We start from the raw sequence: 110144 nt of genomic DNA on the forward strand, positions 1-110144 counted from the left end.
ATCTGATTATTTCTATAGCTAGTAGGGACGACCAAATGCATGTTAGCACAAAATTACAGAATCTCTTGGTAAAATGTGAGAATTATACATTGAATACTTCATTTGCCGAATTCCATCATTTGTCCTTCACATTTCGTATGATTCTTCCAAGTCACAATTTCTTTCTATTTCCATTTCTATTTTCTCTTCAACTTGATCTTAGCCTTCTGCTGCCAGGGTTTCCACTTCCGATTGGTGTTACATACTACTTATATCTGTCGACATACATAGCACTGACTGTATACTGCATATCTGATATGGTCCTCTCAGCTTTGTAAATTTCATTTTCCACTTCTGCAAGATGGTTAGGTTATTATGATACAGGTATTATAAACGACATATAGCAGTGTTGTTTTATCTTAACAAATACCATCTTTATCCACTCTACATAGTTTTACACTGAAATATAACTTATTTCAAACCTTCGATTTTTATTTTTGAGCGTATACGAAAATTAACCCTGCTATGGATTAATTAATGCTACTAACTTCAGAATTTCAAGCGTACTATTTTGGAGAAGTCAACCGAGATGTATACGAGATTTTGATCATTATAACAACTGCGCATGGTTTGACACTATTCGTTTTTTATGCTAGAATCTGAGCTCAGTGCATTTCCATTGCAGTTCAAGTAGACTAATACTATCTGTAGACGAACACATCCACGATAGGTCAGTAGAAAGAAACTTGAAAATTTAGAAATAATATCTATTATCACTTGGTTTGATGGTGAAGTAATCTCGATCAGACTCCGAATTTGAAGTACACCAGTAGGCTGCCGTTACCAACAGATCTGTATATTTCGCCAACTAAGCTTGTATAGCGTTGCTACGATTTCGGCTCGAAGTAGTATGATCGTGTGTTTTTGTTGAAACTATATTCTGTTGACTAGATAACCAGGTTTTTACGATTTCAGACAAACTCTTGTGCAGGATGAATACCACATAAGATCAGTGGGGAATGAAATTTGGCGGACTAAACCTCCGATTTCACGATAGGCTGAAACTGCACAAAACAAGGTCGAGCTACGGTAGGTTGCTTCACTTCCTAGATACAGGACATACCACTTGTCAAAAGAAACCTGAAGAGCATTGGAACGATTGATTCATCTGATCACTGTTAAGTTTCCCGTACAATTCTTGCGGAAGAATAAAGATACTCTGACTTACAACGGCCAACTGATGCTATCTTTCGACGTTACAGTTCTCTAGTCGCAAACACCTCCTGTGTGCAGATTGTATAACTTTAATTATTATTTCAATTTTACTATAAACTATAAATACCTAACAGTCTTGTAACATAAATGTCACTCTTTGCAATAACACTCATTTCAGTTGTCTTCTGTCTTCTCATTTGCGACTTGAGAGTGTTTTAGCATTGAGTGCTCAAGTTATACGCCGAATAGTAAGAATCTAAGCTCTAGATATAACAAATGGCAATGGGGATGGGATTCGGACCCATGTGGGGAAACCCTAATAATCATTATAAGATATATGATTTTACTTTTTTTTAACCTGTCATATCAACTAGGAACTTTGCAAACTGAACAAATTCAATACTTGATCCGAAAGTACACTATTATAATGTTTAAAACAATATTGGATTTGTTATAACTTGTCGGTTTATGCCCCTATCAAAGTTTAACGTAATGATATCGCCAATTAGAGAACAGTGAGTTATCGACCGGATCAGTGACACGTAAACTCGTACGAGCAGTCTAAAGTCGCTATCGGTCTTTCTTCCTGTCTAGCCCTGCCCGTTGAGTCCAAACACCAATCTCAGCCTCTGCGATACGAATCATGTATTTTAAACATACTGAGTTTATATACAAGCCTAACAGACCACATTGTACCATAAAATGTGAAACAACATTGTACAGGATTTAGCCAAAAGTTTCTGTGAATATGGGAGATAGTAAGTGATAGACAGGGCATAACTCAACAACGGTAAATCGTACAATAATAGTCTTTGGGTCAAAATAAAGCTTATAATAAGAAGAACATGAATAAGCAAAGATGGTTAATGGCTAGTAGTGTAATCCAGTTTGACGCGCCCTTCGTCCTATTTTGGACTCGTCAACTGGATGTACCTGCATCTCAGAGTTTATGTTCACTCTGAGATTCATACCCAGTACCGTTCACTTCAAACGCCATCTCGTTATCCACTTAGTTACTGAGTCCTGTCAGCCATTTGCTTGTGCAATTGGGTGAAGTTGGTATTGTTATAATGCTTGTAAATTAAGGCAATATCGATACAATACGCATAGTATGCACATATATCAATAAGAGACTGATCAATTGCAGTCTTAAACATCAATAGGAATATTCAAGTAAAATAATACCAAGTGAATGTATATCAATAGTTTATTTACTTAATAATTATAAAATAAAAGACTATATGTATAGTATTAGTCCAGGAACAGTTATCACTGATTATTCTCGTCAGGATAATAACAGAATTACGATTGAATAAGTCTTCATAAATCTTATTCTATATTATATTTCAATGACTTAGGTAGGGATGGCAAATCAATTGATGAAGTGGTGAAACTTCACCAGTTGAGATGGGTGGGACACGTGTTACGTATGCCCAACGACCGACTGCCTCGATGTGCGATGCTCAGTGGTATAGGAGTAGGTTGGAAGAAAGCTAGGAGAGGCCGGGCCGAAACATGGCACAAATCCATGAAGTCACTGACAAGTGGTCTGAGTCATGTCGGTAGGTGTAGACTACCTGGTTGGGGATCGCGAGACGATAGCAACCGATGGTTAGAGACCCTGAATGACATGGCTCAAAATCGTTTGCAATGGCGCAGGTGCATACACTCTTTGTGTTCACCCAAATTTTAATCTCCTTATTCCTCCTTGTCTCTTTTTTTCTCTTTCCAAATTTATTTCACTGTATTATACTTTTTAAGTAACATCTTATTACCTCTACCACTACGGGATTTGAATCGACAACTGCATTTCTGTGCTAATGTGGTGTGACAACTCGAACTGATGTACGTATGTACGAAGTTCTACGTTGTTACTGACTGACTGAATTAGCAACTAGTAAGATAATTAAACTATTTTATTATACTACTTGAATGATATTTAGTATGCTTCAACTAATTTAATGCCAAACAACAAACTTCAGATAACGAAATTGAACAATGAATAGTTGAATTATGAAAAAAAAAAAATCTTCAATATTGACAAGAGTGATCATATGAGAATACCTAATAGGCTGGATTTAAGGTACACTGGTACACACACACATAAACACGCATAGACACACATACAGACACACGTACTGTGTTGTATAGAGAAGTGAAATAAATGATACCAAAAAATTAGCAAGCGTAACTAAATACTAATTTGTTTCACTTGAAAGAACTTTTTGTTTTTTCATTTATCAAGTCATAGCAACAATTTTATGTTTACGCATTTATAATTTGATAATAATGTTATTTTTTGTATTGTATTATTTATTAAATGATTTAATTAATTGATGATTATTTATGTAATTTTAATAGTTGAATAGGCCACAAATGCTCTGGTATGGCTGAGAGTGGAGAGAGTCCGCTCTCCCTCTCGAAATGCTCCTACATGGCCACGTGTATATAACCTCTGCCAGGGAAGTCCTACTCATTGCCTTCTTGTGGCGGGGGTGTTGTTTATGAAATTAAGAGGATGAAAAGCGAATGTCCAGCACTTTAACCGGGTTGGTGGACATGGAGAGTCCACCTAGGGAAGTTGGAAAACCCTGATTCGAAACCAATGGTGCACATGGGCTCCAGTATCCTGAAGGAAAAAATGGCGTATGAACCAACTGTTGGTCGCCGGTTACCGTGGGTCTACATCTCCTTACGTTGCCCCACTGCCTCGTGGATCAGACCTTCAGGTCAAAGGCTCCGGGTGTGGCCCTCTAAGAAAACCACCTGCTTCTGTTTGGGCACCCGGGCAGTATCACAGCCCTCACACATATCAAATGAGATTTGTGTGGAGCATATGTATTTGGCGCCCCTTGTGCCAGTACTTATTTGTTCAAATAAATAAATAAAAATGGTTGAATTCATGAGTTAATTAACTTACAGCCTATAAGTATTTGGAACTCCGCCTGTAACTCTTCTAGAGTTACTGCCTTTCTCAAGCCCGGGTAATGGAGGAAGAAGGTTGGGCATGGGGTGAGCGACCTCATCTTGTGGAAAACTAACTCGCTAAAAAGACGCTAACCAGAAATAGTAGAAGTATTTGGATAATTGTTTCGTTTTCGGTAATGAACATATACGATCTCATATGTGGGACTTGAACTCAGGACTTTCGATCTCTCGCGTATAAACGCTTAAACTCTAAATCACCAAATCGGTAACCAACGATGCGAATGACGGACTTCAATCAATTCACGAGATTTCACGCCCATCTTTCATTGTCTTTAGTGGGTAACAACTTCATATCCGACACGGTTGAACTTCACTAGTCATACACAGTTTCTCACTAGAAGTAGAAATTAATTATCATCAGATAATGGATAAACATTGGAGACTACAAAATTTATGCTTTAATGTCATTTAGTTACAAAATTCCTTTCTATATTTCATTCTGAGAAGCCTTACACCACTTTATTACATAGAACAAGAATCACAATAGTATCATTTTAAAATAGTTAGCGTTTTTTCAGCGACTTAGTTTTCTACGGAATGGGGTCGCTAACACTATGCTCAACCGTCCTCTTTATCCGGGTATTGGACCGGCAGTAGCCCCCGGAGGGACTCCATGTGGAGTTATTGTAAAATAGTGGTTAAAAGTTAATGGTGAAACATATCATTCGGTTAAGCTTATTATTGTCAAGAAAACAATAATAGTGTAACTATGTTACTCATTCAAATTCCATATCCATAATCGTTTGGTCATTTCAAAACCAGTTGGAATTGAAATTGCAAACAACTGAAAAACACGATTTACTAATGATAATTTTATAATAGAAAACATTTAATAAAACTTAATTGAATTCGCGAGTCAATTAAAGCTAAACCACCATGGAAAACCTGGAAGCACTGGACGGCCGATTCGTCTTGGTATGGGACTCCTCAGTAGTGAGCATACATGATCCAACCTCGCGAGATCCGAACCCAGGACCTATCAGTCTTGCGTGCGGAAGCTTAACTGTTTAACCACTGAGCCGGCCGGCATCCAATGGTGTTAATGTCTAACTTCGATCAATCCACAAAATTGAGTGACGCATCCAGCAATGTCTTCAGTGAGTCGATATCTCACAACAGACCTGGTTGAACTCCACTAGTCATTGCTTCTTGTTAGAACTCCAGGAAATACGTCTTGAAGCCAGTCACTAGTGAGCATACGTTGATTCATATCAGAAGAGGGTTTTGTGGAAGTTTTAGTAATTGACTAATGAATTCAACTATTAAATTACTAAAATCTCCACAAAACCCTCTTCTGTTAATTAATAAAATCACAGTTGGAACAACATTGAAATGTTCTCAATTTAGAAAAGATCAGAATCAACTTGTGAGATTTGTGACAGTTTTAACAACAAAGAATTCAATATGTTCATAGATAGAGTATGTATATTTCTTATTCAAACTTGACATAGTTTATAATTTACTTATGTATGTGACATACCTCGAATATACCCGATACTATTTGTCACGAATTGTCATTGATTGACATGGCTTTAAACATCGGAAAGTACCACATAGTTATTCCATCCCAATACAGGGCTACTTGGCATTAGGGACCGAAAACCTTTCCAAGGATAGAATTCAGTATCTTGAGGTTTCGCAATTAGTGGTTAACTGCTAGAACATAAAGTTTGGCTCTAGTGGTCTATATTTTCAACTTCAGCTAACTCGTAAAGTAATGCAACGGCCGTTCAATATCACTAATAATGATTGTTTCATTCGCTACACATATGAAGTTGGTTGGTTAACATTTCCCACCATGTATAGTGGATAATGATGATTTAGATACAAGCAACTCTTATTATATTGTACAGATGAGAACTAAAACTAGTAAATGATAGTCTGAGAGAATAGTTAAAAAAAGCGTTTTGGGAGCTTCATGATGAATTAGGTTGAACAAAGTTTCCAAGTGAACTATCATCACGAACAATAGTCGGATTTTTTTAAACGACTTAACCCATCACTTGATTTCTTGTCAGTAACAATCAAGGATAATTGGGAAAGGGAAACAGCTAACTAATTTAGATGATGAAGTAATCAATAAAAAAATACATGATAACAAACAAATATACTATAACTATGTACATTTAATGGTTATCAAGTTGGATGAAAAACTAAGTTGATTAATTCAGTAAAGCGTAATATAACTGATTGGCTTTTAATAAGATAATGGGAACGGATTTATACTGATTGTACGTGAATTGTCAACAATTATGGTTGCTACCTTTCATAGTGAAGAAAATTTGAGCAATATTAATCGTTTAGAGCTATCCTACAGTAAATTATTGTGTCTACTTTTTTTTGTTACATAACAATTAAATGAGTGGATTCTAGTGTAATGTGAGCTACTTATATCCACATAAGTAGTATATAACGGTAGTCAGGAATAGAATATGTTTCAATAGAAGATCGAGAAGGAAAGAATGGAAACGAAAGGCAATTGGTATGAAAGTGCATGAGCAATGAAATCTGAGACGATAGACTAATATTTGCATAAGGAACAGTCAAGTTTGATACGTTTTGTAAATGATGTATTTACTGTATGACTCTCAGATTTTATGATCATCAGCTTTATTCAATATTATATTTTTGGTACAATATTGAATTCTCAGCGCAAAGTATTTCAAAAAGTTTCCGTTTCTTTCTTCTTGGTCGATCCTGGCGATAAATATTGAGTGTTTGCCAGTTAGATGTTAGCAGTTCAGTAAATGAACATCTGAATAATGTGCATTCTTTTCGTTGTATATTGCCAGCAACCACATTGTCTCTTATTGAGTTTTTTGTAACTTTGACAACGAAAGGTTGTACAGTTTTCAGAAACGCAGCAGAATAGTTTATGCGATTAATAAACATATTGATATATTAAAACAAATAAAAATAGATAACTTGTTGAAATGTCTAGATGGCAGGAACAGGTAGCCCAGATGCTCAAGCAGGCCGCCCATAATAAGATGTTCTGTAATATCGTGTTTACATTCCATTGCCCGCACTTGTGTTCTTGTTCGCTACACTAGTATTATTACCCGGATCAATAATTAGTTAATTATTCTTTTATTATCCCATTTTTATCAGTATAGAGTTGTGGAGATGGTTGAGTTTCTTTTTAGTGAGATCATTTTTGTATTACTCATATTTGAATTATGTATGAATTAACATTTCTTATTTATGTGCTATATGGTCAGGTATTTGAAACCATGTATCTAGATATCCTTCCAAGAAACAACCTCCGAGCATTTAAAATATAAAAAAATATAATTTACTTAATGTCGAGTAACTTAGACTAGTGGTCATATTGCAACTTGATAGATAGAGTTTAATCGGCATTGAAGGACTAAAGAAATATGACATACATTAATACTTAATGAATAGTATCAGAAGGGGTTTGTAGAGGTTTTTATTAGTTTCAATAGTAGAGATCATGAGTCAATGGAAAACCTGGAAGCGCTGAACAGTCGTCTCGTCCTATTGTGGAACTCCTCAACAGGGCGCATCCACGACCCAAGTTCATGGGATTCGAACCTAGAGTTTATCAGTCTTGTAATATAGAAGTATGTATGTTTCGTTTTGTTAACCTACAATTAGTTAAATCTATATTTGACGAGACTATAATTCATGGTTGAACCAATCCGCTTTAGGATAACAGGCCTTGGGTTTCGGCGCGACATCCATTCATCCACTTAGCTAAATGCAGTTTTGACATTATAGTTGATGTCAGTTCATGATGGAAACATTAAGTCTGATACCTAACCTTAACCTCATCAAATGTAAATCTTAATTCTAACTCTTCACAGTGGTTTATAACCCTTATTTGCTCATAGTTATTAGGTGGACACTCTCAAAGTCAGTTCAGTGTCGCTCAAATATCGTCCATAAATTATAGTCTCATTCAAAATATTAGTTTAGTCTTTTACAAGTTGTAGTTTCTTGCAACAAATAATCCTTTGAATTAATTAATTAATGTAACTTTTTAAGCAAAGATGGATAGTGGCTAGTAGTGGAATCTAGGACGCGCGTTTCGTTCTATTTTAAACTCGTCAGCTGGATGTACCTACGTCCTAGATTCCACTACTAGCCACTATCCATCTTTGTAAAAATTTTAATTTCATTAAAATCACCAATATCTTCATAAAATTTTAATCATTTCAATGTAAAATTGATGGAGTTTTGAATCAGTAGTATGTTTATTAATTAGCATAATTATTACTAGTATTCTATGTATACATTTTCATACCATGTGGAAATAACCAGTTTAATAAATAATACATGTAAGATTGTAGTTAGAGGTATCCAATCACTAACTCATCTTAACAGAGTGTACACTGTCGTAACGGGTGAGACTGCAGGTTATGGATGGGCAGCGTTTTATCGATCGATCACAGTAACACGTAAAACACGCAAGGACGACCTAGTGTCCTGATTGGTACCGCTTCCCTGTCTAGCCCAGCCAGTTGAGTCTAGAACGCAAGTCACAGCCTCTGAGTTATGAATCATTATATTTCAGACATACTCTATTTATATACTAACCAAACAGACCACATCGTACCATAAAAATAGAAAACAACATCTGTACAATATTTAACGAGTGAAATAAATAACCGCCAATAGGAAATGCCCATTTGACGTCCAAGGACATCATTAGACTTAACATGATAATGATTGGCACATTATTCCTCAGCATCCATAACATACACAATATCATGTCACCTAGATTAGAGAGGTACATTGGAACTTGATCGATAGAATTCGATCTAGATTAAGAAGTATATTAATACACATAATATTGATCACTACCCAATGATCAATCAACTATAAATTGTACATGTCAAAATCAATGTATTAATTATTGAGGATTAATTTCCATGATAAAAACAATAATATTAGCTTAAGATAATCAAGAAATAATAGAGTTTTATGTTTCATATTACTGTGATACTTTTCAGTATTATATATCTGTTGTGACTTTAAGCCTTGGTTTTTATCACGTGATTTATCCGTCAATCGAAATACGATTTATTCAATCTTAGTAATGTGCCAGAACAATGACGTTCGACCGGTAGGTGCGCTCTAATGTCCTTAATGGTCCTTTTTCGCCTAACCCGTCCGCTTAGGTCCAGAATACCAATAACAGCTTTCAAAATACAAATCATTTATTTCAAGTATACTTGGTTTATATACCAGCCAAACAGACCATATCACACTATAGAATAGGAAATAACATTTATACAAGATCAACCCAAAAAGTGTCTCTGAACGTGGTAGAATGTGATCAATAAACTGAACTTTACTTAAGAACAGTAAATCGTATCATAATAATCAATAGATCAAAATGAAGCTTATAATAAGGGGAATATAGATATACATAATCTAGTTACTGGATAGTTATACAATAAGAATATATATATATATATATATATATATATATATATATATATATAATTGGTCCATTAATAGCTCTCGGAATTCACTCGTAATTAAATCTTCACTAGTATTTAACAGTTACTTACGTCTGTCACTCCTCGTGGAAGAGCATAGGCCGCTCAACAGCATTCTCCATCCAACCCCGTCCTGGGCAATCCTTTTCATCTCTTTCTGATTGTTATTCATCCTTTTCCATATCTGCTGCTATTTCCCGACGTAATGTGTTTCTTTTGTCTTTCCTCTTTTCCACTTTCTTTCAGGATTCCAATTTAGCGCTTGTCTCGTGATACAGTTTGATGATTTGCGTAATGTATGTACTATCCATTTCTATCCTCTTTTCTTAATTTCCTCTTCAGCTAGAAGCTGGCTTGTTCACTTCTACAGTAGGCTGTTGCTGATGATATACGAAATCTATTCATGAACTAATATTATAAATATATAACAGTATCCTTGATATATTTGTTTTCAATTATTAAGATCAAGAGATTCAATTTAATTATATCTTTTTATATTTTAGTTGTTTTAAATGACTTGATCAAGCTTTTTAATAATTTTACTTCAATCACTGTTCTCTAATTGGCGGTATCATTACGTTATACCTTAATAGGGCACAAAACCACAAGTTATGATATGTATATTTTCTTTGAGATTAGATGGTGGTTGGAGGTAGTTGACAGGAAACCCTGGACCCGGGTTTCGTGCTACTTGGCACTCGTCAGCAAGGTGTACCTGTAATCTTGAGGGAACTGGTGCTCCCTGGCGAGTTCGATCTCGTGTCACCCAGCTTCACAGTCAGAGACGTTACCAAGTGGCACGAAACCCAGGTCCAGGGTTTATTGTAGACTACCTCCAACCACCATCTAATCTCAATATATGTAGTGCCCACAGTGTCGAGTCACCTAGACTGGTGGCCATATTGCAACATGATCGATAGCATTCGATCTGCACTAATAACGACTAGACACGCATGACACTGATCTCCACCCAGTGATCAATCAATTGTGATATATTTTCTTTTTTTCCATCTATTGAAGAAATCAGTAGAAATTTTATTACAATTCATCACAAGCATCCTCCATCCAACCTTGTCCTGGTCAATCCTTTTCATTTCTTTCTGATTGTAATTCATCCTTTTCCATATCTGCTCCTATTTTACTTGAATACGTAATTTATCTAATGAATATAAGTAGTATATAAAAAGACAAAAAGAAACCGTAATGGGGAAAAAATTAAAAAAAAACTTGAACTATAATTAAAAATTTCAATTAGTTGTAATTTTCATCATTTTGGCATATTTTTTTTGTTTTTTTATTTTTGGTTACTATCATCTGAAATGTGAAAAGAAAAAAAAAATACAAAAAAACACTTTACAGATCCACTTTATTACATAGACATGTATATATATATACATTGAATTAACCAATCAAATTTTAATAATTGATGACTATTCATTTAAGAAATTTGATTGGTTGATCATTGGTATCCGAGGTATTTACAAATAAAATCCTAAAATAGTTTCAAGTGAATTACCATGGTTTCAATGAATACATTTTAATTATTATTATTATTAATTATACGTTACTACTTCCAGTACTACTTCTAGTACAGTTGTATTTCATGAAATGTGGATTTTTTTTAAACGAAAAAATATTGATCTCAAATGAAAACTTAGAATAATAAGGTAAGTTCAGTATTGATAAAACTTTGATTGGATTGTATTTGTATTGAAATGTTGAGTTTATTCCATTTTGATCATATGAAATTAACTTCAATTAGTTTTTCATCATGGCTCCACACTAATATATGTATAACAGAATACCATCCATTTTGGTTGAACACATCGGAAAGTAAGAGTGTTCAAGAGCTTTTAAAGTTATCTACTACATTCCATGAAATTTGCCACATTGTTTACGGGTGCATCTTTTGCACATTATTGAAGCCATTGCAATCTATGTTCACAAACCTAACCTTTTCATCAAAAAGAAGGTTGTACAATCACTTTCATCACCTTGGCCATTGGTATAATAGAGGAGTTTGTGGTTGAACTTTAATAAACTATTTTCGTATTTCTTCCATTTTCTGTATTTTATTTATTTTCAGCGTTCATCTCTTGATTCTTGCATAACTAAAATAACCCATAGTGTTATTGAATAAGAAAAAGAGGATTCAGCGAAGAAAATTTTCTTTTTCTTACATAACTACTATACCACTGACCATTCATCAAAATATTTTGTTACTTCCTTCTGTTTTTTCCTATAATATGCCACGTAGCAACTACTTGATTTTCGAATAATTACTTTGATTATTATCAATTCACTTTCTTCCATTTTATAATCGATATATCATTATATAATTATTACGTAACATATCTAGTCGATGAGTATTACCTCATTATTGTAAATCATACTTATATATATATATATTAGTGTGGAGTCATGATGAAGAACTAATTCGATTCGTGATTTGCAATTAAGGGTGGTTGAACACATACCGAAATGGCTGCGGAAACAAATGGATTCCAATGGTCAAATATGATCACAAGATACACAGACATCATCATCCATTACGAAGCATTTGATTGAGACAGGTCATAAGGTTGACAACAAATCAGCATTTGTAGTGTTCTGCAAAAGCCTTCAAAGATGTATACTAAGGTTCATTGAAGTCTTGGCTATACGGAAATTGAAACCTTCTTTATTTACCAAATGTCAAAATAGGAATTTTCACTATATAAAATTATCTTAAGATGTATGTTTTTAAGGATAGAAATTCAATTTTCCTAATCTATGTATTATTGATTTGGTGAGATTATAATTTATGGAGGATCTTTGAGCGACGCCAAACTGAACTTGAGAGTGTCCACGTAATAATTAGGATCAAATGAGGATTATAAACCAGTATGAGGAACTCAAATTATGATTTACAATTGATGGGGTTAAGATTAGGACTTAGACTTAAGGTTTTCATTACAATCTGACATCAATTATAATGTTAAAACTCTATTTAGTCAAATAGATGAGTGAATTTCTCATAAAAAAATCCGAGATCTGTTATCTTATAAATGATTGGTTGGTGCATAAATTATCCTCCTGTCATTGATTTTATTCGGAAGAGAAAAAGACATACTCAGTTAAGAATGGTAGTGAAAGATGTATCAGGCATGAAATTCCCCTAAAACGATGTTTAATATTATAAAAATAAATAAATAAATATCAGAATGGGTTTTGTGAAGATTTTTAGAAATTTCATTGGTTGAAATCATGAGTTAGTTGAAGCTAGACCACCATGGAAAACCTGGAAGCACTGGACGACCGTTTTTTCCTTGTATGGGACTTGGCAGTGAGCATCCACAATCTAGCTTCAATTGACTCATGATTTCAACCAGTGAAATAAATAATTATTGTTGTCAATTAAAATGGAACATTCTCATAAAAATTCTGCAATGAAGTATAATTCATGAATAAAATCATACAATTAACTCAGTTAATAGATTCAAATAAATCTGAGTAACTTATGACTAAATAAATGAATGGAAACATTTATGGACTTGTATGGGTGAAACCGACCGGTCCTGGGTTCGATTCCTACAAGGCGGGATCATAGGTGAGCACTGTTGAGGAGTCATATAGTAGGATGAAACAGTCGTCCAGTGCTTTAAGGTTTTCCATGGTGATCTAGCTTCAATTGACCCATGAATTCAACTATGAAAATTATTATCATATCCACAAAATCCCTTTCTGATAGTAAATACAAAAGTGTTTACGTGATTGTGCATGTATTTATGGGTTAATGTTAGATTTAGAATAACCAGTGTGGTCAAATTGTGGATTTTAATTTAGTAAAAGAAATGTAATGATTACATAATACTGCTAGTTTTATAGATTGCTGATAAATCTAGGTACTTTTATGATTCACTGTAGTGTAAATGGATTGATTGAATGTTACCTTCTTATTATCATCCATTTAATTTAGTTGAATCGTTTCTTTCGAAAACATCGTATAAGTGATGTGTTTAATTATCATAATGAACAACTAAGCTCATTTCATATTATAAGTAACTAGATGGTGGTTGGGTGTAGTCAACAGGACACTCAGGACCCGAGTTTCATGCTACTTGGCACTTGTCAGCAAGGTGTACCTGTAATCTTAAGGGAGCTGGTGCTCCGTGACGGATTCGATCCCGTGTCACCCAGCTTCACAGTCAGAGACGTCCAGAGTTTCCTGTAGACTACCTCCTACCACCATCTAATCTCAACATAGTGCACACAATGTCGAGTCACCTATACTAGTGGCCACATTGCACCTTGGTTGATAGTATTCGATCTGTACTAAGAAGGAATTGACACACATGACATTGATCATCACTCAGTGATCAATTAATTGTGATTATAAGTGACTAGTTTTTCAACTGTATTTAGTTCTCCATCGTTCTGTATGGAAGAGACGATATACATTGTTTACATCATTATCAGAATTAATAAATAAAAGTTTATAAAAATCAATTTAATTGATAAATAATATTCATCACAAATTGATTCTAGTTGAAGTACCTCGGAAAACTAGGAAGCACTGAACAGTTAACACATTTCATTACGAGACTCCTTAATAGTGAGAACCCACGAACCTTCAAAGATCAGACCAAGGATACACAGGTCTCTTAGTGATTACTTTACTAATAGACCTCTGATTGAAACCAGTAGTAATAAGAGATGTGTTCTTGAAGTTCTAACAAGATGCTGTGACTAGTGAATTTAAAGTGTTTCAGGAATAAAACAATTGTCATCAATGATAATGAATGATTATCAAGTTATATTGTGTATTGATTGAATTTAAAAATGTAGGCTATCAAGTTTTAGCTTATCAGTTTTAAGACAATATACTCACTATGAAACTTGAAAACCTTGGATCTAATCTCTAGTAAAGCCATGAATGTGCATTTCTGAGGAGTTTTCTTATTAGGACGAAAGAAATATCGAATAGCTCATGGCTTCCATTACTACTCCAAATAACTTTAATCAGTGATAAAGAGCATCTGTATAAATGATAATGTTTCTTTTCATGTTTTAACTTCAGTTTTAACTTTCACTATTTCAATCAAAAGTTGACCTTTCGTGCTAAACTCATATTATCTATTCTAAAAGAAAAACATTTCTCATGAATTTTATGACTGTTAAGAATTGTAAAGTCTATTTGTTTACTATAAACAAATGCTTATTTAATAAACAGAGAGGGGTTTTGGGGAGACTCGAACCCAGGACCTTCGGTCTCGTAGACGAATGAATAACTTCTACACTACTGAGCCGGCCGGCATCCAACGGTTTTGATGTCTGACTTCAACTAATCCACAAAATTGAGCCACCATCCATCACTGTCTTATTATTAAACTTATTAAACTATACATTGGAAACGAATCATTAACACAGTTCAGAAAATTATTAGAAGGGGTTTTGTGGAGATTTTAGTAATTTCAATAGTTAAAATCATGAATCAACTGAAGCTAGACCATCATGGAAAACCTGAAAGCACTGGGAGGCCGTTTCATCCTAGTATGAGACTCCCCAACAGTGCACATCTACGATTCCACCCCGCAAGATTCGAACCCAGGACCTATCAGTCATGTGCGCGAACGCTCAACCTACTAGATCACTCGGCCGGCCGGCATCCAACAGTGTCAATGTCTAACTTCAACCAATCCACGAAATTGAGCGACACATCCATCATTGTCTTCAGTGAGTTACTATCTCAAAACCGGCCTTGTTGAATTTCACTAGTCACGGCTTCTCATTAGAACTCCAGGAAATAATAATAGTTTTTTCTCTTTTTCATCTGATGATTTAATGATCTGAAAAGATCGTTTTACTGTTGTTTAATAAGAAGAGAAAATACAGTAATTCAGATATCTTAAACATGATTGAATTGTAAATAGATTTTTTCTGTTTCGAAATCAATATTATTTGAAAAATAAAATCTGAAGTGTTTTTGTTATTTTGAAAAAAATACTATTTATCAATCTGTAATTTGAATATAGTAGTTGTAGTAGTGGTGGTGGTCATAGTCGTAGTAGTAGTAGTCGTCGTCCTAGTAGTAGTAGTAGTGGTCACAGTCGTAGTGGTAGTAGTAGTAGTTGTTGTTGTTGTAATGATACTTGTATCCATTGGATTATATAATGAAGGTGTTTATCTTCTATATATAACTTAGTTTTTGTTGTCTTAATGATAATATGTATGTGGTTCTCTATAATAAAACGAAACGACTGTCCAATGCGTATCCAGGTTTTCCATGGTCGTCTAGCTTCAATTAACTCATGATCTCAACTATTAAAATTACTATAATATTCACAAATAACCCCTTCTGATATTAATCAACATATATTCACTAGTGACTGGCTTCAAAAGGTATTTCTTGGAGTTCTAGTGAGAAGCAGTGACCAGTTGAACTAAATCGGGTCTGTTGTGAGATAGTAACTCACTGAAGACGATGGTAGATGTGTCTCTCAATTGTTTGAAATTAGACATTAACATCACTGGATGCCGGCTGAGTGGATGTGCACTGTTGAGGAGTCTCACACTAGGATGAAACGCCCGTCCAGTGTTTTCAGGTTTTCCATATTGGTCTGACTTCAATTGACTCATGATGTCAATTAATGAAATTACTGTAATATCCACAAAAATCCCTACTTATTTGATTACTAATTGTAAAAGTAGAATAATTATTTGGTTCTAATTGGAATCGTTACCCTTCTGTTGGCAGTTTATAGGACTTTTATGATTTCTTAATTTATTCATGGGGATTAAGTTTGTGTTTCAATGTAAATATCAATAATGTGATTCATTGAAGCATCCAATTGATGAGTTTTATCAACTCTGTTAAAATATTTTCTCTACATTCTTCTACTAGATAAGATGTACTTACGCCTGTTACCTCTCAGGGAGGAGAATAGGTTACTCATTAGCATTCTTCATCGAAATCTATTCTGGAATATTTAAATAATACTATACTAATTAGTTGCATTATTTATTTTACTCATTTGCTGCTATGTATCTATATTTAGTTTCAAGTAAATGAATGGTTGCTTACGGTTGTTTATAAACTGCAATTCAATGTAAACTGTCTAGATTTATATTCACTTGGTTTAGATTTCGTGAATCTTCTCACTGATGATTAAGACTGTAATTGATCAGTTTCTTGTTGGCATATGTGCATCTTATGTGGATTGCCTCGATATTGTCTTAATACACAAACATGATAAGCAAAAATGGATAGAGGCTAGCGGTGGAATTCAGGACGCGTTTACACGCGAGATCGAAGGTACTGAATTCGAATCCCACGGGGTGGGGTGGTGGATACGCACTACTGAGGAGTCCCATACTAGGATGCAAACAGTCGTTCAGTGCTTCCAGGTTTTCCATGATGGTCTAGTTTCAATTGACTCAATAATTCAACTATTAACTTATTATAAGATCCACAAAACCCGTTTCTGAAACTAAATAATTACGAATGAATGTAAAATGAAAGTAAAAAAAAACTCTACATACATCTATCTATTGTTATAGGTATGTACTTTAGGTGTATTATATAATTAAGAAATGTCAATAACTGATCAAGTTTTGAGACTTAAAATGAATGAATATCAATTAATAACTAATATGTTAAAGGGATTAGCGTTTTTTTTTAGCTAATCAGTTTTCTACGTGATTGGGTTGCTAACCTCATGCCCAACTCTCCTCTTTTATCCGGGCTTGGGACCCTACAGTAGCCCAAGAGGTGCTCCAAACGGAGTGGGTTTGAGAAATTTAAGTAGATCAAGTAAATAAATATAAAATATCAAGCATTTGTAACACTAACAACTTAGATATTTTCTTGAATTTCATTTTCTCTGTAAGTTTGTATTTACTCATAGTGCTTTAAAGATTTCTAGTAAAGATTTAGATTTTTGAATTAAATTGGTTAACTTTTGAAATTTATAACAAAACCAAAACATTTGACTATCTAAACTTAATTTAAACATTTTCTTGTTACCATGTACTTTGTCAAAGATAAAAATGAATAATGTTTATTATTTATTTGAACATATAAACATGGGTACGAGAAGGCACCAAATACATATGAGTCACATAAATCATTCGATTGATGTGAGGGCTAGGATACTGAACGGGTGTTCAAACCGAAGCAAGTGGCTTTCATAATGGGCCACAACCGTAGACGTCAACTTAAAGGTCGGATCCACAAGGCAGTGGAACAACGTCAGGAGACGCAGACTCATAGTAGTTGGTGATCAATAATTGGTTCATACGAAATTTGTTTCTTCAAGATCCTGTAGACCATGTACACCATTTGTTTTGAGTAAAGGTTTTGCAACTTCCCTTCGTGGACTCTCCGTGTTCACAAACCCGGTTAAAGTTCCGCACATTCGCTTTTCGTCCTCTCAATTTCGTAAACAACACCTGTGTTGAGAGAATGCAATAAAAAGGACTTCCCTGACAATGGTTGTATGCACGTGACCACATGAGGCAGAGCTAACTGACATCACACTCGATCGTACCAGGACATTTGGGGGCTGAAATAAAGCAAATTAGTTGCCTTATAGAATTCTGTTATTGAATATATTTATCTATGTCCTAAATAGATTGAAATGAATAATGAGAACTATAATATTACACTTGAATCATCAAATATGATACAATCAGCGAAAGTACAGTTAGGGAATACCAAACCAGAATGAAACAGTTATCTAATAGTCTTGATGCTTATTGGATTTTTTTGGCTAAATTCAATTTATTATCATTTACCTCTTCAAGATCAAATAATAAAAGGGAAATGAACTTGTTTTAATACAATTTCACCATTTTACTTTTAATTATTAAAAACAACAACATGAAACGGAAATATACAATTAATGTTAGGAAATATTTTTCACGAAGTTCACTGCGTTGATATTGATCTTACCTTAAGTAACTGATAAGCCAATATAAGTTCGAATGTTTATCTACCTATCTACCTATCCACACATCTATCTATCTATCTATCTATCTATCTATCTATCTATCTATCTATCTATCTATCTATCTATCTATCTATCTATCTAACGTCGTGACCAGCAATGTGTGAGACAGTCATCCATCTTAGGCAGTGGCAGATGGTCACTCATTATCGTGTAATGAGTTCATTAATTTAACGGTTAAGCTATTGCTCACGAGACCGTACACCCTAGGTCCGGTTCCTTACTGTAGAGTAGTGGATGAAGACTTTTAAAGAATCCTATAATAGAGCATAAAGTGCTTCTGATGACAGTTTAACTACGATCAGTTAGTTTATAGATGATAGAATACTTATTTATTAACTTGTATTGAATATTCGATTCATTGTAGGAATAGAGATGAACACTGGTTACACACGTTCTGGTTTTTTAATAGTCATTCAAAAAAACCCAACTTAACTTCAGTTAAATTCAAAGTCAAAACATTGAATTGATCAATAAACAACGAGATTGAATATAATCTTTAGGGTTTACTGTAAAATACGGCGGAACTACAAATTATGGACGAATCAATTACGTATAAGATAACAGGTCTCAGATTTTGGCGCGAAATTCATTCATCCATTTGATTAAATAGAGTTGTAACATTATAACTGATGTCAGTTCGTGATGAAAACTCTAAATCTAATTCCTAACTTTAATCATCAACTGTAAATCATAATTATAATTCCTTACACAGCTTTATAGCCCTCATTTGGTCCTAGTTATTAGGTGCACACTCTCCAGGTCAATCTAGCGTCGCTCAAATATCGTCTTACCCATAAAATACCTAACTTCATGCCTAGTTTCAAGTATGACATCTATTTTTCAATGTCTTGTATATATATTTTTTAATATAAGACAACTATATGTAATAAGAGAGAATAATTAAATAGTGTAATTGATTAATTGGATCATTTAAAATTCGTTATATCGGAAGGTTACAATTGAGTCATTATAAAAATAGGTATCTGATTAGTATTAAGTATACATGATTGATCAATAAATGATTTTAATTGCTAAGGGGTATTTATATATTTATATATAGTCAAAAACTGTTTATGAATCAATATCATATAGGCACTTGACAAAAGTAACAAGTAATACAATTGACATTTTTCTTCTCTCTCCCCCTTCCCTATCCCCCTACCCCTCTCTTTTTCTCTATAAAGTATCTTTTTTTCTTAAAGAAATTACTTTTTTATTTGTTTGTGGTAATAAAAATAAGGATACTTGAAGTGAAATTGACGGAATTTTTAATGAGACAATTATAATCCTTTTGAAAAATTCTTTTAAATTAAATAAACTACCCAGAATTATTTAAAGTTTTGTAAAAATGTTTTTAGAAAAGTTTACACAAAATTTTCGGCGATACTCTAATTTATGGATGAGTCCGTCAGAGGCATCTTAGAGATTACAAGGTTATGGCGCCAACTTCAGTACTTCATGCTAACATACGATCGGTTCACAGGGAATTTCATGCAAAACGTGATAATTGAGCGGCTATAACAAATAAAACGGCAAGACTATAAGTTGTGGACGAATCAATCAGGTACAAGAAAATAGATCTCGAATTTTAACGCGGAAGCCTTTCATCCATTTAGCTAAATAAATTTCTGGCATTATAGCTGATGTCGGTTCGTGATGAAAACCCCATATATAATTCCTAACTAAGGCAAATTACGACAATTACTGCAAACTGGATAATGAAAGCACCAGTAACACTAGCTGCAGCCAGGTACTACAATATATACGGATGTTTGGAGAGCGTACAGACTCCTACATAGGCTTGGTTATGTGCATCGTGTCGTTATCGACAAGTAGCATTTTGTGCACTCAACAACCGGAGTGCACATAAACAATACTGAAACTATGTGTTCGAGGCTGAAAGAGTTTTTGAGACTTTGTCATGACTCCAGAGGCCGACTATTCTGTAGCCGTATGGATGATTTCCTCTATTGCATGCATTATGATTTTAGAACCTATGAACCTCTTTCTAATCTTGACACGTTTTTGAACCACCTATAAGAAATGTATCCACTTTATTTCCTTGGTTTTGTATAATATATTTTTACTCTATACTGACTGTTTACTGATTGGCCTATATTTCTCAAGGTCACTGAAGGTTCGTTCAAATGTCGTCCATAAATTAGAGTCTCGCCAACTTTTTTTTCTCAAGGCTATTGAAGTCTAAATATCACTCTTTAATTTAATCAATGAAATAACCTTGGAAGTACAATTATCCCCGAAATTCCCTTCGTACGGTCGAGGGTGGGAAGAGTCTGTTCGCCCTCTCCAAATCCTCTCACATGATCACGTACATACAACCACTGTCAGGGAAGTCCTACTCATTGTATTCTCGCAACATAGGTGTTGTTCACGAATTTGAGAAGATGAATAGTGAATGTGCAGAGCTTTACCCAGGTTGGTGAACACGGAGAGTCCACATCGGGGAAGTTGGGAAACCCCGATTCTAAATCAATGTTGTATATGGACTCCAGGATCGTGAAGGAACAAATGACATATGAACCTGTCGTTGGTCATCAGCCACCATGGGGCTTCATCTCCTGACGTTGTTCCACTGCATTGTGGATCAGAACTCTAGGTCGACAGCTCCGGTTGTGGCCCCTTATGAAAACCACCTGCTTCTGTTTGAACACCCTAGCAGTATCCTAGCCCTGGATTAAATATAAATTCATTGTACATATGTCCTTATTGACCACAGCTTTTTGTATTTTGGAATTCAGCAGTTCAACTGAAAAATTACTATCGTCATTTACATTCATTGTTATTCTATACCTGTGAATAACACAAATAGAAAATTAAAATGTCTAAATTACACCAAATGATAAGAAACTACAGTAGACTGTGCCTTGATGTTAAACGATTAAAATTAATCTATGATAAACCTACAAACTTAAATAAGAATAATCAACTGAAATCGAAGTATCACAAAGCAATCAATCTCTCTTTCCTTAGTATTACAATCTAAGTTGATCCCATTAGGATATTAGGAGTACTGTTGTCTTCGGTTTAAATTGAGATATTTATTCTGATTAATCACTAAGTAGTAAACAAGTTTATATTTGACTAGTCTATAGTGTTAAGCATATTTTTACCTTCTAATGTAAAGATTTGATTTATATGCTTAGTAATATGAGAAAAGTATAATTTGATTCCTTTCAATTTACTTTGTCATCAATCAGTAAATATCCGAAAAAACACCTTTTGATATTAATCAACATATGCTCACTAGTGACTGGATTCAAGAGGTATATTCTGGAGTTCTAGTGAGAAGTAGTGACCAGTGGAGTTCAACCAGGTCTGTTGTGAGATAGTAACTCACTGAAGACAATGGTGGATGTGTCACGCGATTTCGTGGATTAGTTGAAGTGAGACATTAACACCGTTGCATGCCAGCTCAGTGGTCTAGTGGTTAAGTGCTCGCATACGAAACCAGTAGATCTTGAGTTCGAATCTCGCAGGGGGGGAGGCCGTGGATGCATACTGCTGAGTAGTCACACAATAGGACGAGACGCCATTCCAGGTTTTCCATGTTGGTCTAGCTTCAACTGACTCATGATCTTAACCATTGAAATTAGAAAATACTAAATCAGTATTGTCTATTTATCAGTGTTAATGAAATTATCCTATTCACAAAGATCATGTGTAAATAGATTGACCTAAGGTAAATTGTAGGTTAATTTGTGGTGAACGTGAACACAGGTAGGAAAATCATAGGTCTGTACGAATGTCTTAGTAAAATCTGTGAACAATATGGTAAATAATTCATTTGCAAAACATTCAATAATCGTCTCCAACTCCATTGTTCTTTCATTTCCATACCAATCATTCTCTATTCTCATTCTCTTTACTTCAATCTTCAATAGCTTTCTTTCTCCAGTTCACCAGATCATCACTTTCCATAAATAAGACATACTACTTATTACTGTCGAAATCAGTAGCACACATCACATTGAAACTAGATTATTACAATGATTAAAATAACTTAATATTCATCTACCAATTGTTTGCAATATATTCAGTTATTTTGAGTGTTCATACATAAACACTTATTCATTTATTCGTCATTTACATGATGCATTTTATTTCGAGTAGATCAACACTATTTAATGAAGTGAATTGGAACGTTACACTGATTAGTTTAAACAACTAAGATCATCATTTCATCGATGTCATTCAGAAAGCTTTTAAGTATTAGAGAGGAATAGTTAGTCGATTATTTATTCAATTGTGTGATTGTGGAGATATTGATTAATTTCGTAGATTAGATCAAAGATTAACTTCAGTTAGATAACTGTTGAACACACAGAATCATTAGATAGTTATCGTTGTTGTGGTATGCACCTCTTCAATAGTGTATATACATGAAATCACAGGAGATCAAACCAGACACCTCGAGATCTCATGGTGAGTGATCAAATTTCACATCAATGACTGGGCTATTCAATGGTTTACATTTCCAACTTCAACTAATAATAGTCTTTAATATGACTTCTGGATAATTACCTATCAATTCATATAGTTAAACTCATCTGACCAACACTCTGATCTCACTACAACGACGGGAATTAATTCTTCAAATCAACTACGATTGATCGTATGATTTCTTTGTTTATATTGTGAACTACAACATCCAATGGAAGAATTCTGAGGAGGAAACATTTAAGATTACATCGAATAATCACTCAATTATTATAATCACATTGAGATAACCTGTAGGAATTCACAGTGTAATTATGTAATGTTATAGGAATGATCAACATTTTGTTTTTTTCAAAGATTTATTCACCGATTTCAATAATCACATGTCATAAATTAAGAAAACACCACCCTCCCTCCCATTCTTCTATTTTCCACTTTCCACTTCCATCACCATTAACAAACATTCCTTCTTTTTATCGTTACGTAATCATCATCATCATCATCATCGTCATAAATTATTGAGGTTGTTACGTCATTCATTGATTAAATGAATAAAAAAGGAGTGAAAAATCTACATGAAAGATACGGGGAAAGTGTTTTCACATGGTTACAGTAAAATAAATAAATAAATAGATGAAAGAGATTGGATTTTTTCGATGAAAAATCAATATCCATGAAATGTACAATGGATGGAATGATAATAACATTTTTACATTTTACAATGTGATCAACTTACCTGATACTGATTAACAAGATTAAGAAGATGGAGGGAAATAAGTTTCCAAATCCAGGTTGAACAGAATCATAATATATTTATCTGTATGTAACTAGGAGAAACAAATGTAAGTTAATAGAAAGAATCAAGCTATATAATTCAGTAAATATATTTGAGCAGTCTCATAATAGAACGAAACGGCCATCTAGTGTTTCCAGGTTTGCCATGGTGATCTAACTGACATCAACTCATGAATTCAACTCAATTTAGTTATATTTGTTGATTGTAACGTTTTAGTGAATTTCGATCACAATCGATCATAGTAGCTCAGTTACATTCACGTCAATATTCTCTCATACACGTTCATCTTCATTCTGTTCTCCAACCGTATTCACAATGTTTAATCCTTCTTATCATCATCGTTACTATTGTTATTTAACTTATTATTCAATTCATCTCAATGTACCAATGTGTTGTGGGATGTTGGATTGAAACGCTTTTATGCCAGTCTCCATGTTAATTATGATTAAGTGTAACATAATGATTGTATGATATTTGTAGATTGTATTGAGATAATATTAACTTGTTGATTACATGGAGACATGAATTGTAGTGAATGAGAATACAATTGGAGACAATCAAAGCATTACTGAATCTCTCAGTAAAATCTGTGAACCATACAGTAAATAATTCATCTACAAAATATACAACAATCGTCTCAGAATTTATTGTCCCTTCGTTTCCATACCAATCAATCTCTGTTCTCATACTCTTCTCTTTCATTTTCTCAACCTTCTGCCTCAAACCATTTCACTTGAGATTGGTCATACATACCATTTATATCTGTCGACATCAGTACTATAATGTTAAAATCTTTTAAAGTAAACTATTAATCACTGTGAATAAAGCTGATACGAAAATTGAATAATTGACAATTGACAGATTCAGACTACATCTAGTTGACTCTATTTGAAACACGCAAAATAACTCTACATTTTGCATTGAGTTATATCACATATTTATCGATTGTAATTCAATTATTTCAACAGTTGGATTCATGATTCGATGTAAGCTAGACTACTATGCAATAGTTGGAAGAACTGGACAGCCATTTCGTTCTAATATGACACTCCTTAATAGTGTGCATCCACGATCTCGCACACAGGACTCGAACCTCGGAACCTCGGTCTCGCGTATGAACCATTAACCTCTGAACCACAAAGTCGACATCTAACAGTGTCAATGCCGAACTGGAAATGAAGCGATCTCACCTGAGACCGAGTGTCGTGAGTTCAATTCTCACGTGTGGGATCGTGAATGTGTACTGCTGAGTAGTTCCATACTAGAACGAAATGATCGTTCATTGCTTTCAGATTATCAAATATAGTTTAGCTTACAACGACTCATGAACTCAACCATTCGAATCACTACAATCTCTACAAAACCGATTCTGATTGTAATTTAATTAATCAGATTACTTATTATGATTAGTACAAAAAAAACTTGATAGTGCATAAAATTTTATTTTTGGACAAAACAATGTTAAATACATATATTTTATTGGTAAAGCCTACAAATGCCCTGGTATACCCGAAATTGGGGAGAGTCAACTCACCCTTTCCAAATGCTCTCACATGTCCATATGGATACAGCCACCAACAGGGAAGTCCTACTCACTGCATTCTCGCAATACGGGAGTTGTTTACAAAATTGAGAAGATGAAATACGGATGTCTGGTGCTTCAACCGGGTTGGTGGACACGGAGAGTAGACCTAAAAAATATGGGAAACCCGGGGTTCCATGGACTACAGTATTCTGAAAAAACAAATGACGTATGAACCAATTATTGGTCACCAACTACCATCGAACTGCATCTCCTAACGTTGGTCTACTGCCTTGTGGATCAGACCTTGAGGCCAGAAGCTCCAGTTGTGGCAGTTAAAGAACTCCACTTGCTTCGGTTTGGGCACCCTAGCAGTATCCTAGCCCTCACACAAATCGAATGATTTATATGACGCATATGTATTTGGTGCTTCCTTGTATCAATGTTCGTGTGTTTAAATAAATAAACAAATGATGAGTTTAGTTTAACGTGCCAAAAAAAACACACCGAATTTATTCATTTTACTTACTAACGGTTCTTTTCTACTTAATCTATAAATTGCATGCTTTCCGTTTAACTTCTTTGACAAATCAACTAATATAACCACTATTATGATCATTATCAACGGTATAGAATATTGAAATGTCAGAATGAATTCAGCTAGGAAGGTTTATTACAACCTTACAGCTTAAACAATACGACCGATATAAGGGGAAAGTAAATGAATTAATCATTATCAATTACATAGACTAAGTGTATCCATATATGTAGGCAAGTTATTTGAGAGTTTTTAACCAATTATTGCTTAAGTAGTCACGAGAAATAGATATGTCTCCTTGTATAGACATTCAATTATACATAGCCATAAAGAGATATATGTAGATATATAAGCCAATTATTATCGAATAGAAAATAGATTGTGAATTAGTTGAAACATTCATAAGGTTGTATAAGAACTCAAAACAATTGTCAACCAACACCAAGGTCAGAATTTTCAACACGAATTTCAAGACAGTTCTAGTGTATGGGGCGGAAACTTGGAGAACTACGAAAGCCATCATCCACAAGATACAAGTGTTTATTAACAGTTGTTTACGCAAAATACTTCGAATCCGTTAGCCAGACACTATCAGCAACAACCTTCTAGAGAAGAGAACAAAGGAGATTCCATTGAAGGAAGAAATCAGGAAGAAGTGCTGAAAGTGGATAGAACACACACTGAGGAAAGATTTCAACTGCGTAAAAAGGCAAGACCTTACATGGAATCTTCAAGTTCAAAGGAAAAGAGAACGACCAAAGAACACATTACACTGAAAAGTAAATACAGAGATGAGAAGAATGAACAACGGTTGGATAGAACTAGGAAGGAGGGCTGAGGACAGAATGGGTTGGAGAATGCTAGTCGGTGGCCTATATTCCATTGGGAGTAACAGGCGTAAGTAAGTATGTTAGGACGGCTTTTGAGAACTATGACGGAGCCTCCAGAGACTATAGAGGAGCTGAAGAGTTCCGTCCAATCAGAACGTAATAGAGCTTTGTAGAATATCAAGATGGCATGATAATATTGGTCAGTTAGCATAACATGCCTCTTTGCAGATTGGCTGAATTATAATGTTGATATAACAAACGCTAATATCTATAAATACCCCATGATTTTCCGTACGTTTTGATAAGCACATTCTCAAGTCTTCTTCTGTCTTCTTATTTGCAACTTGGAAGGTTCTAACTTTCGAGTGTTCACGTTCTACACAGTATATCAAGAATCTAAGCTTTTGTATAACAGCCTAGAAAGACTAATATCAGGAATTTATTTCAAAAGCTAAGTGTACATAATTTGTACCACATTAACATAAACATCTTGATCAAGGTTGTAAATAATATGAAGATTGATTAATCAAGAATAATAAATGTAGACAAATTATAACGATCATACACAAGTGACTTGTCACCAAGTTATGATCAATGTTATCATTGTATTGTCTTTTAGTACTAACCAAATTTTGTTGGTCAAGTTATGATGTAGCCAATAATTTAATTGACTCAAGATCTTGTCCAATATGTCTTGATATGAGGCAGTTGAGAAGAAACTCTAAACAAGTGATAGTTAATATAAAACTTAGTTCTAGGATCTTCTACCAATTATCTATAAGCAGTTAGCATAAAAATCATTCATATGGTTGATTATTTGTAAATTCAGTGATACAAATGTTGATGTTGATGAAATTGTTTTATAAATGATGACATGAAATACAATGTTACGCAACTAAAAGTAACTTTATCTATACATAGGTACGTACAGATTTAGATTGCCATCATTGATCGTTGGAGAGGGTCCGTAAAAGATTGTCGCTCATTCCGGAGTACCTGCTTGGACTCCGACCACGCCCTAATACGGGCACGCATCTGCTTGCGCCTCACTGGACGCAAAAAAGCCTCATTAAAAAACCCATTAGAACTGAGTCGAGTAACGAGAAAACCAAAAGTAGGTTCCAGGAACAACTGAGGTCACAATTAGGTAGTTCTGAAGACGAGGCTGACCCAGATGTTGCTTGGAAAGATATACAAACAGCTGTGAAAATAACAGTGACATCTATCAGTGATCTAAACCACAGGGTTACAAAGAACCAATGGATTTCCTCAAGGTCTATTGCATTGATGGATTCTCGTAAACTCATACCATCAGGCTCTGAACACGATGAAGAGAGAAAACAAATCAGATCTAGGTTAGGCAAAAGTCTAAGAAACGACCGTGAACAGTGGTGGGCAATGAAAGCAAAAGAGATGGAAAAGGCGGCGACTATAGGGAACACAAGACAGCTCTACAGACTAATAAAAGAAACTGGAATTAATAAGTCAAGTGTAAGTGAGATTATATCGGAAAAAGACGATACTCTCATCTGCTCCCAGTCCAGACGTTTAGAACGGTGGGCGGAACATTTCAGAGAACAGTTCAACTGGCCTTCAGCTACTCTACAACTACCCTCCATTCCCAGACAATGTGAATGGAACATTGAAGTAGATCCCTCAACTCTAGCTGAAGTTCAAAAGGCTATAGTTAATCTGAAACGAGGAAGGACAGCTGATCCAGATGGATTGGCTCCAGAGGTCTTTAAGGATGGTCGTCCAATTTTAGCGATTAGGTTGATTAATATTTTAGCTAAGATCTGGGAGTTAGACGTTATTCCATCTGACTGGTCGCAATCACTTATCGTCCCAATATATAAGAAAGGGTCAAAATCATCCTGCGACAACCACAGAGGGATTAGTTTAACAAACATAGTATCTAAAATACTAGCCTCGATAATTATCAGACGCCTAACTAAGACTCGTAGACTGCAAACACGAGAGAATCAAGCTAGCCTCAGACCTGGTCGTGGATGCATCGACCACATATTCACCATTCGTCAGGTTCTAGAACACATGCACACTTATCGGCGTCCGACAATGGTCTTTCTTGACTTAAAAGCAGCATTTGACTCGGTAGACCGCGAGATTTTGTGGCAGTGTCTGTCATTGAAAGGCGTGCCTCAGAAGTACATAAACCTTGTGAAGGCTCTTTACTCGAACACTACTAGTTGTGTCAGAGCTTATGGAGAACTGTCATCTGCTTTTGCAACCTCAAGTGGTGTCCGTCAAGGCTGTCCACTTTCTCCATTTTTGTTTGACTTCATCATAGACCTATTGATGGAAATAACATTCTCGTCGACTGAATTCTCGGGTATTGATCTCCTTCCAGGAGGTCCATTTATCGGCTTAGAATACGCAGATGACACAGTCCTGTTTGGTGAAGACGCTGATAAAATGCAGAGTCTTTTGGTAGCACACTAAGCAACAATGCCAGAATGTTTGGAATGCGCTTCTCTCCCTCTAAATGCAAGCTCCTGCTTCAGGACTGGCCTGCGCCAACACCTGAACTAAGGATAGGGAGTGAAGTAGTCGAACGCGTTGACAACTTCGCTTATCTTGGAAGTCTGATCAGCCCTGATGGGTTGGTGTCTGATGAAATCTCAGCACGGATTCGAAAATCTTGTTTGACTTTTGCCAACTTACGTTACCTATGGCGAAGGCGAGATATCCGTCTATCAATAAAAGGACGAGTATACTGCGCGGCAGTCCGTTCTGTTTTAATTTACGGCAGCGAAACATGGCCTTTAAGAGTAGAAGATATTCGTAAGCTACTAGTATTTGACCACAGATGCCTTAGAAATATTGCTGGCGTCTGCTTGGATCACCGGGTAAGTAATAGTGAGGTTAGACAGATAGAGGGTATTAGGGAATGATGGTAAATCAGTTGATGAGTTTGTTAATCTTCATCGACTGAGATGGTTGGGTCACGTGTTACGTATGCCCGAACACCGATTACCACGACGTACAATGCCAACCGGTGTTCGGGATGGTTGGAAGAAAGTTAGGGGCGGCCAAACCAAAACGTAGAACCAGTCCTTGAAGTCACTAACTTCTGGTCAAGCCATATTGGTAGATGCAGACTACTTGTTTGGGGTCTGCGTGACTATCGTAACCAATGGTTGGAGACTCTTGGTGACATGGTTCAGAATCGATCACAATGGCGTCGGTGTATACACTCTCTGTCTTCCCTTAAACTAAGAGATTAAAATTGCTTCATATCTTTCTTTCTACGAACTAATTCTTTCTTCCTGTACTATATCCTTATTGCAATCTTTCTTTTATATATTATCATCTCTGAATTAACCACTTATATGAATCCGGTGTCCATCTTGTTGTGTTAATGAGGTATGGCAACTTGGACCGATGCATATATGTGCCTGATCCTACGTTGTAGCTGACTAACTGACTGACAGATTTAGATTAATTCAACTTAATATTATTCTAAGCAAAGATGGATGGTGGCTAGCAGTGGAATCCAGGATGTGTGTTTCCTCCTATTTAGGACTCAGACGGATGTGCCTTCATCTCAGATTTGATATTCACTCTGGGACTCGAACAGTACTGGGGCAAGACGCGCATCCCGAATTCCACTGCTAGTCACTATCCATCTTTGCTTAGAGCGCTTATGACTTAGGACAATATCGAGGCAATCCACATAGGATGCACATATGCCAATGAGAGACTGATCAATTTCAGTCCTAAACATCAATGTGAACAGTCAAGCAAACAACACTAAGTGAAATTTAATTCTTTACTAATCTCTCTAGAATTTACATTCACATATCTACGCTTCTATAAACGAGTATATGAGTATATGAAATTATCAACCCATATATTTATTCTGCCTACTTCAGTCAGCCAGTCAGTCAGTCAGCTACAACGTAGGATCAGGCACATTTATATGCATGAGTCGAAGTTGCCATATCGCATTAGCACAGCAACATAAAAATCGGATTCATTGAAGTAGTTAATTCAGAGATGATAATATATAAAAGAAAGATTGCAATAAGGATATAGTACAGGAAGAAAGAATTAGTTCGTAGAAAGAAAGATATGAAGCGATTTTAATCTCTTAGTTTAAGGGAAGACAGAGAGTGTATACATTGACACCATTGTGATCGATTCTGAACCATGTCACCAAGAGTCTCCAACCATTGGTTACGATAGTCACGCAGACCTCAAACAAGTAGTCTGCATCTACCAACATGGCTCAGACTACAAGTTAGTGACTTCAAGCACTGATGCCACGATTTGGTTTGACCTCCCATAACCTTCTTTCTACCATCCCCAACCGTTGTTACCTTGACGTGGTGGTCGGGCTTGCCTGTCGTGATGAAGCAACAGAGCTATACTGGCTGCAACAACCGTTCCTCAAGATTCTACCATGTCAGACAGGTCAGTTGAAGAGCGGTAAGACTAAAAGCAACAAACCCAAGGTCCGAAGGCGAAGTCGTACTGTTGACTGTAGAGAGGTATGACAGCAGTAAGGTGTTTCCTTCAGAAAACCAGCATGACAGCGATGCTGCCTTCCCACAAGGAGGGGTGGGGTTAGAAAAGGTCGACCCTAAAAATACACACCTCGCCATATCCTACGGATATCCGTCTCCGGCGGTAAGGTCTCAACAAGTAGGGAGCTAACGCAAAAATTACTCACAAAATGGTCGTGTGTGACCGACCTCAAGCAGTTGTCCCTTGAGCACTGCGGTCACGCTCTCAGGTCACTAAGACCACCTCTAATCAAATTTCCTTTTCAGGTACTTCCAGAAGAACCCTTCCACGGTGTGGGTAACCGGGAATTGATAACAGTCCTGATACCTCTAACAGCACCCAAGACCATTTAATTCTGCCTACTTATTAAACAATGAATTACTTCAGTTGTCTATATACCTATTCAATGGACAATCAATCATAAACTTGGATATTTATTTGCATATTAATTATTGATTGATTCATTTCCATCTCTCAATATCTGCTTACTGGTTGTATCATTAGAGTAGTGTGTGTAAAATAAATTATACTATTTTAATTTGTTTCACATTCTAATGATCATATACCATTGGGAATTGCCATGATAATGGTTATCCAATTCATTTATTTGCTCGTACAAGAACAAACGTTCAAAAACTTGCAACAACCTGTGATCAGAATAATATTAGGTTGAAAACAGTATCTTTCTAAATATTTTAGTTTTGTTAGTTGAGTTCATGAGTCGTTGTAAGCTAAACTATATTTGGTAATCTGAAAGCAATGAACGATCATTTCATTCTAGCATGGAACTCCTCAGCAGTACACATTCACGACCCCACACGTGAGAATTGAACTCAGGACAATCGGTCTTAGGTGAGAACGCTTCATTTCCAGATCACTGGACTGGCATTAAGACGTATTAATGTTTAACTTCCTGGAGTTCTAGTGACCAGTAGAGTCCAATCTGTGTCCGGTAGAGACACGCATCTACTTCGGACAATAGATGAATGGTTGCTCAATCATTCATGAGTCGATTGAAGTTCGGAGTTGACACTGTTAGATGTCGACTTTGTGGTTCAGAGGTTAATGGTTCATACGCGAGACCGAGGTTCCGAGGTTCGAGTCCTGTGTGCGAGATCGTGGATGCACACTATTAAGGAGTGTCATATTAGAACGAAATGGCTGTCCAGTTCTTCCAACTATTGCATAGTAGTCTAGCTTACATCGAATCATGAATCCAACTGTTGAAATAATTGAATTACAATCGATAAATATGTGATATAACTCAATGCAAAATGTAGAGTTATTTTGCGTGTTTCAAATAGAGTCAACTAGATGTAGTCTGAATCTGTCAATTGTCAATTATTCAATTTTCGTATCAGCTTTATTCACAGTGATTAATAGTTTACTTTAAAAGATTTTAACATTATAGTACTGATGTCGACAGATATAAATGGTATGTATGACCAATCTCAAGTGAAATGGTTTGAGGCAGAAGGTTGAGAAAATGAAAGAGAAGAGTATGAGAACAGAGATTGATTGGTATGGAAACGAAGGGACAATAAATTCTGAGACGATTGTTGTATATTTTGTAGATGAATTATTTACTGTATGGTTCACAGATTTTACTGAGAGATTCAGTAATGCTTTGATTGTCTCCAATTGTATTCTCATTCACTACAATTCATGTCTCCATGTAATCAACAAGTTAATATTATCTCAATACAATCTACAAATATCATACAATCATTATGTTACACTTAATCATAATTAACATGGAGACTGGCATAAAAGCGTTTCAATCCAACATCCCACAACACATTGGTACATTGAGATGAATTGAATAATAAGTTAAATAACAATAGTAACGATGATGATAAGAAGGATTAAACATTGTGAATACGGTTGGAGAACAGAATGAAGATGAACGTGTATGAGAGAATATTGACGTGAATGTAACTGAGCTACTATGATCGATTGTGATCGAAATTCACTAAAACGTTACAATCAACAAATATAACTAAATTGAGTTGAATTCATGAGTTGATGTCAGTTAGATCACCATGGCAAACCTGGAAACACTAGATGGCCGTTTCGTTCTATTATGAGACTGCTCAAATATATTTACTGAATTATATAGCTTGATTCTTTCTATTAACTTACATTTGTTTCTCCTAGTTACATACAGATAAATATATTATGATTCTGTTCAACCTGGATTTGGAAACTTATTTCCCTCCATCTTCTTAATCTTGTTAATCAGTATCAGGTAAGTTGATCACATTGTAAAATGTAAAAATGTTATTATCATTCCATCCATTGTACATTTCATGGATATTGATTTTTCATCGAAAAATCCAATCTCTTTCATCTATTTATTTATTTATTTTACTGTAACCATGTGAAAACACTTTCCCCGTATCTTTCATGTAGATTTTTCACTCCTTTTTATTCATTTAATCAATGAATGACGTAACAACCTCAATAATTTATGACGATGATGATGATGATGATGATTACGTAACGATAAAAAGAAGGAATGTTTGTTAATGGTGATGGAAGTGGAAAGTGGAAAATAGAAGAATGGGAGGGAGGGTGGTGTTTTTCTTAATTTATGACATGTGATTATTGAAATCGGTGAATAAATCTTTGAAAAAAACAAAATGTTGATCATTCCTATAACATTACATAATTACACTGTGAATTCCTACAGGTTATCTCAATGTGATTATAATAATTGAGTGATTATTCGATGTAATCTTAAATGTTTCCTCCTCAGAATTCTTCCATTGGATGTTGTAGTTCACAATATAAACAAAGAAATCATACGATCAATCGTAGTTGATTTGAAGAATTAATTCCCGTCGTTGTAGTGAGATCAGAGTGTTGGTCAGATGAGTTTAACTATATGAATTGATAGGTAATTATCCAGAAGTCATATTAAAGACTATTATTAGTTGAAGTTGGAAATGTAAACCATTGAATAGCCCAGTCATTGATGTGAAATTTGATCACTCACCATGAGATCTCGAGGTGTCTGGTTTGATCTCCTGTGATTTCATGTATATACACTATTGAAGAGGTGCATACCACAACAACGATAACTATCTAATGATTCTGTGTGTTCAACAGTTATCTAACTGAAGTTAATCTTTGATCTAATCTACGAAATTAATCAATATCTCCACAATCACACAATTGAATAAATAATCGACTAACTATTCCTCTCTAATACTTAAAAGCTTTCTGAATGACATCGATGAAATGATGATCTTAGTTGTTTAAACTAATCAGTGTAACGTTCCAATTCACTTCATTAAATAGTGTTGATCTACTCGAAATAAAATGCATCATGTAAATGACGAATAAATGAATAAGTGTTTATGTATGAACACTCAAAATAACTGAATATATTGCAAACAATTGGTAGATGAATATTAAGTTATTTTAATCATTGTAATAATCTAGTTTCAATGTGATGTGTGCTACTGATTTCGACAGTAATAAGTAGTATGTCTTATTTATGGAAAGTGATGATCTGGTGAACTGGAGAAAGAAAGCTATTGAAGATTGAAGTAAAGAGAATGAGAATAGAGAATGATTGGTATGGAACTGAAAGAACAATGGAGTTGGAGACGATTATTGAATGTTTTGCAAATGAATTATTTACCATATTGTTCACAGATTTTACTAAGACATTCATTCCGACCTATGATTGTCCCGCACTTGTGTTCACGTTCACTACAGCCTGTTCACATGGACTTGACAGTGTTACATATGGAAATTAGTTAGTTTATTCATTTTTCAATTTTTGCTATCCACTTAATTCTTGAATTTTGAGAAGATAGAACTGAATATTGAATGATAGAATGATGCAGAAGAGGAAGAGGGACAATGTATTACATGGACTATGAATTTCATTACATTTAACCAGTAGTGTAATTAAATTTTTGATTATACTAATGTTATATAACATATACATGATTTTATTCTTTTTTTTGAGACCAAATAATTTCATCTGGCACCGGTTGAGAATTCGTTGTCAGAATTCACATTATTGCGTCAGCAAATAGTAACCGGTGTGGTCTAAACCTAATTGGATAATACTCCATGAAGACATTGACAACTATGGATAGGTATAGATGTAATGAACAAGAACACCGGTGGGGAACAATCGTATGTACTTGATACAAAATTACAGGACCTGTTAATAAAATCTAACAATCATAAAGTAAATGCTTAAGTTGCAAAATGTTCACCAATTGTCTCAAAATGACTCAGACTTCAATGTTCTTGCATTTTCATATAAATTGCATCCTGTTTCCATTCTTTACTGTTCGATCCTCTTGTCTCTCTGCTGCCAGACCTTATGTTCACGACTAACATCTTATACTACTTATGTCAATATAAGTAGCATATACCACATAGACTATCTAGTTGATTTTAAAGCATTAATCATAACCATTGTTTAGACATATATATTTATATATTCTGAAAATAATAATTAAAAAATTCACGTTAGTTTACAGGCATGAATAATTTGATATAAATAGTAATATTAGATGTACGGAACAAACATGTGATGGAAGAAAGTTTTAAGTATACTAGTTCAGTAATTGTTTCGGTAGTACATGTATTACAGTGATCCAATGCATCAACCGGGAATTTTTAATATTTTTCAAATGGACAGCCTGTTGATTTATGAACGGAGTAATTAAGGTCATTTTGTCTGCCATCTCACAACAGACTAGGTTAAACTCCACTGGTCACTACTTCTCACCATGGTGATCTAGCTTCAATCGACTTATAATGTCAACTATTGAAATCACTTTTTCTGCAAAGATGGATAGTGACTAGAAGTGGAATCCAGTACACGTGTTTCGTCCCATTTAGGACTCTTCAGCTGGGTGTACCTGGATCTCAGAGTTGATGTTCACTCCCGGACTCCAGCCTAATACCGTTCGCTGCAAACACAATCGCGTTACCTATTACTATAATATCCACAAAAATCCCTTTTGATAAAAAAAGTAAACATAATTATTAACTCATTTTCCATTAGGTCATCTAATATGTATTTGAAAAATATTTGGATAAACTATAATTGGTTGTAATGAAAATGAAATAAATCTTTGTTGATTTCGATGGATTTGCCTTTCTATTTGTCATTTACTATCCATCTATCTATTTATGCATTCGTTCATTCATTCATTCATTCATGCATATCTAATGATTAGAAGGATAAATCTAAACTGAAACAAAATAATCTTATCTTGATCTAGATCCATTCAATTCTATAATACAACTTAAGAAATAATCTTAAATAAACGAATTAGAAAGGAAAGGAAAAAGAAGAAGAAGAAGAAGAAGAAGAAGAAACGACTTATAAAAGTTTTCTAATTATAATAATAATCAAGTAAAATTGCCTCTTATCTACAATACATTTACATGATTAAAGATTAATCATTTGATATTGGTATCAAATATACAAATGGAATAGAAAAGAAAAGAGAAACGCGGTTAAACTTGTTTAAATAATACACTAAAAAAATTGAATAGATGTGTATCTATGTATGTATGGATGTATGTGCGTATGTATATGAATGACACTTGTAAGACATGGGTAATTGTTTGTTTCTTTGTGTTGTTTATCACACTTATTAGATCACTTTTGATTTAGAATAAATTCTCTCTCGCTGTTTTTTGTTGTTGTTGTCGTTGCTGTTGTTGTTGTTAATAATAAAACTGATTTATTGGGATTAACAGTAATTTGTCTATATCTGAATATGTTAAGTGAAGAAGGCGTTGAGATGGAAGGTGTAAAGGTAGAAATCTATATACATATATACATACATTAGTGTATTTGTATAACAGATAATGAACAATAAAAGAGTGAATGAATGAAAGGCTTAGTGGTTTGATGATAAAGGTTGATAGTTTTAGATTTGTAAGTAGTTTCCAACATTGAACTCCGCCTGTAGCTCTTCTAGAGTTACTGCCGGTCCCAAGCCCGGGTAAAGGAGGAGGGTTGGGCATGGGGTTAGCGTCCCCATCCCGTAGAAAACTAACTCGCTAAAAAAACGCTTACCAGAAAAAATAATTCAAACCATTTTAACTCTGCCCTGAGAGTTAGAAGGTCTTCATTTAGAAGAATTATGACGCTTCATGGTGAAAGCCGAATTCCTTCGGAAGCCACGAGGCCGATGCCCCTTCTAACAACCAGAGCAACAATTTTTATAGGTACATGGAACGTTAGAACAATGTGGGAAACCGGGAAGACCAGCCAAATAGCAACGGAAATGAGGAGATACAACTTGGCAGTACTGGGAATCAGCGAAACCCACTGGACCCAAGCTGGACAGAAAAGGCTAGCTACAGAAGAGATGCTGCTATACTCCGGTCACGAAGAGGAAAATGCTCCACACACTCAGGGAGTCGCTCTAATGCTGTTCAAAGTAGCACGAAATGCACTTGTAGGATGGGAATCTCACGGATCCAGAATCATCAAAGCATCATTCAAAACAAAGAAGGAGGGGATCTTAATGAATATTATCCAATGTTATGCACCCACCAATGATAGCAACGACGACATTAAAGATCAATTCTACGAGCGGCTGCAGTCAATCATTGAGAAATGCCCAAGAAAGGACCTAACTATTCTGATGGGAGATCTAAATGCCAAAGTCGGAATAGACAACACTGGATATGAAGATATCGTAGGACGACATGGACTGGGAGAAAGAAACGAAAATGGAGGAAGATTTGCAAATCTATGTGCATTCAACAAATTGGTCATAGGAGGCACAATATTTCCACACAAGCGTATACACAAGGCTACATGGATCTCACCAGACCACACTACAGAGAACCAGATAGACCATATTTGCATAAAAAAAATTCCGAAGGACAATGGAAAATGTGAGAGCCAGGAGAGGAGCTGACGTAGCTTCAGATCACCACCTAGTTGTAGCCAATTTGAAACTGAAGCTAAAAAAGAACTGGACAAGTGGACAAACAGCAATACAAAGGTTCAATACAGTCTTCCTTCGAGATACTGACAAACTCAATGAATTCAAGATAGCTCTCAACAACAGGTTGCAAACCTTACAAGATCTACTGAAAGAAGAAACTACTATGGAGGACAACTGGAAAGGCATCAAGGAAGCATTGACTTCAACGTGTCAAGAGGTTCTCGGTCTAAAGAAATACCATCATAAGGAATGGATCTCTATAGAAACACTGGACAAGATCAAAGAAAGGAAGAACAAGAAGGCAGCAATAAACAACAGCCGAACACGAGCAGAGAAAGTCCAAGCACAAGCTGAATACATAGAAGCAAACAAACAAGTGAAGAGGAGCATTAGAGCCGACAAGAAGAAATACGTGGAAGAACTAGCAACGACGGCAGAAAAAGCTGCTAGAGAAGGAAATATGAAACAGCTTCACGATACAACGAGGAAACTAGCAGGGAAATACAGTAAACCAGAGAGGCCGGTCAAAGACAAAGAAGGCAAGCCAATCACTGAAATTCAACAACAGCGAAACAGATGGGTAGAATACTTCGAGGAACTCCTGAATAGGCCGGCTCCAATGAATCCACCGAACATCGAAGCAGCACACACAGATCTTCCTATAGATGTCAACCCACCAACGACGGAAGAAATTAGAATGGCCGTCAGACAAATCAAGAACGGGAAAGCAGCAGGACCCGATAACATACCAGCTGAAGCACTGAAATCAGACGTCGAAGTAACCACAAGCATGCTTTACCCTCTATTCAAGAAGATTTGGGAGGAGGAACAAGTGCCAATGGACTGGAAAGAAGGACACCTCATCAAGATTCCAAAGAAAGGAGATCTGAGCAAATGTGAAAACTACAGAGGCATTACACTACTGTCAATACCAGGGAAAGTCTTCAACAGGGTGTTGCTGAACCGGATGAAGGATGCAGTAGATGCCCAACTTCGAGATCAACAAGCTGGATTCCGAAAGGATCGGTCGTGCACAGACCAAATTGCAACACTACGGATCATCGTCGAACAATCAGTTGAGTGGAACTCGTCACTATACATCAACTTCATTGATTATGAAAAGGCATTCGACAGTGTAGATAGGAGGACATTATGGAAACTTCTTCGACACTACGGAGTTCCTGAGAAGATTGTTAATATTATCCGGAACTCATACGACGGACTACAGTGCAAAGTAGTGCATGGAGGACAGCTGACAGATGCATTCCAAGTAAGGACCGGAGTCAGACAAGGCTGTTTACTCTCTCCATTCCTCTTTCTTCTGGTGGTCGACTGGATTATGAAGACCTCGACATCTGAAGGAAAACACGGAATACAATGGACAGCTCAGAACCAATTAGACGATCTGGACTTCGCAGATGACCTAGCCCTCCTATCACGTACACGTGAACAGATTCAGATAAAGACAGCCAATGTAGCAGGAGTCTCTGCATCAGTAGGCCTCAGCATACACAAAGGGAAAACCAAGGTCCTCAAATTCAAAGCGGAGAACAGCAATCCAATCACCCTTGATGGCGAAACTCTGGAAGATGTAGAATCCTTCACATATCTGGGAAGCATCGTCGATAGACATGGAGGTTCAGATGCAGACGTAAAGGCGAGGATTGGCAAAGCAAGGGCCGCATTCCTACAATTGAAGAACATATGGAACTCAAAACAACTTTCAACCAATATCAAAGTGAGAATCTTCAATACGAACGTCAAGGCAATTCTACTGTATGGAGCTGAAACTTGGAGAACTACAACAACCACAATCAAGAAAGTACAAGTATTTATAAATAGCTGTCTACGCAAGATACTCAACATCCATTGGCCGGATACCATCAGCAATAGCCTTCTGTGGGAGAGAACAAACCAACTTCCAGCTGAAGAGGAAATTAGGAAAAGACGATGGAAATGGATAGGACATACATTACGCAAATCGTCAAACTGCATCACGAGACAAGCCCTAACTTGGAATCCTGAAGGGAAGTGTTAGAGTGGAAGGCCAAAGAACACATTACGTCGGATAATAGAAGCAGATATGAAAAGGATGAATTACAACTGGAAGGAGTTGGAAAGGATTGCCCAGGACAGGGTTGGATGGAGAATGCTGGTGAGCGACCTATGCTCCTTCACGAGGAGTAACAGGTGTAAGTAAGTAAGTAAGTAAGTTCCAACATTGACGATAAATGTGTGTGTGAGTGTGTGAGAGTGTGAGTATATGGCTTGTTTGTTTGTTTGTATTAAATGTCGGAATACACTAAAAGTGTCTAATATTTAAGAGATAAGTAAAAACGACACCGATTTTTGCTGTTTATCACATAAAGGTAAGGAGCAATTACGTTTAATCTATACATAAATATCGTTGTAAAACATAAATACAAAATGTAAAATCTACATAAAATTTACTAATGAGTTGTTGCTTAGTGAGATAATTAAATTGACAATTTCCTTACTCACCTGATTGACCTAATAAGAACTGATAATGTTTGGCTTAAATTATGCTTGATTGATTTCGAATTTATGTATATATAAGTAGGAAATACGTATTTATCTATCTATCTATCTATCTATCTATCTATCTATCTATCTATCTATCTATCTATCTATCTATCTATCTATCTATCTATCTATCTATCTATCTATCTATCTATCTATCTATCTATCTATCTATCTATCTATCTATCTATCTATCTATCTATCTATCTATCTATCTATCTATCTATCTATCTATCTATCTATCTATCTATCTATCTATCTATCTATCTATCTATCTATCTATCTATCTATCTATCTATCTATCTATCTATCTATCTATCTATCTATCTATCTATCTATCTATCTATCTATCTATCTATCTATCTATCTATCTATCTATCTATCTATCTATCTATCTATCTATCTATCTATCTATCTATCTATCTATCTATCTATCTATCTATCTATCTATCTATCTATCTATCTATCTATCTATCTATCTATCTATCTATCTATCTATCTATCTATCTATCTATCTATCTATCTATCTATCTATCTATCTATCTATCTATCTATCTATCTATCTATCTATCTATCTATCTATCTATCTATCTATCTATCTATCTATCTATCTATCTATCTATCTATCTATCTATCTATCTATCTATCTATCTATCTATCTATCTATCTATCTATCTATCTATCTATCTATCTATCTATCTATCTATCTATCTATCTATCTATCTATCTATCTATCTATCTATCTATCTATCTATCTATCTATCTATCTATCTATCTATCTATCTATCTATCTATCTATCTATCTATCTATCTATCTATCTATCTATCTATCTATCTATCTATCTATCTATCTATCTATCTATCTATCTATCTATCTATCTATCTATCTATCTATATCTATCTATCTATCTATCTATCTATCTATCTATCTATCTATCTATCTATATATATATATATATATATATATATATATATATATATATATATATATATATATATATATATCTATCTATCTATCCAATAAATGAATTTAAGATTTATTTACCTTGAATTTTAGTATCTTAGTTTGATCAGTATATACAAGAATATGTTCATCTCCCTAACTTAGGCTTGTACATTATTAAGTAATAAAATTTTAACAATATAGTACAAACTTAAAGCAGTTAGTCCCTTTGTTAAATTTCGGTAGTGTTGTAAGAAGAGGAAGATTATCAGAATCATATATCGCAGAAATAATTAAAATCCAATGAATTAATAAGAATAGAGGATAAACATCCATCGTCCTCTATTACCAAACATATAATCCAAACACGCCATAAGACTGATCTTACCTCGATTTTTGTAGTGTTGCATAAAAGTGTAAAAGTGCGTATACTAAGATTTATTGAAGCCTTAGCTATACGAAAATTCAACCCCTCTCCTCTGTATAATCAGAAAAAAACAGTTTGTTCTCGCTTTATACACTCTCTATCTTCCCTTAAACTATGAGATTGAATTCGCTTCATATCTTTATTTCTACGAATCAATTCTTTCTTCCTGTCCTTAATTACAATCTTTCTTTTATATATTACTACCATTGAATTAACTTCTTCGATGAATCCGGTGTTCATCTTGTTGTGTTAATGAGGTATGGCAACTTGGACTCATGCATATAAATGTGCCTGGTCCTACGTTGTAGCTGACTTACTTGCTGACTGTTCTCACCTTAAACCTACCCTCGTAATATTAGTTCATTATCCAGATGTGATGAGGTTTCACATTGTTTTCACATTATTTTCTTTATTATGCTTGTTTCCTATTATCCTCCATTTCTAGTCTAATTGACCTTTTATTTTTATATATTAATGTTCTTAACAAGTATATAATGTGTGATCAGATTGTTCGCAATGTATTGCGCTAATATATCACCATATAGTTCTGATCATCTTCGTCTTCTTATTACACTACTGAAATATTACAAACTAACTAATCATTCAATACAACAGTCATATCTTATAATACACATCAATTTAATATCTTTAACCTTTTAAGCTTGAATCTCAACTGAAAAAATTACCATTGTGTTGAATCGGTATTTTATATTGATTAGTTATAAATAAGAAGATGTATTTGTTCTATACTCTATCGATAGCCACTAATAAAAAAAAGAACTACTGTCACTATTGATTGATCACTGAGTGGTGATCAATGTCATGTGTGTCAATTCCTTCTTAGTACAGATCGAATACTATCAACCAAGTTGCAACTTGGACACTGGTATAGGTGACTCGACATTGCGTGCACTATGTTGAGATTAGATGGTGGTTGGGGGTAGTCAACAGCAAACCCTGGACTCGAGTTTTGTGGCACTCGTCAGTAAGATGTACCTGTTGAACACGTATTTTATATTGATTAGTTGTGAATAGGAAGATGTATTTGTTCTATATACTATTGATAGTCACTAACAAAAAGATGCACTAATATATAACCTAATCATATTTCCTATTCATTTTAAGACTTTTTGATCGCAATCAATAGATTCATTATAGTTAAATTGTTACATATTTTGTTCCATAATAAGGTTAATTGGTCTTTTCTCCCTTATTTTCATGTATAAATCATATTATCTCCCTCCTTCCTTCTCTCTCTCTCTCTTATCAACAAATATTATTTGTAATCAGAGAGAGATTTTGTGGCTAGACCACCATGGAAAACCTGAAAGCACTGGACGGCCGTTTCGTCCTGGTATGGGACTTCTCAGCAGTGCGTATCCACGATCCCGCCCCACAAGATTCGAACACAGGACCTATCAGTTCAAGTTTTCCATGGTAGTTTAGCTTTAATTGACTCATGAATTCAATTATTAAATGTTACATGATGAAAAACGTTAAAAGTAGACAATTTCAACTTTGATATAATTGTACACACAGATTGTTATTTGTTTTGTATTCAATAAAATAATGATCCAATATAAACATTAATTGAAGATATCTAACTGAAGATACATTTGTAATTTAATGTTTTAATTAACATGGGGAACTTCTTTTGAGGATAAAACAAATGGGCAATATATTTAGGAGATTGAAACGCATATTTCGTTCTATTTAAGACTTTTTGATTAGGCGTACGTGGATTGATAGTGTTATTTGTAGTGAGATTTAAAAAGAGATCACTGTTATAACTTGTGGGTTTGTGCCTTATTGATATATAATGTAATAGCCGCCAAAATGCCTTGGTACGGTCAAAAGTGGGGTGAGTCAGCTCTCCCTCTCTAAATGCTCTCGAATGACCACGTGCATACAGTCACTGCCAAGGAAGTCCTACTCATTGCCTTTTCTCAACACGGGTGTTGTTTACAAAATTGAGATGATGAAAAGCGAATGTCCGACGCTGTAACCGGATTGGTGGATATGGAGGATCCATAGAGGGGAGTTGGAAAACCCTGATTCCAAACCAATATTGCACATGAACTCCAGGATCCTGAAGGAACAAATGACGTATGAACCTATTGTTGGTCAACGGTTGTATACAAACCAATCAGACCACATCGTACTATAAAATAGAAAATAACATTTATACATGATTTGGTCAAAAATGATTATGAATGTGGAAGATAGTAACTGATAGACTGAGCATAACTCACGAGCGGCAAATCGTATAATAATAGTCTATACGTCAAAATAGAGCTTATAAAAAGCGGAACATGAATATGAACTGTTTAGCCACTTAACAATTATACAATAAAAACTAAATGTATTGTATTAGTCCAGGAATAGATTACAACAGTTACCATTCATTATTCTCATCGGGATGTAACAATCATCCGTCTTTTAAAACAATAAAGTTTCGTATAATAAGCTGATGAGTTACGATAACAACTATTTTGTTGAAAGAGTATGATATTTATCCTAAACTACATAATTCAAAGGACAGAGAGCAAAGATCTTGTTTTAATGTTCTCATATACCTCAGGTTTACAATCGAATGACATTGTTTTTAGCATGTACTGTTTTGATTTACTCCAGGCATTGTTTTAGTAAGGCAAAGGAAATGTTATAATTTCGGTTTTAAAGAGATAATATTAGACTTTATCATTTATTTGTTAACACAGGTATTAGTATTGTAGATAAAACATGTCTCGCAATGGTTACTTTCATGTTATTTCAACCATATTCTTTGTTTAGTTATTTCTATATAAATGAATCAGAAGTGGTTTTGTAGGGATTGTAGGAATTTCAATAGTTGAAATCATTAGTCAGTTGAAGCTAGACCACTATGGAAAACCTGGAAGCACTGGACGGCCATTTCGTCCTATTGTGGGACTCCACAAAACCCCTTCCGATACTTATCAACATATGCTCACTAATGACTGGCTTCAAGAGGTATATCCTGGAGTTCTAGTAAGAAGCAGTGACTAGTGGAGTTCAACCGAGTCTGTTATGAGATAGTAACTCATTGAGGACAATGGTGGACGTGTTGCTCAATTTTGTGGATTAGTTGAAGTTAGACATTAACAACGGTGTATACCGGCTCAGTGGTTTAGTAGGTTGAGAGTTCGTGCGCGATACTGAAGGCTCTGGATTCGAATCTCGCGAGTCGGGATCGTGGATGTGTACTGCTGAGGAGTTCCACAATAGGACGAAACGACCTCTCAGTAATTACAGGTTTTCCATGGTATTCTAGATTCAATTGACTCATGATCTCAACTATTGATATAGATGAATGCTTAGACTGTTTTGTTTATCTTAAAAATGTTTTGCCCAAATTGTAGTTGGTTCTTTTATACAATGGTCAGCTCTGTCTATAGTGATGATCTAGTAGATATGTGTTTGCTCAAATATATACAACTCATAGTTCTATTGTGAAGAGAAGGTCGTCTAAAGACCGTCCAAACAAAAGGTATCAAGTTTTAGGTATAAGAACAAAGTAGTACTCTAAACTGTCTCGGGATACTTAGAGAGTGTGATATTTTCTGCGAATAAATATCATTCTACCCTTCTACAAACTGGATGGAGTGGTTAGAAATACTTATTCGTACTGTGATATCCTTCATGAATCTTAAGAGTTGTTTATAAGATGAAAAGTGTATAGAATAAGTTCTACAAAAACAACCATTCACAAAATAGCCATAAATGATCAACTTCAATCAGATATTCCTTGAGCTCTGTCGCTACACCTCCAAATAATTGAAACCATCAATTAGATTAATCCTTTTTTCTTAGGTTCCTCAAAAAGAAATACTGTTATGTAGCATCGGTCCTTTATCTAAAATCGCTGATAGACCATTCGCATCTAATTTTATGAAGTTGCTTCATGAAATGATCACATCACTCAGTTGTACACAGAATGAATCTCCATAATCTAACTTACTATTATTATTTATGGGATGCAGAGAATATTTGTATCGTAAATGCTACATGGATAACTGTAGTAATTATAGAGCTAATACATGCCTTAAATCCCTGACCCGCAAGGGGACAGGTGCATTTATTAGAACAGAACCAATCGGCTTCATTTGTGCCTGTTACATTCTGTGATGACTTTGGATAACTTTACTGATCACAGTCGGCCTTGTGTCGGCGACGGATCTTTCAAATATCTACCCTATCAGTTTGTTGATAGGTGATTTGCCTACCATGATGATAACAGATAACGGGTAATCAGGGTTTGATTCCGGAGAGGAAGTCTGATAAATAGCTACCACATCCAAGGACGGCAGCAGGCGCTTAAATTACCCACTCCCGGCACAGAGAGGTAGTGACAAAAAAATACGGACACGGGACTCCATTGAGGCTTTTTAATTCGAATGAGTACAGTTTAAAACATTTAACGAGAACCATTCGGAGGGCGTCTTGTGCAAGCAGTTGCGGTGACTCCAGCTCTGAAAAGAGAATATTTTTGAGTACCATAGTGATCAAATTGTTTTTTAAAATCAAAATCAGTTTAGTTTATTAACGGGCTAAACCAGTCCAGTATTAACCAATTACCATCATTTTATCTATTTATGTAGTTAAACACATAAACATTAGTACAAGAAGGCACCAAATACATATGCGCCATATAAATCATTCGATTTGTATGAGGGATGGGATACTGCCCAGGTGCCCAAATCGAAACAGATGGTTTTCTCATGGGGCCACTGTTGGGGTGATCCAGAAAATTCCTCGCAAAAGACAAGCAAGGATCAGGAAACACTAAGAAGCATTCCATCCAATCAGCGTTCACTTGAAGTTTTAGCCAGAAACATCAGGGAAGTGAAACGTCACATGTAAAGGTTCTGATTGACTGAATGCTACACTGCTACTATGTTTAGTAGCATTCCAGAATCTTCGAGCTACCCAAGGAAATTTAAAATATTATAAAAACCCTGTATTTTCTGTATTAAAATGAACCTTTGGAGTAAAGTACTTTTCGCATACTTTGCGCCTTCTCTCTCGTGTTCAGGTTGCTGTATAGTTATAGCTTAAGGGTTACGAGAAAAGCTTGGGAACCGAATATAGCGTTCAATTTGCAAGACTTATCAGCCACATCCGGAGCTTCCGATCTAAAGGTGTGATCCACAAGGCAGTGGAGCAATGTCAGAAGATGCAGTCCCATGGTAGCCGGTGACCAACAATAGGTTCATACGTCATTTGTTCCTTCAGGATCCTGGAGTTCATGTGCAATATTGGTTTGGAATCAGGGTTTTCCAACTCCCCTCTATGGATCCTCCATATCCACCAATCCGGTTACAGCGTCGGACATTCGCTTTTCATCATCTCAATTTTGTAAACAACACCCGTGTTGAGAAAAGGCAATGAGTAGGACTTCCTTGGCAGTGACTGTATGCACGTGGTCATTCGAGAGCATTTAGAGAGGGAGAGCTGACTCTCCTCACTCTCGGCCGTAGCAGGGCATTTGGGGTATTTACCATCTTATATTACTCGGTAGATATAAATTCACATTCAAACATTGAAACAACAAATTCATATGTATAACACTGTCAGTTTAACTGATATACATCATTGAATTTCTTCTACTTTATTCTTTCTCTTTTTTTCAGATTCAATAATGAAAGATTAATTCATCAGGTTACTTTTCCAATTCCGCTTGATCATATCCTTATGAATAAATGTTACATAGGATCAATGAATGATTGATTAACCTTGAAATTATGTCATTAAAACTTTGAAAGGTAAACTTTGTTGACAAGGTATAAAGTAAAACTCCACGTTCAAGCAAATACACATACACACACACATACAACTATACTTATTCTGGAACAAACTGATATCATTAAAAAATAATAAAGTAATCAGTAGTAATTAGTACTATACAAATCATGAATGTTAACCATAATCCATTTGATAATTCTTAAATGAATAGAGAATTAACTCGTAAACGTTCCAGATATCATAGTCATAAAATTGACAAATTTTTATTACAAGAATATGAACATCGTAAAAAAGAAATTCAATTACTTTTAATTGGTAAGTTATTGTTGGTACTACTTAATAGTAGTAATAGTAGTAGTAGTAGCAGCAGTAGTGGTAGTAGTAGTAGTAGTAGTAGTAGTAGTAGAGGTGGTGGTTGTGGTATTAATAGAAGAAGTAGTAGTAGTAGCGGTAGTAGTAGTAGTAGTGGTGGTGGTGGTGGTTGTGGTATTAATAGTAGAAGTAGTAGTAGCAGTAGTAGTAGTAGTAGTAGTGGTAGTAGTAGTAGCGGTAGTAGTAGTAGTGGCGGTAGTAGTAGTAGTGGTAGCAGTAGTGGTAGTAGTAGTAATAGTAGTAATAGTAGTATATGTTTTATTACTTACTTACTTACACCTGTTACTCCCAATCGAGCATAGGCCGCCGACCAGCATTCTACAACCCACTCTGTCCTGGGTCTTCTTTTCTAGTTCCATCCAATTCTTGTTCATTTTTCTCATGTCTATTTCCATTTCTCGGCGTAATGTGTTCTTTAGTCCTCCTCTTTTCCTTTCGCCTTGAGGATTCTATGTGAGGGCTTGTCTTGTGACGCAGTTGGCTTCTTTCCTCAGTGTGTGTCCTATCCAATTCCAGCTCTTCCTCCTGATTTCTTCCTTCAATGGAATCTCCTTTGTTCTCTTCCGTAGAAGGTTGTTGCTGATAGTGTCTGGTTAACGGATTCGAAGTATTTTGCGTAGACAATTGTTAATAAACATCTGTATTTTCTGGATGATGGCTTTCGTGGTTCTCCAGGTTTCTGCCCCATACAGTAGAACTCTCTTGACATTTGTTTTGAAAATCCTGACCTTGGTGTTGGCTGACAGTTGCTTTGAGTTCCAGATGTTCCTCAGTTGTAAATATGCTGCTTTTGCTTTGCCGATCCGCGCCTTCACATCTGCACCAGATCCACCCTGTTCATCAATGATGCTGCCCAAATATGTAAAGGTTTTTACGTCTTCCAAATCTTCTCCGTCAATTGTGACTGGATTGGTGCATTCTGTGTTGTATCGGAGAATCTTGCTTTTCCATTTGTGTATATTGAGACCTACTGCTGCTGAGGCTGCAGCCACACTGTTCGTCTTCTCCTGCATTTGTTGTTGCGTTTGGGATAGAAGGGCCAGATCGTCTGCGAAGTCTAGATCATCCAACTGCATCTTAGATGTCTATTGTATCCCGTGTTTCCCTTCAGATGTTGACGTCTTCATGATCCAGTCGATCACCAGGAGAAAGAGAAAGGGTGAGAGTAAGCAACCTTGCCTAACACCGGTCTTCACTTTGAACGACTTTGTCAATTGTCCTCCATGCACGATTTTGCAGTGTAATCCATCATATGAACTCTGTATGATATTGACTATCTTCTGAGGCACGCCGTAGTGTCGAAGAAGTTTTCATGGTGTTGCTCTGTCCACGCTATCAAATGCCTTTTCGTAGTCAATGAAGTTGATGTAGAGTGATGAATTCCATTCAATTGATTGTTCCTCAATGATCCGTAGAGTTGCGATTTGGTCTATACACGATCTATATATGTATTATACTGTATTTTTATTGATCAATGATGCTAGATTTGAATTGTGTGTATCATTTTGTTGTATTCATAAAAAAGACCTACTAATTATTGTTAATTGGTTGGGGAAAACCATAGAACAAATAATTCATATTTATGAAAATACAATCAATTGATACTATCGGTAGTGTATAATTCAATAGTGTAAGAAAATGTCCCACATTGCTGGGGATTTAAAGATGATGCAATCTATTCACCACGAAGTTGAGGTATGAAATAGGATAAAAAGTATGTTTACTTTAATTTAGCATTTAGTGGCTCTTTATCTAGAGTTAATTCATGATGATATCTATCTTCGTATTAAAAAAAGTCTCTATAAATTTCCTATCATAATGGTTAGTCTGCTTTAACATGAAAACTCTATACAACGAATGCGTCGAAATTACCCGTCTTTAAGATTGATTACTTTTTGATTAGTGGTTATCAGTTTACTTCAGGATGTTCAGTTTATTTGACTTGAAGCTTTCTAAAGGAATCGATTTCCTCATCTTTATGACGATCTCACTATGATGTGCAAAGTATGAGAGCTTATATATATGGTGGTTATGATATACATTCAATTGTTAACAGCTATCGAGTCCCGATTAGGACGATTTATGCATCGTAAATCCTATTACTCTCCATTACCCTTATCTAGAATTATTTATGTAACTGTCTTACTTACTTACTTACTTACGCCTGTTACTCCCAATGGAGCATAGACCGATGTAACTGTCTACTTACATATAAACGAAATCGACCTGCATTTTTTGGCATTAGCTCACCGCCAGTTTAAATTAAGTGGATATATGGCATATTGTGGTGATTAGAAGTATTTGAGTTCCCAAAATAATTCAATTTTAGTCACAAGGAACTTGATGAGTACAAACGAACGTACTGTATTTATAATTCGAAACCAGGCATTCATCAAGTATAAAGGAATCATTGGTTTATACAAACACCACATCTGTCACAGCTTAAGTCAGAATCCGAATTTCTGTAATCAATTTTATCTATTCTCCTTAGGTTCATTATGTGTCTGTCCAACTTTGTATTAGATGTAGACTCTGTATGATCTAGAATATACTCATTAGTACTAGAATTGACAACTGAAATAGAAACAGACTCAACTGGGTCTTCAAAATTGTATACAATCATCATGTCGGTTGTGTGTACTGAAATCACTGACATCTATAATTTGAACAATAGACTTTTCAACACTATCCTCCCTCATGAAATAATGTTGGATCTTCATATCCCCAAGTTCTGAATAATGTGGCTTCATTTTAAACATATTTCTCACATCGATTAGAGTATTCATTAGAAGTGACTTCATGATAAGGATAAACAACATTTAATATGAAGTCATCTGAATTGTAATCAAAATCAAGCTCATTTAGTACTTATACTTCACATTGAACAACTGTCCCACAAGAAGCAAATGCATTATGGGGATAAGTATTATTTGATATGACATCAGGATTTGATTCTTCTAGGATATTTTCTTCAAATTTATTAAGAATATCATTGTAAAGTAAAGGATCATTAGGAATATCAGCATCTATCAAAACTACATTAGATTTTCGATCATGATCTGATTCATTCAACATACTTTCTTCAGATTTATGAGAAATTTCATCAGAAATATGTGAATCATTAGGACAAATGATATCTGGTACAATAACATGAGAAATCCGATAGGAAGTTGATCGACTGGAAGCTTTTATCTCACAATGATTCTGAGTTTTATTTAACTTATGAACTGCTATATGACTTTATACTGTTTTTCGAAGTTGTGGGTAAAGATAAATGATCATCAGAACATATTCAACTTAGTAGGATCGGAATTAAAAAGTTTAGCATGATTCGTAGCGAAATGAATCGTAGTATAACAAAGTGTCTGTATTTGTCCAGTCGTTCAACAGTTGAAGCATTTAGCATCACGAAATGCACATGAATTACATGGGTGAAACTTGCCATAGAACAAGCACTTACGAAGCTTGTGCTCATCTTTTTCACCTACTTCGCAACTATTCAATGAACTGCTATCTGAATAACATTAATCTGGGACGACGTAGTAAATTAGTAGAATTCCTGATGTCCTGACGAATCATTTTATAGAAGTCTCCTCATTTGCGGCATTCAAAATTACTAAACTTTACATGGTTTAGTAGCAGTTTTCTGAGAGTTGTTTAGGGAAGTGAAATCGGTTTATCTGGATATGCCAAAGATTTTAGTAAGCTGTGTGCTTCTCCGATGAATTTAAGGAAATGAGTCACAATATTTACATTCTCAACATCTTTCTTGGTCATAGTCCAGATCTCGGACCTTTCCAAATAATCCTCAAAAGCATGAAAATTAGAATGTATATCCAATTGTTCCATCACATGCTCCAAAGCAATGCCAATGTGATAATTAGAAGTAGCTAAATTATTCTAAAAACTAGGAATTCCCGAAATAACTCAATTTAATTCAGACAGAACTGGTTAAACACAAACGAACATATTGTGTTTAGAATTCAAAACCAGGCAGTCATCAAGTACAAAGGAATCATTAGTTCATACAAACACCACAGAAAGTTATAACAGTACGCTATGAGGATGTCAAAAGCGAGTTCATTTCTCTCATGCAAGTGACGTAGAACAAATTTAGATCAATTCAAATGACTTTGTAAGATTTGATTTATGATATACCGGTTGAACACTAGTGTAAACTCAAAATTTATGTCTCTATTCTACTGAAGTTATTGTGATTGTGATTTATAGGCAATGAATTGAATTTTTTTAGCCAGAAGTTATGCTGTGTCAGTAATACTGATGGTGTCATGATTACGATCTAACCAATGGATGACATTGACCTCGGCTCGTCGATAAAATGTCTGATGATAAAATGAAATTTTTAGGTTAGAGATAAGGGCTCTCATAATCTATGGTGAATACTTTTTGACATTGCTTTAGTATCACTCGGTTCACATTTGAATCGTTTCTAACATGTATTTCACGATTTATTACCATATCTTTCTGGATGCAGGTTGCTTATTGTAAATGTCATTAGTGTTCAGATTAATGAGTGTTTTAATTACAACCAATGGTACCTAGTCTATAGAATTGGTACGAAATCTTGATTTGAGGAGTGGTCGATAAACGAACCGAGCAATGACAGCATTTAATGCTTACTATAGCATGATTCTCTTCGATCTTGTGTGATTATGCTTTGTTTATACACCATTCACAATCTTTTATGTTTGTGATTAATGATATTAAGTTTTGTTGAGTGATTTTTCCTATCCTCTAGTTAATATTCAGTATGTTGCTTATGTCGCTTTTCTTACTTACTTACTTACTTACTTACTTACTTACTTACTTACTTACTTACTTACTTACTTACTTACTTACTTACTTACTTACGCCTGTTACTCCTCGTGGAGGAGCATAGGCCGCTCACCAGCATTCTCCATCCAACCCTGTCCCAAGCAATCCTTTCTAGCTCCTTCCAGTTGTTATTCATCCTTTTCATATCTGCTCCTGTTTCCCGACGTACTGTGTTCTTTGGCCTTCCTTTTTTCCACTTCTCTTCAGGATTCCAAGTTAGGGCTTGTCTCGTGATGCAGTTTGACGATTTGCGTAATATATGTCTCATTCATTTCCATCATCTTTCCCTAATTAGTTTATAATGGCATCTGTAGGAAATTAATTCTTATAAAGTTTCGAACAGTAACTCGATGCATCTAGTGAGATGGCTACCAATAAGTACTATAATTCCAAAGAGATTCCGTAGTTTTTATCCCACACTGAAACCAACTTGAAAGGGATGGACTCAAAATTTTATCTGACATTTTGAACTCGTAATTAAAATAGATCAGCTTGAGTATGATAGATGCTTTTGAAACCATCGTCAAATAATTAACATTAGAGATTCCGAAAATAACACAATTCAAGGCACAAAGAATTAGCTGAGCAAAAATGAACGTATTGTATTTAGAATTCGAAATCAGGCAGTCATCAAGTATAAAGGAATCATTAGTTCATACAAACACCAAGTATCATACTGGTAGGTCCTGCGTTCTGATCTTGCGAGGTGGGATTGTGGATGCGAACTGCTGTGACGAAATCTCAGCACAGATACAAAAGGCTCGACTAGCATTTGCCAACTTGCGTCATTTATGACGCTGGCGTGCTATCCGTCTATCAACCAAAGGACGTTCGTACCGTCCAACTTTATGCCAGTGTAAAATGACCGGTAAGAGTAGAGAATATTCGTAGGTTACTAGTGTTTGATCATATGTGTCTTCGAAACATTGCCCGTATATCCTGGAGCCACCAAGTAAGTAATGCAGTTGATGGAAAACAGGTACTAGGTAAGGATTGCAAATCAATTGATGAAGTAGTGGAACTTCATCAGTTAAGATGGCTGCGACATGTGTTACGTATGTCCAGCCACCTACGAGCGATGTTTTATGGTGTAAAAGTAGGTTGGAAGAAAGTTAGGGACGACCACAACAGAACGTGGCACAAATTCATGAAGTCACTGACAAGTGGACTAAGCCATGTTGGTAGATGTAGACTACCTGGCTGGGATCTGCGAGATGATTGTAACCGATGGTTAGAGACCTTGAATGACATGGCTCAAAGTCATTTGCAATGGTGCAGGTGTATGCACTCTTTGTGTTCTCCCAAATTCTGGTCTTCTAAATTCTTCATATCACATTTTTCCTCTTTCCAAATTTATTTCACTGTATTATACTCCTTGAATAACATCTTCAAACCCTAATCTTTCCTATTACTGCTTATACTCTTACTACCTGTACCACTACGGGATTTGAATCGACAATTGTATCTGTGTGTTAATGTGGTATGGCAACTCGAACTGATGTACATACATACGAAGTTCTACATTGTTACTGACTGAGCACTGCTAAGGAGTCACACAATAGGATAAGTTAGCCGTCCAGTGCTTCCAGCTTTCCATAGCGGTCCAGCTTCAATCAACTCATGATCTCAATAATTCAAATAATCATACTGAATTAATTAATTTCAATATTATTTAATATAAACAAATTTTATTAATCCAAGGTCAATTTAATTAACAAAAAAACAATTGTTGAAATTCTTAAAAGTGTAAATCATTAGTTTCTATGACGTTTAACATTATCCTCCCCCCCCCTCAGACTTAGACAAAAACTATCTGTTTTTATATCTCATATTACCCATTTGTAACTGTGTATATTTGTGTGATCTTTTGTTGTTGTTGTTGTTAAAAAATGAAAACACAAATTTCGATTTTTTTGTTTTTATTTTTTCTAGAAAAAAAAGTGCGGACAATTAGAATGTGACGGTATGTCTGCGCTGTGCATGTGAGTGTGTGTGTGTGTGAGTGAGTGTGCGTGTGTATGCTTGTTTCTAAATTATGAAAGAAAAAAAAATATTATGTTTTAGGAAAGTTATTTCTGATTTGTTTACACCAGTTTCTCCCTCTCCCTCCCCCTCTCTCTCCCTCTCCCTCTTTTTTCTTTCATTCATTCATTCATTCTTGTTGTTGTTGTTAACTCCATAAAATGCGGTCCCTATTTTATTTTGCTCTAATAATTGGACATGAAGTATTCAGTATTTATTAGTAGTATATAACATTACTTATTATTATTATTCTAAAAGCAACTGTTCTTAATTTCGGATACATATTTATTCATTCTGTCACAGTATTCACTTTTGATTAAATAACTTTTTTTGTTTGTTTTACAAAAATGATGTAAATAATAGTTGATTGATTTCTAAATAGTTTTCATCATAGAATGATTATTACAGTAATAATACATTATTGAACAAATAGTTATTTACATTACTTATTTCCGCCTGTTACTCCCAATGGAACATAGGCCAACGATCAGCATTCTCCAACCCACTCTGTCCTGAGCCTTCTTTTCTAGTTTCATTCAATTCTCGTTCATTTTACTTATGTCTATTTCCATTCCTCGGAGTAATGTGTTCTTTGGTCTTCCTCTTGTCCTTTGGCCTTGAGGATTCTATGTGAGGGCTTGTCTTGTGATGCAGTTGGCTTCTTTCCTCAATGTGTGTCCTATCCACTTCCAGCGCTTCTTCCTGATTTCTTCCTCCGCTGGGATCTAGTTTGTTCTCTCCCACAGTAGGTTGTTGCTAATAGTGTCCGGCCAACGGATTCGAAGTATTTTGCGTAGACGACTGTTAATAAACACTTGTATCTTGTGGATGATGACTTTCGTAGTTCTCTAAGTTTCTGCCCCATACAGTAGAACTGTCTTGAAATTCGTGTTGAAAATTCTGACATTGGTATTGGTTGACAATTGTTTTTAGTTCCAGATTTCGTCAGTTGTAAATATGCTGCTCTTGCTTTGTTGATCCGTGCCTTCATATCTCCATCAGATCTTCCATGTTCATCGATGATGCTGTCCAGATATGTAAAGGTTTTTACATCCTCCAAATAAATACATGGTGGTGAGACTATAATTTATGGATGACATTTGAGCGACGCTAATCTGACATTGATAGTGTTCACCTAGTTACTAGGACGAAATGATGGTTATAAAGCAATGTAAGGAATTCAAATTACGATTTGCAGTTAATGGTTAAGGTTAGAAAGTAGATTTAAGGTTTTTCATCACGAACTGACATAAGCTATAATGCCAAAACTCTATTTAGCCAAAAAGATCTTTGAATTTTGTGCCAAAAACCGAAACGTGTGATCTTATACCTGATTGGTTTGTTTGAAGAACATATGAAACTCAAAACAACTATCTACCAATATCAAAGTGAGCATCTTCAATAAGAACAATTCAGTTTGTTCTACTGTACGGAGCTAAAACTTGGAGAACAACTACAGCCATCATGAAAACGGTACAAGTATTTATAAATAGTTGTCTACTCAAGATAATCAACATCTATTGGCCGGATACCACCGGCAACGGCCTTCTGTGAGCGAGAACAAACCAGCTTCCAACTGAAGAAGAAATTAAGAAAAGACGATGTAAATGGATAGTACATACATTACAGAAATCATCAAAATGCATCTCGAGACAAGTGCTAACTTGAAATCTTGAGAGGAAGCAGAAAACAGAAGACCAAATAACATAATACATCGGAAAACAGGAGCAAATATGAAAAGAACGAATAACAACTGGAAAGATTTGGAGAGGATTGTCCAGAACAGAGTTGAATGGAGAGTGTTGATGCTCGGCCTACGGTCCTCGACACCGAGTAACAGGCGTAAGTAAGATTGGTTCGTCCAAAATGTCTCGCCTATACAGTTATCTTAATGGTCATTTGTAATACTGAGTAACGTAATTTATTTTTTGTTATAAGGTGATTATCGAATAGCCACTTCAATAAAAATTATACAGAATATACTGTTAGCTTTAAATAATAATAATAAAACAATGTTTGGGATGTGTTTCTATTATCGTAAATGCCAAATGTTGCTTCAGGATGTGTATTACTCTAGAGGTGTGAAACGGTGAGGGCATTTTTCAGTTACTATCACGTGATCATATATGCCTTCAAAGCTCTAATGAGGCATATTATGACCACTAAGAGAGTAATGGTCATATTAGGCGTAGGAAAAGATGGCGAATCAATTGGTAAGGTTGTGAGTCATCGTCGAATGAAATCAATAGGATGTATGTTACGTGTGCTCAACCACTGCCTACCTGGATGCACAATTTTGTCTGGAACAGGAGTGAGGTGAAAGTGGTCTAAGAATACTCTAATTAAAAAAATGGGATTAGTCATGTAAATCATTGACTAATGAACTGTGTCACTGTTGGCTGATCCCTATTACCAGATTGGTGTCTGCTCGATAACCGCCATTAGTGATTAGAGACTTTTAGAAATATGGCTCATAATCGACCATATTAGCCCAAATAGTCTCATTCTTTATCTTCTTCTAGATAATGAATTTAGATATTATTTCACATCACTTTTTCCCTAAATTTATCCCTTCTATTTGGATCGAATTTCTTAGTTTTTAATCTTTACCACCACCGTTTTCGATTCTGTGCATTCATGTTGTTATCCATCTGTAGTATGATAACTTGGCCTACCGTTTATTTTCGACAGGATTTATGTTGATCCTCACTGACTGATGACTATGACTATCATTCATTGTATATAAATTCAAAATATGTGATTCTTTTTTACTTGTCATGTTATCACTTTTTACTATAAATGACTGCTGTTTATCATCTCTTCTGAATAGTTCGATGAATTAGATTGATATTATTATAATTACTGATTGATCAGACTGACTTTTGAGATATCATAGTATTATTTTTACTCTCTCCTTTTAAATCTCTAGCCACATATTGACTTCATTAAATAACAGACAAAGAAGTGAATCAATGATTATAACACGTTTAGAACTATGGTGTGTCGAATGTCTAAGTTGGTGCGTGTCTCAAATATGTACAATCATGCATTTGAATGTGGGCAGTAGAAAATGGATCGGTATTAGACCATCATTAAAAACGTGGAAACATTGGACGGCCGTTTCGTCCCAGTATGAGACTCTTCAGCAGTGTGCATGCAGGACTCAAATATAGGGCCTTGTGTCTCACGTTCGGACACTTAAACTTTAGATCACTGATTCGGTATCCAACAATATTAATGTCTAACTTCTTTCATTATATTTTGAATGAAACATGTTTATTCTCTGATTATTATAAATAAAACTAAACTTATTATTTTTGATATAAAATAAAACAATCTCTAGGTTTACCGAATTCTGGCAAAAATACATTTTGTAAGCAAATGCGTCTACATTTCGGTGATGGTTTCCCTGTATCATATCGTAATGAAATGAAACCAACAATACTAGCCAATACAACTGATGCTATTGCTATGGTGTTAGAATATATGAAAGATGCTAATATTAGTTTTTCAGATATTTTAGCTCATGTAAGTGAATCAATATTTGTTTATATATATATTCCTTATTGTTTTTCGTGGGGAAAGAAGGGAAGGCAGTCATTACTATATTGACTAGTCAATCAAGTGTAGGATAAAAAGTTTCTATTTGCTTTTTTCAAGTGGAATTCAAAGATTATTATCATCTAGTATCCATGTTAAACAACTGGAAAAGATTCCCCAGGACAGAGTTGGATTAAGAATGCTAGTAGGTGGCCTATGCTCCTCTATGAGGAGTAAGCAAGTAAGTATTCATGTTATGTAGAGGTTTGTAGCAGATATTCTTACTTAATTGTTCTATAGGTAAGAATGTACAATTAGGAGTATCTTGAGTTGATGGTTGTTTCGATTATGGTTATGGTAGTTCTCAAAATTTCAGCTCCATACAGTAGAACTATCTTCACTTTTGCGTAGAAGATTATCACTTTCATATTGGTCGATAGCCGTTTCGAGCTCCATATATTCTTGAACTATAGGAATACTGCTCTTACTTTGATAATCCTTGCCTTTACATCTGCATTAGATCCCCTTCATTCATCGACGATGCTGCCTAGATATGTGAAAGATTTCATATCTTTCAAAGGTTCTCCATCATGTGTGACTAAGTTGGTGTTCTCCGTGTTGTATTTGAGAATGTTGCTTCTCCCTTTATGCATGGGGGGGAAGTAAAGATAAAATTCAGACTAATATAGCAAATCGTTGACGCTTAGTTTCTACGAGATAGAACAATAAATGATCGAAAACAGTCGATAAAGTGTTAAGTGAACCTACCACCCTGGTATTTGTTCTTACTGTGTAAGGCCAGTGAAATGTCAGAGTCCTAGACAAATCATTCGGCTGTTGGGTCACTGAATATCGAACAGATCATCGGTCCCTGTCGAGGTCAAGGACTGACAACGCGCATTAGTTAATCGTATCCTATAGACTGGCCAATACGGTGGCGGTCTCGCTATTTTCGCTGTACTCATTCTTACCAATACATTTTCATAATAATGTCTTTTGTGTTATACGATCTTCAAAATAGCCATTGATACGTCGAAGGGGTAATCCACGTCAGATGCTGACCGCAAGTTTTGACTTCGAAGTTAGCTGGTTCGTCATGCCGTTCTCGTCTAATTCTAGTAGACCTCCAATTGTGCGATATAGATTATCTACGTTGTTAGTCTACAAGAGTAAAATTTATATCTTTTTAAAAATTATATTTGAAGAAGATTTTGCACTACTTATTGAATTCAGTACGGTAACTTTTAAAGACCAGGTAGCGTTATACAAATGATTTTAGTGAGTTATTAATATTGATCATTACTACGTTCTCACTAGTGACTAGCTTCGTGAGGGAATTCTCGAAGTTCTAGTGAGAAACCGTAACAAATGGAACTAATCCGTGTCGGGTAGAGACAGATATCTACCTCAGTACAATAGAAGGTGTTCGCACAATTTCTTGGATTATTTGAAGTTAGATATCAACACCGTTGGATGTCGGCCGGCTCAGTGGTCTAGAGGTTAAGTGTTCGCTCGCGAGACTAAAGGCCCTGGGTTTGAATCATAATGAGCGGCATCATGGATGTGCACTACTGAGAAGTCCGACAATAAAACGAAAAGGTCATCCAGTGATTCCAATTTTTCAATGATAGTCTAACATCAATCAGTTCATGATCTCAATCAATAACTTAAAAATCTTCACAACCCTATACTGATATCCATCTTATTTCTGACTTACTTCTCTAATAGTCGCAGTTGATGTTAACTTCGAATGTAAGTATAATCTTCTATTCTTCAATTTCTTTTAATACTGAATTTAGAAACTTCAAGAATATTTAGTGAATAGTCGATCAGAAAATGGATGGATCACAAAAGATTTTATCATATTCGATGAAAAATATACAACTAGTTCTAATCATATTGATTATCATATACTTAAACGTCAAGAATCATCATTTAAATCTAAAGTCAATCATGACGCGAAACATTTCACTTATCCTTGTTATGATGATCCTCATGCAAAATATTTTAATCATCATCATAATTGTATAACAATTAGTTCTAGTTTACCAAGTTTTACAATATCAACATCATTATCTCCTTCATTTAATGAATCTATTCAATCAACTAGTCAACAATATTTAAGTAATACAAATAATCCTTTAAATAAAATTCATGATTTCACTATGGACACATATAACTCTTGTATACAGTCTTCATTCAACACTACTACGACTACGAAGACGACGACGACGACGGCGACGACTACTACTTCTACTATGCCCACTAATACTACCAATACTACTATGAGTAGTAGTAGTACTACTACTACTACTACTGACAATAATAATATTGCCAATACTGATAGTATAACCGATTCTATTGTTGAAAAATTTCTATATTATGTTCATGAAAATAATTCAATTCCACCATCGGTATTAAAAAAATTTGAATCGATTATTGGTATTAAATCAATCGATAATTGGCAAAATATTATTGAAAATAAAACATTATTACATTATTTAATTCATGTCTTATTACAAAGTGGTATTGATAATTGGTCATCATTTTTAATGTATCAATCAACACCGCCACCAGCTCCAACAACACTACCTCCAATATCAGTTGAAGATGAATTCTTAGATTATATTGTAACTAGTGATAGTTGTGATACTTCAGAAGAAGGTGATGATGATGATGATGATAATGATAATGAGAGAGATGATATTGAAAGTGGATTGGTCAATTCGTCAAATTGTTCTTTAGCAAGAACTTTAGTTAAAAGTACTTCTGATATTGTAGATATTGATGAATTTATGAACTATAATGAAGATGATGATGATGAAGAAGAAGACGAAGAAGAAAAGAGAAATAATTTGAACGAAGATTGGGATCACTTAGCTGATCTTAAAACAGAAGATGGTCTCGTTTATAAATCCATTAGAAAATTATCAATCAATACAAAACGTAGAAATAAAAGTGAGTACTATTAGTTACTCAATAATTTTACTGTAATTTTTCATAAACCCTAGTCGTCTCTAATAGAATATGTCATTTGGTTGAGTTATTCTTAGATGAAATGAAACTATCAGAAGGGGTTTTGTGGATATTATAATAATTTCAAAGTTGAGACCATGAGTCAACTGAAGTTAGATCACCATGGAAAACCTGGAAGCACTGGAAGGGTATTTCATCCTATTGTGGGACTCCTCATTAGTGCGCATCGACGATCTCGCCACGCGAGATTCGAATTAAGGATCTATCAGTCTCACGCGCTAACGCTTAACCATTAGATCACTGAACTGGCCGGTATTCAGCGGTGTTAATGTTTAATCATATAAAACATTAAGGAGGAAGAATATGTTTGCAAAATCTCTACGATTGAATCTAACATTTCGCTCGACAATCTGGTACAAACCTTTTCAAGGAAAAACATCAAAATTATCGATTAACTATGTACCAAATAGGTTATTCAATCATGTTAACAATAATTGAAATAAGTATTTACTGTAGTGTATAAGAGATACATGTAACATGTGTAACGAAAAGTGTGTAAAGATAACACATTGTGTGTGTGTGTGTTGTGTGCAAGTGGATCAGAAGAAGTGAGAAGAAATTTCATTTTGATTGATATCATGATTCAATCACTGTTAGACCATTATTGAAAACCTGGAAGTAGTGGATGGCCGTACCATATGCTCACCAGTGAATAGCTTCGTGAGGAAATTCTCGGAGTTCTATTTAGAAGCCGTAACCAATGAAGCTAATCCGTATCGGGTAGAGACAGATATCTACCTCAGTACAATAGAAGGTGTTCGCACAATTTCTTTGATTATTTGATGTTAGACATTAACACTGTTGGATGTCAGTCGGCTCATGCACGAGACTGAAAGTCCTGAGTGCAGGATCGTAGATGTGCACTTCTGAAGAGTCTCATACTAAGACGTACACAATCATCCAGTTCTTCTAGGTTTTCTCAATCCCCTATTCGAATCATATATTTCATCTACTAATCTATTCATTTTCTTTTCCTCTTTCTTTTTTTAGATCTAGATCATAATAGTAGATTAGATAGTAGTAATCTACCTTATCTAAATAGAAATTACATAGAATTAAATAGTAATTTTAATTTATTAGAATTTTCAATTGATCAATTAACGAATATGAATTATTCAGAGCATAAAATTTCATTGAATTCATTACAAATTATAATGAAAATTATTACAGATCAATGTGAATTTCGTAATGCATTTCTACAATATTATCCAATTCTATCACAAAAAACTTATGCTGGTTCATAGTAAGTTATGAAACTGCCATTTTTTTTCGGTTTCTCTTTTGTTTTCTTTGTGTGTGTGTTTATTTTTCGTTGATACTAATCAACATATGCTCACTAGTGACTGACTTCAAGAGGTATATCATGGAGTTCTAGTGAGAAGCAGTGACTAGTGGAGTTCAACCGAGTCTGTTGTGAGAGAGTAACTCATTAAGGACAATGTTGGATGTGTCGCTCAATTTCGTGGATTAGTTGAAGACCGGCTCAGTGGTCTAGTTGGCCAAGCGCCTGGCGCGCGACTGGGTTCGAACCTCGCGGAGCGGGGTGTTGGATGTGCACTTCTCAGGAGTCCCGCAGTAGGACGAAACGGCCATCCAGTGGTCTAGCTTCAACTGACTTATGATCTTAACCAGTGAAATGTATTTATGTATTCATCTTGTGACTTTCAGATTAGATATTTTCATTACAAATATATCATGTGTTAGAATAAATCATAATGGCTATGATGTAAATGTTATATTATTGTTATAATTCAATGACAGAACATAATATTTATTACTGTCAAGAGAATATCTAATAATGAAACATTCAATAAAGAATACGTCATTGATGAAAGTAATCTATACAATTGGGCATATTCATTCATTCATTCATCATCATCATCATATTATTATTATTATTGTTTAAATACAATTTTCTCATGAATGGCGGGGAATGCAAACGATTTCAGTTTTAATTAACTTCTTTCGTTCCAGTTTTGAATATTGTTCTATTGTTGTTGTTGTTGTTAAGACATAGTAGTGACAGCTAGTATTGAATTGTCAAGGTTATATATATGTATATATTAATACTTTTCCTGCTTGAAACAATTGTCCATGGGTTGGTTATTGATTATTTAACATTGTGATCATTTAAAAGGAAAGATAGTTTGTGCATTAGTTACAAACTATAAAGATATTTTGATTTGTGCCTGTTGTTATTGCTAGTGATTTTAACCGCTTACGGAATATATTTCCTTATTTCGAATATAGACTTCTTTTTTTAGTGTACAGAGTTGAGACGTATCAGAATAGTTGGCTTATTAGTTTTGGGTTACAGAGTGTTTGGTTCGTTTTCACACTAGATAAAGTTGTCATTGCTTCAGACAGCTAGTATTGAATTTTTAACGTTACATCTATATATCAATACTTGTTCTACTTGAAACAATTGTCCATGGGTTATCTATTGATCATTTAACATAGTGATTATCTATAATGAAAGATAGTTTGTGCTAGTTACCACAAAATATGGGTTATTTTTATTGATTTTTTTCTTGTTCAACACAAAAATGAGTGAAGATTTACATTGAATGATAATGATGAATTCATTAGATGATTTCAATATTCAATAGTTTTATTGTTATAGTAAGTAGTACAATTTGTCAATGAAAACAAAAATAGAAGTTTTTATATTTCAGTAGAAAAAAATGTTTTTAAGTCAAATAAACAGTTGAAGTTTATAATGGATAAATGAGGTAACGCAATGAATATGCTGTATAAACAATGTAATACATTAATTTAGAAAGGGGTCTTATGGAGGTTGTAGTAATTTAATAGTTGAATTCATGAGTTAATGATAGCTAGATCACTATGGAAAATTTGGAAACACTCTATGACCGTTTCATCTTACTATGGGACCCTTCAAAAATGCACATCCATGATCCTACTTACGGGATTCCAATCTACGACTTTGAATCTCTCGCTCAAACACTCAACGTCTTGACCGCTGAGCTGACATACAATGGTGTTAATGGTTAACTCCAACCAATTCATGAAATGGTGCAAACGTTCAACTATTAAATTACTACAATCTCCATACAACCCCTTTCTGATAATAATCATCATGTGCTCACTAGTAACTGGCTTCAAAAGGTATTTCCTGGGGTTCTAGTAAAAAGCCATAACCAATGGAATTTAATCGGGTCTGTTGTGAGATAGTAACTCACTGATGATAATGGTGGATATGTCACTCAATTTCGTGGATTGGTTGAAGTTAGACATTAACAACGTTGGATGCCGGCTCAGTGATGTAGAGGTTAAGCGTTTGCGAGAGTAAATTACATGTTTCCTCCTACCCAATTCCTGTGTAAGCCATTCAACCATTAGAAACCTTTTTTTAACACCTAGTTTATTACTTATATTCATCTTCTATGTTTCATTTACCTTTCATATTCATCAATATAATCTATAGCTTTATTAAATGTGTGGATAGAATTATTCAAGATGATTATATACCTACATTACAAGATTTATTGATTATGAAACAATCATCAAAAGCTGTCAGAGAATCCCTTATCACTATTGGATCAATAACATTAAGGTAAATAAAATGATTATAAATTTACCTACTATTTATTGATTAATGTTTATTATTTTATTGATTTGTCATGTGTATGTCAAGTTTAAAGACTATATTACTTGATTACTTACGCCTTTTACTCTCAATAAAGCATAGGCTGTCGACCAGCATTCTTCAACTCACTCTGTCCTAGGACTTTCTTTCCAGTTCTATCCTATTCTTGTTTGTTCTTCTCATGTTTATCTCTATTTATCGGCCTAATGTGTTCTTTGAACTTCCTCTTCTCCTTTGACCTTGGGCATTGCATGTGATGGCTCACCTTGTGATGCACTTTGTTGCTTTCCTCAGTGTGTGTCCTATCCAGTTCCAGCGCTTCATCTTCTTGATTTATTCCTTCAATGGAATCTGGTTTGTTCTCTTCCACAGTAGATTGTTGCTCATAGTGTATGGCTAACGGATTCGAAGTATTTTGCGTAGACAATTGTTAATAAACACTTGTATCTTCTGGATGATGGATCTCGTAGTTCTCCAAGTTTCCACCCTGTACAGTAGAACTGTCTTAACATTTGTATTGAAAATCCTGACCCTGGTGTTGGTTAACAGTTGTTTTGATTTCCAGACGTTGTTCAATTGTAAATATGCTGCTCTCGCTTTGTCGATCCGCATTTTCACATCTGCATCAGATCTTCCGTGTTCATCAATGATGTTGCCCAGATTACATTACTATTCTTTTTCATGATGAAATGTCGTTAGCTTGAAAAAAAACTTTATGAGAATTAATCCTAACACATATGCTATATAAGATATTGTATTTTATTTTCAAAACAAATGACTACTCACAGATTGAACTCATGACTACTCAAATAAGTAGTATAAAGTCACATGTTCAATTAGTAAGTGGAATCCGATGAAATAGATATTTCATAACAGTTGAACGATATCTTCACTTATTATTGGTAATAAAGAAAAAGTGAAATATTTAATGGGTACTATGTATTGAAGATCAGTCAATCTTGCACATGGATATGATCTGGCATAAATGTTTATCAGTGCTAATTGCTATAGACATTATAAAAATACAACAAGAGAATATTTGAAAGTGATATTCATGAAATTTTAAGCAAAGATGTGGTAGAAACTAGCAGTGGAGTCCAAGACACGCACTTCGTCCTATTTAACACTCGTCAGCTGGATGCACCTCCATCCCATAGTTGATGTTCACTCTGGGACTCGAATTCAGTACCGTCAGCTTCAAACTCCATCATGTTATTCACTTAGCTACTGAGTTCTGATAACCAGTTTGAAACCAAATAAATGAACCAATAATAATGAAGTTCAAATTTAAAAGGAATATAAACAATGTATATATATTCTTGTTAGTAAGGTAGATTTCAAACATTTTGTAATGAAATGTTATGAATACCTGGCAAATGCCAATGATGAATTCCCATATAAATCAATCTGATAATCATAAATGCATGAAAGATTTTTCTGTCTTCATCATCAATCATGGTATTGAAAACCATTAATATAAATACAATTTGATTGTGTCCAAGAATATACTACTAAGCAATAGGAATAGCCGGATTGTAATAAGACAGAATTATAACAGTAAGCTTTAAGATAGAATTCAGTATTTCAACCAGCCAGGATTAAAATCATCCTGTGACAACTACAGAGGGATTAGTTTAACTAAGTTAGTATCTAAAATACTAGCCTTGATAATTATCAGACGCCTAACAAAGACTCGTGAACTGCAAACACGAGAGAATCAAGCTAGCCTCAGACCTGGTCGTGGATGCATCGACCACATATTCACCATTCGTCAGGTTCTAGAACACAGGCATACCTATCGGCGTCCAACAATAGTGGTCTTTCTTGACTTAAAAGTAGCATTTGATTCGGTAGACCGCGAGATTCTGTGGCAGTGTCTATCATTGAAAGGCGTACCTCACAAGTACATAAACCTTGTGAAGGCTCTTTACTCGGACACTACTAGTTGTGTCAGAGCTTATGGAGAACTGTCATCTGCTTTTGCAACCTCAAGTGGTGTCCGTCAAGGCTGTCCACTTTCTCCATTTCAGTTTAACTTCATCATAGATCTACTGATAGAAATAACATTCTCGTCGACTGAATTCTCGGGTATTGATCTCCTTCCAGGAGGTCTACTTATCAACTTAGAATACGCAGATGACATAGCCCTGTTTGGTGAAGACGCTGATAAAATGCAGAGTCTTTTGGTAGCACACTAAGCAACAATGCCAGAATGTTTGGAATGCGCTTCTCTCCCTCTAAATGCAAGCTCCTGCTTCAGGACTGGCCTGCGCCAACACCTGAACTAAGGATAGGGAGTGAAGTGGTCGAACGCGTTGACAACTTCACTTATCTTGGAAGTCTGATCAGCCCTAATGGGTTGGTGTCTGACGAAATCTCAGCACGGATTCGAAAATCTCGTTTGGCTTTCGCCAACTTACGTTACCTATGGCGAAGGCGAGATATCCGTCTATCAATAAAAGGACGAGTATACTGCGCGGCAGTCCGTTCTGTTTTAATTTACGGCAGCGAAACATGGCCTTTAAGAGTAGAAGATATTCGTAAGCTACTAGTATTTGACCACAGATGCCTTAGAAATATTGCTGGCGTCTGCTGGGATCACCGGGTAAGTAATAGTGAGGTTAGACGCAGGGTATTAGGGAATGATGGTAAATCAGTAGATGAGTTTGTGAATCTTTATCGACTGAGATGGTTGGGTCACGTGTTACGTATGCCCGAACACCGATTACCACGACGTGCAATGCTAACCGATGTTTGGGATGGTTGGAAGAAAGTTAGGGGCGGCCAAACCAAGAAGTGGCATCAGTGCTTGAAGTCACTAACTTCTGGTCAAGCCATATTGGTAGATGCAGACTACTTGTTTGGGGTCCGCGTGACTATCGTAACCAATGGTTGGAGACTCTTGGTGACATGGTTCAGAATCGATCACAATGGCGTCGGTGTATACACTCTCTGTCTTCCCTTAAACTAAGAGATTAAAATTGCTTCATATCTTGCTTTCTACGAACTAATTCTTTCTTCCTGTACTATGTCCTTATATTCAATCTTTCTTTTATATGTTACCACCATTGAATTAACTACTTTTATGAATCCAGTGTCCATCTTATGTTAATGAGGTTTGACAACTTGGACCGATGCATATATGTGCCTGATCCTACGTTGTAGCTGACGTGACCAGTATTACATCATGCTTATGAAATTTGTCTATTGAAGATTGAAGATATAAATAATTTTAAAATAGATTCATCAAGCTGTGAAACTTTATCAACTAAATTGTCTGAATCACATATATTAAGCTTTTATAATCAATGAATAAATTGAGATGAGATGTGTAGCTGGGATTGGGATGATTAAAAACGGGACGAGACTATAATTTATAGACGAACCCAATCAGATATAAGATAAAAGGTCTAGGATTTTGGCGCGAAATCCATTCACTCACTTAGCTAAATATAGTTTTGACATTATAGTTGATGTTAGTTCATGATGTAAACCCTAAATCTACTTCCTTACCTTAACCATCAGCTGTAAATCATAATACTGGCTTATAGCGCTCATCTGGTCCTGGTTATTAGATGGACACTCTTAAGGTCATTTCAGGATCGAACAAAGGTCATCTCTAAATTATTGTTTCACCAAAAAAGGTTTTGAAAATCAGTTAATAATGTTATTAACTATTAAGATGAGCTGTATTAAAGATCTTCATTTTTCTTTGTTATACATAGTTAAGGTGTTTAAATGATAGGGGTCAAAATGAATTAACAACTTGTAAAATCATTACTGAATATAAAATTCAGATGAAGGCGATGAAATCATTGAATAACTACAAGATTAACATCAAGTGAATGATATCTTCCAACATCAATAAGTTATGAATATAATGTAGCTGATATGTAACATTATTGATCGGTTTTGGATATTTCATTTTGATAACTAACTTCATTGTTTGATCGTTGCTGTTACCTTGACCTGGTGGTCTGAGTTGCCTGTCTTGATAAAGCAATCGAGCTATACTGGCTGGAATAATCATACCTCAAGATCCTATCATGCCTGACAGGTCGGTTGAGGAGCGGTAAGACTAAAAGCAGCAAACCCTAGGTTCGAAAGTGAAGTCGTATTGCTGACTGTACAGAGGTGTGACAGAAGTAAGGTGCTTCGTTCAGACAACCACCAGAATAGCGATGCTACATTTCCACAAAGGAATGGTGGGGTTATACAAGGTCAACCCCAAAGCTTCACACCTCGCTTTATTCCACGAATATCCGTCTCCGGCGATAAGGACTCAACAAGTACGGAGCTAACACAAAAATTACTCACAAAAAGCTCGTTTGTGACCTACCTCAGGCAGTTGTCCCTTGGGCATCGCGTTCTCGCTCTCAGGTCACTAAGACTACCTTTAATCGAATTTCCTTTTCAGGTACCCCCAGAAGAACGTTTCCACGGTGTGGGCGACCGGGAACTGATAACTGCCCTCATACTTCTAACAGCACTAACTAACCCCTTTGAGTTTCTATTCGAATTTATCTGCCATGTGAAAATAATATTTTTGTTATCAGAAAGGGGTTTTATGGAGAATGTAGTAATTTAATTGTTGGATTCATGACTCTGTTAAAGGTAGACAACCATCAGAAACCTGGAAGCAATGGACAGTCATTTCGTTCCAGTATGTGACTTCTTATTAGTGAACATCCACGATACCGCCTGCGGGATTCAAACCCAGGGCCTTCAGTCTCACTGAACTGGCATCCAATAAAAGAAAAAGAAATCACTCAGTCATCATCGTTCATTTTTCGCTAGATGAGCAACTGATATTCGACAACTAGTAAACATTTCATTAAAATGCAGAAACTCATTCATAAAACATCATTTTCGCACTGTAAAATGCAGTTTGGTAATGAAAAGTATTATATCTAGAGCTCAGATTCTTAATACACCATGTGTGTAACTTGAGCAGTTGAACTCTAGAACCCTCCCAAGTCAGAAATAAGAAGATAAATAACAAGTGAAAGGAATGTTATTCCAAAACAGTGTCAATTATAGTACAAAACTGTCAGGTATTTATAGTCCTCTAATCCACATACAGGGGGTTGTTAGCATTTGTCCAATAGGGAAGCTTCATGTAAAGATTCTGGAATATTGTTCCGAAATATGATTGGGTGGAATATCTTCGACTGTTTTTGAGCTCCTTAGAGAATCCTGGAGTTCACCCGTAAACAAAAAAAGAAGGAGGAATTGCTTTTTTTTAAAAGTAACTTATGTAATATATATACCTTTTATGTATTATTTACTTGTCTAGTTTCTATCTAACCTTATCATCTCTATGTCTGATTGTTTAAAAATGTTTCATCTTTTCGTCTAGAACAATTAATCTAGGTGAACACAGTGAACATTTGAATAAACAATTTCATTATTTTGAATCGGTCAATATGATTTTGTTTTTTATATCACTTGAAGATGTTTATCGATTCACATATGTTCAAGGGAATAAAGTAAGTTAATATTGTTGTCTAAAGTGTCATTACTTGTTGAAGACTGTAAACTATTGGACACTCATCATCAGATTGAAATCATGATTTCTGTCTTGAAATCATTAGTCTGATATAGATAATTTACATGTGTGGCGTGGAGTCGAGTCGCGATTGACTATGAACACCACTACAAGAAGACTACGTGCCAGTTAACCGGTAAAATCCCCCGTAAGCCAAATATCAGAAGACAGTTGATGGCTGTAGTCGATATGTATTTGTTGGCGATCTCGTGGTATCGAACGAATACCGAGATCGTGCCAAAGGAGTACAATCGTGGTTACCGAGCTTAACCGAACCCGTGCAAGGTCACAATTGAAAGATAATGGAGCAGTAATATGACTGTCTTTAGTACAGTTAAACAAACGAGCACAGTAAAATAATCACTGGTACAATTGTTTATAATAATGATTGTTTCCATTAAATCAATCTCGTTCTCTTGATAAAAGTAGCTCACTACACATGTTATGATCTATACAATAATTCTGTATTTGATTACCACAAACTAGTAAGTAATACCGAAGATTTATAGTGGCTAGCACTTGAATCTAGTATGGGTGTTTCGTCCTATTTAGAACTCGTCAGTTGGATGTATCTGAATCTTCTCATTCAAGTAAACAACATCAAGTAAATTTAAACCTCATTTCAGTTCCGTCGGCCCGTAAAAAGTACGATATAATATCAATTCACTTGAATTCACTGTAAAATCTCAACTTGATCCAGAATACTAAGGAATAGTTAGACAACTTGGAACTGAGTACTATTTAGTGAACGATAAGAAGTTTTAAATACAGACAGAAGAGAACAAGAAATTTGTAGTTTATTCATTAGTTATCGAAAGGGAGCCTACTTTATGAGTAAATATTGTAAAACTTATATGTTACTATGATTGAAAAAGTATGAATAATCTGTATTTGATAGTATGACTAATAAGAATCTTATTTAAAGGACTATCTGTTTGAATACCGTGTCAGTGGTCTAGAAGTTAAGCGTTCGTGCGCGAAACCTAAAGTCCTCGGTTCGAGTCCCACATACGGGATCGTAGATCCACACTGCTGAGGAGTTCCATACTAGGACAAAACGACCGTCCAATGCTTCCATGTTTTCCATGGTGGTCTAGCTCAGAAATTCAATGAATGAATGTTGATTTATTATAAAAAATCAGATTATACGAAATATTGTATGTATAAGGCAGTTTTCGATAAATTCGGTTTATAGAAAGAAAATAAGACATAGAGTTCAATATAGATGTTTACTGTATCAATTATGATGTCTCTTGCTTAGCATTGCAATGAAAACTCTGGGAAACATGTAGAAAATGAAGAATCATGTATCACATTTCTGATTGGATGATTACCTATCCAGTTACTATGCTCAGAAAAGTTCCAGAACTTTCTAACAACCAAAGACCATCTAAAATGATATAAATACCCTTGATTTTCTGTACATAAACTAACTTCAGAGTTAAGCGTTCTTTCCATGTTTCATGCCTTTTCTTTCGTGTTCAAGTTGCCATGCAGATTTTGCCTAGGGATTACTAAAATAGCTTAGGTAACCGAATCAAATATCTAATCAAAAGATTTCTCATATACCCTGTTTAATTTTATTGATTTTTAAAAGCTTTTCTACTGTACATTATGGCGTAATATTTTCTAACATTTAAATGATGCAATTTATATTACTTACTTACTTACTTACACCAGTTAATCCTCGTGAAGGAGTATAGGCCGCTCACCAACATTCTCCATCCAACCCTGTCCTGGGCAATCCTTTCCAGCTCCTTCCAGTTCCTATTGATCCTTTTCATATCTGCTTCTATTTCTCGACGTAATATGTTGTAATTTATATTGATAAACAAATAGAATACCATAGATCATAAATACTTAATTATGTATTAAACTTTAATTTGATATACAGAATGATTTAACTTATAATTGAATTTATGGTTCGACTGAAACTAGACCATCATGAAAAAACCTGGAAGCACTAGACTGTTACTTCATTCTAGTATGGAACACCTCAGCAATACCCATCCATGATCCCGTACATAGTGTGGTGTGTGCTACTTATATTGATATAAGTAGTATATTTCGCGAGTTAAAACGTAATATTTGGCAGCAGAAGATGAGGTGAAAATCAAGAAAGGAAGAGAGAGAGCACAATGGAATTTGTAAGAAAACGCATGTACAATGGAATGGGAGACAATGGATTAGTGTTTGCAACGGAAACAGTCCAGTTTGATATGATGCATTGATATTTTGCAAATTGACGATTGACTTTATGGTATTTAGATATTATTGTGATAGTCTTTAATTTTCCTGCTAAATACATTCAGTTGTCCCCAATCGTGTTCTGCCCACTACAATAGGACTTGACCACGACACCTATCAGTTTAAATTTTCCATAGTGTCAGCGTAGGGGCTGTAGAGGTTGTTAAGTTATTGATTGAGATCATGAACCGATTGGTGTTAGATTACCATTAAAAACCTGGAAGCACTGGTCGGCCGTTTTGTCCTATTGTGGGACTTCTCAGCAGTGAGCATCCACGGTCCCGCACCACGCGAGATTCGAACCTAGGGTCTTCAGTCTCACGCGTGAACGCTTAACCTACTGGACCACTGAGCCGGTATCCAATGGTGTTAATGTCTAACCTCAACCAATCCACGAAATTGCGCGACCATCCTCCATTGTACTGAGGTAGATACCTGCTTCTACCTGACACGGATTAGCTCCATCGGTCACGGCTTCATAGTGGTCTAGCTTCAATTATTATTAAACTATTGTTTCTTTATTTATTCTATTAATCCATTATACTACTGATTTAATTTTAGTTTGTTAATCATCAAACATTTAAACTATTTGAAGATATTGTGAATTCACCAGATTTAACAAAGAAAGATATTTTGGTTTTCTTAAATAAATATGATATATTAAAATCAATAATTTCACAAATCAATAATGATACTACTCAAATTACTATCAATAAGGAAGATGATAAAACAGGTGAGATTTACTTTCTTTCTTTTTTCGAAATATAGAATAGTAACCATGGCATTAATGTAAAATGAGCATTTTTAAATCGATCAAGCTTTTATGAAATAAACGATGATAATGACAATTCATGTAAATGATCAACAATGAATGTTTCTTATAATCCTGAAATATGAATTCTTTGTGATGTAATCATTACTTATTTACTTGTTTACACCTGTTACTCCTCGTGAAGGAGCATAGGCCAAACACCAGCATTCTCCATCCGACCCTGTCCCAAGAAATCCTTTCTAGCTCCTTCCAGTTGTTATTCATTCTTCTCATATCTGCTTCTATTTCCTGATGTAATGTGTTCTTTGGTCTTCCTCTTCTCCGCTTCCATTCACGAGTCCAAGTGACGGCTTGCCTCATGATGCAGTTTGATGATTTGCGTAATGTATGTTATATCCATTTCCATCGTATTTTCTTAATTTCCTCTTCAGCTGGAAGCTGGTTCGTTCTCTCCTAGAGAAGGCTGTTGTTGATGGTATCCGGCCAATAGATGTTGATTATCTTGTGTAGACAACTATTTATAAATACTTGTACCTTCTTGATGATGGTTGTAGTAGTTCTCCAATTTTCAGTTCCGTATAGTAGAACCGTTTTGATTCTGAATTTGATATTGATTGACAGTTGTTTTGAGTTCCATATGTCCTACAGTTGTAGGAATGTGGTCCTTGCTTTGCCAATTCTTAGACTGATAATGCTGATCACGTTAATTATTTCATAACTGATTGTAAACTAATCATTGATCTACTAAGAATATCAGTGGTATGTTTTGTAATCAGTCGTTAGTTTGAAATAAGCAGCTAAAGATTTAAGTTCTCAACTCCTTGCTCAATAGTTTAAAGTTGACATGTCTGCCATGAAATTAACAAGTTAAGGAATCCACTCTATTGCATATTTGTAGGAAAAAAATTAGTATTCCCAGTTATGACAAGGAAATTGGTTTTTATTAAATCAAAATTTTAACTTGTTTGTAGTGTGTACTACTGATATCGACAGATATAAGTAGTATACATACCATCAACTGAAAGTGAAATACCTAGTAGCAGAAAGTTAATAAGATCAAAGAAAAGAGAATGAGAACAGAGAATGATTAGTATGGAAATGAAGGGATAGTGAAGTTTGAGATGATTGATGTATATTTTGCAAATGAGGAATTTAATGTATGGTTCTCAGACTACTAAGATGTTCTGTCATTTTCTCTTGAAATACATCCGATTGTCTGGTAGTTGTATTCTCGTTCATTACAGATTTACTAGATAATATAATTTATAATGGAAATCCGACTGTATCCATTTCAAGTTGGTTGCTGTGTTTGTATTCATTTAGACTAGAAAAGAACAGATCTTCTTTCATACTGTATGACGTTTAGTAATTTGCCTATTTTATAACCGTGTCGTTTCACTCGTTCAGTTGTAAATAAATTATGAATAACTGAATTTTAAGAAAAAAAAGGTGCGAAGTAATTACAATTTTATTTGTTTACTCTCTAGAGAGTAATAAATTATTTCGCAGTGTTTGTTACTATCTTCCTCTATATATGTAACTATGTATGTGCATAAGTGTAACTATTCTCCTATCCATGTATGTGTTACTGTTTACATATTCACAAAAGTAAGCAAAATAAAAGGGGGATTTAAATAATTGAAATCATTACTGATTTGTAAGTATACAGTGATATTCAACTCCTCCTCTTTCTACTAATACTACTAATTCTTATTCTTCCTCCTCTCCTTCTCCTTCTTCTACTTATAATTCGTCTTCATCTTATTCTTCTCCTTATTCTACTTTTTCTTCTTATTTTTCTTATAATATTACTACTACTACTACTACTACTACTACTACTACTACTACTACTACTACTACTACTACTACTGCTGCTACTGCTACTGCTGCTGCTGCTGCTACTGCTGCTACTACTGCTGCTACTGCTGCTGCTGCTGCTGCTGCTGCTGCTGCTGCTGCTGCTGCTGCTGCTGCTGCTGCTGCTGCTGCTGCTGCTGCTGCTGCTGCTGCTGCTGCTGCTGCTGCTGCTGCTGCTGCTGCTGCTGCTGCTGCTGCTGCTGCTGCTGCTGCTGCTGCTGCTGCTGCTGCTGCTGCTGCTGCTGCTGCTGCTGCTGCTGCTGCTGCTGCTGCTGCTGCTGCTGCTGCTGCTGCTGCTGCTGCTGCTGCTGCTGCTGCTGCTGCTGCTGCTGCTGCTGCTGCTGCTGCTGCTGCTGCTGCTGCTGCTGCTGCTGCTGCTGCTGCTGCTGCTGCTGCTGCTGCTGCTGCTGCTGCTGCTGCTGCTGCTGCTGCTGCTGCTGCTGCTGCTGCTGCTGCTGCTGCTGCTGCTGCTGCTGCTGCTGCTGCTGCTGCTGCTGCTGCTGCTGCTGCTGCTGCTGCTGCTGCTGCTGCTGCTGCTGCTGCTGCTGCTGCTGCTGCTGCTGCTGCTGCTGCTGCTGCTGCTGCTGCTGCTGCTGCTGCTGCTGCTGCTGCTGCTGCTGCTGCTGCTGCTGCTGCTCTGCTGCTGCTGCTGCTGCTGCTGCTGCTGCCTGCTTCTGCTGCTGCTGCCTGCTCCTGCTGCTGCTGCTGCTCTTTGCTCTGCTGCCTGCTGCTGCTGCTGCTGCTCTGCTACTACTACTACTACTACTACTACTACTACTACTACTACTACTACTGCTACTATCAATAAGAATAATAATATTAGTCGCGAGTCTATAATTTATGGATGAACCAATGAGATATAAGACAACATGTCTTGGATTTTTTCGCGAAGTTTTACGCATCTATTTATTTAGATAAAGTTTCGACATTATAGATAATGTCAGTTTGTGGTAAAAAAAAACCCATAAATCTAATTCCTAGCCCTTAACAATCAAATATAAATCATAATTCGAATTCTTTACACTAATTTATAATCTTCATTTGATCCTAGTTACTAGGTGATCACTCTCGAGATCATTTGAGCATTGCTTAAAGGTCACTCATCAATTATACTCTCATCATAATAATCAATAAAATAATATATTTCAATCAATGGGTAAAAAAACTTTGTTTTCTTAGATTTTCCGATGTTTCGTCACTTAATTTAAACTACTTCTTCAGTTTAAATAATAATACAAAAGGAATAATACGCATTTTTCTTCTTTTCTTTTTCTTTATAGATTGGAATATATTTATTCAAATGATTAAATCTTATTTAATAGAATTACATAATCATGCAAATATGAAAGGTTCTCATCTATATTTTCATATTATCTGTTCATTAGATATAGATAAAATGAAATGGATTATTAAAGATTCTATTCGAACTATTTTAGAAATTAATCGTAAACGTCATTTAATATTTTAATATTCAATAACAAAAATTATTATTTCTATAAATAGATTCCTTTTTATATCAGAAAGAGGGGTTATATGTGAGATATTTGTATGAGATGATCTTCAACAGTGTACATCCACGATTTCGTGCCACAAGATTCGAATTCAGGATCTGTCGGTCTTATGTGAGAACGTTTAACCTTTAGACTATTGAGCCGGTATTCAACGGTGTGTAACAATATCTAACTTTAACTGATGCATGAAATTGAGTGATATATCCACCATTGTCTTCAGTGAGTCACTATCTCCACTGGTCACGGCTTCTCACTAGAACTCGAAGAAATACCTCTTGAAGTCAGTCGTTAGTGATCATATGTTGATTAATGTCAGAAGTGGGGTTATTTGTCGATCTTATAGTAATGTCAATAGTTGAGATCATGAGTGAATTGAAGTTGGACCATCATGGAAAACTTGAAATTACTAGACGGCTGTTTCATCCTATTGTGGGACTCGTCGGCAGTGTGCATTCATGATCCCGCCTCGTGAGATCCGTACCCAAGACCAATCAATTACTCCTCATGGAGGGGTAACAGGTTTAAATAAAATGTTCTATCATATGTTGGATAATTAATATGAATAATTTTCAATATGTACGGAACTAATCACATACATATATAGATGAATAAAAATAAAACAAATATATCAGTTTATATTGTCAACTCAATTGAATTTTTGTTTTATTCAAGTGATAAGCCTTCATAACTCAATGCTAGATTCTAGTTCCTAAGCTCTTCTAGTAACTCCTAGGCTAAACCAACACAACGATTTGAACATGAGGGAAATGGCATGAAATGTACAGAAAATCGAGGGTATTTATAGCATATTAGGGGATCTTGATCTTCCGGGAAATTCGGGGATGCTACTAAATATAGTAACAGTATAAGTAATCATCCAATGAGAAATGCGACATGTGAATTTTCACTATCAAGATGTATCTGATATAACTTCTATTGAATGTTTGGTGGCCCATGGATCTGGACTCCATTTAGAGCGTACGAACGTTTGTTAGTTATCGCCTATTCTCGTATATCATCGTCGACTTAAATCGCGTTATCCAATAACGGAATTAAATAAGTCGAATAACGAGAATTGACTTGAGAATACATATATTTCGTACATGAGGCGAATGAAACAGAGCAAAGCAAAATGACACGCAGGGAAGATGGCTGGGATGCCAACTCCATTTTAATCAAGCGTTGCTCAATATTTATAATCAGATAAAATTAAGCTACAGACATGTGATTAATGGAATAAGAAGGGCACACACATATACGCTCATATGAAAACAGTCTAGATTGACGATAAGCGAATAATTGACAAGGTCAAAATATGACTCAAGTAGAATGAATAGAATGGTTTGTCCAAAAACTAGAATAAGGTATATGGGCTTAGCATAATAACTGACACTACAAATGTATCTCAGTGATTTTAGAGTTTCTTTTTGATTTTTTTGTCGAGGAATTCTCTGGATCTCCTCAACACAACGAAAGTTTAAGCCTTATTTGTAATTAGATCGCTTTTACAATACATATTTTACAGATATGAAGAAAATAATTGTTATTAATCTATGGAAATATAATGAATCAGTTTGATTTTTGTGTTCCAGCTGACGAGTCATGAATTGGACGAAACGCGCGTAGTGGATTCTGCATGTTTATTCTGGATTTCTTTCATCTCCTAACTCGTACTCTGACTTTCTATTTATACTTTGTCTTACTGGTTGACAGATATAGTTGATTTCTATATTTCTAATAATCAATTCTTGATTAGACTTCCAGTTTCACAAACATTCTCTGGGAACCTTCATTGACATGAGAGAAACTGTTTCATGTCGTGTTCATGTGTTCATGTAGACGTAGACTAAGCGGATGACCAGTCTGACTTACATAATATTTGTCGTAACTAGTGAAATGTATCTTGTAGATGATGTCTGCTTTGTATACGTCTAGCGTCATGCTCTTCGGCTTGTATACAATTACTTGCAAACATTTTATTGGATTATGGGCTATAATCGGTCTTAGTTATCCTCGGAGATGTTCGCTATCTAGGGTAAAACTATCCATTTATCGAATTTCGCTGATGATTTTGTATTTGATGATCGGTTTGATAATAATTCTTTGATGAAAATTTGTAAACAGCAAATTTAAAAAAAATAGATTAAGTGTTTCTCTCATTTCTCTCAAAAATAGCGGTACTGTTGAAGTATTGAACAGAGAAAACACAGAGATAACCAACACTGTTCCCACGAATGGTTTTCAGCACTTCATGGATTTCATAACAGTTTCCGTCCATACTTCATCAAACATTTTGATGGAGTTTTGTTCTCTGAGTTGAATAGTTTAGTCGTAGAGATTTCATCGTTCTCCTTCTCAACGACATCATCAGCATTAATATCAGGTAGAAGTGAAGTGTTCGAATTTCTCCACACAGCTTGTCCTGTACAACTCCATGTTGATTGATTCTTGTTGAAGTTATACCTGTCATTGTTTACTTCTTCGTTTTGGTCGTATCTCCCACTAGTTTGACTTTCGTTCCTATGTTTTTCCATAATCTTCCTGATCGGTTGATAAATTGAATCGATTTCAATGTAATTGTTGATTGCTAATTGACCGGAGCGCCAACATTCTAAACATTCTCTGCTGTTTTCCGAATCGCCTCTATCTACAATTTACACAATTTTCCAGTCAATTGTCTGTCCCCAGTTGTCCATGTGCATTGATATAAGTGAGGACACGTCATGGGGTTCACTGCTAATTGATGTTCATGTAGGCGAAAATGAAGAGAGCGTCCACTTTGTCCGATGTAGTGTTTTTTGCAACTGGCACAATTTATTTTGTAGATGATGTTTGACTTATCTTCCTTTGTTATTTCATCCTTTGGTTTGCATAGGATTTAATGTAGTGATTTTGTTGGGTTTCAGTAATCTCGCTGTAGTTTTTGATACGCCTTTTATGTATGGTTGGGTGATCGTTCTGTTGATTTCTCTACTTCACTTTGTTTCTGATGATGCGTATGGCTGATATTTTTCAATGAATTTGATTGAGTAGTGTTTCTTTTGAAGGATGGTCTTCAAGTATCTTTCTTCAGTTTTTCGTTCTGCAAGTGTGTTGCAGTTTGTCCTCACCTCCTTGAACAAAGTTTGTATGCTGTTGATTTTGTGAGTTGTTGAGTTGTTTAAGATCAACAATAACCAATCAACATCGTGGTTTACAGGACAAGCTGTAAACTACATATGGATAGATTCGAACATTTCAGACTTCTATCTGAAGTTTGTGTTGATGATTTCGTTTAGAAGAACGATGAATTCTCTACGACCAAACCATCCGACTCAGAGAAGTAAACTCCATCAAAATCATTCACTTGAGCTACAAATCTTCCCTGCCATCTCATCAGAAATTTCAGCAGCTAAGCTTATCTCTTTATCGAACAGATAATGGATACCTCACAAATGTTGATCAGTAATAGAAGAAAAATTGAGTCAGTCAGCAGCAACGTAGAACCTTGTACGTACGTAGATCAGTTCGAGTTGCCATACCACATAAGCAGAGATACAATTGTCGACCCAAATCCCATAGTGGTAGAGGTAGTAAAAGTATAAGCAGTAATTGGAAAGATTAGGGTTTGAAGATGTTATTCAAGGAGTATAATACAGTGAAATAAATCTGGAAGGAGAAAAGAAAGGGACATGAAGAATTTAGAAGATTAGGATTTGGGAGAACACAAAGAGTGGATGCACCTGCGCCATTGCAAACTATTTTGAGCCATGTCATTCAAGGTCTCTAACCATCGGTTGCTATTATCTCGCAGATCCCCAGAACCAGGTAGTCTACACATACCAACATGACTCAGTCCACTTGTCAGTGACTTCATGGATTTGTGCCATGTTCTGGTCTGGTCACCCCTAGCTTTCTTCCAACCTACTCCTACACCATAAAATATCGCTCGTCGGTGGCTGGACATACGTAATACATGTCTCAGCCATCTTAACTGATGAAGTTTCACTATTTCATCAATTGATTATCCATTCTTACCTAGTACCCATTTTCTAACAACTGCATTACCCACTCGTTGTTCCCAGGTTATACGATCAATGCGTCAAAGATACCTGTGATTGAATACTAGTAACCTACGACTATCTTCTACTCTTATCGACCATATTTTCCTTCCATAAAATAGAATGGAATAAAGAAAATATGAGAATAAATATAGAACTATTATTGACCATTCATTGTTTATTTATTTGTATTTTCTTTAAACAATAATTACATATGAATGAAACAAAAATGTGGTTTTCAAGTTAACCAAGAAATTCATTTGTCGGTAACATTGATTGTCGATAAAGATCATAATAATAATTGACTGATTTCTGTGGACGTTTAACTAAAACGAATATTATATACATAGAAACAAATGATTATTGATACATTGAATTAGTCAATAATTATAATGTAAAACAATAAAAAAATCATTTCATGATATAGACTGTAAGAACTATATGTTATGAAATGGATCCAAGTAATGATGGAGAAGATTTGTAACTTAGATGAATGATTTTGATGGAGTTTTGTTCTTTGTCTGTAAAGTGTTCTATCTGACGTTTGTGTTGCTGATGATGTCGTTCAGAAGAACGATGAAAGCTTCATGACCAAATCACCCATTTCAAAGAACAAAACTACATCAAAAATGGATTCAAGTAAAGAATTCTGTATAATTGTGAGAACATTTTTATGTTCGCCTTGTTCATTCAAAGAATTCAATTAATGATATTCAGATGAATATGTCTTCCGATACAAATAAGATCTAAGGATTGAAAACTGATATATCGAAAGATGGTAGTTACTAATTTTTAAGTAGTTGAAATGAATTATTCTGCATTAGATCATAGTAGGTTGGAGAATGTTCATTAGTTCATTTGGTAGCGTTTACTTGTATCTTTCCATTGTTGATTAGAACTACAATAGATGAGGATCTTATTGGTATATGTGCATCCTGTGCGTATTGCACCGATATTGTCTTAATTAATAAGCATTATAAACAAAGATGGGAAACAATATTGAGGCAATACGCACAGTATGCACATATGTGAGTAAGAGACTCATCAATTTCAATCCTAAACAACAGTGGGAAGATTCAAGTAAACAATTCCAAGTGAATTTAAACTTCACCCCATTGCACAAGCTAGTGACTATCAAGACTCAGTACTTAATTGGATAACGTAATAGCGTTAGAAGCGAACGGTACTAGGTTTAAGTCTCAGAGTGAACATCAACTCTGAGATGCAAGTACATCCAGCTGACGAGTTCCAAATAGGAAAAAAGGCGAGTCAAACTGGATTCCACTGCTAGCCACTATCCATTTTTGCTTATCATATTTTTTAGTGATACATTCATACTATCAGAAAAGGTTTTGTTTAGATTGAGTAATTTCAACAGTTGAGATCATGAGTAAATTAACGCTAGACCACCATGGAAAACCTGGAAATACTGGACGGCTGTTTCGTCCTATTGTGGGACTCCTCAACAGTGCGCATCCACGACCCCGCCTCGTGGGATTCGAACCCAGGACTGTGAGTAGTTAAAAACCTTTTAAATGCAATGCTTGGACTGCGTTTGTAAGTTTAAACTTCTAGTTACAGATTACTGGCAATAGAATTACAGTATAACTTAAAGAAGAAATGAAATGAAGTCAGACAGCTGAATTTTCTAATAAACAAAGAAATGTACAGAATGTACCTAATAAAAATATTTCATTTTCAGTCAACTATAAAATCCGATACTGAATTTAATTGTGAAAGTAAATGAAGGTATCATATTATAGTAATAATAAACACTAGTTTCTAAAGTATTTTGTATGTAATGTAACTGTTGATGAAGTGGTCGGTGAAAAATGGTTACCCGTCAGTTATGTGACTTTTCCTTAATTTTTTTCCGATGGGATCAATAACTAGGAGCTGTACTCCACTTTTCAATTAAATAATTGTCAAGGTTAGCTGCTCTTATTTTATTTGCGTATATGTCCAATTAAACTATTCCATTTTGACTAATTTCCTCATTGCACGGTTGATGATTCATATATATAGGTTACCAACTAACTACTTATAATATATTTTAGTAGTTAAATAAATTTTTATCAAAATTACCTGATATTGGTAATCTATCCTTTTTAAATCTATGTTCATGTACGCGTTTAAACCATAATTCTCCACTGGGAATGTCTATCATGTAATCTGAATTAGTTGAGTCCATTAGGGGTTTGTCTAGTGTTTTAAAACAACAGATAAGTAAGAAGAAAGGTACTTTGTAAAAAAAGAAATAAGCAGATCACTACATTTTAGCTCAGTACATGTCAGATTCATTCTTATATTATATTAGTAGTTCTAATTTGACCAAATGAAACTACATATTGAATGTTTATTCAGTTATTGCTTTTGAAATATTTTTGTCTGGAATCCGGAGTTTTTCGTCCTGGAGCCTTTCCCCTGGGGCTACTGCTGGTCCCAAGCCCTGACAAAGGAGGAGGATTGGGCATGAGGTTAGAGGCGCTATTCCGTAGAAAACTAACTCGCTACAAATCGGCAACCAATTAAGTAATGTAACTTCGATTTCGAGATGGTTAGCTTATCAAAACGACAGAATTGTTCTAACACTTTGGAAAGTTAAAGTATCTGTTCGTCAAGTACAATTTATTCATTTTAAGTATTTTATACCAGAAAAAACATGCATTATTACATCACAAATATTGCTCGAACATATTAACTTCTTCCACTGAACGTATTTAATACTAATAATGAATTAGTGTTATAATAATAATGTAATGGCCCCCAAATGTCCTGGTACGGTCGAAAGTGGGGAGAGTCACCTCTCCCTCTCGAAGTGCTCTCACATGGCCACGAGTATACAGCCACTGACAGGGAAGTCCTACTCACTGCTTTCTCTCGGTGAGAGTGTTGTTTACGAAAATCGAATGTCCGACGCTTTAACCAGGATGGTGGATATGGAGGATCCACCTAAGGTAGTTGGAAAACCCTGATTCAAAACCAATGGTGCACATGGACTCTAGGATCCTGAAGAAACAAATGGCGTATGAACCTACATTTGGTCACCGGCTACCGAGGGATTGCATCTCCTGAAGTTGCTCCACTGTCTTGTGGATTAAACCTTTAGGTCGAAGGCTCTGACTGTGGCCTCCTAATAGAAATACCTGCTTCAGTTTGGATATCCGGGCAGTATCCTAGAACTCACACAAATCGAATGATTTTTGTGGCGCATGTGTATTTGGTGCCTCCTTGTACCAATGTTTATGTGTTAAATTAATAAAATGAAAATAAACCAGTAACGATCTCTTTGAACAAATTTATCATATAAGAAATCATTTCCAGATCCATCGGTCAGTTAACTTTATCAGCTGACTGAAAACAGTCAATAAGAATCCTTTCTAATCTGTTTAGGTTATGTGCTTACTAATATTTGTCAGTAAAACATATATACAATTTTAACTAGACAACAATAAAACGATTGTTAAACATTAGTGTTTTAATGTAAATACCTAAGTCCCACACAAAGTAAATCGCTATCCAACTATCTCAAGTTTCACTGAATGACATTTGATCAACTTGAATTAATGTACTACGAATCAGCAATAACAGTATTTACTATTTAATAAATGGAACAAAGAATATAGGGTAATAGTGTTTTCAATTAGACCCTCATCAAAATTCACTCTAATATAGTGTGATACGTATATGGATATATGAAAATATTAAACCAATCAAGGCAGTTCATGAGTCAGTGATAACGACCAAATAGATCATTTTTCTATAATAGGACCAGTGTAGCAGCAGCCTCAGCCACCCTAGGTCTCAACATAAACAAAAGGAAAGGCGAGATTCTCCGATACGACACAACATGCACCAGTCGAATCACACTTGACGGAGAAACTTTGGAGGATGTAAAAACAATTACATGTCTGGCCAGCATGATTGATGAACAAGGTGAATCTGATGCAGATGTAAATGTGTGGATCGGCAAATCAACAACAGCATATCTACAACTGAAGAACATCTACAACTCAAAACAACTCCATACAGTTCTACTGTATGGGGCGGAAACTTGGAGAACTACGAAAGCCATCATCCACAAGATACAAGTATTTATTAACAGTTTTTTACGCAAAATACTTCGGATCCGTTTGTTAGACATTATCAGCAACAACCTACTGTGGGAGAGAACAAACCAGATCCCAGTAGAGAACGAAATGAGGAAGAAGCGCTGGAACTGGATAGGACACACATTGAGGAAAGCACCCAACTGCGTCACAGGGCATGCCCTCACATGGAATCCTCATGGCCAAAGGAAAAGAGGAAGACCTAAGAACACATTACGTCGAGAAATAGAGATAGACCTGAGAAGAATGAACAAAAATTGGATAGAAATAGAAAGGAAAGCCCAGGACAGAGTGGGTTGGAGAATGGTGGTCCGCGGCCTATGCTCCACCTTGGGGGGGGTGTAACAGGCGTAAGTAATTAAGTTATAACAAGAAGCAGGCCAATAACTCGGAACATTAGACACTGAAATAACATTCATTAAAGATTACTAAAATTATTTCATAAGTGTTCAGATAACTTGCTAATACTGATTCGGTCGAAGAATGGATAGGCGTGTTACAAATTTCTAGTATATACTAAGACTTGGCTTGTCAGCTGGAATCCCTATGGTGTTTACCGTATATAAAAGACGAAATCGAACCCGATAAATAGAAGTAGTGGGTATATAATAGATTACTCGAAATGGTTATTACAGGATCGCTGTCGGATAAACATGATGGAACGGTTGCAGGTATTGTTCTAGTTACACTCTTACGTTACCACCAGGGGAGGTGTTCAGCATCTCGTTGGCTCAGTTGTCTAAATGTATTACCAAAATACCTTTCTCTACAGGAGCAGCTGAGTTCATAGATCAACATGGATGTGGGATAACCAGATTCAAAATTCAGGAAGAGAGGTATCCTAACAACCAGTGATGTCACTATATTCCTGTTCACTGTACGCATATAGTTATTCAAAAAACCTTGTGCATAACTCATTTCATTAAAAATATTCTGAATAAAAACTCCGCCTGTAGCCCTTCTAGGGTCACTGCCAATCCAAATCTCAGTCGAAGGATAAGGGTTGAGCATAGGGTCACCAACCTTATTCTATAGAAAACAATCGTGTTAAAAAACGCTGACTGGAAAAAGTAATTTAAACTCTCCTTAGGAAGTTGAAGAATCTTCATTTAGAAGAATTATGACGCCTTATAGTAAAAACCGAGATTCTTCGAAAGTCATATGGCCGATGTCCCTTCTAACAACCAGAGTAACAATTAATATAAGACACACATTTCAGAAACTATCAAGTCGCATAATGAGGCGATTCATAACTTTGAATTCTGAAGGGAAACGGAAAAGAGAAAGACGAAAAAACACACTGCATCGAGAATTGGATGAATAGCAACTGGAAAGGAAAGTCCAGGATAAAGTTTGATAGCGAATCTTGGTAAATGGCTTACGTTGCACTAGAGATAATAAGCTCAGGTAAGTAAATAATTATGAATAAACTCTAGTTCCATGTTTATATTGTCATCTAAACATATTCTTCTGTCCTTATTTTCAAGACATCTTAATAGATTTCTCTTGTAACGAATGTGTAGAAAGGTAAAGAGGTGTGTGTATTGACATTTCATAGAACGCTTTTTGTTATTGATTGAATTATCTCCTTTTCTATTTAAAAAAAATGTCGACGAGATGTAATTCATTCACTATTCCATCAATTTGTCGATCATATAAATATACATTCATTGTACGAAATGCGCGTCCTGGATCCCACTGCTAGCCATCATCCATCTTAACTTAAAATGCTTGTGAATTAAGGCTAATATCGAGGCAATACGCACAGTATGCACGTATGTCAATAAGAGACTGATCAATTGAAGTCCTAATCATCAATGGGAAGATTCAAGTGAAACATTACCATGTGAATCATTCATTGTATTGTTTCAAATTAAGATAGTGGAGAAGATTTATAGCTTAGATGGATGATTTTGATGGAGTTTTATTCTCTGAACTAGATGGTTTGATCGTAATGTACGATGTAAGCTTCACGACCAAACCATCCAGCTCAGGGAACAAAACCTTATCGAAGTAATTCTTTGATACCAAAATAAAAATACAGAATTCATCAAATATAACTCACCATATTCATGTATCATTCGATTACAATTGATCAATACAATAGAAATTACAATAATTACAAATGATGTTAGATAGAATTTTATGCAATTCATATTCTTTAAATTATTTGTAATTCTAATAACAGAAAAAAGAACAAACAAAATGAAAATACATTATGTATGTATATGTTAAAAGTGTTGGCCCAATGGTTAAGCGTTCGTGCGCGAGAGACCGAAGGTTCTGGGTTCGAATCACGCGGGCGGGGGTTGTGGATGTGCATTGTTGGGGAGTCCGACAATAGGGCGAAACAATCGTCCATTACTTCCCGATTTTCAATGGTGATCTAATATCATTATCGATTCATGATGTCAATCATAGAATTGTCAGAGTTTGAGAAACAATTTATGTGCAAGAAGAATATGATGACCAAAGAAATTAAGTAGTATAAAGTAAACTAGACAAATTATTCTAAGAAATTCATTTATCCTCTTTATTCATCTGTTTAAAAATAATCCAATTGAATATCTGGATAGGTTATTTCGAAGATAAATGAATTTAGAAAACTCCCCTCCCTCATTGCACAAGCATGACTCAGTAGCTAAGTGGTGATAGTGTTTGAAGTGAACAATATTGGGTTCGAGTCCTGGAGTAGACATTAACTGTCTGATACAGGTACATCTAGATAACGAGTTCGAAATAGGACGAAAGACGTATCAAACTGGATCCTATTGCTAGCCATTACCCATCATTGCTTATTAAGCAGTTATTTTCTATATAGAAATATCATAAGTATCATCAATTGGTTAAAGTAGCTAAATGAATATAGTAAAATAGAGGATGCTTATGAGTTACAAAAGAGATTCATTCCATTTAATGTTGTGATCATTGAAACTTGTTAACAGAATATCAACTTGAATATTTTTATAGTAGTATAGTATAGTATGAAATTATTTGGTTAGAGTAGAGTCTCTGATTGTTGAGGGTCCAGATATACAATTAAGTGATTAAGTTGTAGTTCCTGGAATTAGACACTATCTTGATGACCAACTTAATCCAAAAAAAAACGGAAACTTTTTGAACAAATGAAGTCAGATTTTAGAGTAAATGAAAAGGGGACAGATATGTATAAAAATATCTCAAATATCCTGGGTTCGAATCTCACAAGGCGGGATTGTGGATTTGCACTGCTGAGGAGTCTTATAGTTGGAAGAAACGGCCATTCAGTGCTTTCACGTTTTCTATGGTAGTCTAGTTTCAACTGACTCATGAATTCAACGATTAAAAGTACGAAAATATCCATATTAAACCCCTTCTGATATTCATTTGTAAAATCTCTAATTCATATTAATAAAATGCTCATTAGTAACATGAGCCAGAATAAGAACTTGTGGTATCATTCATCCATTTGTTTAAATGTGACTTTTAGTTGCCTGAAAACAGTACCGGTTAATTATGTATTCACGAATGTTTGTAGACTTTGTAGACTGTTAGTCTGAAAACATTAAGTATTATCTACGTGTATATGAAATGGTTAAGCTTGACTAGACTTTAATAGTTCCAAATTCATTGGAATATTACCAATACGAGAAAGTCTTTAAAATAAGATTGAGAAACTCTAATCGATTTCATTTAATTGTAGATATTTAAGTGATTTGAAATAAACAGAGGTTGATATCTTGATGGAGTTTTGTTCTCTGAGTTCGATGCTTTGGTCGTGGAGATCTCACCGTTCTTCTAAACGAAATCATCAACACAAACTTCAGATAGAAGTCTGAAATGTTCGAATCTATCCATATGTAGTTTACAGCTTGTCCTGTAAACCACGATGTTGATTGGTTATTGTTGATCTTAAACAACTCAACAACTCACAAAATCAACAGCATACAAACTTTGTTCAAGGAGGTGAGGACAAACTGCAACACACTTGCAGAACGAAAAACTGAAGAAAGATACTTGAAGACCATCCTTCAAAAGAAACACTACTCAATCAAATTCATTGAAAAATATCAGCCATACGCATCATCAGAAACAAAGTGAAGTAGAGAAATCAACAGAACGATCACCCAACCATACATAAAAGGCGTATCAAAAACTACAGCGAGATTACTGAAACCCAACAAAATCACTACATTAAATCCTATGCAAACCAAAGGATGAAATAACAAAGGAAGATAAGTCAAACATCATCTACAAAATAAATTGTGCCAGTTGCGAAAAACACTACATCGGACAAAGTGGACGCTCTCTTCATTTTCGCCTACATGAACATCAATTAGCAGTGAAACGCCAAGATGTGTCCTCACTTATATCAATGCACATGGACAACTGCGGACACACAATCGACTGGAAAATTGTGTAAATTATAGATAGAGGCGATTCGGAAAACAGCAGAGAATGTTTAGAATGTTGGCACTCCGGTCAATTAGCAATCAACAATTACATTGAAATCGATTCAATTTATCAACCGATCAGGAAGATTATGGATAAACATAGGAAGAGAAATCAAACCGATGTAAGATACGACCAAAACGAAGAAGTAGACAATGACAGGTATAACTTCAACAAGAATCAATCAACATGGAGTTGTACAGGACATGTTGTGAACCATATGTGAAGAAATTCGAACACTTCACTTCTACCTGATATTAATGCTGATGATGTCGTTGAGAAGGAGAACGATGAAATCTCTACGACTTAACTATTCAACTCAGAGAACAAAACTCCATCAAAATCATCCACTCGATCTACAAATCTTCTTCACTTTCTCTGAGGTTGATATCATCCTATTTTATCTTTCTGATTAGATAATTAGAGATTATTTTCAACAGTAAAAAGAAAGGTTTTGTAATGATTGTAGTAATTTTAATAGTTGAATTCATGAGTCAATTAAAGCAAGACCACATTGGATGGTTGTTTCATCTTATTATGGAACTTTTCATCAATGTATATCCACGATGGGCTTCAAACATAAAAATAACTATCATTATTCAATCGATCATATCTGATGTTTATCCTGGTGATATCATTCAGAAAACCGATGAAAACTTCACAACTAACTGACCATTCAATTGAGAGAACAAAACTTCATCATAATCAACTTTGAATTCTTAGTTCTAGTTATGAGATTTATTAAGAATATCTTGTTTATTCTTGGAACATCATTAATATTAGTATATCTATATACCAAAACTATTGTCTACATTCATAGTCGGTTATGTCGGCAATATTCGTTAAAAAAGTCAATGTTTATTATTATGTCATAGATTTTCTGCACCATTTCATCATTAGTAATTCAATCAACCACAACCAATTGTATTCAGTAGTATATATATATACATATAAGGATAAGTAGTATACGTATCCATCTGTCGGTTTTTTCAATCATAAATAATTAATTACTACTTTAAAGTTCAACTACTTAATTCTTAATAAGAAAGAAAGAAAGAAAGAAAGAACAAAAGAAATGGATAAGACATTGAAAGAACAGTTTTTTTTCTTTCTTTTCTGTAACAATATCATTCATTGAAGCCAGTATGACTTTTTACATTTACTTATGTCTGTTAGTTCTCATGAAGGGGTATAGGCTGTCAACCAGCACTTTCCATTCAATTCTGTCCTAAGCAATCATTTCCAACTATTTCCAGTTGTTAATCATCCTTTTCATATCTGCTTCTGTTTCATGATGTAATGTGTTCGTTGAGCTTCCTCTTTTCTGCTTCACTTCACAATTCTAAGTTAGGGCTTGCCTCGTGATGTAGTTTACCGATTTCCGTAATGTATATCTTATCCATTTCCATCGTTATTTTCTTAATTTCCTCCTCAGCTGGAAGGTGATTTGTTCTCACCTACAGTAGGCTGTTGCTTTTTTCCGTAACAATATCATTCATTAAGGCTATACAATCCTATTTTTTTTATCAGAAGGGTATTTTTAAAGATTTTAGTAATTTTAATAGTGGAATTCATGAGTTAATTGAAGTTAGACCATCATTGAATCTTCACAAAACCCTCTTTTGATAATTATTATCATCATGTGCTCACTAGTGACTGGCTTCAAGAGATATTTCTTCGAGTTCTAGTGAGAAACAGTGATCAGTGTAGTTCAACCGGGTTTGTTGTGAGTTAGTAACACATTGAAGACAATGGTGGATGTGTCGCTCAATTTCGTGCATTAGTTGAAGTTAGACATCAACACGGTTGCCTGTTGGTTGGTTTGTGTGTATGTATGCAGGAACAGGGATGAAAAATGTTACTTTTGTGCTGAGGAAGGATAGAGTTTAATTTATATGTAAGATAGTAGTGTGTAATGTGTATCATCTATATATCTGAACCAAATTCGTAGTTTAATGTCATTGGTGTAAATGTTAGATTCTATGTATGCCATAAACAGGTTGGCTACAATAGGAGACACACAGAATCACATTGTTACCTTGTTAGTTTGTTTGTATAATGTCCCATTAAAAGTAAATAGTATCGAATTCAAGCAAAGTTACCTCATATATATATATATATATATATATATATATATATATATATATATAAATTAATCCTTTCAGAAGTCTCAATTAAAACCTGGAAGCACTGGAAGGCCGTTTTGTCCTAGCATGGGTCTCGTCAGCAGTGCACATAAACGATCCGGCACACAGCATTGCAACCCAGGATCTTTGGTCTCACGCGCGAATTCTTAATCTCTACACCACTGGATCGGCATTCGACAGTGTTACTGTCAAACTTCAACCAACCCACGTTATTGTGTGACCGTCCACCATTGTCTTCAGTGAGTAACTGCTTCCCAACAGACACGGTCAGACTTCACTGGTCACGCCATTAAAAAGACTAATAAAATATCGAAAGTTTAAAAAAGGTGAGACTATAATTTATCGACGAAGTTAGAGAGTGTCCAGCTAATAACTAAAACTCAATGAGGATTATAAACTAGTATGGAGAATTAAAATTATGATTTACACTTGATGGTCAAGATTAGGAATTTAGATTTAGGTTTTTAATCACGAACTGACATGAGCCATAATGTCAAGACTCTATTTAACCAAATGGATGAGTGAATTTCGCGCCAAAATCTGAGACCTTTTATCTCTTACATGATTGATTCGTCTATAAATTACAGTCTCATCAAATTAATTAATAAGATGAAGATACCTTTCGATGAAAACTAATGAATTATGACCCCTCATTTAAGGAACATTCACAAACGTGCTTTCATTCAGTTTGATGCATATTAACCAAAAGCAAAACAACACCATACAAGTTATTATTATTATTATAGTGAACAAGAACATCAATGAGGAACAACCAAATGTACCTGAATACAAATTTACAATGTAGTATCAGTTACTATGTTAAACCCATATAACTTATTCTAGCTTCTGGACAGGCCCAGTTTATCCATTCTTCTTGAGTCATGTTTTGACCTTGTTAATTATTCGCTTATCAACCTAGACTTTGCTCATATATATGTGTGTGTACACGTCTTATCCTACTCATAAAATGTTTGTAGCTTATTTCTATGTGACTATAGATATTGATTACTGATTGATTAAATCAAGTTGGCTTACATGCCTTCTCCACTGTAAGTTGTTTTGCTTCACTCTGTTCTCTGCGCTTCTTTCATATCGTTCCTCTGATCATCTGTCCAAATCAATGAGTGAATGAAATTTATGTATTCTTGTATTTCACTTATTTAATTCCGTTATTCACCAATACAATCTAAGTCGATCATTATATACGAGGATTAACGACATGTACATTTCAATAACAATCAAACATACGATCAAATTATAGCCAGATTTCGAGCCATTAAAACAGAACGTCATAATAGAATCTAAGAACCATATATACACTGAATACTTCATTTGTATAACCTACATCGATAATCCTAAACTTGATTATCAATTCATTTCCATATCAGTCATTCTTTTCCCCTTGTTCTCTTCTCTTTAATCTTCTTAACCTTCTATCTTTATACATTTCACTTTCGACTGAGAGATGATACATACTACTAATATCTACTGATATCAGTAGCATACATCATTATATATAAATCTCTATAATTTGAAACAATAACTCCATCTTTTTTTGTGTCATTGAATACTCAAGAGGCACGATAAATTAATAAAGTTTAATTATATTACTTAAAACAACATGTTTCATCATTCTTTCATCATGTTTCCAATCATGAAAGTAAACAAGTCCCCCCCCAACCCCTTCTATTGAATGCTTATTATTATTACCATGGTTATCAATATTCAATAATATTTGAATATCCATTCAGTTTATTTTGTTTTCTTGATGAATCTATTTAGATGTAAATTAATTTACAAAGAATAGAATAGTGAATCAATGTGGAAATATGTTAGAAAATATTTGTATAAATTATAAATGGGGAAAAGAAAGAGATAGGTGTAATCAAATTGTTTATGAATTTTTCAACTTTTATTTATCAGAAGGAGTTATTTGTGAATATTCTAGTAATTTCAATAGTTGACATCATGAGTCAATTAAAGCTAGACCTACATAGAATACTTTAAAGTATTAAACGGCTAACTTGTCCTATTGTGCAACTTCTCAACAGTACGTATTCATGATTCCGCCTCGCGAGATTCGAACCTAAGATCTATCTATTTTGAACGCGAACGCTTAAACTCTAGACCACTAAGCTGGCCGGCATCCAATGTCTAATTTCAATGAATCCACGGAATTACACCACTATTCAACTACTAAACTATAAAAAAATCTCTACAAAACCCTATTTTGATAATAATCATCATCATCATGTGCTTACTAGTGACTGGCTTCAAGAGATATTTCTTCGAGTTCTAGTGAGAAACAGTGATCAGTGTAGTTCAACCGGGTCTGTTGTGAGTTAGTAATACATTGAAGACAATGGTGGATGTGTCGCTCAATTTCGTGCATTAGTTGAAATTAAACATTAACACTGTCGGATGCCGTTCGGCTCAGTGGTGTAGATGTTAAGCGTTTACGTGCGAGATTAATACGTCCTAGGATCAAATCTCGCGAGGCGGGATCATGATTGCACGCTGCTGGGGAGTCCTATACTAGGATGAAACGGCCGTCCAGTACTTTCAGGATTTTCATCATGTTCTAGCTTCAATTGACTCATGAATCCAACTATTAAAATTAATAAGAATATCTTGATAGAAGTTTTGAGAATATTCTAGACTTTTCGTTTCTAGAGTTCAGATGATTGTCGTACAGATATGAGATTGTGTACAACATACTGATAAAATAAATTGATAGGTATGTTTTCACCATCAATGGAGTCATAACTGAAGAATTTTTATGAATTTCGAATGAGGAAGATAGAATTATTCATTACTTTCTATACCAAAAAAAGCGTCAATGCTCTTGTATAAGTGTTTTAAGGTTACCTAGTTAAGGTAGGTGAAGACGTAAATGGATCACGTACCCAAAGGATCACAATAACTGATTATATATGATTTATTTGATATAAACATACAGTGTTTCCAGGTTTTCCATGGTGGTCTAGCTTCAACTGACTCATGATCTTAACCATTGAAATTACTACAATCTCCACAAAAAACCCATCTGATATTAATCAACATATGCTCACTAGTGACTGGCTTCACGAGGTATATCCTGGAGTTCTAGTGAGAAGTAGTGACCAGTGAAGTTCAACCAGGTCTGTTGTGAGATAGTAACTCACTGAAGACAATGGTGAATGTGTCGCTCAGTTTTGTGGATTAGTTGAAGTTAGACATTAACGCCGTTGCATGCCAGCTCAGTGGTCTAGTGGTTACGTGCTCGGGCGCGAAACCAGTAGGTCCTGGGTTCGAATCTCGCAGCGGGCGAGGTCGTCGATGCGCACTGCTGAGGAGTCCCGCAATGGGACGAAACGGCCGTTCAGTGTTTCCAGGTTTTCCATGGTGGTCTAGCTTCAACTGACTCATGATCTTTGTTATATCCGATGAAGATTAAATTACAGGTAACTTCCAAGGACTATTCATGGACTAATATTCTATAAATATTCTTATTGTATAACTACTCAACAATTACACTATGTATATTTATATTCCTTTTATGATAAGCTTTATTTTGACCTATAATTTATTATTGTACGATTTACGGTTCTTAAGTTATGTTCAGTTTATTAACTACTGCCTCCCACATTCACAGCCACTTTTTGGGCTTATTTGTGTACAAATATTATTTCTTATTTTATGGTACGTTGCGGTCTGTCTGATTGATATATAAACCGGGTATGTCTGAAATAGACGATCTGCTCTGATTCGGAAGCTGGTATTGTGTTCTGGACTCAAGTGGAAGGGCTCGTAGGACATAGGGCCAATAAGGACGCTAAACTGCCCACACCGGTTGAACGTCATTGGTTGGCCTAGTGTGAAGATTCGTATAAGTCGTACTCGGATTGGTAGATAAGTCGTGTGGTAGAAAAGTCAGACGTTCAAGGTCATAACGATCTTAACCATTGAAATTACTACAATCTCCACAAAAAACCCATCTGATATTAACAAACATGAATGATAAATATTCCGATTTCATAATTCATCAAGACTTTTAATTATGACTCTAAACCCAAATGCCCTAGTACGGTTGAGAGTGGGGAGAGTCAGCTCTCTCTCTCGCTCTCGAAATGCTCTCAAGTGACCACGTGAATACAGCCACTGCACAGGAAGTCCTACTCATTTCATTCTCGCGCAACTGATGTTGTTTACGAAATCCAGAGGACGAAAAGCGAATATCTGGCGCTTTAACCGTGTTGGTGGATATGGAGGATCCACAGAGGGGAGTTGGAAAATCCTGATTCAAAACCAATAGTGCACATGGACTCCAGGATCCTGTAGGAACAAATGGCGTATGAACCAATCGTTGGTCACCGACTACCATGGGAATGCATCTCCTGATGTTGTCCCACTGCCTTGTGGACCAGACCTTTCGGTCAAAGGCTCAGGGTGTGGCCCCCTAATAGAACCACCTGTTTCGGTCTGAGTACCCGAGCAGTATCCCAACCTCCACATAAATCGAATGGTTTATGTGGCACATATTTGTTTGGTGCCTCCTTTTATCAATGTTTATGTGTTTAATTAAATAAATAATGAAGCAGATATATGGAAAACTGAAGAATAAGATTACATAGCATTTTTTAAGGTTTTAAACTATTCAAGTGTAGCTTAATTAGCTAATTACTCTATCTATTGCTTTTAACCATTATACAAGTCAATGTTAGTTTCACTTATAAATGATGGGACTTAGTATTTCCATTCAAGTGTTCCTACAAAGAAATATTTGTACACTTCTATAGTAGAATTATAAGTGTGTATTTCACAGCAGCCTCAAATCTGATGAAAAAAATGGCTAACACATTACGGTGATGTTACCAGTCTATGACAAGAACCAACCAAAAATATGTTTATTAAATTTAATAATAGTTAACATGACAACCACGTTGGTGTATACACAATTCAGACTGTAAATTAATTAAAAGTTTAATTACTAGTATAAGGATTGTGGAGATTATTGAGTTTTTGATTGAGATCATGAACCGATTGATGTTAGACTACCGTTTCGTCCTATCGTGGAACTCCTCAGCAGTGTGCACCCACGATCCCGCTCGTGTGATTCGAACCTAGGGCCTTCGGTCTCGAACTAAATAGGATGAATGAAGGGTTAGAGCACTTAACTATGAGAACTGCTTATTTACACGAAGTGATGTGAATCAAGTAAAAGATAATAAAATTAAATCCGTTTGAGATGAGAGTATTTTAGATTATGGTTAGTTGTAGAGTCTGGTCTTCTCGGTCTCCCTTATTGTCCGGACGTTCCATGTACCTCTAAAAGTTGTTGCTGTGGTTGTTAGAAGAGATATCGGTCTCGTGACTTCCGAACGAAAGCACGGCTCTCACCATGAGGCGTCATAACTCTTCTAAATGCGAATTTTTTAACTTCCAGGGCAGAGTTCAAATGGTTTGAACTATTTATTTTAGCTAGCGTTTCTTTAGTTAATTAGTTTTCTACGGGATGGGGTCGCTAACCCCATACCTAACCCTCCTCCTTTATCCGGGCTTGGGACCGGAGTAACTCTAGAAGAGCTACAGGCAAACCATAACTTGGAATCCTGAAGGTAAGCGGAAAAGAGGAAGCCCAAAGAACACATTACGTCGGAAAATAGAAAGAGATATGAAAAGGATGAATAACACCTGGAAAGAACTGGAAATGATTGATCGGGACAGGGTTGGATGGATGTGCTGGTGGATGGCCTATGCTACTCCACTAAGAGTAACAGGCGTAAGTAAGTAAGCAAGCAAGTAAGTAGGTAAGTAGGTAAGTAAGTAGGTTAGTTAGTTAGTTGTAGAGTGTTGTGTATGAACAGATAAGTAGTATGTATCACGCAATGAAAGTAGTGTTCTTACGAACGAAATAGGAAAGTGAAGAGAAGGGAAGAGAAAACATGAAGCAATGAAACTAATAACATAAATAAAGGAACAATAGTGTTGTAAGGAACAACTCGAGGGTAATGTGCAAATAGTTTGTTTAATATATTGTTTACACATTTTAAAGATTCGGTGTGTTATGTTACGTAGTGCAATAAACTAGTACATTACCCAATACTTTGTCTATTATAATAAAACCTAAGACACTTGATTCATCTCATTTAAGACTTGTCAGCTACTTAATAAAATGACATGATTTTAATTATAGGTGTGTATAGTCGGTCTCGATTAACGACATGACTCACGTTCTGGATTTCGCTAATATTAACAATCGAAAGATATAATGCAAAGCTAGTAATTATAGGGAACGTCGAAGTAGTCTCTCAGAGTATATGTATGTCGATAGACATTGAGTGGAAGATAAAGTCCTTAATATTAGAAGAATACACAACATTCACTCCTTACAATTGAGTACGTGTGAAAGTAATATTATCACAGTTCCGATTTATATGTTAAATAGGTCATTAAAAATGTTAAAACTATGAGATTTCTTACATATTCACGATCTAATAATTGAAATACTGTTGGACTAGGGGTTCACTGTAGTTTGATCATTCTGTCAGTTTATTTATTTTTTTTTTACCTTTTTCTGTTTATGTCTTATAAATATTGCTCGCATCTGCTGGGATCACCGAGAATGATGGTAAATCAGTTGATGAGGTTGTAAATCTTCATGAACTGAGATGGTTGGGCCACGTGTTACGTATGCCTGGACACCGATTGCTACGACGCGTAATGCTGACTGGTGCTGGAGACGGTTGGAAGAATTTTATTTATTTGAACAGATAACTTTTTGTACAAAAGGACACCGAATACATATGCACCACACAAGTCACTTTATGTGTATGTGGGCTGTTATACTACGCAGGTGCCCAGACCTAAGCAGGTGGTTTAATTAGTAGGCCTCACCCTGAGCCTTTGACCGAAAGGTCTGGTCCACAAGGCAGTGGGACAACATCAGGAGATGCATTCCCATGGTAGTCGGTGACCAACGATTGGTTCATACGCCATTTGTTCCTACAGGATCCTGGAGTCCATGTGCACTATTGGTTTTGAATCAGGATTTTCCAACTCCCCTCTGTGGATCCTCCATATCCACCAACACGGTTAAAGCGCCAGATATTCGCTTTTCGTCCTCTGGATTTCGTAAACAACATCAGTTGCGCGAGAATGAAATGAGTAGGACTTCCTGTGCAGTGGCTGTATTCATGTGGCCATTTCGAGAGGGAGAGCTAACTCTCCCCACAATGGCATAGGTATATACAATCTCTGTCTTCCCTTAAACTATGAGATTAAATTCGCTTCATATCTTTCTTTCTACCAACTAATTATTCCTTCTTATACTATTTCCTTATATGCAATCTTTCTTTTATATGTTATCACCATTGAATTAGCTACTTCTATGCATTCGATGTTCATCTTATTATACTAATGAGGTATGGCAACTTGAACCGATGCAATAAAATATGCTTAGTCTTAAATTGTAACTAGCTAACTCACTGTTTATGAATGATTTTTTAATTAAATCAAAAAAACCAAAAACGAAAAAAACTTTCTTCCGGCAACTAACAAATCAATCGAACCCCCCCCACCGCTCAATTTTTTCTTTTCTTACATCACAATGGAAATGAAATATCATTATTATTACTACTAATGACTACTATTAATCTACATAGAAATTAGTAAAACGAATACACATATCTATTCTACTATTATCATCATAATTTCATTATAAGAGGGGGAATTCAATGTAAATGATCATCTATCTACTAGAGTATGATTATGTCAATCATGTTGTTGTTCTTGTTGTTTCTTCTCTTCTCTCTCTCCTCCCTCTCTCTTTCAGTGACATAATTACAAAATAAACACGAATGACTCTTGATTAAAAACTACTAATAATAATAGAATGGAACATTGAAATTAAACATTTAAGAGAAGTAACCCTTTTTTTGTTTTTGAATAATTTCGGTTTATATTCAGCTGATAGATCAATTACAGTTATAAACAATAATGGAAAGATACAAGCCAGCAACAGACTTAGTTGAACTTCACTGATCATTACTTCTCATTAGAACTCTAAGAAATATCTCTTGAAATCAGTCATTAGTGAGCACATGATGATTAATATCAGAAAGTTAGACATAAACACCGTTTCAATTGTGTAGAGGTTAAGTGTTCGCGCACGAGATCCAAGGTCCTGGGGTCGAATTCCGCGAGCAGGATCATGAATGTGAATTGCGGAATGATTCCATACTAAGATGAGATGGCCGTCCACTGCTTCCAACTTTCCCATGATGGTTTGGCTTTAATTGACTGATAAATTCAACTATTAAATTTCTAAAATCTACACAAAACCCCTTTCTGATAATACTAAGTGAATTTAAACTTCATTCCATTGCACAAGCTAGTGGCTATCAGGTCTTAGTAGCTAAGTGGATAACATGATGATTTTCGAACAAATTATACTGTATTTGAGTTCCAAAGTAAACATCAACTCTGAGTTGGAATAACATCCATCTAACGAGTCCCAAATAGAACGAAACGCACGTCATGGATTCCATTACTAACCACCATTTATCTTTGCTTATTACAATAAATAACTTTTTTTTCTAACTGATTAATTTAAAAAATTGTGAATGACATTCTATAATTATTTCAAATGATGTAACCTTGTACTGATATCATTCAAAGTGTATAACCTTATTGACGACGCTTCGTTCAAACGCAATGTTATGCCAGAGAGAGTACATTCAATGAACATCATAAGATGTATAACTTCAAGTAAAGATTTCATATAACCCAATGTAGCTAATGTTGAGTAAGAAGATATTTACTTACAAAATATAACTTCATATCAACTATTAGTTTCTTGTGTAGCAATTTACTGATGAATATAATAGAATTTTTTAAAATTAAAACCTTATTCTTTATCTGCTAGCATTTGATTAACTTTCATTATGTTTTTGATTGAGATCATGAACCGATTGATATTAGACCACCTTTAGAAACCTGGAAGCACTGGACGGCCGTCTCGTCTTATTGTGGGACTCCTCAGCAGTGCGCATCCATGTCGGGTAGAGACAGGTATCTACAATGGAAGATGGTTGCGCAATCTCATGGCTTGGTTGATGTTAAACACTATCACCATTGGATGCCGGCTCAGTGGTCCAGTAGGTTAAGTGTTCGCGTGCGAGACTGGAGGCCCTAGGTTCGAATTCCGCGAGCGGGATCGTGGATGCGTACTGCCGAAGAGTCCCACAATAGGACGAGATGGTCGTCCAGTGCTTCCAGGTTTCTAAAGGTGGTCTAACATCAAACGGTTCATGATCTCAATCAAAAACTTAACAATCTCCACAACCCCTATATTAGTAACTTTCATTATATCAATAGTTTTAACTGGACTTTAAACGTAATTACGTGAATGATGTCTTAACATATCAACTTATCAAATCAGTCAACATAGCTTCCACTGTTATTATTCACATCTTACATTATCAATAAAGTCAATACTGACACAACGAATGAGGAATTAGATAAAATTTACAAACATTAACTGACAAAAAACAGCATTATACTTTGTTCGGATGAACAATATTATCTGGTACAGAGGCTTTGTGGAGATTGTAGAATTTTCATAGTTAATTCATGAACTGATTTTAACTAGATCACCAGTGAAAACTTGGAAGTTCTGGAAAGTTATTTGGTATTTGTATAGGACATCTCATTGGTGCACATCCATGATTTCACTACAGGGAATCAAACTTTGAAGCTTTGATACCATATGAACGCCTAACTTGTAGAGCGCTAAGCTACGATCCATTGGTGTACATATCCAACTTTGATCAGTTTAAAAGTTTAAATATATCAGGTATGATACGGTTATCCACATCAGACAATAGTAGACATTTATGCAATGTCGTGGAGATTCAAAACCTTAAAAATATGTTAAATAAAGTTCAAACCCATTGCACACGTTAACGACTATCTGTAATCAGTATATTGATAGATAATGCATCAGAAGTGTGGAATCAAATATACTGGATATAAGTCTTGATACAAACATCAATACTAGAATGTACGTACATCCAATTGACAAGTCCTAACTAGAACGAAACATGCATATCATGTATCTAATTGTCAGGTACTATCCAAACTCATTCAAAATCATGGAACAAACAACCCACTGGTTGCTTGGGATAATGTTCATTCAAATACATCCATTCATAGAAATCATACAAACTTAAAGATTTCTGGTACTTTTCTCATTATCTGTCAATAAATCTATATCATAGTAATTCAGTATCATTTAGTAATTTACGAGTTTATAATATTAAGTTGTTGATATTGGTTATGTCTTTTTATGACTGTATATATTTACTTGGATGCTGGCTTAGTGGTCTACAACTTAAGCGTTCGCACACGAGACTGATAGGTTCTGGGTTCGAATCTCACGAGACGGGATCGTTGATGTACACAGCGGAGGAGTCCCATACTAAAATGAAACAGTCGTCCAGTGTTTTCAGATTTTCCTTAATGGTCTAGTCTCAATTATCTCATGAATTCAATACTTATTCCAATAGTTGAAATCATAAATCAATTGAAGCTAGACTAACATGGAAAACCTGGGATCACTGAATGGCCGTTTCATCTTACTGCGGAACTCCTCAGTAGTGTGCATCCACGATCGCGCCTCGCAAGATTCGAACCTAGGACCTATCAGTCTTGCGCGCGAGCGCTTAACCATTAAACCACTGAGCCGACCGCCATCCAACGGTGTTAATATTTAACTTCATTCAATCCACGAAGTTGAGATCGTGGATACACACTGCTGAGGAGTCCCATGTTAGGATGAAACGGCCGTTTAGTGCTTCCAGGTTTTTCATATTAGTCTACCTGCAGTTGATTCATGATTTCAACTAATGAAATGACTAAGATCTCCATAAAACTCCTTCTGATAGCATACTTATTCATTGAATAATCTATGTTACTGATATTATTACATCATTATTACGTGATTTCAGTTATGTTATTTCAGTCTAGACAATGATTATTATTTCATATATATAGAATGATACAATCTTCCTTAATATCTTATTTCTCAAATGGTATATATATACCCATTAATAAAGAGTAAACTATTCCATGTCTTATTATTATCACTATTTACTATGTCAACTATTATTCATGGATTCTTTGTTGTCTCTACGTAAAACATTATAAAATGAATCTTTAGAAGTGAATTCATAGTATCTATTACTCTAATAAGATTTCATCTAGTCTATCTTTTATTCATTCAGTTTGTTGATGACAACATAATCACGATATTATAAGTTAATTAATAGGGACTATTCATTAATAATTAGGTGTGATGTAATGCCGATGGCGACCAATAATAGTAATAATCATAATCATAATCATTATATGATGAGACTAGAAACTTGATTGTGAAATAATCTATCTTTGATTACGAATTGAATTTATAACTTTCAAAATAGAAGTAGATTACTAAGACGACATTCAATGGTGTTAATGTCTAACTTCAACCAATTCATGAAATTATGCAACTATCTTCCATTGTACTGAGGTAGATACTTGTCTATATTTGATATGGAGTAGCACCACTGATCATGGTTTCTTACTAGAATTCAGAGAATTCCTTTATGAAGTTAGTCATTAGTAAGTACGTGGTAATTATCAGTATGAAGAGTTTCATACTAGAACGAAATAGCCGTCCAGTGCTTCCAAGCTTTCGATGGTGGTCTAACACCATTCGATGGATGATATCAATCAAAAACTTAACAATGTTCATAACCTCATACTGATGAAAATCTTAACATGAATGAATGTATGAATAAAGGGAACTTGGAAAATAATAATAATAATAATAATAATAATAATAATAATAAAAGATGAGCTTCGCCATCTGGTCACTTTCATGTGTATCTACCAGTACACTTGCTGTTGTGAAGCAAGATACATTGGCCGTAGCCAAAGTTCGCTTTCAAATTGTATACGGGAACATGTCCCAATGTGGTTCTACAAGGGTGAGAGGATAGCAGTTAGAAGTTTTATACTTGAACATTTAAACGACGGTAATCATTCTACCGATCCACGGTTTAATTTTAAGGCTGTATATACGATTTATCTGTCATTGATAATAGTGATAGTTTGTTAAAAATTGTAACTGAGGGACTACTATAAGTAATTTTTAGTAAAGATGAGTAGTGGTTAACAGCGTAAACGAAAACGCGCATTTCTTCATATTTTAAATTCGTCAGCAGGATATAACCACATGCCATAATTAATGTTAATTCTAGGACTCGATCCCAATTACGATCGCTTCAAGCACCATCGCATTACATACTTAGTGAGTCCAGTTGGACAATAGTTTATGAAATGAAGTGGATCTTGATTTTAACTTTATATATATATATATATATATATATATATATATATATCTTATGAGTTAATGTTTACTTTAATAGTTCAGTTCATGAATCAATCATAACTAGACCATCATGAAAAACTTGGAAACACTGAACGGCAGCTTGTCTTAGTATGGGATTCCTCATCAGTGTTCATCCACGATCCCACTTGCAAGATTCGAACCCAGTACCCTCGATCTCGTGCTCGAGCGCTTAACCTCTAGGTTTAAAGTAATATTGAACGGATTGCCATGCTAGGGAATTCTGTTTGGCAACAAAAAAAAATCAAAGTTTAATTGTCTCTATACTGTTAAACAAAAAGATTCATTCAAACATAAAAATAATGATGATAATTATTAAAAATAACCTTCATAATTAGTGGTGGATCTAACTTTGTTAATTAATTATGTCTAATTAAGATTTGGAAAAAAACGGCATACTGTTTACAACAAAGTAATTATTTTGATAAATAATTGCATGATTTTCATCCTAAAAATCACCAGCGTGGGATACATTTGAAATGTATGCTGTACTAGATAGTATTTTGTATGTGTAAGTGATGTGAGCTACTTATATCGACATAAGTAGTATATAACGTTAGTCAGGAATAGAATGTATTTCAGTAAAGATTTGTAGTGACCTACTTTTACCAAGAGAACGAGACTGATTTAATGGAAACAATCATTATTATAACCAATTGTACCAGTGATTGTTTTACTGTGTTCTTTGGTTTAACTGCGCTAAAGACAGCCATATTACTGCTCCATTATCTTTCAATTGTGACCTTGCACGGGTTCGGTTAAGCTCGGTAACCTATCTCGGTATCCTTTCGATACCACGAGATCGCCAACAACTACATCTCGACTACAGCCATCAACTGTCTTCTGATATTTGGCTTACGGGGGATTTTACCGGTTAACTGGCACGTAGTCTTCTTGTAGTGGTGTTCATAGTCAACCGCGACTCGACTCCACGCTACAGGTTCGTGAAGGAAAGAACATGAAGGGAAAGCAATTGGTATAAAAATGCAAGAAATCTGAGACGATGGACTGATATTTGTAAAAGAAACAGTCAAGTTCCAGACAATGGATTGATATTTAGTAGGACGTTCGATAATTTTGTCTTCAAATATATTCGATTGTCCCCACTCATGTTTTTTGTTCACTGCATGTGTACTAACGACTTGTTATGAGATCGAATACAGTACTCACTATATTTACGAAAATAGTTTTGAAATAGTAAATGAATCTTGAATGATCATCAAGTTAAATAAAGATCATGTACTTAACAATGGCCACATTTGAGAATTGTCCCTTAAGTTTTATTTATAAGTCTCTATAACTGGATTAGGAATAAAACAATGTAGTGGTAAATAAATCTCCAAAATCAATAGCTTTGTCACTCCTCGACATTTGATGCTGACCACATTAGTTTTAATGGACTCATCTAGATGGAAGGGGCTTGATCACGCATCTGCACTAGATCACGAGTGGGAATGCTGTGCTCAACTTCTCTTGCAATCACTAATTAGTTTAGCTCAGTCACTTTTCGATATACTGATAACCTATCAAATATATGTCACTGGGTCGGTACGATTCAATTATAGAAGGTACTATAGGTCAAAGTGTTTTCAAACTACGGATACTTGTGTTATCTTCAACAGGTATAGTCTGTGTATTGTATTAAATCATGAATCGACTGTTTCTGACGAAATGGACCATCGTTTACCAGTCGACTAGTCGTCTAAATGCAACAGTTATATTCGAAGTATGTCACATACATAAGTAAATTATAAACTATGTAAATTTTAACGAAGAAATACACATACTACGTCTATGAACATATTGAATTATTTGTTGTTAAAACTTTCACAAGTCTCACAAGTTGATTATAATCTTTTCTATATGAGAACATTTAAATGTTGTTCCAATTGTGATTTTATTGATTAAAAGAAGAGGGTTTTGTGGAGATATCAGTAATTTAATAGTTGAATTCATGAGTCAATTACTAAAACTTCCACAAAACCCTCTTCTGATATGAATCAATGTATGCTCATTAGTGACTGTCTTCAAGAGTGATTTCTTGGAGTTCTAGTGAGAAACCGTGACCAGTGAATTTCAACCAGGTCTGTTGTGAGATATCAACTCACTGAAGACAATGGTGGATGGTGGTGCAGTTTCGTTGACTGGTTAAAGTTAGACATTAACACAATTGGATGCCAGCCGTCTCAGTGATCTAGAGTTTAAGCGTTAGCGCATGAGACCGATAGGTCTTGGGTTCGAATCCCTCTGTGCGGGATCGTGGATGCGCTCTACAGAGGAGTGGGATACTAGGATGAAACAACCGTCCAGTACTCCCAGGTTTTCCATGTTGGTCTACCTTCAACTGACTCATGAATTTAAACATAAAATTTTATTAATTGTTTTCTATTATAAAATTATCATTAGTAAATCGTGTTTGTCACTTGTTTTTGATTGGCATTCCAACTGATTTTAAAATAACCAAATGATTATGTATATGAATTTTGACTGACATAGTTACACTCTTAGTGATTTATTGACAAGAATAAGTTTGAGTGAATGATATGTTTCACTATTAATACCATTGGATGCCGGCTCAGTGCTCTACAGGTCAAGTGTTTTCGCTGGAGATCGAAGGTCCTGGGTTCGAGTCCCACATACGGGATCGTAAATGTTCATTGATGAGAATGAAATGGCAATCCAATGATTCCAGGTTTTCAATAGTTGTCTAACATTGATTGGTCCGTGATCTCACTTGAAACTTAACCAATTTAATATGATAGTAAGAAAATAAATTCAACCTGAGATAACTGAATTTCATAAACCAACAATGCTCATTAACTAACTTGGTATACTAAAATGACATAAAATCAAGTTATTTCAATCCAAAAATTTTATCAAAGCATTCCGCATAAGTCATAAGAAAGTAGAACTTGACTGACGTTGATAAAAAATTTGACAATAATGTTAGCACTAATAATTATAATACGCTCCGCCAAATTGTAGTAGGTCAAGTGTACATCTTGTATACGAGTAATATATAAATATATTATAGACTAAATTGGATAGTGGCTAGTAGTGGAATCCAGGAGGCCTGTTTCGTCCTATTTGGGACTCGTCAGCTGGATGCACCTTCATCACAGAGTTGATATTCACTCTGGGACTCGAACCTATTACTGTTCGCTTCAAACTTCATCATGTTATCTACTAAGCTACTGAGTACTGACAGTCACTTGCTTATGCAATGGAGTGAAGATTAAATTCACTTAAAATTGTTTACTTGAATCTTTTTTGAATTCTACTACTAGCCACTATCCATCTTTGCTTATAATGCTTGTGAATTAAGGCATTATCGATGCAATACGCACAGTATGCACATATGCCAATAAGTGACTGATCAATTGCAGTCCTAAACATCAATGGGAAGATACAAGTAAACAACACCAAATGAATTTATAAATAGGTTAGCTTAGTTTACTTGAAAATTTTCAGTCAGATTACTAAATATTAATTTATATTAGAAATACATTATAATTTTTAAGAAAGGATGGATAATGGCTAACAGTGGAATCCAGTACACGCGTTTCGTCCTATTTGGGACTCATCACCTGGATATACCTACATATATATTCTACAGTTGATGTTCAATCCGAGACTCAAACACAGTACCGTTTGCTTCAAGTAAAACGACACTAAGTGAATTGATAGGTATTGGGAATAAATCGTGTAGTGTTCCAATTGACTTGTTTTCTCTCACTTGCGTACATGTCAGCCAACCAGGGTATAGAATAGTTTTCGTCGCTCTCTATACCAAGCAATTGATTTCACTTCGAACTTACGCATACAAGCCTCAAGGTTAAGTCACTTAGTCTATTGAGTCAAGGTCTTAATCTAAATTAGACAAGTTATCCTCTGCACTAAAGTGGGTAGACAGATCAAGTACGTGTTAGGTATCCATACCAAAGTTGAAGTTGATAGTTACAAATAATGAGAATGGGTTTTGTGGAAAGTTTTAGAAATTTCACAGGTTGAAATCATGAGTCAGTTGAAGCTAGACCACCATGGAAAACCTGGAAGCACTGGACGACCGTTTTTCCCTGGTATGGGACTCAGCAGTGAGCATCCACGATCCCGCACCACGCGGGGCTCGAATCCAGGACCTACTGGCTTCTCGCGCAAGCACTTAACCACCAGACCACTGAGCCGGCGTCCAGCGGTGTTAATGTCTAACTTCAACCAATCCACGAAGTTGCGGCACCGTACACCATTGTCTTCAGTGAGTTGTTATCTCACAACAGACCTGGTTGAACTTCACTGGTAACGGCTTCTCACTAGAACTCCAGGAGTTTTTCCTGAAGTCAGTCACTAGTGAGCAGATGATTATTATCAAAATGGGTTTTGTAGAGAGTTTTTTAGAAATTTCACAGGTTGAAATCATGAGAAGCCGTTACCAGTGGAGTTCAACCGGGTCTGTGGATCAGACCTTTAGGTCCAAGGCTCCAGGTGTGGCCTTCTAATAAAAGTACCTGCTTCGGTTTTGACAGTATCGTAGCCCACACTCAAATCAAGTGACTTATGTGGCGCACATCTATTTGGTGCCTCTTTGTACCGATATTTATATGTTTAAAATAAATAAATAAATAAATAATACTCACTTAAGACGAAATGGCTAATCAGTAATATTAATGAGTGCTTCTGCCTAGTTTAGTATCATAAACAGTCGTATGACGGTTAAATTTCTTTCAGTGAATTAGAGTCAAATCTACGATTTCATAACTAATAATCAGTCATAGTGGAACAGATTTTTCGCATTCACTATTCTATCACTAAATATCTTCTATGAATATGATTTTTCAGTTAAAAAATAGTTAACTATGAATAAATATCAAGAATGGTGGAGAGGATTTATATCTTAGGTGAATGATTTTGATGGAGTTTTATTCTCTGAGCTAGATGGTTTATTCATGGAGCTTTCATCGTTCTTCTTCTGAACGACATCATTGGCATTGTGGGGCCCTTAATTTTGTCGTCATTTAGATCGAACGATGTTGTCGAAAGATCTCTTCACTTTAGTGGCACGAGATCTGACATCAACGAGATTGTAATGATGATTGTTGTTGAAATATATATGTCACCTATCCTCATGTATAATCATCGACTTGAATCGCGTTAGTCAATAACGGATTTAGATAAGTCAAATAATGAGAATGGACTTTTGAATACATATAATTTGGTATATGAAGCGAATGGAATAGAACAAACAAAGCAAAACGACGCGCATTGGAGATGGTGGGTAAGCCAACTCCTTCTTAGTCAAGCGTTAATCCATATTTATAGGCACAAGAAAATAGGCTACAGACATGTGATGAGTAATGGGATAATAAGTGTACACACATCTACGCGCTCATATAAAAACAGTCAAGATTGATAATCGAATAATTAACAAGGTCAAAATGTGACTTAAGTAGAATGAATAGAATGGGTTATCCGAATGATAGAATAAGGTAAATGGGCTTAACATAATAACCGACACTACAGCATAAGCTTGAGATTGTAGAACACATCTATCTATCAAACCATTCAGCTTAGAGAATAAAAATATCAAGAATCTAATTTCATTCATTTCATAAATAAATCAAAAAGTCTAATAGTTGAATTCATGAATCAGTTAGATCATCTTGGAAAATCTGAAAGTACTAAATATCTCACAGATTGAAAT

The 110144-nt window shown here is 35.3% G+C and overlaps 1 protein-coding gene across 1 annotated transcript; it reads left to right on the top strand.

The window, feature by feature from the left end:
* Positions 1–11222: 11222 nt before the first annotated feature.
* On the top strand, positions 11223–77825 carry MS3_00007193 (uncharacterized protein). The gene is made up of 9 exons (XM_051215448.1): positions 11223–11320; positions 47824–48250; positions 58509–58693; positions 60505–61663; positions 62732–62984; positions 65190–65318; positions 70711–70840; positions 73708–73879; positions 77056–77825. Exons 2-9 carry the CDS (start codon positions 48139–48141, stop codon positions 77241–77243), a joined length of 2328 nt encoding a protein of 775 aa, XP_051065952.1. The 5' UTR covers positions 11223–11320; positions 47824–48138; the 3' UTR covers positions 77244–77825.
* Positions 77826–110144: the final 32319 nt, after the last annotated feature.

Source organism: Schistosoma haematobium, chromosome 4, assembly GCF_000699445.3.
Source record: "Schistosoma haematobium chromosome 4, whole genome shotgun sequence".
Lineage (NCBI taxonomy): Eukaryota > Metazoa > Platyhelminthes > Trematoda > Strigeidida > Schistosomatidae > Schistosoma > Schistosoma haematobium.

Coding starts and splice junctions, on each gene's coding strand:
- MS3_00007193 (XM_051215448.1), top strand. CDS start 48,139: ATGAATAGAGAATTAACTCGTAAACGTTCCAGATATCATAGTCATAAA. Junction 48,251..58,508: donor AATTCAATTACTTTTAATTG/GTAAGTTATTGT, acceptor AACAATCTCTAG/GTTTACCGAATTCTGGCAAA. Junction 58,694..60,504: donor TTTCAGATATTTTAGCTCAT/GTAAGTGAATCA, acceptor TACTGAATTTAG/AAACTTCAAGAATATTTAGT.